Source organism: Coloeus monedula (genome assembly GCF_965178545.1).
Source record: "Coloeus monedula genome assembly, chromosome: Z".
In the NCBI taxonomy this organism is placed as follows: Eukaryota; Metazoa; Chordata; class Aves; order Passeriformes; family Corvidae; genus Coloeus; species Coloeus monedula.
The window spans coordinates 76117526-76224258 of record NC_138822.1 but is presented as its reverse complement, the minus strand read 5'-3'; the positions used below and the strand labels follow the sequence as shown (position 1 = coordinate 76224258).

Sequence of the window (106733 nt, the reverse complement as noted above, 5' to 3'; positions counted from 1 at the left end):
GATACAGGGAATCACCCCCATTAATGTCTTTGTCTCATTCTACAACAAAAGCAGAATAGCTCTGCTGTTGCCTTCAGAGCTGGAGCCCTGCAGACCTGTGCCCCGCTGTCCCCCGCTGTCCCCAGCTGTCCCCAGCTGTCCCCGTGCCTGCTCTGCTCTCCTCCCCATCCTGCCCGATGTCCTGTTTTGTAAAGACACCTCCTCTTGGCCCTGCCTGGACCCAAGCGCAGTATTTAATACCGTACGTCCTAGTATTCCCACTGTTGACATGCTGTATTTGAATTTTTTATAGATGTATATATATAAAAAAAAAAAAAAATAAAAAAAAAAAGTAATAGAGGGGATAAAACTAAGCTCACACAGAGACAACGCACACACGCACACACACACACACACACACACACGCACCAGGAGAGACTGTCTTCATTAAATGTTCATTTCATGATGACTGGCGGCTCTGGGTGTTATTTCCCTTCCATCTGGAGCGGGAGGTTTTGGCTGCCTGCTTCTGTGTGTGGTGCTGGCTGAGCTGGGGAGGACATGGGAACAGCACTGAGGGGGGCACACACATCCCCTGGAGCCTGCCCTGGGGTTTGAGACCACAGCCCCATCTTCCAGAGGGATGGGAGACCTGAAAGCTGGCCTTCAGGACATCCTGAGAAGGTACAAGGGGGATGCCCGCCCTGGAAACCCCTGGTGAAGGAAAGGGGATGGTTGTCACCACCCCATGTGACGCCTGTGCTGTGACAGCAAGGTGCCACATCTCCCCATTCATGGGCCCTGGAGGATCCCATGTGTCCCCAAGCTCTGGCTGCACCCTGACATCTCTTGGGCAGGCAGCAGGATAGAGACCTGCCTGTGCTCCACTGCAGCCTGGGGGCTGGAGGTGGCACGTAGTCGCAATTAATGCACTTCCCATGTCTGATTAATAATTTCATGTTAGGAAAATGTCACTGGCCAGGTGCTCTGAATTAAACTTCTATCAGAGCAGGGCTCAAAGGGACCCAGTATGGGGGCAGTGGATGCAGCGAAGCACATTGTTGGAGGCTGTACTTTCCCCATGTGCCTTGCTTGTGAGCACCACCTGGAGCAGAGATGCCATCAAGCAATGCCTGGGGGAAAAGCTCCATTTTTTCGAAAATCACCTGTCTGGTGCCCCAACTAAGTCTCTACACCAGGGAGAGGAGTGTGTGGCTGGCTGGCTGGCAGGCAGGCTGACTGGATGCACACATGCATGGGGTGGATGGATGGGTGAGTGGGTGGAAGGAAGGAAGAATGGAGGTGAAGGAGCCACAGCCTTGGCTCTGCAAAGCCTGAAGGCAGCACCAAGCCAGTCACTTGCTCCCACCAGGCACTTGCTGTGATTTTAACCATGTTGGGGCTTTATTTAGAGGAGAGCTCAGTCTGATGCAGACCTGTCTCTGGCTTGGCCATGCTGGCGGCAGCGCTGACTTGGTTCATTGGTTAATGTTCCATTACCAGACAACATGCCTCCGTCATTTATTAATGTTTCATTAGTGTTAAAAACATCTGGTAATTAATTATGCACTAATTATGGATTCACAGTGCTAAAAGCTGGGGTAATCTACCATAGCAGATGGCTCTTTGGGGCAGGGGGAAGGGACAGCTCTTAGCAGAGATGAAAATGTCAGGCCCAGCCCTTGCCAGGGGGAATCACCCCAGACAGACAGATTGCCTTCATCTCCACCCAGGATTTCCATACCTGGTCCAGAGGCATGTTGTCTCAGGTTATTAAGCAGAAGAAACCTGTCCCTCTCAAGCTGTTTCAGGGACCAGGGGAGTGGTGCTCCCCCTGCCAGGGGCAGCTGTGTGAAAGCCACCTGAGAGCAGTGGCTTTCACACAGAGCCCCAGGCACCATCCAGCACCTGGAGCTGGTACTCGGCTTTCTGCCGGCTCCGGGATGCTGTTTGTCGGCCCCTCTGTGGTGCCTGGCCACGTTAAGCAGCAGTCCATAAAGCAAGGGGTGTCATAAAAGCCCACTCGTTAAGTGCCCCAGGAATATTATGTACAGATGTGCAGAGATGTTTCAAACTGGGAAAGGTCCCAGGGGAGCATCCCTGCCAAGCAGAAAATCCATCCACTTAGCAGTATAAATCCATTCAGGAAGAAAGAGGGAATTACAATGCTCAGAGAGACCTGTGCATCACATAACCTGAAATCCAATATATCACCCGGGTGCAATGGGTCCCTGCATCTTCCCAGCACATATGTGGCAGTAAATCCCACCTTAGGTGTTGTTTTGGGCTGTTGCTGATGCGAGAGCAGCCTTGCACAGAACTCCCCAAGCTCTGCAAGAGGGATCAGACGTGTGACTGGAAAGCAGGAGCTACTTCCTGGACTTGAAGCCTCGGAGGAAGCAGAAACCCCCCTTGCTTGAGCAAGGGGCTGAGCAGTGGAACGGGGCTGAATCACTGCACCTCATGCATCATTCCCTGAGGCGGGTGCTAGCAGAGACCTTATTCTCCCTGACCCAATAGTCAGAGAATCCACCTGCTCCCACATCAGCCTCCCAGGAGCCTGGAGCTCCCAGGGGATAACAGCCAGCTTATTGATCACAAATTAGGCTGACAGGAATGCGTCGTGCAGCCTTTGATGGGGTGTCATGCTTTGGTGGATGAAGGAGGAGCAGTGGGTACCATGCTGTGCATGTTGGCTCTGACAGAGCATCAGTCTGGCACAGTCACAGGTAAGAATGGGGAATGAAGGTAGGCTCAGCTGTTGAGAAAGCACACCCATGGCTGCACTGCCAGACCTGAGCTAAGAGCTTGCTGAGCTTCATGGAAGTACCAGGTGGGATCTGTTGAGCCAGTTGGCAGAGGAGAGCTGCTACTTACTTGCACAGGGGTAGACCTGGTCCTTCAGGGGCAGATACCCTCGTCTATCACAACCAACAGAAGTGTCAGGTGGAGATGAAAGCAGCAGGAGCTGGTGTAAAGGCGGTTGCTGGGATGAAAGTGTGAAGGGCAGCATCTGTGAGGGGTGGGGGTTGTAAACAGAGTCAGCCTGACTTGGAGGAGCCCAGACTCCCCCAGTCCTCAACCTGCAATAGTGTCAAGCCCAGCAAATACAAGAGTCTACCCCAAACCATGGGGTATCGATTCAGAAAAACCTTATGTCTCCTGTACAGACCTTATGTCTCCTGTACACTGGATGCCTTTGGCAGATTGTAGCCTTCCTCCTGGGGCTTTCTTCCCCAGCGGCAGGAGGGACAGTTCTGGTGACAAGGTCCCACCACGAGGAAAGGCTCTTCTCTGACATCTTTGGTGCAGGAGTGAGCCCAGGAGCTTTGGGTTAATCAGCCACCACCACACAGAGAAGGAGATGGAGCTGCAGGTGGGGACCCTGGGGGTAAAAACAGCCTCAGGCACCATCACAATGCTGTAGGGCAGATGTTTGTAGCAACAAGAGGTGACAGATGGTCACAGCAGACCACAAATGACAGTCTTGGACCATCTTATTCCTTGGTGGCTCCAGACAAGGGCTTGATTCATCTCCAGAAGTGACTGCCTGTTGTTTGAAAAGCCTCCAAGCAGTGATGCTCTTCCTTCTTATGTCCATCCTGACTGGCTCAATGTCTGTCCTGGCACTGTGTCTCAGATCCCCAGACACCTCTGCCTGCAGCTTCATGCCCTCCCTCTCCACCAGACCAGTCCTGGAACCTTCTCACTGCCCAGATGGGCAGCTCCCACCACTGTTTTCCCATCTCCTACCACTGCCCAAGTGCTATGACCTCCCTGCTCACCTCCAGTCTGCCCCAGTCCCCTCCCTGCTCTGGCCAGGGTGCTACGACCTCCCTGCTCACCTCCAGTCTGCCCCAGTCCCCTCCCTGCTCTGGCCAGGATGACCCACATGGATTATCTACTCACAGCATCCCAAACCTCTCTACACACAGACACGGCAGCCAAGCACAGCCCACCCAGCGCAGCTGCAGCGTGGAGACCAGACCACACCAGGGTCCTCTAATAGGCCATAAACTCTTTTTTTCCTCCCTTTCAAGAAAAAGCCAAGCATTAATTTGGCTTCTGCCACTCTGTTTATCTAATAGCATCACTGATTGATTGTCTTATTTATAACCCAGATCCGGTGTCTGGGCTGCTCGCGGAGACGGGGTGATTGATGGAAAGAAGACAGCCAGAAAGGGACTTAATGGAGCCATGTGGCTGAGCAGTGGAGTAGTGGCTTAGGCATGAAATGAAAAGTGTCTCCCACAAGTCTGGGCTCCTCTCCTCCTTTCCTGCATGGTTCCCAGGGAAGCTGCTAAGTGCTGGGAGAGCGCAGCATGCTCCCTACACCCTGCCAAAAGTGATCAGGGACCATACTCAGGTCTCCTCCAGCAGCCTGGCCAAGGGGACACAGCCAACAGGGACTTGGACTCCTTCCTGAGAAGGCGTCATACAGTCTCTGGGAAGGTTTCCCCCTTCCAGGATGGAAGGGATGGTTGAAAGGTGTGAGACAGCCTGAACCCTGCCCAGCACCAGCGTGCTGTCAGGATGCCTGTCCTGCCAGCTGGAAATTGGATCCTTGCACAAATAGATGGCACAGAGAGAAGCCTTTCCCAAAGTCCCCTCCTGCAGGCTGGCAGCACCTTCCAGAGGTCTCAGTTTTGTCCAGAGCTGGACTGAGATATTTCTACATCCCTAGGGAAAGTTTCTCTGTTCCTCACACCCAGCGGTCACAAACCCCAGCAGAGTTACCAGCTCACACATGAATCACCCCATGGAGACAATTGTTGCCATAAAGCACCAACAAATGGGGAAGGAGATGCAGTCCCAGGAGGTGACATGCCATCATTCAGGGTCATGCTGGGGATGTGTGACAGCCTGGATATGTCCCAAACCTCCAGCCTGCAAATTCACCCCAGAGCAGCCTGTCGCAGCTGCAGGATCAAGTCGTGGTCAGGATATGGCTGACAACTCCAAGTCCCCAGGAAGGCATTTGGCTTTGATCTGAGCCAAAACTAAACCCTCATCTTGTCCATAAAGATCAGTTTGGGAAGAAAAAAACAACATACTGGTTCAGTCAAAATATTTCATCGCTGTTTAATGGTCTTTATTTCATGTTTGATTGTAACAGATAATCTAATACAAGCCTCAAGCAAAGCCAAACACAGTTGTTTCATTATGAAGGACCCCATCAGCCAGCTTTGACGTGGCCAAACCCCACTCCTTTCCTTTTTTTGTTTTTCTTCCTTTATTTTTTTCCCACATCTGAAATTTGAGGAAAACCAAAGCAACTTCATGAACATTGCTGTTTTAGTAGACTGAAAGAAACCATCCAGGAGACAGGTCTCCAGTACTGGAGATATTGTTGCTCCCGACACTAGTGCTTGGCAAACACTATCCAATGCCTTATGACAGAGTTTTATTGCTTCCAGGAGAAACCCCTCCTTGGAAAGTCCCCCTGGACCAGCAGATATGGGCAGGTGATGAACACTCCCTTTGTGTGGGGTGCCCCGAGTGATGGTGGTCCTTCTGTGGGTGATGCCCCTATCACCTTACCATGTGTCCAGGGCTGTGAGGAGAAGGGACCAGGACAGGGCAATCCCTGCAGGATGCTGGAAGATGGAGGGGCCCCCGAGCAGTGGGAGCGGAAATGGCCTTTGATGTGGAAGCTCTCCTTTCACAAACACAATGAGTTGCAGAGAAGTTTTATAAACATGGCTATTGTTGCTCCATCCCTTTGGTGGGAACAGATGGTCTGAGGGCTCTGTTCGGCCCCCCCTTCCCTCCCCTCACTCCCTATCCCCATTAATAAAGCCCCGGCAAGTCCAGCACCGCTAAGGTTTTCCCAAGGGGGATCAATAAATAAATGTAATAACAACAAAGGGGCCCATGCAGACAAGATTGGGTTACAAAGAGGCCTCAGCCCCCCTCCTCCTTTCCGGGTGAGAGTCACTGCATGCAGGCACTCTGGCCAGTTCGAGGAGAGGTTCCTCCATCCCCACTGTCTGTGGGAAGCGGGGACAGGATCTTCCCACTGAAAGAGCCAAGCAGAACCCTGCAGTCATGAATGGCACAGTGTGACCTTGGTGGTCACCTTTGCAACCTTGGCCATGGGACACTGACAGCATATGGCTGCCAGCTCCCCACCTTTGGAAGTCACCTGAGGTAGCTGTAGGAACAGGTTCAGCCACTGACGCTGGGTCTGCAGCACGCAAGTGCCTTCTTCTAAGATTTCCTGGCCAACAGGTTTCTCCAGGTCCTTTCCCAGAAGGATCCCATCCAACACAGTGCACTTGGGAGCAGGCATCATGGCTTCATCTGGGGTCACTTTTTGCCTTGCTCTCGCCTGATGAAAGACCAGGCAATATTCTGGCCAGCTGGAAAGCATTGGTGACTCTGACCTGCTCCTCAGTGGTGTGGTGAGGTTTAACGGAGGACTGGGATCTAAGGTCAGCTGGGATTAAACCATGGCAATCTGCAGACAGGGTATTCCTGTGGAAACCACCAGCACACACCAAATACTGCCTATGAGGCTGCAGGGCAGGAGAGCAGCTTCTCCAGGAGCATCCGGAGCATCTGAAAGTGGCCACAGCATCTCAAGCAACTTTGAATGTTGAAGAAGTCACATGGACACACTCCACTCAGTGGCCTCTCCTTTGGGAAAGGAGACCAGCTCCACAAAGCTTTCCAGGAGCTCATCTACTCAGGAAGGGCCCAATGCTGGAGTGACCCCATGAGCAAGGCCCAGAGGGGACTTTGGTGACGTGCAGGAGAGACTGAGCAGAGGGTTTGATCCAAGAGCCAACTCTGAGCCTTGCCGACATATCTCTGTTTGCTGCCATTGTCCAGCCTCCTCCCCAGCTGGTCCCTGCTGCTCCAAGGTGATGGGATGCTGGTTTTATCTGTGCAGGACTCCTGCAGCAAGGGGTCTGTGGGATGAAACGTGTTTCACACACGCACATGCACGCACTGCCGCCTCGCCTCTGAGCCGCCCTGGGAGTCCCTGCCTCCCCCCGACCACTAGCTCATAAAAAAATTAAAACTCTCGATATCATCTCTCACAAATGTGGATTTGAGGCCTCGTCAGTCACCAGACACGTCCCACAATCTGCACTGGCTCCAGACAGCTGGAGGGGCTTGCTGGAGGACCAGAATGACTTCATGCCGCCTCCCACGTACCGGGGGTTACCCAAAGTGCTTGGTGTGGGGAGGGGAGCGGGGGCCAGGAGCTCACAGACCCATCCCCACCCTGCTGCCACCATTCCATGCCCTGGACCCAACAGGGTGGGTGCTGGCCTGGGGAATGACCTCAGGCACTGATAGAAAAACTCTCCCGAGGGGCAGAGGCTCTCCCTGTGGGCGCGAGCAAGGCAGCTGGCCCGGGCTCCAGTGCCGGAGAGGTTTATATGAGGGCTGACCCCTTGCACTGAGCGCCTGGGGCAGGATAAATCCCATTCCGCCTAGGAGTGCAGGTGCACGGGGCTGCTGGGGAGGGGAAGGGACTACAGATGCATGGGGGATCCGGCAAGGGGGAGTGGGGCTGGCCTCAAGCTGTGTGCTGCTTTGGGTCCATCCCAGCGGTGGGAATGGTCCCCTGGCCTGCTCCAGAGACCTCTGCATTGCTCTGCGGGTACTCTTGGTAGGGCTGCCTGCACACAGCCTGCCATGGCGAAGCTCAGAGGTGCAGGAAGACCTGCACCATGCCAGAAGATGTGGTGCAGGATGCCCAGAGGAGACTCGTGGCATTGTGGGGGTACCCACAAGCATCCGATGGGTACCGCAAGTGTTTGGAACATGGATCCATAGCTTTGTGCCTCACATTCACCCCTGGTTTAAATCCTATCCAGGACTTCCAAGCCACTATAATGACAGCAGCAGGAGATCGCCTAGTCCCTATTAGGCCTGATGTCTCAGACATGGTGACATTTAAGACGCTGTGCCAAATGCCTCAAGAGAGGATACTGGTGATGTCCCCAGCCATGGGGGCTCCTGACCTTGCTGCAACACTGGGAGATGCTTGAGGCCTACACTGGAAAATATACCTAGGATCAATACAGCCCTCAGTTCTACAAGCACCACCCTGGGCAGTGGGTCCTGCCAGGCCTGGGACATGGGGAACATCATGTACGGGGCTGAAAGCAAACTCTGCAAGAGCTAAAGAAATTTCAGCCCATAGCTCACCTCCCCCGTTTCATGTAGCACTGACCTGAATTCTTGCCTTAGGAGCCAAGCAGGGGGTTGGGAACCTTTCTCTGAATGAATTATAATCATCTTTTGGAAAAAAAAAAAAAGCACAAAGGCTGAGCTCGAAGGTGGATAAATGCCCATCACAGAGCACCTGACTGAAGCCAAGTGCAAGCTTAACTTTGGACTGTTTGAAGTCAGCACATCCTCGTGCTCTCTGTCGGTTTGAGGCTTAAACCCTCTGTGCGTGCCTTCTACCAACACTTGGGTAATTTATAGACATGTGGGGCTATTCAGAAAACTTTTCTGTGAACCTCCTGGATCATCCCAGTCCAGCTGGTTGGGTCATGTTTGCCTCTCATCAACAGCTCAGTAGAAGCACTGTGCAATGTGAATCAACTCCAAGAGTAAATGCTAAGACTTGGTATCCCAATCACAAGCCACATCTCTCAGGCATGCCATCCCCTGCTGCATGGCTACCTTACCCTACCTGACAGGCAGCCCATTGAATAACAGATGTGCACATCCTTTAATTAAAGCACAGTGAATCCACTTAGTGCTGTTTCATTAGATATCTTGTCTACTCGAGGAGCTGGAACGGTACTCACTCAGCTCAGCAGCCCAAGTCTCAGGATTTTCAGGCCCTTAATATTCACTCTGATCCGTTCATAAGTTATTCATGGGGAGTGGGAAATGTCTTACAAGAGAACTCACTCTAAACTGCTAGTGCTTCTGAGGCACCTCACAATATGCTTGCACAGGGAAAGGAGGGGAAAGTAATGAATAAATGATTGTTTACAAATTATTTACTTGTCTCCACTAATTTCCACACTGTTTACCTGGCAGTATGCTGAAGTCAGGAACAGTTAGAGAAGATTTCATCCTGGTGTATCAGCGGATTGAAGTTGAGCAGCACAGGGGGAAGGAAGCCAGTGCAGCAGAAGAGCAAGGAGCTAGCTTTGTCTGCCAAAATTGGCTACTGAGTGCAGCCTTGCTTGGTCTTCACATTCCAGAAGAAATTGTTGTGCAGGGCTGTATTTTTGTCATAACTTCCTAGGATGCATGGAGTCAAGTCCAGGATCATCCATGCTGATGAGTGTTGTAAAGTCCTTAAGAGGACTACACTCTGCAGAAGATAACCAGGCCTTGCTAGGAGTTCACTGTCTCTCCCCAGGAAGCCAGGACTTTGTGGGGAAAACCAGGAAAAGATCCTTGCTGTGAACTATGCAGCAGAGTAAGACCAGGCAGAAAGGCTGAGCTGTTTTGGTATCAACAGTGTAAGGTCTGTGAACATGGGAATGATGGTGCTTACAGTCCATGGCTACCTAAGGCAGGCAGCAGAATGAGCCCCTCCTCCTACTTAAAGCCACTTTAGGCTTCTCTGTCCCATCTCAAGCTAATTTCCCACAGTAAAGCAGAGACAGAAAATCACAGTGAAGAGGGATGGGCACCAGCAAAATTAATGTGTGTGTAAGTGTCATTTGGGGAAGGAAAAGGCAATCTGGCTATATCAGGACAGCAGGACAAGCTGGGAACTGGTCAGTCTCAGCTGTGTTGATGTGCCTTCCAGACTTTCCCATGCTTCTTTCCCCTCCTGTTGCTCAAGGGTTTGTGAATTCCTTTTGGCTGAGCATCCTGGGAAACATGAACCTGGACTGCCACCAGCTGCTGGCAAAGCTCAGGTGGGGACTCAGGGCTGGGATAATGCAGTTGCACAGTGCGTGATGAACCCATCCTGCAGGACAGTGACCCACAAGAGGCAGAGTGATGCTGTCTAAAAGGGACTGACAAGGTGCACAGAAAGGACAGGTGGAAGTCAAATTACCCAGATTCAGCCTGCTTTCACTAGCCTGCATGGAAAAGATGTACAAGATGGGATAGACTCGTGCCAGCAAAACCCTGCCCCCAGTGCTCACAGCAGCCTGTGCCTTGGCCATACCCTGGGGACAGACAACAGTGTCCAAGCCCTCAGGCTGCAGGAGACTGAGCAGGGCTGCAGGGATAGAGGGGGGATTTGGGATGCTCTCACCTGTAGCACAGAGGGAGAAAGTTGTCTGCAGACTGCAGGACACCTTTGGGACCTTGTCTCCTCTGCTCCCTTCCTAGTCTCAGCTACCTCTCACTCCATCCCACTACCCGTCAAACTCCTGCATGCCCCAACCTGCTTGGCACTGACCCTGCTCCCTGCAGCCTTCCAGCTCATCACTCCCTGTGAGCAGCCTGTAAATCATCCTTGTACACATATCTCCCTTGGCCTTAGGGAGAGGGAATTTATCCCCCTAGCTCTGCTGTCAGGGACCTCCAGCTGCCAGGAGTGATCAGCATGCTCTTAATTCATTGCAAAGGGTGCAGGGTTTCGGTGAAGGTCCCATGCCTGCTTCCCTGCCAAAGCTTTGGTGCATGCCTGCACCCAGGCCGTGGAAACTTTCTAGGAAAATTGCCCAGCATGACTTTATTGCTGTGGTCCTTAATGAGGGCACATGAACCTGGTGAGGAAGCAGAGAGGCAGGAGGGGACTGCAGGCAGGACATGCAGCTTGGGAGACCTAGGCATGCTCCAAGTGTTGAGTATCTTCATGGTGGAGGCTCTCCCAGCTCCCTGGAGAGTCCTGAAGCATCCAGAACAACAGACAGCAGGCAGATGATTCAGGATTGCCCTAACTCTTGCCAGTCCCTTGTCAAGTCCATCACAGGAGCATAAGCAACACATCCAGATTCAAACATCTGGGTGTGCAGCCCCTCTTGTCATTGACCTGAGGAAATGGTGTGGCCGAGGAGGTGGGAGGGAGAAACATGTGGAAATGCCTGTAGGTCCCTTGCCCAGCGCATGGATCCAGCAGGAATGGGCTCACAACTGGATGAGCTGCCTGGGAGCTGGCAGCAGTTCACTCACTCACACCAGTCTGCTGATCTCCCTCCAAAGCCCCCCCCAGAGCCTGGATCTCTGGTGTGAGATGAACACTGAGCAAATACCCCTGCTTTCCTGCCACAATTACCCTCTTTAACTTTTCAACTTATCACCTGCACAGAGGTTTATAAAATTTTAAAGCTAATGGCGTCTCCAGTAATGATACTGCAGATGTACAAGCTGCATCCTGGGATGAATAAATTATAGGAGGCCAAGTAAATTGCAATGGGAAGGACAGCAGCTGCAGGATGGAAACAGATGGCTTCACCGTGCGCCACAGCTTGGTCTCAGTGCGGGGTATGTTCCCAGGGCTGGCTCTTTCGTGGTGGCCCTGAAGAACACCTGGGCACACCTGAGGCTGCAGATCCCCGGAGCATCAGCAAGTGCTGTAGCCAACATGGGGCTCTGTGCATCTGGTTGAGTGCTGCTGTGGGACTGGGGCTACAGTGGCAGTCTGTGGGCCAGTAGTAGGAGAGTAGGAGACCTGTCTTCCTTCTGCTGCTCACTGGGTTTTCATGCAGGAGGAGCTCACAGTCTCCAGGAGCTGACAGGATGCTTGGCAGCTTTCTTGATGGGAGGTGGCTTGTGGTTTGATTTACTGCTGAATTTCTCCCAGCAAAGCCTTTGCTGCTTTTCTCCTCCCCTTCACATGCACACAGTTTGCAGAGCAGGGTGGCTCATCCTACTCCTCTGCGCTATGGCACAAAGCACCCAGAGGTACAACGAGGGTGCACATGGGGTTGTGCATCAGGTGCATGTTTGTTTCCTGTTTATGTGACCAATGGGACCACCACAGATCAATACCTGGGCTCCTCTGCACTGAGGGGCAGCACAGCCCAGCTGAAGTCCAACAGTGCCACATTTCCTGAGCTCTGATTCCAGCAAAGCTGGCAGCACACTTTTCACATTCAGCCGGATGACAGGACAGGGCTGTCTCTGTCCCAGACAAGTTAACAGAGTTAACAGCTGTTAGCAGATCAGTTAAGCCGCATATCCCCTGGCTGCCTCAGTTCACCTTGCCCTGTGCTCTGGTTCACATCCCAAATTCATCCTGAGACAGGTAACTCCTGTTGGGGCACGTTCAGTGCTCCCCAGAAGCTGCTGCAAACATGGCCTCAGATATTAACCAGCCTGGGCTAACCCTCACTGCAGGTCTGGGGTCTCAGCCACACGTCTGCTGTCCCCTCTGATTTGTTGCTGGAGCAGCTCAGCCCCAGTGACATTGAAGGGATGCAAAGTTAGACACGGGTGGCAGAGGAACTGGGGACATACAGACAGGCAGTCCCTAAGTCACTCTGTTCCCTGCTTTTCCTTGTGAGAACAGGGTCTTCCAGCCCAAGGTGTACACTGTGGAGGCTGCTCTGTCATGAGGACGCCAGTGAGGCTGATTAAAGGTAGGGGCTTTGCTCCCAGAACTGTCAGTGCCACCAGAGGTTCTCTGACAAAAATACAGAACTTCAATATGCAACCAGCCAGCATGGCTCTGTCTCTGAGGAATCCACTGTTCACGCAAACCCACACCTTACATGCATGGGGTCCAACCAGCCTCACCCCTGCTGCATGCTGGGTGCAGCACAATACTCCATACCATTCCTCGCAGGTGCACCTGATCCAGGTTGGGAGTGTGCAGGAGGAATTCACCCTCTTCTAGTCCTGATGCAGGAGTGGCTGGAGGGCCAGAGGATCATGCTGCCATCCTGAGAGACCTCACAGGCTGGAGACAGGGGCCAACAGGATCTTTATGACATTCAGCAAGGAGAAGTGCAAAGTCCCGGATGTGGGGAGGAACAACCCTGTGCACGGATGGATGCTGGGGGGACACTCGGAACGAGCTGGAGATTCTGGTGGACACCAAGCTGAATACTGGCCAGCAGTGTACCCTTGTTGCAAAGGACTTATCCTGGGTTGCATTACAGAAAGTGCTGGCAGCAGGTCAAGGGAGCTGCAGTGGTGAGAACACAGCTGGAATCCTGTGTCCAGTTCTGGAATCCCAGTACAAGAGAGATCTAATGGAGAGAGTCCAACAAAGGGCCACAAGATGATGAAGAGATTGGATCATCTCTCCTATGATGAAAAGCTGGGAGAGACTTGTCCAGGGACAGGACAAGACGCAATGGGTACAAACTGGAACATAGAACACACTCTTTTATTGTCCAAGTGACCAGCCACAGGAGCAGACGGACCAAGGAGACTGTGGATTAACACCTTCGGACATATTCAAAGGCCTTCTGGATGTGGTTCTTGCCAACCAGCTCTAGGGGGCCCTGCTTAAACCAAGTTTAGCTCTGGAGGTCCCTGCAAACCTCTGCCACTCTGTGATTCTGTGAATAACTTTGCAGACATTACAATTTTTGCATTACATTACAAATCTTACATGCATTACAACTTTTGCACTCTATTTGTTTGTGTGCCTGCTGGTTGGAGGCTGACAGGGCTACACTCAGTCACCCAGCCAGGAGAAGTTGGGCACTCCTGGAGATACAGCCAAGCCTTAGCAGAAGGGGAATACTTTCTCAAACCCTGTTTACATCCGTGGGCTAAACCAGCCCAGCAAGAAGAACACCTGGCACCAGCACTGGTGGGGCTCACTCCTTTGTCAGCAACCCCAAATACCACCTGGCCCACAGAGCATCCCCAGAGAAGAGCTGGGAGGGGACAGGGCAGCCCTTCTCTTTGTCTGGAGAAAGTTTAACTGCACTGGGTAACACCATCTTACTCCACTTTCTTTCACGGATTCATTGCCTCATTCCAGAGCGATTGAGCAGGCGAATGTGTCCAAAAGCAGATGGATCCGCTAAGCGGTTCTTTCTTGCACATTATCTCATACAGTTTGGGTGCAATAAAACTTCCAGGCAGAACAAATCTTCAAGCTTGTGCCGTGCCTTATTTTTAGCTGCGAAGTACGTCTGTTTTAGTGCTCCTAATCCCTAGCTTGATAGTAATTTATGGAGCAAGCTCTTGGCTCACTTGGGCCAGAAGATTTGTAGTAAAACTTTTATAAGTTGCAGAGATAAATCCCATGGACTCTTGCAGTCTCAGGGGACTCTCCTCCAGAAGTGTATTTTGCTGAACACTCCCTCAGCATGGGAGTATGTTCAAGTGAGAAAGCATCAAATGGCTGAGAATAAACTATCCTGGGTGTCATCATGATCTGCAAATCACCTGGAAGGGAAGGACAGGGGAAGCCACGGATTCCCCAGTCTCAGACACTCAGCCAGAGTTTTAAGAGTACCTGCTCAGTAGGAGCTGTTTGCCCCATATTTAGGTCCTTTGAATAGTGCCTGGCAAACCCTAGGAACGAGCAAAGTTATCAGGCTATGACAGGCAGCGAGATGCCCGAGAGAAGAGTGGTGGCTCTGGTTTTCATGGGGTACTTGGGGTGATCAACCTCTTGCACATAAAAGGATACCTGCATGTGAATCACCTTGGAGCTTTTAGCATAGACAAGGCTGTGATTTAAGAACAGGGGCAGTGGCCAATGTCTATTTTTCCACTGGCTTGGGCTCCCTCAGGGGAGGGCTTTGCAGGATGGGGCACTACTTTATGCTTCAGTGGAGCTGGGGGTTGAAAAAAGTCAAGGAGCAGAGAAGGGGAAGAGGATCAAGACATGGGACCCCACAGCAGCCCCTTCCAGATGCCAGTGGAAACATGGGCCCATAGATGTGCTCCCAGCTCACCCATCCAAAGGCTGTGTGTACCATCAGACCTGGCTTTCTAGAAGCCCAGATATTTTCTGGAGCTGGCAGCTCTCAGAGATGCCCTGTGCCCTGTCCCCGAGCCCACCAGCCAGGGCAGGAGCCGCTGTGTAATGACCATGGCACATCACAGCGGGGAGGATGGTGATTCACCATCTGCACACCGCACTGCGAAGGGCTGGTATTTGTTTTGCAGATGTTTTTAGATTCACATAGACCCATATCCTCAAATACTTCATATTCCCAAGAGCCCTTTTTCAGAAGAGAGGGAATATTCCCAGAAACCATAAAGGAAGGAAGGTCAAATCCAGAGAGGAGTTGCTGCAGTTCTACAGAACTTTATAACCTGAGCAGGTACCAAGGTTATCTGTGGCTGATGGGTAAATGATCTCCTGGTGCGATGACTCCTCCAAAACTGGAACAACCTCCTCCGTACTTGGCAGAAGGATCATGGAATCATAGAATGGTTTGGGTTGGAAGGGACCTTAAAGACCACCTCATTTCAATCCCACTACCATGGGCAGAGACATCTTCCACTAGAGCAGGTTACTCAAAGTCCTGTCCAACCTGGCCTTGAACACTTTCAGGGATGGAGCACCCACAACTTATCTGGGCTCCTGAATAGGACAACCCTCTGGTGCTGTTGCCTGCTGTTATAGTGGGGAGAATGGGTCTTTCTTGAATGGTTCCTGGTAATTGAGTCAGGGATAAAGTCATCCAATGCCCAAATTTAGTGCCTTTGTTTGGTATTCTTTGGCAAATGTGGAGAGCAGAGTCAGTCCCATCACAGCCTATTGGGTCCTGATCAGTCTGGGCTGAGCAGGGGGATGGCCCCCGAGAGGTATCCTCATGCAGTCCTGATGCAGTCCTGGCTCTCCTTCCAGAAATGCAGATAGTCCAGTTTCAGTGACCTTTCAGGGATCTTTTCCTGGGAGAAAAGTCCTTCAAACACCATCTGGAGCTGGGAAATACTGGAAAACTTCCTGTGCTTTCCTGTCTCTAATGAACAGTGTCTCCAATGAGGAATACCTGCCAGATTAGCAGCGGGATCCTGCACAAACTTTTACCTTCTCACCCTCCTGACTGCCTGCTGGTCCCAAAAGCCTGCTGCTCCCTCTGCAGCTTACAGCCCACACGTCTTCTGTCACTTTCCCCAGCCCCAGCCTCTTTCCCCATCCCTTCTAGGAGCAAAGCTGGTCTCCTGTCACACTGGAGATGCTTCTGTCATCCTGGGCATTCTCTCCTCCCTTCACAGGGCTCTGAGGGGGCACTGGGCTGAGCAGATCCCCCCTCCCAGCACCCTCAAGGTTTTTGCCAGCATGGAAGTGGCAAAAACTTCCACTTGTGTCCCCAATGTCCTGCAGAGGTGTGGCCTTTTGGTGCACAGGGCAAATTCTGGGTGATCAGGGCTCCCCATGCAGCTCCCAAAAATCTGGCTTCCTTTTCTCATGTCTTTTCCCATTTTCAACCTGATTTACCCAGTGAATGAGCAGGATTCACATAGCCTAAGGCAGGTGACACACATCTCGAGTGAAGTGGACCCAGTCAGGATGGTCACTGTATCTCATGCACCGGAGGGAAAGGAGATAAAATGTTTCCTGAGCCAGCCGCAGGAATCGCAGCAGCCCCCTCAATCCGAGCAAGCGCTGCCCTGATGATGGGGGGGGGAGCATCGGGCAAGGTCCTGAAGGACCTGTGTGGAGAATTGCTGCCAAGCGGGTGTGCAGGCTCTGGTCGGCTCCTGGCGCTCCTGCGGCTGCTCCTGCTCTCGGCGGTCTGTGCTGCCCTCGCACGGCTGCTCTGGATGCACTGCAAGGATCCTCCCAATCGACCAACTGCGCCCACAGACCCGGGCTGGGCTCCACGGCTACCGCCAAGCCTGTAGGACTCCCCGAACGGCCATGGATTTGCTAACAATGCCACCCTACTGTGAGATGTCTGCAGGGACCCCCGCCTGGGGAACGCTCCCTGGCAGCTGCAGCAGGCACTCTGCACTGGGGAGGCTCTCGCAGCCCCTCAGTGAGGGACAGACAAATTCCCTAAGCCGGGGTGTTTCCCGCTCTCCCACGCCACCGTCTCATCCTGATTCCAAGAAGGAGGCCCAGACCAACTTCCAGCAATGAGCTGTATTCCAGGGACTTACTTGAGATAGTGGGTTTTGACATACTGCATAAATCCCTCTTTTCTGGTCACAGTCTTCATCTGCCCTTTCTGCCTCCCTCCTCTCCACCTACACCCCTGCCATGCTGCTCCTGCCACTGCGAGTGGCACCCACTGTTCCATAGGTGTCACTTCTCACGAGGAGCGAGCATGAATCCAGTGATACACAGAGAAACATCAGACTTTCCTGGTGTCTCATGTAAATCTCCAGCCCACAGCACCTCCCCCTGGCTCAGGGGGGGCTGTTGCTCCCTTTCTTGTATGGGTGTTCTCCATTTAGACCTTGCTCAAGGGATGCTTACTGTTAAATATGAAACTCCTCTTTTTTCCCTGTGCCTCTAGCCTCAAGGTCCATCTTTTCATGACGCTGTGCCATAGAGGCAGATGTCCTGGACTGTTATGCTCCTTCTGTCCCAGGTGTCCCACTGGATGCTTATCCCTTTTTAAAGATTGGAAAGTTGTTGCCTGAAGGAACATCCTTGGAGGATATATCAGCAAAATTCAAAATCCTGGTGAAGTTTTGAATGGGAATGGGGTATGGCTTGGCCCCCCTCAGGAAATCTTTGTCTCACAGACATCCTCTGTGCTGGCTGCCTGTCCCTGAACCCCAAGCATGTTTCTGTTTTGCCTGAGACAAGAATTACACCTGACACAGTCCACACAACACCACTGCCCTTTCCACCATAGTTTTCCTGCTTTTTTACTTCCAAAACTTTGGCTTTACAGGTGGTTGTTGTTGGGGTTTTTTGGGGTTTGTGTTTGGGGGGTTTGGAGGGTGGGGGTTGTTTGTTTGTTTGTTTGTTTGTTTGTTTTTTCTCAGAATAAAAAACTCCAAACAGATGGCCCCAAAGTTCTGGCTATTTCAGGGTTCCACTGCATCCCTGAGAACTGCTGGGCCCTTGAGCACCAGGGAACCAGGAGACCTGGAGCATGGAGGAGAGATGTACCTGTCACCTTCTGCAGAACAAGCCACCACAACATCACTGCTTAAAGGGAGCTTGGCTTATAAAAAATAAATTTCCACGAAGTCAGATAGTAACAGGACAAGGGGGGGATGATTTTAAACTAAAAGATAGATTTATATTTGGCGTTACAAAGAAATCTTTAGTTAGGAACTGCCCAGAGAAGTTGTGCATGTCCTGCCCCTGGAAGTGTTCAAGACCAGGTTGGATGAGCTTTGACCCCCTGGCCTAGTGAAAGGTGACCTTTCCCAGGGCACAGAGGGTTGCAGTAAGGTCATCTTAAAAGTCCCTTCCACCCCAAACTATTCTGTGATTCGGTGGCACCGCTGGCACTAGGCATCCCAGCGCTCTTTGTCATCAAGGGAAAGGAGCAGCGTTTGGCCATTTGAAGCCTGATGCTGTCCCCGCTCCTGCCGTGACTTTCTCAGCAGCAAAAGTGCGGTAACACAACGCCCGGGGAAGCTCCAGTTTGACGGGCTGGAGTTGCTGGGTACTAATGGTCCTGTGGAGCGGGGAAAGGGGACAGAGGGTTGCGAGGCGCAGGTCTGCAGCAGCCCGGGAGCACAAAGGAGGCGGATGCTGCCCGGGAAGTGAAGCTCAGTCCTGTTCGGCAGCCGGGAGAGGGCAGCCGCAGTCCGAGCAGCGCAGCCGGCAAGAATGCCTGCATCCCGGGCGTCGCCGGGGACGGCTCCGTCTCCCCCCGCAGCCGCCCAGCCCCAGCTGAGCACGCCGTGGCCCGGCCTGGGGGCTGCTGGTCCCGCCGGGATGTGCGCACACCAGCCCCATGCCCGCCCGCGAGGCAAACCTCCTCCTTCAGCAAAACCACTACGCGATGGAGCCGGGGATCCAACAGGGCAGAGGGGTTTTAGCGCCGGGCTCTCAGTCTCCCCATCTTATCCCTATTTCCCGACTGTGTTCCGTGCTGCAGCATCACCCACATTCCAGAGGCATGGATCTGGGCTTGCGAGGGCAGGAGAAATGTGACTTTCCGTGTCAGCATAAAGACCTTTCCAATCCCACGTGAGCCACAAGCCAGGAGCAGCCCCCAGGAGCAGGTGCTGAATAAGAGACCCCATCCTGCCCTGATTCACAGATGTCAGCAGATTCCAGAGATGGCTGCATCAGCAGGAACAGCAGCATCTCAGCTCTGCTGAGATTTGCTGGAGAGATGAAGAGTTACTCTGCCATGAGGAGCAGGAACGTGACTGGTGTATCCCTAGGTCTGAACAAAGAAAAGACAGCCTGCAGACCGTCACTGAAGGCTTTGGGAAGCTGCTGAGCCTTGCCCGTGGGCAGGGTCTCCTTGCACAGTGCCCAGGAGACAGGCTGCATGGGCAGCATCCAGATGCTGAGGGCTGGCACCAGGGTGATGCTGCCCAGAGACAGGAGAGAAATCCACCCTCCAGAACATTCCCGTTTTTCCTTTGTAAATAAATTCTTACGTTCCACGTCTCTGGGTTGGTTTTGATTGGTTAGCTGGTTTTTGCTTGCTGTCTCACCCAATGAATTTAATGTCTTCAGAAAGTCAGACTCAAATGTTGCCATGGTCCTCAGTGAAAGTCTGCCTGGACTTTATTTTGGTGGAAAACGTGGAAATTTAAGATGCCTAAATACAGCAAAACTAACATCAAGCTCTTACAATCCTCCTTAAAATGCAGATCTTTCTCTGCCCTTCATAGATTTAACTCTCTGTGACTCAAAACCCCGTGTCAATGATTTCAGACCAAGTGTTTAGTCCCACTTAGTAGGCTCCAGCACCCGGCTGTCTATTCTAGGAGCAGGGCTGCCAAGTTGCCCATGGTTTCAGGAGCTGGCTCACTTTCCCGTGTTTATCAGCTCACTAGCACTTTCTCCCTTTAATAGCAATGCAGTCCAGCAAGCCACGTGACCCTGTGGGGACCAGGAGCCCTCTGAGGGCTGGGAGGTTTTGTTTCATGTCCCCAGGTTGCTGGCTGGTGGTTTTGGACTGTGCTGCCTAAACGCCAGCCCAGCCCTTGCTGCTGCCAGTCAGGTCCTGGCAGGAGGGCAGTCCCTATAAATAGCCATGTGTATAAGTCGCCTCTCTCTGCTTCTCTCTTCAGCTGCAAGTTTGCCCGTGTCTCTCATCATGCAGTGCTTCATGTGGTGCCTCCCGGGTGCTTGCACTGCACAGTGGTGGGAGCAGCTGGGATGGCTCAAGTCCCCCCACAGGCACCTGTTCCCAGTCCCACATAGAGAGATTCCCAGTCCCCAGCAACCTCCAAACCTTCAACTCCACCCTTAAAGCAACCAGAGTCACCACCGTGGTGTCCTCTCTAGGATGAGGACCTGCCATGGTGGCAGGGATGGAACAGGCTGTGTGAAGCTGCTAGTCATGGGCAACAAAAAACTGGGGTTCAGAGAGTCAGCCCAGGCTCTGCACATGGCAGTGGCAGCTGGGCAGTGTTCCCCACATCTCCTTTCAGGGTGACAGAGATGGATGAAAATCCCTGGAGCAGCAGCTGTGGAGACGTAGGGCAATGCTCACTACTGTTTTGCAGAGCAGAAGTGAAGAGCCAGGGAAGATGTAACCAGGCTGAGACATCCAGGTGTTAATGCAGGTAATGACTATGATGTGACATTGGTCTGGGTATCCATCAGAATTTCTCCTGGCATAGTGTGGCTGGACACATCTGGGAAAATCCACCCTGGTCTAGGACAGGATCACCTTTGCACAGCACTGAGCATCCTGCCATCTCGCTTCGAGGACTGGTCCCAGCTCCAGGACAGCAGTGTGAATCAGAGCAGAGCAGAGCTGGAACTGTGCTGCAGCGCTTGGGGTTTTTGCTACCTTCATTTCACAGTGTGGGCAGCCCAAGCTGTGACCATAATAAATAAAGTGACAGCCAGGGAGCAGAGCTCTCTGGTTTCCTGTACACCTCAGGCTGGCCAGGGTAAACACACAACAAGCCTGCACTTCAGACGGGGCCATGCCCACAGCACGTCAGCCAGAGCCTGGACACATGCCAAGCCAGCCAGAGCAAAGCCGCTGAGCAGGAGGCTTCACAGGGCAAGTCCCACACAAGGCAAATACGCTGGTGCTGAAGGGCACAGCCCCACTGCCCCAAGATGCCCTGCAACCAGCAGGCACCTGCACCTCTGGAATGATCACCCGTGTCTCTGGGATGTCAGGGACCATGACTGGGATTGGCTTCCAGGGCATGTGCCCCATCGTTGCCCAGGCTACAGGGCTGTGGAGCATTCTCAGGCAGGCAGCACTGAAATGAGCACTGGGAGAGGCTTCACACCATCAGCCAGGCCTGCTCTTGAGGAGACATACCTTGTGGCAGTCTCCTCTGCACAGAAACCATGAGAGGACACCACAGACTTCAGATGCACTCATCTCCACTCTCCATAGTCCTCTTCCATCCATTCATCTGCTCCCCTCACATCATGCAGGCAGAAATCCAGCAAGTGCTAGCTCAGCCAGCACGGCTGAGGACCAGTGTCCCTGTCCCTCAGCACATCATCATGAGAGGGCACCTGCACATCAGCATGACACATCTCACTTCAAGTCTGGCCCAGCTCCAGCTCTCAAGCTCATGAGCCCAAATCTCTCAATTCCGTCACCAAGCCCGGCACATGGGGGCCCAGTTCATGAATGTGACTGCTTCCTCCTGGCAAAAGAGCTCAGGACATCTCTGAGCACACAGCAGGAGCGAGGCAGAAGAAGCTGTGGACTGATGGCCCAGTTCAGCTTGTCCTGCATGGGTTCATGGTAGTGTAATATCACCCCCAGACATCTGCTCACATGTCCTCTCTGCTCAGAGGAGAAGGAAAGGTGCTTAAATTCAGTCCTTTTGGGCTGCTGAGAGGGAGACCAGCTGTTGGACAGGATGCTGCAGACAGCCTGAATATGTCCTTTTGCCATGGCAGAAAGGAGGAGCTGGGAGCCGTGTGGAGCTCATGATCGTTGTCTGAGCCTGAGGATGGAGCAGGGGAAGAGCTGCAATGTCAGAGCTGCCCTGTGCCAGAGAGGTCCAGCCCCAAGGACCCCAGGGTGCATGCAGCCCCATGAAGTGCCCTGCTCATCTGTCAGACCCCACATCACTGTCAAACCTCCTCCTTCTTCACCCATCATTGCAGCTCTCTAGCTTTGCTCAGAGCTGGTGGCCCAACACACTCCAGATCCCCAGTGCATCCCTCCTCCCAGCACACCACAGACAGTGCCAGCTCCAACCCCCTGTGCAGAGACCCCTCCAAATCAAGTTCTGCTCTCAGATTCCCACCCCCAAGGGTGGCCCCAGCCCTGCAGAGCTGGGGCATTCCCCAGATCCTCAGCTCGGCTCAGTTCTCCAGCACTGCAGCGGCAGAGAAAGCAGCGCGTGGCTCCAAGCCAGCGCTGGCGCCAAGCAGCCCAGCTCCCAGTGCACTGCGAGCACCACGAGGCATTGAGGAAAGCTCAGGGTCTACTCCCGGGGGAGGACCCAGAGCCAAATGCGTGCTGCAGCCCGTCCAACTCTGCTCCTTCCAGAGGAGCTGGCCGATCCTGGAAGACGCTCAGCATCCCTCAGCTCACGCAGACTGAAGAGAGCAGAGTAGTATCAGGAGGTGAGAAGGAGAAAGTTTGGAGCTGGATGGAGGAAACCTCTCTCTGCCCAGGATGAGCCCCTCCTACATCCCCAGGCTCCCAAAATCCACATGAGCCACTAGCTGAGAGCAGATGTGTGCAGGCTGGTGGAACCAGAACCTTCCTGCAAAGCACCTGAGAGGCCACGTGAGCTGCCTCAAGGAGGGACATCCCCGGCCTTGGCACAGCCCCAGCTCTTGTAGTGCAGGCAGGATGGCACTGGCCACATGTGGCTGGTGAGGCAGTAGCCCCAGCCACGAGCAGATGTGCCACATTGGGCTATTCTTTGGGCGATGTGGGCACCAAGCCTCAACCATGACTGAGCACAACACTCACAGTGCAGCCAATACAGGCACTGCTCACACACAACCTCCACCTCTCCCAAAGTCTGATATGGTGGGGTTGCATGGAAGAGCTGGGATGAAGGAAAACACTGGTTTATGACCGTATGGATATACAGGAAGTGGGATAGCTCATGGGCATGTTTCTGTGCTGTTGTAGAGATAGGATGGGACAGCAGCAGGTAGTTCTTTGTTACTTTAGGGTTCAGAGATGTGCCTGGATATGGGCAAGGATCAATTTGTCACTATAGGGTTGCAGAGGGAGTCTGTGACCCTGTTCACTCCTGCCAGCCTACAGAGCCTTCTGTTTTTTCAGCAGAAGTAGAGCTGCGTGGGTGCTGCACACACCTGGAAGCTGTGTCCATTATCTCTGCACAGGCAGCTTGTCTGGAGAGGAGGGAAACACTGGATCCATCCCAGGGATCCAGCAGTGCCTTGATGGCATCACACGGTGAAACCCCAAACCAGACCTGGCCTCAGGTGCCACCGGAGAGGAAATTTCCCAGAGGGTCTTCACCAGCTGGTTTCCTGTTGCAGACTTTCAACAAATTTTTTCCTCTTGAAAATTTTCACTGCAATAAAATGGCATACGAAACCCATTTCCAAGGGGAAGCAGCTTGGGTGGTGGATGTGTCCTGCAAAAGAGGGATGCAAACACGCACCACAAGCTGCGAGGAGGAAGGAGCCTTTTCTTCAACTCAGGGACACAAACCCCGCGGCCAGATTTCAACCCTGCATGTTCCCCATCAAATAAACCACCACAATAATAAACCCCAAAGAAACGGCCCGCCTAGGGGCCAGGGAAACTGAGTCACAGGCAGGACGTATCTGCCTCCACTCCTCCGGGATGCAGGGATGGGGGCAGGCACGGTTGGTGAACGCAGGAGGTGCTGACCTCCAAGAGCACCGGGGAGGGTTGTGCACTCTCGGGGGGTTCCTGAGCCTCAGGGGGACACCCGCGCTCCGGAGGGCACCGCACATCTGTGTGCCACGGTGGGATCCCCATCCCAGCGCTCCGGCCGGACTGGGACGGGGAGCCCCGGGGAGGACCGCGAACCTCAGGCAGGCGGCGGGCAGAGGGTTCGAATCCCTCCCGGTCCCGGGGGGCGGCTCACAGGCAGGAAGCGTCCCGGGGTGGCGGCGGCAGATTGGCAGAGCCCTGCTCCAATGGAGCGGCGGCGGCAGCCCCGGCGGCTTCGCACCGCCTGCGCTACCGGCCCCAGCCAGCCCGGTGCGGGCGCCCCGCTCCCGGCCCCGCTCCCGCTCCCGGCCCGGCTCCCGCTCCGCTAGCGCCATGGACACATAGCCGCGGCGCCACGCAGGAAGGTAGGGAACAGTCCCCCGGTCCTCGGCCCGCGAGGGGAACGAGTCGCCGCCGCCCCGACTTCGCGGTGAGGGACGCGCGGCTGCGGTCAGGCGGCTCCCGGAGCTGTTTGCTGCCCGGGTGGAGAAAGTTGTGCGGGTGTGTGTGGATGTCTGTGTCTCTGTGTCCCCTCGCAAAGCAGCTGCCAGGGACTTGCCCTCCCCGTCCCTCCCGGCTGCCTGTGGGTACCCAGTGCTGCTCCCCCTTCTCCGCCCTCCGCGCCTCCGCCTTGCCCGGAGATGCTCGGGGGGTTGATGTTCCTGGGGTGGGATGTTTGAGCCCCTTCTCCAGCCTCCACAAACCACCCTCCCCCCGTTCCCTACTGCCACCCCTAATGTCTCTGAAGGGAGTTTTCTGGAGAAAGGCTGGAATGCCAGGCAAAGCGCCCCCCCTGACAGGGCCCCCTCTTCTCCTGGGGGGTCCAGGGAAAAGCTGCTCCCAATTAGGAGAGGCGCTGAGAGAGGCGCTTTCCCATGCGCGGGCGCTGGCAGGGCTCTGCTTGCCTTGTCCTTCCTTGCCCCGGGATGCTGTCTCAATCCCAGCTTCTCTGTCCTGTGCCAGCCGTGATGAGTGCCCAGCTCTGGGCTGTGCCCACCACCACTCTCAGAGGCTGGCTGTGTCACCCACCCACCAGGTCCCCTCCAGGCTCTGTGTCCGGGCTGGTGAAGGCCATCAGAGAGGGCCATGGGGCTGAGCTTGGCTTGGACATCACTGTCAGCAAACTGAGACCCCTCTGAGACGGGGCCCAAGGGTGCATTGTGCCTGGTCCCCATGGATGGGAAGAAACCCAGAGCTGCAGCAGCTCACAGATGTGTTTCCATGCACACAAAATGGTGTTGGACTGAGTGGCATTGGTGGCATAGCCAGAGCTGAGACTTCTGGGGCTGGCCAAGCACTTTGTGTGCTGGGAGGTGACTGCCCCATGTCTGGCTGTTGTGTTTGCAGCAGGAGGTGGTGCATTTGCACTCTGCTGTTTATAGGAGGGCAGGTCGCAGCGAGGTTGCGTGTGCTGTGACTTGAGGCACATGGCATCCCAGCCTGGCACAGGGAGAGGAGCTTCACAGGGAGCTGGGAGCTGGTGGAGGCCCTCCTGTGGCGGGGACAAGGATGAGATATGGCCACAATGCCCCCTCATCATCGACACACCCTCTGCCCCACCAACCTGGCACTTTTTGGGGGGAAATGAAAGGGGCAGTATGTGCTCTCCAGAGAGCTGTGAACTGACCTTGGCAACCAAAGTGGGACTGGTGGGGGACAGGATCTGACTGGTGACAGCAGGGTTGTGCTCAGGACTGGATGTCACCAGTGGTGGGTGAACAGGGAGTGTGGGGTTCAGCGGGGTGGTGGGGAGGGCTCCCTGGAGGGTGCAGCTACAGGCAGAGCCTGCAGGAAGGTGGAAGAAAAGCAGCTCTGGCCTTGTGCTTCCTATTCCAGGAAGAGGAACCTCACAGGGAGGGGAAAACTTGACTTGATTATATCTAATAAGCCACTTTTTCCCTGTCCCAGCAAGCTGTCCCAGCGGCGGGGGGAGGAGGATGCTTGGCCAAGTGCAGGCCCTGTTTGTGAAGGATGAATGAATGACTCACAGCACAGCAAGTCTCCCCGCCGTTTTCATCGTGGCAGCAGCAGCAGCAGTTCCCCTTTGCAGCTGCTGGGTTTATCAGAAGCTGTCATGCTGGGTGGGCACCCAGGCAGCCCACACCTGCAGCCTCCACATGAAGGTGTCCTGCCTCCCCTGCCCGTCTCACACGGCTCACCTGGACCATCCTGAGTGGGGAAACCCTCACGGGTGGTAACAGCGCGTGGCATCCTCACCTGCCATGAACTAGCTGAGCACTCAGTTCAAACCCTTTCTTTCTACTCTGCTCTTGTTCAAAGGCAACTCCAGGCTCTTCCTGCTCACACAGGCCTCAACCTCCCTCCGGTTTCCTGCCGAATGCGTTCCTGGAGAGCTTATTCCCCTGTGGGTTTGTGCCAACATTGTGCTTTTAGTTCAAGACCTCTTCTCCCTCTCCGGTGTTTACCCTGCTATATTTATAGCTTCCTCGTTAGGTTAAGCATGCCAAAGGATTCTTGCCTCCTCTTCTCCCGCGGGTTTGGCTCTAGAGGAAAACCCCTTGCTAGATGCTTCCCGCAGGAGGGGGCAGGTGCCGGCTTGTGTCTCTGCTTTTCTCCCTTTGGAAAATTTCGGCATCTCTCACAGCTTGTTTCCCCTCCTCTTGTTTAGGCATGAAAGAGGGTGGCTCTGCCCCTGCCCAAGATACGGTCAAGGACTGTGCTTGGATGGTATGGGAGCTCTTCCCTGTAGGCAACACACTGGGGCTTCAGCAGCATTTGGGATGCTGATACAATGCCAGCGTCAGGGATTAGCCCTGGGATGTCTGAGGTGGCTTGCTGGGATGTTTAGAGAGTTTTTGGTTTTTCTAAGTGTTCCTGTGGTTACAACAGCATCGCAATGTGTGAAAATCACCAAATCTCTCTGGCTGGGGATGTCGTGACCCTATGACCCAAGTTCCTACCAGCAAACCTCTCTGCACCTCCTAGTGATGGTTTTCTTCTCCCATCCAGGTTGTGAAGGTGGGGAAGGGCACAGATGCCTTGCAGTTATTGTTGCAGTTGTTGTTGCAGTTGTCTGTCCAACAGCCAGATTCCCATGCACCTTTTCCATGGAAAAATAAAAATTCCTTTGGAGATTAGTAGCAGGTTTGCAGTGTCAAGGATCAATGTGTAAATAGGAATTATCTCTCAAGTTTGGCTGCTTCCCAGGTCTCTGAGTCATCCTCGCATGGGAGTGGGTCGGGGTGAGCTTTGGGCTCTTTTGAAAGGTCACAGCACCCCCTGGAGCATCTGCCAAGCTCTCTGGTACAGGTGGATAGCTGGGCTGGAAGGTGCAATTCCTTCTCTCTAGTGGTACGAGCCTGGGATGTGGCAAAAAAAGCTGACAAATACTTCCTCCCACTCTGGTGTTTAGGTTGGGGGCATCCAGGAGAAGAGGGACAAGAAATTTGTCAAGACCTGATTTGCCTCCATCTTACCAGCACTGTTCACTGTGGTCACATTGGTCACATCTGATCAGCACAGCTTGGGCTTGCTCCAGCAGGCGTTGGTCATTGCTGAAAGGCTTTTGAGGAATTTTGGAAGAGTCTGTGCAGGGGAAGATCACATCCACCTGCTCATACATGTTTCCTAAAGATGCTTTTGGGGAGGACAAGGAGGCTGGAGGGACCTCAGGAGATCTGACATGGTCGGGCATGGGGCTGGCCCATGCAGGTAGCAATGGCCTGCATGCAGCCAAGAGTGCATTGCCCAGGAGAAGGGAGGATGCTGAAAGCACTTTGGTAATCAGCCTGAGGCTCCTCAGAGGCTGCTCAGCTCTAGTCCATTCCTTTCAGTATGGAGACGGCCAAAATAGAATCTGCCTAATGAAGATTGTTACGGACCCGCAGAGATTGCCGTATAGGGAGAGGTGGAAGAGCTCAGTTCATCATCTAATGAAATCCTGATGGTGGGAAAAAAATCATTTGGGCATATTCTGGTTTATTTCACCTCCCAAAGTGTAAACAAGGAATGCCAACTGTTGTTGAGAAGCCAGTGCTGATAACACACTTAGGGGAAGAAGGGAAGGAGGAAGCTTCCAGCTTTGGTGGACCATCATCTCTGCAGCAGTTTGGGGAGGATCTTCTGACCCACTAACTTTGATGAGTGTTGTGTTCAGCTGTAGCTAAGTGTTGTCCCACCTTGGGGAGCTCCAGACCAGCCTTAGGGCTGCTGCCTACCGTCCTGCTGGCAGCCTAAGGGGTGTGGATGTCCTCACAGAAGAGCACGTGGGAGGCAGTGGGGCTGGCACAGCATCCCTGGAGCCCCCAGGCTGGCGTGGCTGGGCCTGTCCAGCTGTTTCCTTTGCCTTCCTGTGCTTTCACCATACGCTTCCTTTGGGACAGAAGGCTTTCATCCTGGCCATACCAACAGTCCCACTGGCACATCACCAGCCCCTTTTTAGGGTATCAGGGCCTTTTGAATTCAGTAACATCAAGAAAGGCGCAAATCCGCTCTTACCTTCCTGCAAAAATAGACAGGGAAAAGCAGAAAGCGCTGTCATGAAGGGTCTTCATTGTGGTTCAGCCCAGTGCCGTGCCAGTGTTGCGACAGAGCTCACAACAGCTGTGCTGCAACAGCCCTGCAAAGGTCTCCAGGGATGGCCCGGCTGCAGTGGCCCCACTTGGTTTTGCAAAAGCTTCTGTCACGCAGGGTGCCCAGGCCAGCTGGCACCTCCCCAGACTTCCTTTCAGGGCCAGGGCCAGCCCCTGGCTGCTGGGGAGGTCTGCAGGAGTCTTTGCTTTCCATGAGTTTTGCCTGAGGCCTCAAGGCTTAGGAGGAGCTGGTGGACCCAACCAGCTATTGCTCCATCCTTGTCTTGCAAGGGCCAACACGCAACCCCAGGGGTTCTTCGGTGCTTCGGCTGCTTTTGATTTTTTTAGCTCCTGCAAGGCTCCCGCCGGGCTGTTTCATGGCTCCCTTGAGGCTACTCCACCCCATCCTGGCTTTGAGTTTTGCAGCTTCACGGCTGGAGCATGGCTGTGCCAGGGGAGGCGTCCGTTTTCTCTGGCCTCCCTGATCCTTTGCCCAGCTCCATTTCCCCTCTCCAAGTGGGACTGTGCCCACAGTTGTTGCACCCCAGCATCCAAAAAACAGTGCACATAACAAGGAAGATGAGGCCCCCCAGTGCCTGTGCTGGCACAGGGAGCAGTCAGTGTGAGAGACTGGTCTCTCAGAGTATCTGCTGCACATCCACATTCCTCCTTCCCAGCGGGAGGCTGCAGATATGCATTGGGTTCCCTGGCAGCTCCTGAAGCTGGGTGGTTTGGCCTGGAGATGCCTTGGAGAGCTCTGCTCAGCAAGGCACTGAGGCTTGGACTCAGTGGTCTGGGAGGATGATGAGAAGCTCATAATCCAAGCTCAGTCTTAGCTGGAACAGCAGTGGTGCTGTGCCTGGGATGGATGGATGGATGCATGCATGCATGGATGGATGGATGGATGGATGGATGGATGGATGAAGGACTTGAGCAAGGCAAGGCCTGTGGGGAAGGTCATCTTGGTTTTCACCCCTGGGGTGCTGCTGTAAGAGTGGGATGGTGCTGGGGCAGCGTGTCCTGCTGCATCCCCAAACTATGTCCCCATGAGACGTGTCCCCAATAGGGTGCTTGGTGGTGAGCCATGCATGGAGAACTTTCTTCCTCCAGTGCCTGGAAAGGTCTCTGAGAGCTTTTTTCACTTATTTTCCCCACCTATCAAGGGCAGAGGGGCCGTGCAGCAGCATTTAACCCTCCTAGGGTATGTGAGGGACCTCACATTGCTGCTGGTGACATGGCTGCTGCATCTCCATCAGTGGCAGCATTTCAGGGATGGCAGCAAATGCCTCTCTACCATCCCTCACCACAACCAGAGGAGGGTTGAGTGGAGCCAGAGGCAGCATTTGCGGCCAGTTCTATGAATGTCCAATTACCAGCTCGCCTTGCCACTGTGTGAGAGGTTCCTGCACCTAATTTTTGTTGAAACGATCCATTTTTCTCAGTAATTTAATAGCGTGGGCAGGCTGCTTGCTGTCGGAGAGCCAGCAGCGAGCACCGAGGAGCCTGTGTGCCGGGCTGCCGGCCGTAACCACCTTCCCTGGGCGACGCAGGAATGCTGACCTAATAGAAAAGACATTTAAAGAGGAGTTTTGGAGAGCAACTCAGCTCTTACTCGGCTCATGCGCACGGCTGCTGATTGTAACAGGGTCTCTCCATGCTCCAGAAGGTGCTGGGGACCAGCATGGGCAGTGGGGACATCCCTGATGGGAGCTGGGCACCAGGGCACAAGCAATGCCAGACATCAGTTGCTTTATTTTCCGGGAAAAAAAGTTGCTTCGGGGGGGCCGTCACAAGTTGTGAACTGAGGCTGGGTTCAGTGCCCGGCTGCGGTTCTCCCAGGCTGGAAAAGCCGTGGAGTTTTGCTCTTGACATTTTCCAAATGAGATGTTTTGATTTATCCTTTTTTTTTTTTTTCCAATTTATTTTATTCCCTGCCCCAAGGTAATGTTTGGAAGACAAATTTAGCTCGATTTAACTCAAACCTTTTTAAAAAAGTAAAACCACTGAAAACTAAACAAGGCCTATCATTTAGAACAAAATGTTTTGGTTTTCATTTTCCTTTTGGCATGAAAAACACAAACTTTATTTTTTTCCATTTTCCTCTTGACCTACAAACAATTTTACCATTTTCTTTTCTCCTCCTTGTTCATTCCCAAGACCACATTGTGCATTGTGGCCAGGGAACAGGCAAGCCCTGGTACTGTTCCCAGTGGGATGGGGGTCCCAGAGTGGGTACTTCCCCGTGGAGACCAGAGGAATCTTGCAAAATCAAGCAGGAGCTGCTCTCCCTGCTGCCAGCACTGACTCAGCTGGGAGCTCCTTGTGGAAAAGGGAGGCCCCCGGGTGTGGGTCTGTTCCAGCTCTCTTAGGGGGATGTGAACCCCTGGGCAGGGCAGAGCTGTACTGCGGGTGCTGTGTTCTGCTGCTGGGCATCCCTACTGGGAAGGGCGAGCTCTGGCATTGCCTTCTCTCCTTGTTTATTCAAGTTTAAAATTAATCTGACCTTCCCCTGCTCAGACATGTGCAAACACGGCACGTCCCTGAGCAGGGAGCTCCTGCCGGCCCAAGGGGAGCCCTCTCTGTCCCCAGCTTGCGGCGTTACTGTACCCTCTGGATGAGGTCCCCACCAGGATCCGGGTGCTGGGTTATGGTGGGGCTTCCTCCTGGCAAAGGCAGCTCTGGCCGTCAATCAGCGCACGGTTAATCCTCCAGTACGAGCTGCCAGAAGCCTGAATGCCCGGGTCTGGCGTCTCTGAGCTGGGCAAGGGGTGGCTGCAATGCTTCCATCCCGGGCAGGAGCCCGTGTACCCGAGCCAGCGATTGTTTCCCCAGCCTTGACCCCCTCCACTCCCTGCCAACTCAGCCCTGCGTCCTCCACCCTTTGCCAAATCCCAGCTCTCCGCTCTGCCCCAGCCTCACCAGGCTGTCAGCCGGGCAGGGAGCAGGGAAGGGATGATGGGGAGCAGCACGGTCGCCAGACCTGGTGCAGAAGCAAGCACCCGACTCATCCACCACCTGATTTTATTTTATTCCCCTCTCAGTGCCTCGCTGCATACCACAGCCGTGCTTTTTATAGCCCCCAGCTGCAGCCTCGGCGTGCTCCCAGCCAGCTCCCCGCCGCAGCCCTGCTCGCTCCATGCCAGCAGCCCCGGCCAGGAGGGGATGGACGACATTCCCGGGGTCCCTGTGGCGGTTCAGGCGGAGGAGAGCATGGGCTGCGGAGGAAGGCGGATAATTAAACCCTAACGCGGAGCCACGCTCCCGTGCGGGCGGAGGCGCTCACCGAGCCGCCTCAGTCACCCCCCGTCGCAGCCGGCACGTGCCGCCGGCCGGGCCGAGGCCGAGTGCTGGTGGCCCGTCCCTCCCTGTCCCCTCTGCTGCTGCCCAGGGCTGGTCCCAGGCAGCCCGAGCCACCAGCTCCTTCCATGAGCCAGCTTGCTCTGCCGTGGCGGGGCAGTGTGTCAGCAAGAGGGGTACCCCCTCCATCCCCGATGGCCCCCCAGCCTCTGGCGCGTCTACAGAAGTTAGAGGGAGATTAGAGGCTCCTGCCCACTCCCCGGGAGCACTTTTATGAGCATCTGGGGCTTGCTGCTGCATTTCCGCATCTCACAGCCACTTCCACAGCTGGGATGCTGCTGTGGGATCTGGAGCAAGGAGGAGGAGGAGATGAGGTATGAGGCTGTGCTGCAGGCTGCATGCCTGGAGCACCCCTTTGTTGGGATGTGGGGTTTGCAGAGTGGGGGCGGCCGGCCAGCAGGCGGGGAGCAGCATCCTCGCTGGGAAGCAGCGGGGGGGCCCCCGGCGCCTCAGTCCCCGGGCTTTCTCCAGACGTGATTTCACCGCTGCGGGGAGGGAGAGCGGCCAAGGGACGGGCCCTGCTCGCCCCGACGGCACCCGGTTCGCTTGCTGGGGCGTTAGTCATTTGGGCCGCGGCTGGGGATGATGGGATGTGCCTCGGGTCCCCGTGGGGCAGGGGCACGGGGGCTTGGAGAGCCAGTACAGGGGAAAGGGATGGGGTCAGGGATGGATGGGGGGTGCGTCTGGGCTCGCAGCCCACAGTCCCCTCCTTTACAAGCTGGGAAGGGGAGCAGAAGGCTGTGGTGAAGCCAGATGTGTGCTGGGCATCTCCAGCTGAGCAGGTGGGCCAGGATGGGGCCACCTTTGCTGGGCTGGTGCCTGCAACTGCTTCCCAGCCTGTTGCTGTGACTTTCCAGGGCTGGACATGGCAGCATGGAGGCAGAGGCGATGCTGTGGAGAGGCAGCATCCTGCTTCAGGGATGGATTTGGGGACATATCCCAAGGAGAGGGCTTCTCCAGAGATTTATGGGGTCCCTGGGAATGTGAAGAGCCCCATGGGACAATGGCATGCCTCATTCTGAGTGGGCACTGGGTGTTGGGTGCCTGTGAATAATTTTAAGCCTTGACCACAAGACCATGCAGCTTATTTTACTTCCAGCAGGGAGGCAGGGAGAGGCCAAGCAGTGGAGTACCAGTGGAGTAGCAGTGGTGCTGCCATGTGGCTGCTGCCAAGCAGCTGGGGCCAGGCAGCCTTGGCTCCATGCAGGCAGGGCAGTGGACAAGGGAAGGCAGGGAGCTGCGCAGGCGTTGAGGAAGGGATGTGCAAGGGTGGGTTTTACAGAAGCACAGCTGTAACGTGACCCAGTATGGGTAGCTGTAGAGGGGGGCCCTCCCAAATCTGCTCCCTCCTGGAGATGATGAGCTTCACGCCATGAGGGCTGGGGTCTCACTGACAGCACCTCAGCCCTTGGGCGAGCTGGGGATGGCTGAGGGGGCTGTGGGAAGGGGGAGCTGCTCGTGCTGCCGGCCAGGTGCCAAGCATGACGGGAGAGGGGAAAGCCTTGGAGACTCGTTCTGAAACAAGGCTGCCCTTTTATTCTACTTTACGAGTGCATTTTAATATCCACAAACATCCCGCCCTCCCCAGGCTGCTGCCAGCGGAGCCTGTATCGCCTGTGCTTGGCCTGCCGAGAAACCCCGGCCAAACCCTGGGCCCCAGCACAGGGGAGAGGATTATTTTTCCCCCCTCGTTTTTTTGTAAGATATGTTTTCTATAGCTCTAATTGGACGGGCTTGAGCCCTGGCCAAGGCAAACACACCTGGGGGAGCCTCACTTTACAGACCCCATCTGCTGTGTCGGGGGCTCTGCTCCCCACACAGCCGCTGCCTGGCCCCTTTATAGGGGAGGGGGCTGTTGGGGATGGGGGGGTAGGACCGCTCCCACGCCAAACCACTGAGCAACCTCCGTGGAGGAGGAGAACCCAGCAAGGCGGCTCAGGGAGATGGTGCAGAGGCAGCAGGGGCACCCAGCAGAGCCCCATCCCACAGCAAGATTCCAGCCCAGCGTGGAGCTGAGGTATCTCCTCCCTGCCAGTGCTGCTGTGGTGGCATGGGGCTCGGTGCCCATCCCGGGTGGGATGCTGTGGGTGGGAGGTGCAGCAGATACCAGCAATGTTTTACCTTCCTGAGGTGACAGCGTGTTCATCAAGGGGTTGGGGTCCCCAAAATCTGCATGTGCCCCGAGAGGGAGGATGTGGGGGTTCTCCAGCATGTCGGGGTGTGTTTTGGGCTGCAGGACGACCTACCCGGTGACACCCATTCAGAGACTGTTCTGGAAAGCAAACAAGGGACTTCAGCATGCCAGGCCACTCCAGTGGCTTGCATTGACATCCAAATCCATGCTGGACTGAGCTTTAGGTGCTGCTTCCTGCAACTGTTGGCTTTTTTGTGGGGCTTTTTAGCTGGGCTCTTCCCCTTCCAGTTGTTTCAGGGTCCGCTTCCAATGCCCCCTTTACCAGCGGGCTGCGCAGTGCTGGCACCCTGATGCCAGGGTCTCATGGGTTTCATCTCATATCTGTACTTAGCCAGAGCCAAGAGAGCTGTTGGGGGTCTCTCCTTGGCCACGCTGGGGTCCTACCTCCCAGAAGGGACCAGGGTGCATACCCTGACAGCATGCTGTGCGCCAGGGAGCAGCAGCACACTTAGGTGGCACCCATCACTTGGCTCATTCTGAAGTACCTTTTGTCCTCCCTTCTACACCCCATCTCCCAGGGATGTGCGGGGCACAGTGCTGTGCCCCCCCTCCATCCTCAGGGATGTGTGCAGTGCACCCTCCCTTCCTTGTCCACCTGCCCATGTGGTTACCTGGCAGCACTGAGGAGGCATCACCACTGCAAACTGTGCACCTGGTGCTCGAGGTGCCACTGATCGCTCCCAGAAGGAGCTCTGCACCCTCTGCCTGGTGCTATGGAGGTGCTGCCTGCAAAGGGAAATACTGTGTTTTCTTGAGGTGCATTGCCACACATACCCCCCAGTGCACCCAAGTACTTTGCACCAGCACTGCTGACTTGGAGCATAAGAACTGAAGTATCAGCTTAAAATATGAAAAGGTAGGATCCAGGCTCACCAAGGCCTGCAGTTTCACTTCAGGTGAATGGGATGAGCTGTGGGGAATTATGGAGGCTGGGATGTGCCTCTGTGTGCCTCTGTGCCCCTCTGGTGGAGCCAGAGGATATCCCTGTGCACTGGGGGGCTTTGGGGCACAGCCGGAGCTGTGGCAATGCACAGGGCAACTCAAGCATTTCGTGAAGAATTTTGGAGCTGTCTTGGCCTCCAGTCAGAGCAGGCTGCAATGGGAACATTTCGAAATTCTTTTGGATGAGGAAAATTCCATGGGCAGCCCCCCTCCAGAGAAAGTTTGGGATGGCTGAAATGTTTGGAGTGAGAGGCTGCTTGCTTTTGTTTACTCTGAACTATAACAGTGGAGGGGGGGAATCCAAATCAAAAAAGAGAGACAATAGGAGCCTGTAAACAGAGCTGGCCCTGAGTTGGGCTGGGGCTTCTCTCCAACACTGAGGAAGGAGATGTGTCAGCACACTCATTGCATGGCCCTGCTTTCCCCCTCTTGGATACGATCACACTTAATCTTTCAGAACTTGGCCCGGTTTTTTTTCCCCTAGCAAAAAATGAGCCGGACGGTGTTTTTCCAACCTTCTCAACTTAAGCAGGGCTCAGCCCCCATCCTCTGGCCTTGTACTACAGCCCCCAAGTTTTCCCTGTCTTTCCACTTTTTGCCATGTTTCCAGATCCTTTCGGCTTGGGGACTGCCGTCTGATTGATAGGAAGTGTGGTGTGGGGGCACAGATGCTGCCCCCAATGGGGTGTCTTCCCAGCCTCTCTTCCTGCCATGTGCCTTGCACCCTCCTGCCTCCCCTGAGCTGCCTCCACATAGCAAATTCAATGATCTTAGAGGTCTGTTCCAACCTTAATTATTCAATGATTCTGTGAAAGCAGGTAGGGTTGGCTCCAAGCTTGCAGAAGGCAGGTCATGGTTATCCCACCAGGTGAAGGAGACTGGTGCCATTATCCCCACATCACACATTGTCAGGGGTCTGCAATTTCCATCCCCCTGCCCTGCTCCCGCAGGGACTCTGCTGGTGGTGTACAAAAGGTTAATGGGGCCACCCTTTGGTGGTGGCTTTATTTGGGCCACCCCTTGGTGATGGCTTTATTTGGGCCACCCCTTGGTGATGGCTTTATTTGGCTGCCCAGGTGGTCCTTAATGACTCCTGAAATCCCTCTCTTGCCCAAAAGGGATTTTGTTTTGCACAAGGACTGACAGCAAATTGCTAGCTGGGGGAGCATTTGTGTAAGGTGAGCTGTTTATTTTGGCCCTGCTGTGTTTTGGCTGACCCATGCGCCTTCGTGCCTCAGGGATGGAGCTGAGCCTGATGGCTTCTGGGCTCTGGCCAGCTTTGGAGCAGGGGGAGGGAAGGGGGAGCATCGTGTATGGGGGATGCTGTGGGGCCCCGCTCCTGATCAGAGTTCCCAGCCCCAGGCTGGAGTTCATCAGGAGCATCAGAAGGAGCTGGGTGTGCCTGGGTCATTCACAGGTATGTACACTTACGTCTGTCCCTGCATATATGGATGCATGCACCCTTGTATCAGCTCCAGGGCCAGCTTATGGGGGAACTTTGTGCAGGTGGTCCTTTATGCAGGTGGTCCTGGGGGGCAGGCTGCAGGCTGGTACCCTCCTTCTCTGCCGTACTGGGTGCTGCGTGTTCACTGAATTCTCTGCCAGGCTGGGCTGAGCCCAGGAGCAGAAAAATGTCCCAAATCCCAAAATGTTCCTGGGACAGAAAAAGCCTTTCCCACCCTGCTGTAATCACAGGGTGGCCCAGCTCTCTGCTGGCAGGTCCCACCCGTGTCCCCAGATCCAGCACTGTACCCATCCCTGTCCTGCAACCATATGCCAAGGACAGTGGGATGCAGCACCCCCTCCCACCAACTTCCATGCCTCCACCCTAAAAATAATCTCCAAGCTGTAAAGAAACCCACCAGCACTACAGCTACAGCACTGCTAGGTTTCTTTACAGCCAGAAGATTATTTTTAGGAATGTCTCTGGCACGTGGCTTCGGAGAGAGGAGTGTGGGGTTGGGGATGGAGAGGGGGCGCCCCTTCTCTCCCCCCCTCGGAATGCAGCGCTGCCAGCTGGCACAGTGTCAGGGCTGCTGGCTGCTAACAGAGCCCTCGCTGTTTTGGCCCTTGCCGATGCCTCCAGTTACAACCGGGAGCCAGAGACTTCTTCCCGCAGGATGGAGCAGAGGAGAGCGGAAATCAGGGCGTTGGGGTGGGAGTTTCCCGGCTGGGATAAGAGCAGAGCCTGACCTCCATGGTGCTGCTGGCATGCTGAGGTGTGTAGGAGCCCCCCAGCACCAGGAACTGCTGGCAGCTGCTGGCTCCACAGAGGAGAGAGGTGACCCTCAGGTTATGGAGGGGTTTGGGCTTGGCTTTGGACACCGGTGGGGCTGTGGTCAGCTGGGTGTCACCAGTGGATGTTGGAGGGGATTGGTGTAGTTTGGATGGAGATGTGCATTGTATCTCGCTGTGGAGATAACTGGTTCCCTGGACGATGCTGGGGTTATCCCTGTGTTTGGGCTGAGCTGGGGTTAACCCCACTCCCAGGTTGCATTTGGCTTCACCCCACATTTGAACTGTGTAACCCCATGACTGGGCTATGCTGAGGTTAACCCTGTGTTTGAATTGAGCTGTGCCAAGTTTAACCCCATGTTAGGATGGCATGACCACATGTCTGACCTGTGCTAGGTTCAGCCTCACATTCTGGCTGAGCTGGGTTTAGCCCCACTCCTGGGCTGGGCTGAGTTTAACCACACATTTAGACTGCTCTGGATTTAATTCTCCTCCTGGGCTGAGTGGGATTTAATTCTCCTGGGCTGAGTGGGGTATAATCCCATATTTGCATTGCCCTGAATTAAGCCCCGCTTCGGAACTGTGCTGGGTTTAGTCCTGTGTTCAGACTGTGCACCAGGCTTATTGGACTGCACTGGCCTCACAGGGAAAGACTCCAACTGGTTTTACTGGTTTAACTGGGGTAATTCCAGTGTGCTGGGGTTGCACTGGCTGCAGCTGTGCATGTGTGTGTTCTGGCACAGCCCAGCATGGCATGGTACCCCCACCACAGCAGGCATGGGGACCCATGCACCCCACCAAAGTGGTGAAGAGGAAAACAGCCCTTTCTGAGGTCCCAAAGGCACCAGGGGGGAGTGCACAAAGCATCATGCCTGCAGTGCCCAAGGTGGGCAAGGTATTGCCTCCAGTGCTGCTGGTAGCCCTGGAGATGGTGCACGGCCCTGGTGGCCCTGGAGGTGGTGGGGGACATGCTTCCCTCCAGCACCCACTGCTGGGCTTTCTCTGGGCACCCAGAGAGGGTGCCAGCAGCATTCAGGGGATGGGTGGCTGTTGCAGGGGACCATCCAGCAGTGGAGTTGATGCTCCCCTGCCTCACAGGCATGCGTTCATGCAGCGATGATGGAAGTCACCGGTGCTGCAGGGATGGGGCAATTCCAGGTCCCTGGCCAGGTCGGTGGCCACGGGGATATACTCAGACCATGCCATGGCTCCTCAGAGCATGGTGCTCCTGCCAGGAGCAGAGGGATTAGCAAGGCACTGCTCCCAACCCCACAGGGAAATAAGGAGAGAGGAATTCCTGCTGCTTTGAAATGATGCATTTCAACATACGACATGTTTCCTATGGCAGTCACTGGCAGAGAGGAGGGTTGGTAGCACAGGGCCAGGGATGCTCCCCCAGCCAAGGAGCAGGAGGAGTACTGAGTGATGCCATCTCTGGGGCATTAGAACCAGCTTTGGGCCTTTGCTCATTGCTTTTTGCAGGTGGGTGACTTCATCAGGGCCTGGTACAGGACAGGCAGAGCTGCCAAGTGCTCCTGGGTTATTTGCCATATCTCTGTTGCAGCAATGCTGCCCCCCACCACCCTGGGAAGAGGTTAGGAGGCACCCCAGCTTTCTGTGCTCCGTGGGGCGCATCCCACGTCTCGACGCTGCCATCTGCAGCCCTGAGGCACAGTGTCATCTGCTTCTGTCCCTGTCCCCACCATCCCAGCTCTGTGTGTGGCCCATCTGCTTTGAAGAGTGACTTCAAATGAAGCAAAACAAAAAAACACTAAGAAAACAAAACCCAACGTCTTTCAAAGCACCGAGCACAATGGAAAGTTGGCTTCCCCCAGGAATCTGTGCTGGGCTTTGCCAGGCCACGGCAGAGCATGGCACAGAGCAGCTGTGCCGAGGGGACTGTCACACCTGATGTGGACATCAGTGCCAGTGCACATGGCTGTGATTTTGAGGGAAGTTTTGGCTTATAGCACTTCAGTTTGCATGCAGGAAAGGGCTTGTGTCAGGATTTCTCCCCACCACTGCCTGAAAGCTTTTGTATGAGCTCAAGTGGTGCCCAGCAGAACAGCAGGATCAGGGAGGGATGGAGAGTGACTCTTTGCATTTCTGGCTCACATCCCCGGGTGCCGCAGGCTGCCTGGTGACCCTGGCCATGCCAGTGACAGGAGCATCCCGTGCTGAGGGAGCAGGGTCTGGCACTGCTGCCCTTCCTGCTTGGACCAAACCACGCCCCCAGGCTGAGCTGGGTCCCTCTACCCTGGCCGTGGCATCAGGATGTTACCCAGCCCCAGGCTGGCGGCGGGCGTCTCTCTGGCCAGGACTAGCATGAAGGGAAGAAGAAAAGCTCTGATTGTTCCCTCTGTCCCAGCTTGGCTCCAGGACCACTGTGCCGGGACTCTGTGTCCCCAGAATGTGTCACTGCTGGTGCAAGCATCAAGGGATGTTTTCTCTGCCTGTGTGCCCATCTGTGGGGGCGTGGAGCCACCAAGGAAGATGGGCCTGGCCACTCACACTAGTGTTCATTTGCACACCTGTTTTTCCCTTGGCCAGGGAGGTTGGTGGCAGAAAATAAGGGGATCCTTTCTGGGCAGCCTGTCTTGCGGCCTCTGGCCCCCTGCCCTGCTTCTGCACCTGGTGCCGACGAGGGCTCTGGATCTTCTCCGGCTCTGTGGCTCTTTCCCCTGTTGTTTGTGGCTTTTGGGCAGGCAAGGAAGGGCTTGCCCTGCTGCTTCTCTCTGCAGCGATGCTCTCTCAGGGATAGGTTTTGGCAGTGCTGGTGTGGGTCATTTACTGAGACAGTGTATGTCTGTAGGGGCTCAGTGCTGCCTTCCCACCCTGTGCTGGCAGGGGTGGCCCTCTGGGGCAGGGGAGCTCATGGGATGCTGGGGTGAGGGTGGGGAGCTCTGGGAGGACCCTGGGACAAAGGGTGATGAAGGGTGGAGGATGTGGACTGGCCATCAGGATGAGTGGTGTTTAGGGTTAGGTTTAAGGGTTAGAGTTACGGACCACAAGGATTAGGGTCTAGGTGAGAGGTCCCTAACTAGACTTAACCACTAGGGTCATTATGGAGACATGTTGGATACTCTCTGCAGTGTTTGAATGAAAAGACAGGTCAGGAGAAGAAATTATTTTATTTTAAAGCTAATTTTTCTTTCTGTATATTAACACACTCTCCCTTCTTCCTGACACACACACATACACCCACTCCCCTTCCCCGCCTCCTCCCAGAACTATTCCTTCACTCTGGCCCACGTGGTTTTTGGAGTTATTTTTGGTTGCTGCTTTTGAGACTTAATACACTCATTTTTGTCTTCTTTTTTTTTTTTCCCCATCACCAAAATATTTTACTTTCAGGCCAAATGTTCCCAGTTACTTACCAGCATAGTTTTGGCAGAGACCTTTTAACTGATATTTCGTGGGAATATTTCTAGGGTGGTTTGGTAGGAAAAGCTTATGACAGTCTCATGAAATTATTTACGTTTGGGGCTTGTGTTTGAGGCTGCCTGGCATGTTCAGAGCGGGGTTGATGTGGGGTGCCGCACGCCTTCCCCCCTGCAGCAGATTGCCTTGTAGCTCTTGTTTCCTTTGCCAGGTGGTTTGGTCTGTGGCCATGGGCAGTCGACCACAGGAGGGGAGCCGGCTGCTGCTCTGGGGTGTTTTGCTGGGCTGGAGCATCCCTCCCTCCAGTCTCTCAGCTGTTGAAGCCAGGGGGACACAGATTTATGCCTACAGATTTATGCCTGCACTTGGGGCTGGCAGGGAGCTCACTGCCCTTTGTGCCCTCAGCCCCTGCCTGCAGCTGGGAGCAGAAGCTAATGGTGTGGGTGTAAATAAACAGGCCTGTCCATTTGTGAAGGGTGGGCAGGGGGGTCTTCTAGGGAGAAATGATTCGTTTCTGACTGAATGAGACAGCGTGGCACTGCTGGTAGGGATAGGATGATGCTGGCTGGGATGGATGCCCTGGGGTGATGTTGGCTGGCACAGACAGGGTGGTGTGGCTGGGTGACAGGGTGACACTGGGTGATATGTCCTGCTGATGCAGGACTCTGCAGGAGGGTCCAGATGCTTTGGGGTAGTGCTGGCTGGCACAGAAAGGGTGCTGGCTGGGGTGGATATTGTAGAACACTGCTGGCTCTGATGGGCAGGGTGATGGTGGTAGGGCAGGACAGGGCAAAGCTGGCTGTGTTGGCCAGGGTGACGCTGGCTGATGTGGGCACAGTGGTGTAGGTTGGGATGGAAAGGGTCATGGTGGCAGGGAGACTCCAGCCTGTGGCAGGGGTTGACCCATGAAGAGCTGGGTGCACACCCCTGACTCTATATCCCCTGCCTCTCTCACCCCTGACCTGCTGGTGATCACTGAGTGGGAGGAAGGGATTTCAGGGCCATTTTCCCACAAATGGAGACCTGCATGGACCAGCCTCACAGTGGGTGAAGGCCTGGGCAGTGATGTGAGACTTGGAATAACCTGAGATACCACAGCCCTGCTCTCCCTGGCTGTGTTAACCTGTTTAGATCAGATTGCTGTCACCTGCCACATAAATACAGGCCAGAATTTCTCCTTGGTCCCTTCCCACCCCAGCTGCACATGCACAGGTCTCTGGACCACCCGGGGGCTGGGAGCCAGCCAAGACTCCCAGCACAGGATTGCAATGGCAAAGAACCCTTAATCCCGCCAACCCACACAGCCCCAAGCTCCTGGTCAGTGTTTGCTCTCTGCGTCCCTGCTCCAGGCATGGGGACTGCTCAGGAGCCAGGAACCAGGTGTGACTGTGGAACAGACATTGCCAGATGTCCCAGTTGGGGTCCCGGGATTCAGTCCCTGTTCTGTCCCCAGCAGGATGGGATGAGATGAGAGTGAGATGCAGAATCCATGGCCCTGCAGGAATGCTGTGGGCTGTGGACCATGCCAGCTGCCCCACTGAAGGGAATCACACCCTCTCCTCCCCTTCTCTGCCTCCTCCAGATGCGCAGTTCCATCCCAGGCCTGGGCAGGGTGATGGTGTTCCTCGCTGCAGCCCTGGCATCAGCCTCCTTTGCCATCCCTGAAGACTGGGGAGAGGAAGGTGAGACCCCCACCAAGCTCCCCATACAGCACCCCCTCCATATCCCGGGCATGAGGACCCTGAGGGCATTCCACTCCCCCCAGACAGGAACAGACCTACCAGGGCTACATGAAACACAGCCCTACATGCTATAGTGATGGCCAACCTGTGGCCAGTGCTCCCCTGTGTCTGCTCATTGCCCAGCCCCAACTGGGACCAGTCCTTACTAAACCTCCATGGTGGTATCTGTGTGAAGCAAGACCCCACAGCCAGTGCCCACAGTGGGATACAGCCCCAGGGGCTCCCCACCTGTGCCCCCAGCCCTGGTGTGGAGTGCTAACACGTGGGGATGTGTGTCCCTCCAGGAGTGCAGTATGGACAGCTGGGGACAGACGTGAACCTGTCATGCCCTGGTGTCCGTGCTGGGTAAGTCTTTTCCGTGCACACCTAGGGATTTATCCAATGGGATGGTTTACAGGGTGGGCCTGGGGTGACCTGCCATCCCTGTCCCCTAACACAGCCTGCCTTGTGTCCTCCCCAGCTCACCAGTGCAGTGGAGACGAGCAGGTGCCACAGCACTGCCAGAGGGCTCAGCCGTCCAGCAGGGATCCCTGGTGCTGCCAAGTGCCAGCTTGGCCTCCATGGGAACATACAGCTGCCATGGCAAGGACGGCGGCCTCCTGCACACTGTGTCCCTGCGTCTGGGGCGTGAGTAGCACGGGCTGTTCCATGGGGAGGGTGGTGCATGCACCCCTGCCAGGGGCTTGCCAAAAGGGGGCTTTGTGTTGACACAGACATCCCTGTGTGCTGGATGGGCTGCAGGATGGGGGACTCCTTGCTGACTGCTGCTTCCCCCGGACCCCAGACCTGCCTGGAGTCCCCTTTGTGTCCTGCAGAGCGTCTGACTATGAGAATTTCTCTTGCTCCTGGACCTCCACTGTGGAGACCTTCCTCCCCACCAGATACATCACTACATACAGGTGAATATGCCCACAGGGCATGGACTGGGGGAGTTATGGTGTGAGCTCTGGGTCACAGCCAAGGATAACCACCAAATCCATCTGGCCATTGCTCTTCCCCAAGGACCATGCTGCACCCCAGAGCAGGTTCTGTTTTGGGGTGAACAGAGCACCAGGCATTTGCTTGCTCTCAGTGGGGGTCTCAGCAGCATAGGGGGGCTGGCACAGGCAGGCTCCCTGCTTTCTGAGAGCTCTGTCAGCACCAGAGGGGCAATAAAAGAGAAGCAGGTCATCTGCAAGCCTCCACACTCCAGCATGGGTTGGGATGAAAGGAGCCCTGACAGCATCACTGCTTCTAATTATCCCTGCAAGCCAAATTAGCGGGCGGCTTTGAAGTCCAAAGGAGCTCATAAAGCACAGCCCTGCTGAAAGCTGCAGGAGCTGAGGGCTTGGTGGGGAGGGGGCTGAGTGGAGTATCAGGGGGTCCACAGGGAGGGGGAGTGGAAGCGAGGGATCTGGGAGCCTGTAGGGGGAAGGTGGGTGAAGCCAGGCACAGGGGAGCTGCTTTTATCAGTACCTCCGTGTCTTTGCTGATGAAACCCCAGGCAGGGAAGGGGGTCCCATTTCTTTTCCCTGGGACCCCTAGCTCCTGCTGCCAGGCTGTTCTCTAGAAGAGCTGGACATGGTTTTAGCTCTGTCGCCCATGCTGTCACATGTGTATGTCAACGTGGGAGTGGGGAGCTGCTTTGCAGTGTGGAGCCCTGTCCCTCTTCTGGGTCGTGGTGGGGTTCACTTTGTGCTGCCCCCTCATCCTAATCATCTGCTTTCCCATCTGTCTCCATGGCAGGAAGAAATCGCTGACAGGCGAAGAAAAGCGGAGGTAGGACTGACTCCCACCCTGCTCCTGCTCCCCAGGGACTGGCCCCCATCCCAGAGGCTCTGCTGCTGTCTTCAGCAGGGACCCCAAAGCAAGAGCTTCAGAGAGCCAGCTACCTAAGCCTGAGAGTCTGGGAGAAGGGTTTTCCTCAGGGAGGGACCCTCCCAGGGGAGTGTGGAGCTGGGATGGGGGTCCCTTCTGTCATGCCCAGAGGGACATGCCAGACTCTGGAAGGATGAGTGCAGCTGAGCCAGAGGGGCTGCCTCCCCCACCAGGGTCTTGGCATGGGGGTTTCCCATGGCTCCTTCTTGGCAGCGTTTGGAAACTGTGCATGGTGGGTGGGTAGGACGTGTCGCCACCCTGCCTCCCTGTCTGCAGGAACAGAAACGGGCACATGGGGCTGTGCCTGCAGGATCCGTCCCGCCCCGGCACCTGCACCGTCCACAGGTCAGAGTTCTGGAGCTCCTACCGCCTGAACATCACTGAGGTGAACCCCCTGGGCTTCAACTACCGCCTCCTTGATGTCACCATGCAGGCCATCAGTGAGTCCCCGTCCGCCCATCTGTCTGTCCCACTGTTTGTCCATCGCTGGGCAGTTACCTGTGGGTGGCAGCGGGGAACCCTACACCCCTGTGCACAGCAGTGCGGGGTGACAAGGGCTTCCTGTCCTCTCCCACATAGTTAAGCCGGACCCTCCGGAGGGTTTGGTGGTGGAGCCCATCCCCCTGGCCCCACGGCGGCTCCATGTGAGCTGGAAGTACCCTTCCTCCTGGCCCAAGGAACCCCATTTCCAGCTAAGGTTTCGGCTCCAGTACCGACCCATCATCCACCGTTCCTGGTCCGTGGTAAGTGTGCAAGGAAAGGCAGGGCCAGCAAAGGAGTGAGGTGTGCATGGGGCCAGGGAGGGTAGTGAGGGATGCCCCTGCCTGCCCCACAGCTCCCCTCTGCCTGGCACAGGTAGAGACGGTGAATCTGTCTGAGGTTATCACGGATGCCTTCGCTGGGCTGGAGCACGTGGTTCAAGTCAGTGCCAAGGATTTCCTGGATGCAGGGAATTGGAGCGAGTGGAGTGCCGAGGCCCGGGCAACACCAGTCAGAGGTGAGAGAGGGACAGGCTGTTGTGCCATCCCTCCCCAAAGCCCCTCCTAAGTCCCTTCACTATGGCACTCATTCCCCCAAATATCAACCAGAGCGAGTCTCAACTCCCAGGCCACTTAAGGCTGGGAGGCAGAGCTCCAGGAGGACAAAACCTCTGTAGACAGCCCATGTCAGTCTACAGCTGTGCTGATGCCATTTGGGGATTGTCCCCTATAGGCTTGGGACAGAGCGGGGCTTCCAGAGCACCGTTAGCACCTTGGTGACACCCTTGGGCTCGTGGGATCTCTGGGACACAAGGACACCCTTCCTTGCTCCTCTCTGTGGGTCCCTGGGGTGCTGCCTATGCTTTTGGTTAGTGTTTCCATCTCTTCTGTTCTTCCAGACCTGGCCTCCACAGCAAGTGAAGAAACCACTACAGATGCCAGACTGGAGAGCCTGGCTGAGGAGCCCTCCCAGGCTCCCAACCCTGAGCCCATCAGTGAGTAGAGCTGGGGGTGGTGGGCAGGAGTACCATGTGTGTGGCTGAGAGCAATGGGAAGGGTCTCTTGCCCCATGCCCATGTGTGGCTGGGCTGCTGGAGTGTCCAGGAGTGTGCCATAGGATCCTCTGGGTGCTGGGGACTGTGGCATCCCTTGGCTGTGACAGTCTCTCTGTCCCAGATCACAGTGACCCCTTGGAGAAGGTGGCTGTCCTGGTGTCCCTTGGGATCTTTGCCTTCTTCGTCCTGGCTGCTGTTCTTGTCATCACCATCCTCATCTGGTAGGCTGGGTTTTGAGAAGGAGGGGCTGTAAGATTGTTGTCCCCATCCCATCCTGAACCCTCAGCATGGAGTGCCCTGTGATCCCCCAGCCCTGCTCTGGGGTCCCTGCCAAAACACACTTGATGCCCTATAGGGTGTTTTATGCTCCCCTTGTCCCTGTGCCACACCAGGGCCTCTTCCCAGCACACCCAGTACTGCCCAGCCTGGCCTGGGCTCTTTCCAATGAGCCCAGATCCAAGGGACCTTTCTCTGAATCCCCTCAAGATGCTGCTGCTTTTATTATCTGCCCAAAGGCTCCTGCTGGGGATTCTCGTGCTCCAGAGTCAGCACAGACACCCCTCCATGTGCCTTTGCTCCCTGGAAATCTTGTCCCTGGGTCCCCTCTCATCCCGGCATGGGATCTCCATGCCATGCTCCTGCTCAGCTGTCAGTCCCTGTTCCCATCCCCATCCTATTCTAACTTGTGACCAATTCCTGCTGTAGCCCTGGATCTGACCCACTGGAGAGGTTAAACTGAGCTGGGCACAGCTGGATGGAGACACAGAGCAGAATCACTGGGAATGTGGGCAATCCCAATGCTATGGGGGCTGCTTGGGGTCTTCAGCCACTACTGCTCTCATCCTCAGGCTCCGGGTGAGGAAACATGGCAAGGACAAGACCAAACCCAACTTTCTGGTTGCTGCCACCCACTTGAAGGCACTACCAAGTGAGTCGTGGTGCAGGGTGGGGAATGGGGGGAATGTGGGGCAGGGAGTGCAGAGTATGGGGCAGGTCAGTGTCCCCAGTGCCCCCCTGACCCCCTGTCCTCTCTCTCTGCAGAAGCTCAGATCCTGTAGTGAGCCCTGGCCGATCCCTGCTCCCTGCACCCGCTTGCCCACGCGTGGGACTTGATGCCACTGCTGGCCCCCATGGACCCCACGCCTCTTGGGTCACCCCACAGCTGTGGACATTGCCGGAGCCCCCGACACCCTGGGGTTGCAGGATGGATCCTAAGGAGAGAGGCTCTGCTCCCAGGAGCGTTGGACTGCCTGAGCCCACCAGGAGCCAGCTGGAGTCACTTCAGGCTCAGGGTGACAGGCCAGCTCCACCTCCGAGCGCTGCTAAACAAATGGGGATAAGACACTGAGCCAGCCCCACTTCACTGCCTAGTGTTGAGGGGGACCATGGGTGTAGGCTCCCGGGGGTGCCGGGCACCAGTGCCAGCCGAGGGGTACTGATCCCTGCCTGTCACCCCCCACCAGCTGCCAGCAGGTGGAAGAGAACACCCCCTGCCCATTCCCTCTGCCCCAATCCCCCGTGCTGTGGCTGGACGGAGCAGCGATGCCAATAAAGGGGATATGCCAATGCTATTATTGGCACTGTCCAGGCAAAACCCCTTTGCAGATCATGCTGTGCCAAGGGAGGGGTGAGTGCCAGCTCGGGAATGGTCCTTACAGGAGGTGCACAGGCACTTCCCAAACTGTTCAGCCCTCTCCTCAGGTGCCTGGAGGGGCTGAGAGAGACCCATGCCGAGGCTAAGTGCCAGAAGAGGCTGCAGACAGGCAGCTGTGTGGGACATGTCCCTTGCCCTCACCAGCGTGACAGCCGAGACAGGACCCTCTGCACAGCCCCCCTCGCTCTGCATGTGGCCCCCTTGCCGCACCTCGACCCGGCCCCTCTAATGGCTTCCATGTGTTGGCACCTCCCAACCCCGGTGCTCAGTGCCAGCAGCCCAACGAGATCCAGATGGAGCTCGGTGGAAATTCAGACAGCAGCAACGCATGGAGCACGGGGAGCAGAGCCAGTGCAGGGTGGGGACCCACGCAAGTCCTGGGGCTGCCTGTGAACCCACGATGCAGAGGGAGCCTGCACTGGGGCACCCACAAAGGGTTCTTGTGTGGACTGGGTTGGAGAGATCTGGGGCAGGCTGTGCCTTTTGCGATGCGTTATGTGCCCATAGGCTCCTTGCTGCCCTCACTGGGTGCCCTTGGGTGTGGGGTCGTGAGGGGTCTCCATGCTTGGCTTTGTGGGGTTCCAGCCCCTCAGTGTCCCTCATGAGCACAGACACTGTGAATGAGAGAGATGGGGGTCAGCCCTCTACAGGGTGCTACTGGTGTGGCACTGTCCTTGGACCAGAGCAGGGCTCTCCATAGGCGAGGTAGGGCAGGGCATCAAGATGGGGAGGTGCAAGGAGCCAGATCCTGCCTCAGGCTCAGCACTGGGACACTCAGCACATTCCAGGCTCAGCAGCTACATCCCCTCTCCCAGGGGTATCCCACAGCTTGACAGCTCCAGGTATATCACACTGCTGTGCCCTGCTGGGCTCTGGTCCCGTGCATCCAAACCACATTCTGATGTGTCACACAGTCAGCCTTGTCTTGTCATGGTCACCCTTGTCTCTTCTCAGTTCCCAGCATTACATTGGCAGCATTTACCGCTTGGAAGCTTCTTCTCATCACCACCAGATCCCACCCCTCTGCCACTGTGGAGAGGATCAAGGCAGTGGTTGCCCAGAGATGCTGTGGAACACAGGTGATGAACCTCCCATAGGTGTGGCTCCGGTGTTTGCAAACAACTCAGTAATTTCCTGGCATCTGGTGCTGGTTTAGAGGCTGATGCCTGCTCGAGATGTAACAGCACAGCAGCCAGAAAATGGGAGAGTGTGTGAGACAGCAGCTCTGGCCCCTGTATTCTGCCTGCTTATAAACTCCAGAAAGCCCAGGCATGCTTGAAATAGAAGTGTGTTGCTGCTGCCTAGGGAACCCATAGATCTGTTGTCCCCATGTGGCAAGCCTTGTGTCCCCTTCCTCAGCTGGGCCTTGCCTGGCCAGGCAGTGGGGACATCCAGTTCTGGTGACCAGGGCAGCTTCAGGGCAGGAGAGGCACATCTGGTTCTCATCACTGCATCCTGCTGCCCACAACCCTGCAGGGAGACCCCTTTCCTCTCTGGTGTAAGGAGTCATGACCTGCCACCCGTTTGGCAGCTGGAGATACCAAGAGCAGGCAAGGGGGCCACATGCCACCACAAAGTCCTGCCTGCCTGCACTGCAGCTGCCTGCTGGGATGCCCCATGGCTCAGCTCCCTGCCCCAGCAGCTTGTAAATGTGACACGCAGGCCTTGGGGACCCAAAGAAAGCCACAAACCCTGTGCTTTGGGTAACAAAGATGCCTGGTGCTGGGTGCTGCACTCCCAGGTGCCCAAGGTGAGGATGCACTGGTGCTGGACATGGGCAGACAGGGCTTTCCAGTGGACCAGAGAACATGCAAGGGAAGGGCCGGGGTGAGCAGCAATCTGGAATAAAGGAGAGGGATCCAGATGCCAAAATCAACTTTGTCCTCAAGCCATGGAGAAGAAAAACAGGAAGGGACCATGAGACCAGTCCCAGTGCCGGCACCTCCCTGTCCCACTGTGGGGCCAGGGCACTTCCTCCAAGGCTTGGGCTCTCTGGTGGCTCGCACAGCTGCTGAGCGAGCAGAGGCTTCCTGCTGCAGGCTGGAGCCCTGCCTGGACGCACCCTGCCCCAAGTAGGCAGAGGCACATCCAAACTTGCCTTTGCTGCCGTATCCCACCCTCCCCAAAGTGGATGCTGTGCCAAGATCGCCAGGGGAGCTGGTACAAGCCAGGCCTGCATATGCTCAGAATGTGCCAGGCCAAAGCAGCCCATGGACTGCATCCACATGGAACAGGGATGGGTCCAGCTTCCTGGCATGGAACAGGGACCAGCCCAAGCCCAGCAGGAAAAAAGTGCAGGAGAACATGGCCTCGGATATACTGGTTTAAAAAATTTCCATCAGGCAATGCCACACACCGTGGAAGGTCCCCAGCATGGAGATGCAGTGAGGTCCATGTCCATTGTCTCCATCCAGCACAGGGTGGCTAGATCACGTCTCAGGCAGGGACTTGTTTGGGAAATCTATAGCTTTGGCAGAAGCCTTTGCAGCAGGGCACTGGTTGTGGGCGGTTGTGCAGCTCTGCCCCGGCTGTTTGACTGCCACCAACCCTGCCAAATTTCTGAGCTAGCCCTCAGGACTAGCCTCCTCCTCTCCCTGCCTCGCTGGCAGGATCAGCCCGCATTTTGCAGGGGAGGAGGTCAGTTGCACAGGACTGTGAAGCAAACAGTCTCAACTTACCTCTCATGGCTGTTTCTGCTTCCTTCTCTGCCAAATCCTGAGCCAAGGAAAGAAGAAAGCAGCTTCAGCAGAATGTGGGAGACATAGGCCATGAAACATACATCTCTATGTCATGAGGTGATGTAGAGAGCAAAGGGTACATATACAGTCAGGGGTTCAGCAGGTAGGGAAGGATGCATGGATTGAGGGAAGAAGATGTGCTGATGCATAGATGGATGCATGGATTGGTTTTCAGAGGGAGGAAGGGATAGATGGATTTATAGATGAATGTATGGATAGGTAGTTTGGACACTCAGTTACCATCCTAAGCATCAAAGATGCTCACTGTGCAGGGGCTGACTTGTGCAGAAGGGTGAGAGGCCCATGGGCAGAGAGCAAGGACTGTGTTTGGGAACAAGTCTTGGGTGTGACCCATGCACCCAGTCCTCATGTAAGTGGTATCACAGCTGACATGAGGAGACAGAGCCTGAATTGTCACCAGTGCAGGTTCTGAGAGTACTGGGGAGAATGTGGGGCATCTCCAGAAGGATTGCATCCCCCTCAGGAGCTGCTTCCATCTCATGCTGCCCAGACACTGAGAGAGTGGGAATAGCAGGAACCATGCCCAGAGATGCAGTGAATCCAAACACAAATGCTTTAAAAATGCAGAGCTGAGCACTCACCCTGACCATGGCTTTCATCTCACCTGCATGTGGATACCTCTGCCTGGGAACTTGCTAGAGATCCAAGCACTCAACCCATTAGAGACCCCTGCGATCCCCCATGTTCCCTCTTCTTCATCTGCCTCCCTTTCTAGCTGCCACAGGCCTGAAAATTCCTTGCCCATCTTTCCTGAAACAGAAAAGACATCACCTGCTGGGCCAGATGTGCTGACACCCAAACAGATGTGGAGAAGGGAGAGACCTGAGACATCTCTTGCTACTGCACTGTCAGCTTCTCCTGCCAAATATGGGTTGTTTCTTTCTTTGCTTGCTGGGACTGGCCCCTTCCCTGCCTCTAGGATGCTTTTGGTCTTTCACAGATGGGAAATGCCAAGCATGTGGCCACAGAGATGCTGGGAGACAACAGCCAGCAGCACAGCTCTGCCCAAGCACTGCTGCTCATGATGCTCTTGGGAAATGGCTGCTCACTGCTCCAAGCAGCAGCAGCAGCCCGCGATTTTCCTGCTAGCTTTTTGGCTTTTTTTTTTTTTCCCCCCCACTGGAAACAGTCCTATTGTCCAAGCAAGAGGTCCCAGTGTTTTGTGTTCCTGCCCTGGAGTGTGGTGGCACTAGGGGACATGTGCTGTGTGCTTCCCATGTACACATTTCTGCTGTGCAACACGAGGACTACAGCTCCTTGGTACTGCCATGTCGCTTGCTCAGAGGAGATATCTCCTCCCTTCCCCGAGGCAGGATCTCCATCTTCTCCTCCGGCTGCAAGGACCAAAACAGAGCAGGACACACTTTGGGAGCTTCCCTGGGCAGCCTCTCTACCTACTCTCCTCCCACCAGCTGCACCTTGTGGTCCCCTTCATCCACTGCCACATCAGCTGTGTTGTCTGCATGGGCAGAATAAACAAGTAGAGGTTATGAACAGCATGGCCCAGCCCTATGCAGGAACTTCTGAACCACCTGGGGCACTCCAGTGCTCCCCATGTTTCTGGGATTGCATGGAGCAGGCACGGGGCAGACAGAGCTCTGTACAGCTGGGCTTTTCTCCGCATCCTGAGTATGATGGACCAGAGTTAAATGTGCCTTTGGGAGTCTCATGTGGCTTTGCAGGTTCACAACACAGCCAAACAACTCCCAGCCTTTGCTCTGCACTGGAAGATCCACCAGATGTGGAAGCAGCTCAGCTCCACATGAATTCTAGGCACCAGCACCAGCATAGTCACCTCTGTGCTGATGGATCGGGAGGTGGTAAGGTGCCAAAAGTGTCAGATATCTCCAGGATCCCTTCCTGGGATGATGACTGACCCCCAGGATGATCGGTAGGTCTTAAAGGCACTGATTCCCAGGGGAAAGCCAGCCTGGAAAGTACTGATCACCAGACATATGCTGACCTGGAAGGCACTGATGCCAGAGAGTATGCTGACTTGGAAGGTGTTGATTGCCAGTGGAGTGCTGGAGACGCCAACCTGGAGGGCACCAATCCCCAGGAGGATGCAAACCTGGAAGAGGGAGGCCTGGGAGGATGCCAACCTGGAAGGTACCAATCCCCACGGGATTTGCTGACCTGAAAGGCAACATTTATCCAGAACATGGTGCTTCTCCCCCTACTACAGAGCACTTCTTTCAGCTCCCCACTTACACTGGGCAGCAGCTCAGCCAGGGACTTCTCCAAGGGCTTGGGCTAGGGATCCACACTCAGGCAGGCATCTATGGCTGGCGAGCTGCCCCAGGAAGCTAAACCAGCAACACCTCTTCCAATTTCCCTCCTCCCCGGAACTCCCAGCTGGGAGCCGCTGCCCAGCTATGGGCAAGAGGGCGTGTGGCCCCTAACTACTGCCAAAACAACCACAGCCCCCGTCCTTCTGCAGGCAAGTGAGATACACAGACTCTGTTTTCCCACTAGATGGCAAACATTGCCTTCAAAATCAGCCTTTGGAGAAATTGCGTCCATCCCTGTGAGAGGAGGCTGAGAAAGCCCTCAGGGAAAAACCCTGGGGGGGACGGGCCTGAGGCTGCTTCAGCGTGGCGCTGGGGGTAGCAGGGACCCAGGCATGCTCCTCATCTTGCTTTTTCTGTCGTTTCTGAAATTGTTTTCCTTCCCCACCCTCCTGGTTTCTCCCTGGTCCTGGAAGACGCATCCCTTGCCCTATGCCGGTGGGACTGAGCACCCTGGGCAGGGAGGAGAGGCATCTGGTTAACCCTGGGGAGCACCTTGAACATCCACAGCCACAGAGTGAAGCCCAGAAGCTTTGCTGGGAATTAATTTGGCTGTGGTTTGTGAACCAAATGCATGTTAATTCCTCTTTGCAAGTGCTCAGGTCCACAGACAAGCCATTATGCTGTGTGTAAATAAAGGAGGCAGGGATGAAGGCTGTGCATGGGGATGTGCACACTTGTCTAAGGTCTTCTACCAGCTCAGAAGTATTCCCAGGCTTGTTTAAGTTTGATTTCAGGCCCAGATTTTTTCGTGGTCTCTGCATTATCCTTGTGCGGAAGTTCCCTGAGTGTTTGCTGCTGGCCCTGGCATTGCTGCAATATTGCTGTGTGGTTAAACATGATGTGTCATAGCTAATGAGGGAGCTAACTGTGGATGGTAAATGTTTAATATGGACAAATCAAGCCAATTAGGCAATGTCAAGAGAAAAGTGTGTCATCTCAGCTGTGTCTGTCCTGGGTGGAGAAGAGGTTCTGTGGAAGGGTAAAACCCCTGCCCCTGCAGGATCAGCAGCTCCTAACACCAGCCAAGGGTAAAGATGCTGGATGCAGATCCTCCTGCAGACCTCCAGTCCACCCAGTGGGTACTTTCACCTGGGGGACAAGGACAGCTTTTTCAAAACAATGTTTTCTGGAATAAAGACCTCTGGGTAGCTGGAGGGGATGGCAGCCATCTCCAGTGCCAAGCTGCCAAATGGGAAGTAGTAAATCATCCCACTTAAAGCACTCCTTATAGACCCCCAACAGGACTCTTGGCCATTCACAGCATGCTGCCTGCTTTTGTGGCAAGCCTGTGGCCCCAGAGCTCAGCAGTGCTCAGACAGGAGCACCATGGATCCCCAACAGTGGGGTTCCCAGTGGCAGGCCCCCGCCAAGCATTAATTAACTGATGGCAGCAGCTGTATTCCCTCCACAAAGGGCTCTGGAGCCCTGCTCCTCACAGCTTCCTCTGCCCTCTCTGCCTCAGTTTCCTCCCAGGCACATTGTTTGGTATCATTTACACCTGGGTGAGAAGGATCCTTTGGGTCTCCTAGCCACTTCCTTCAGGAAGAGATTATTGCCTCTTCTTCCACAAGGGCTGACAGGTCCGTCACAAGGCTATTAATAGTCACAGAGAAAACTCTAGAAAATGAAAGGAAAAGTGTGACTGGGGAATAGAATCTGAGGGAGCTGTCGAGAGCCAGTGTGCAACCTGTGGCTCAGGGCAGCAAGCCAGTGACGGATCGTGATAGCCACTGATTCACGAGCCAAGCAGGTAAAAAGCCCTTCTGGCCCTTTCCAGCTGGGCTCCCTGCCAACCCTTGTGTTGGCATGTGCTGGTGCATGGGGACAACAGGGAAGAAGCAGTGACAACATGGATGGTGTGGGGTCTGGTACACCCCTGTGGCTTGAGGCTTCCTCATCCCTTGGTGAAACTCACAGCCTCTGCAGGCAGCAGAACACAAGTTGAGAACAGATGTGGCCACTTCACTCCTGAAGCTGAGATTTACCAGTGCAGGAGGGTTTGACCCCTGCTCTTAACCCAAGGAATGAACAAGTCCCCATGTCTGAGGCTGTCATATCTTTGCCTTGATGTGTGCCTGATTCCAGCTTTCCAGTCCAGGTCCTGGGAGTGTTTCTGGCCCTTCCCTGTAGGCTCAGAGTTCTGGGAATGGTTTCCACCAAACAAATGCTTCCTGCCTCTGCATGGCATCTCTAACTGGTGACAGGCTGCCATGGGCAGCAGCCACCCTCCCACCCCTTGGTCTTACTTCAGACCGTGTCTCAGATCCCTGGAGGCTGGGCCCTGTCAGGAGAGGTCTCAAGATACCTAGCAAACCAGGGGCTGAAGCAAACTGGGAACCATGTCCTCTCCCACCTGCAGCAGGGTGACACCATCCACATCCCTCAGCTTGTGCTGCCAGGTGAGAAAATCCCCTAAGCATGAAAGTGCCAATGCTTCAGTAATTCTGGTGGAGTTGCACTGAGGGTAAGGACCTGCACCTCTCTCCCAGTGGCCTTTCCCAGGGTTTTGGCATGATATGGGGCACTGGTGGTAGACTCAAAGAGGCTGCAGGGACTGTGGGGCTGGGCATCCTCTTTGTGCTTGTTCAGATCCCCCAGCAGGAGATGGATGAGACGCATGAGCAGGCAAGGTAGCCAAAGGAGCTGGGGAAATGCTTTTGCTGTGTGCAGAGTTGAGGGATGAGCCTCTGCAGACCCATCTGGCCTTGCTCTTCAGCAGGGTAAAGGCAATAACCCACCATGGCACTCAGAGAGCCCCAGGAGAAGCATCGTGCAGAAACCAACCCCCAGGCCTGCAAAGAGAGGAGCAAGGACGCTACAGATACATTTGTACTAAGAAACCAGCTCTGCCAAGGACTGCTTTCTGGTTGGGAATGATGCCTGCTTTTGGAGTCAGGCTAGCTGACCTGGGCCAAAACCTGCCGGAAATGATGCTCAGAGTATTCCAGTACAAGGGGACATTTGCTTCAGTTGCTGTCACCTGTGCAGCCCTGATGCCCTGCAGTGGGCACCGCTCTGTCTTCAGGGGAACTGGGACAATCGAGAAGATCAGACTGCTGCCTGCAGCCTGGCTAAAGAGAACTGCTGGGTTTGGGGGCCCACTGGATGGGTGAATGGAAGGAAGCACAATACAACTCATGTGCCACCATTGCTAGGAAGGCAGCCTGCTGCTGCCCAGCAGGAGGGGAACCCAGCAAAAACCAAAGGCTCAGATGGAGGAAAAAGGAAGAAGTCGGTGCTGTTGGTGGCTCAGATCCTGCTGTGGGTTAGTGGCCTCCCCTTCCTGCGGGATTTTTGCTGTTTGCTTATTCTTATTACATAAGCATAGGAGCTTGGCTCTGCTCCAGAGCCAAGTTCTGCAGAAAATAACCTCTTTCTCTTCCTTTTTGCATCACAATCCTTTAAAAGCAGTAGTCCCTAAGCTGTGGCATGAGGATTCCCGGTGAAGACCTGACAGGTGATCTACAGACCTGCTTCACCTGTGCAGTGCTCCTTGCTCTGCAGGGCTGGAAACCTACAAAAGTGTTAGAACTGGGATCTGGAGCCCAGAGGAAGTGTACTGATGCCTGAAAGGTCATGCTTTCATTTCTCCAGGAAGACAGTCATTTCAAAGATGAAAACCTGAAAGGATCTGCCACTTTCACTGGAACATCAGCTGCAAAGGGAAGTGCAGGTTCCCTTTGCACAGGCTCCAGCACAGCCCATGGTGACCAGTACTGTGATTCCCCTGGTATAATAATTCTGATACCCTTCCTCAAAGCACAGCTCAGATCCAGAAAGTAAGAAAAGCCCCACAAAGACAAGGAGACTGGATGTTGCGGTGATGGGCAGCAGCTGAAACCCCACAAGGGGCAAGAGGGTGGTGCTGCCCACTCAGCTCTTGGGTCTTGCTCCTGTCACACCAAGGGAAACCCAGCTTCCTTGTGTCTTTGGAATCTGGGCTGTTGGTGCCTCATATCTCTCCTGTGCTCCTCATCTTTGCTAAGAACGGCAAGGAGACAACACAACTCCCCACTGCCCCTCTGCTCGTGGCCATGCCAAGCCTCTCCAAGGCACACAGTCCATCAGCAGCAAAGGACAAATTACCATTGGCAGTGCAAGAAGAGAGAGGACAAGACCAAGGTGTGGGGCTTGCAAGTATCTCTGCAAGGAAACGAACCTTCGTTGTACCACTGTGAGTATTTACTGAAATGTACACGGGGCGGTGTAATCTGCAAACCTGAGCAGACTGTGAAAAGGAGGATAAGATGCCAAGTTCTCCCTTTATCATTTAGATTTACCTTCACTTCTTGTTTTCTTTGAAGACAGTTTCCAGGCTAAGTTTTTGTATCTTGTACCCAGAAATATCAATAAAGATATTGAAAGCCCTTTAATCTACTGCTGTGTAATCAGCAGCTTATTTCAGTGCAGAGGTAAATGGCACTGGTGTGAGACATTAGCTGTGTATGTCTTGGAGCTCACTGGAAAACATCCTTGATTAGCTGGGAAGTATTCACTGGCATGCACCTGGGGCAGGATAAGCAGTCTAGCCTCACCTCATGCCTGGCTGCAAACCAAGTGGCTTTCAGTGTCCTCTCACAGGTACAGGAAGCCATGCACAGCCTTGTGACACCATCCAAGTACTCCAGGAGGGTGCCAGGAGGGATAAAGCCAGGCGATGGCAGTACGGAATGTGTCTAGGGCTCTGATGTGATGTCAGCTCTGAACTGACATTAGTTTACATGTACCAGCATGGGAACCTTGAAAAAGAGTAGCAGAGACCCACCAGGATGGAGATTTTGGGTTCCTCCCGTGCTTGCTGTGTCCTGTGCAAGCTCTTTCACCATAAGCCATGGGCATATGTGGCTGTCACCTGTGCTCAGCTCCCACTGCCTGCCTGCAGCCACTGCTGGTGCTGGTGGGAGTTTGGCAGATGCCTTCTCCTTGCTCTGTGTTTGTGTGAGAAGGGAGCTATGGGAGGAGGCAAAGCTTGTGGACCCATCCCAGCACTTCACAGCCTCCTTGAGACGGCATCTTCAGCAAAGACAAGTGTTGCATGACCAAAACAGGGCTACCCTGGCCTGGAGGCTTGTAACAGTGTTCTCCTGTGGTTTTAGGACAGTAGGGGGGGAAAGAGGACACTGTGGCATTTCCCGTGGCTTGTGCCAGCACTCAGCACCGTGGCTGTGGTTCCTGCACACCAAAAGGAGCATCAGCACTCAGGTGCAGGATGTGCCAACCATGTGTGCCCCTCCAAGCCACACAGGAGCTTTTACTCTCACAGGTGCTGTCCAGAGACTCAGACCTGCAGTAGACCCTAAAGCCCTCACAGTCTCATCTAAACAGACCAGGCATATAAAGAATGGAAGAGTTTTCTGCCACTCCTGTACACAGGGAAGGAGGAGGACAGTGAGTGGCACACAGAGACCATAGCAGGGCCACAGTAAAAGGATGAGCCTGTTGTCACTGTGGAGCAGAGCTTGGCAGTGTCATTCTCCCACAACACAGGTGGTCCTGGGCTCAGAGCTGCAGCTACATCTGTCTGATAAACTCTCTGACACAGGCAGGGAGCAATCTCTTCTGCTGGGGCTGCTCCTCCCCTCTGGGGCATGCTGGTGACAAGGGGCATCTTCCCACAGCATGTCCACAAACCCTCATGTCCCTTCAGAAATGGTGTTTGGGATGCAGCAGCAGCAGCTGCAAGAAATTTAGAGGAAGGGCAGACGTCTGTCACAGCAGCCTCTTACTTTGTGCTCATCTCTGAGTCCTGTTGTGTTCACCCCGAGCACCCCTGTCCACAGAAATCACTCTCTTTTTAAATAAAAGAAACCAAAACAACCAACAAACAAACCAACTGAAACCCACTAACAGCAACCAAACCACAAAATACTTGAAATGTGTTGGGAGTGACCCATGAGCATTTTTCAGTCAATAGTAAGCACAGATGTGGTCCAGGGCTCTCTACTGCAGGGAACTGGAAGTACCCATCATGGTAAGCTCACAAAAAACCAGCCCAGCCTCATGCATCATTTCCTGAGCCCTGCATCCCCACTGGATGCCCTCAGACACAGTTCTCTCCAGTGTTTTTATCTCTGCTGCCAGTTTCCGTGGATCTCCAGGATGTGCTGCCACACACCCACAGCCTGGAATGGCTCCGTGTGACAGCTAGCCTTGGACTTTGCCTGCTCGAACAAAGACAAGAAGAGACCTGATGGTGGCTTCCTTCTTCCCAGCGGGTGGCTGCCTTTTTCTGCTGGCTGGGATTTTTCAGGGAGTCAGGGACATTGGGTTAAGCATTGCTAGAGCAGGGCAGAGAGCCAGAAGAGCTCTTGTTCCCGTAGCACAGGAGGTCAAAGGACCAGCACGCTCCCTCCCAGACAGCACTCACAGCTTCTTCGTCTGCAGCCACTTCCTCAGGATGTGAGAAATGCTGGGTAGGTAAAGACCTCCTGGGGATGAAGGACAGGGAAAAACTTCTACTGGTACCCCTCATCCCAGCCCCCTGTAGGGTGAGGTGTGGATCAGCAAGCAGGATGCTTAGAAAGGGCAGCAACTACAGGGCAGCTGCCCCAGAGCCCTGTGGGGCTCGTCAGCAGACACCAACAAGAAAGGTGAGAACAGGTTAATGAGCCTCTTTGGTCATTCAGAGGAGCGGCAGTATATACCTCTTACAAGAATAAAAGGATGTGAAAGGCATCACGTGAAATTTCACAGTGCAAAGGATGAAGGAAAGAGCCCAAGAGCAGCAGTGCTGGGTCAGGACAGAGGCTCTCCCGCTCTGTCTCTCTCTCCAGCTGAGACCACTACTAGGTACGTAAGAGAAATCAGCGGGCACAGAGGCTTCCAGAGTCATCCTTCCCTGCCACCCGCTCCCAGCTCCCAGGAGTCACCAGTGCAGGAGCTTCCCCACGTGGGGCTTGTGTGGGAACCATGTGCACCTACCTGTGGTGGGTTTGTCCAGCTCCTGGCTGTGCCCCGCCAGCACCCCGTGCTGAGAGCTCAATGGATTATCCACAGAGAGTGTGAAAAGAGCACTGCTGTTGCTCTTAAACTTCTACCTGAGCATTTCAGGGATGCACATGGAACAGGAGCCCTTGGGTTGACCCTGGCAATGCCGTAGTGGGCTGTGAGGGGGATGTTTCTAACCAAATTTGTCTAGGGATGCTGGGTCAGCCTCCCTGGAGAAGAAGGAGGCTTTAAAAGACCTTCAGGGACTCCAGGGGATCAGTGCACTTCTAATGCTACAGGGGTAGCTTTACAAGAAGGGAGAGGAGCTCAGGGGCTTAATAGCTTTCAATGCTGCCCAGTTTGATAGTTCCTTTCCAACAATTTAGGAGTTTGGCTAACACAATGGCTATGCTTGGAGTGGGATGCCTTTTCTTTTCCCATCCTTCTGGCTGTTATCTTGATGACTCTCCCCTCTGCTTCCAGTAAGAAAGGATGCACGAGCAAGTCCTTCCTTAGCAGGGCATGGAGCCAGTCTGCCTTATCAGGCACAGAAGAGCCAGCCAGGGACTTTCCATTCCTTGCTGCTGTGCTCTTTTAGGAATACCAGCCTGGTACATCTTACATACTTCAGAGACTTCCCTAGCTTCCCCTGTGCACTCTCGGCAGTTCTATCCCAGAAGAGTTTAGCTTGACTTTCTTTCATGGCATTTTCCTGTTCCTCTTAAGCCTCTGCCTGGAAATCCTTGGACAGGGGTATCCCACAGGAAAATTGGGAAGGACAATGCTGTTCTGGAGCAATACAGCCCCTTTGTTCCACAGGAAAGCCCTCAAAAACCCAGCCACTGTGGCCTCCTCCAGCTTTCCTTTGCAAGCAGCTGAGAAAAAGTCTCACTTTGGAGTTCTGTTGTTTGGCTCTTTGCCTGTGCTGTCCCTGATGGCTCATGCAAGCATGGCATGGAGCTGCAGACCCTCTTCATGCCAGAGCTGTACCAAGACTTGATCTCCTGGCTATCAAAGAAAGCCCATTGTAGCAGCTCCATATCAAATCCCTGCAGAACTACCTGCCATCCACCTTCACACATACTGTCCAGAACAGGAGAGCAGGAAGAGAGGGAGAAATGCAGCAGGAAGAGAGGGAGAGATGCAGCAGGAAAAGAGGGAGAAATGCTGAGCAGACTGGGGCTGTTCAGTCTGGAAAATACTGACCCAGAGGCTTTTGTGTAAGTACAAGCAGACATAGTCAATGAAGGACAAGATCTGGACCAGGAGGAATTCTTTCCCAGAGTGCACTGAAGGGGTTCTGGAAACAGAGAGGGCAATGACCCTCCTGAAGCCCAGCCAGAGTCCTTGGAACAAAGCACCTCAGGGTCACATTCACAGGGGTGAATGCCCTGTTCTCTCCCTACCTTTGCCTGCAGGCAGCACAAGAAAGGCTGCAGCCTCAAAATTAGTGGTGCAAGTGAGGCAGAGCCCTCTGGAAACCTGGAAGGTTCTGCTCATCATGGATTTGTCCCAACTGCTGGCACAGCTCATGATGAATGGCCCCAGCCTGTTCCAGCACACCACAGCCCCCCAGCATTTACTTTAGACAGCTGCAGCACAAGGAAGACAAATGAGCTCCAGAGAAACCCAACCTTCTGTTGGCCCCCTCTGTCTCTATTTACATGTCTGTTTTCTTCTCCAAGGCCATGCATCTCCTTTGTTTAGGAGAGTGTCTGGCTTCTGATCTCGTTCCAGATATTTTTTTGCTTGAGTCCTTCCTTATTCTGTTAGAGCACTGAGCAAAGAGACTTGAGGGCCTGCTTTGATTAGAACTCCCTTGACTCCAGTGCTTCAGACCTTGCACCAACCCAAAACCATGGCCTCTGCTTGGCACTACCCTGGGGCCAGGCAGTGCCCATCTCCTGCCAGCCAAACTCTCACAGCTGCCTGCCACTCCAAATCTTGGAAACATCACAAGGGTGAGGATATACCACGAAGTGGAATGGTCTCCATCTCTCTGAGATCTCCAGAGAGAGAAAAGAGCCTTGCAAGGGCTTCCCCCTCAAGATGAGCCTGAGCTGTGCCCTTGCACCAAGCCTGGGCTGAGCATCAGGATGCTGGCGATACACCCATGCACTCCACCAGAGCATGCAGCAGCATGAGAGCTCTGCGGGGAACCCAGCCCTGCGAGGACAGGTGGTCTGGGAAGTGTTTGGCAAGATGGGAACAGTGTGTTCTGCCAGCTAGCTCTCCAGCTTCAAACCAGCCTTTATTTATCCCTGAGCAAGGCTGCACAGCTGCTTTCAAAAGGCGTTTGATGCTAAACTCCTTGGCTCCACGTTCACCCTGAAGAGCTCTTTTCTGTTATCTCTTTGGGTTGCTTTCTTTTTTTTTCTCAAGCCCAAACTCAAATTATGCTGGTGAAACCGAGCCAAGCCTGCCAAGGCCTAGCATGTGGCCCAGATGGTGACAACAAGAACGCTGGTTTTCACTGCTGATGGTTCACACTCTGCTATTAGCATCGCACAGCTTGCTCCACTTCAAAGGTACTGCTAATGGAAGACACACAAGATCTGTTTCTTTCAGTCTGCCTTGGCAAGCTCTCCCCATGCTCCCAAGGCACCTTCATCACATGGGCAGTAGGTCAGATCCTGGGTTTGCATCCAGGACCAAGGTTTTCTTGAGACCACAGGAAGCCTCACATCAAGCATCCAACAAGTAAGTGGGGGCTTCAGAGTGTAACTCCATCTCCCTTCTCCAGCTTTCAGAGAGGTTCCCAAGGTCATGGGAAGTGAAGGATTTCATGTAGCCCTCAGAAGTACAGCATAAGGCAGAGAAATTCCACCTCTCCCCCTAGGAACCTGTTAGGACAGTATAACAGGGGGAAAAAAAGGATTAGGAAGGACTGCCTGGGGTCATCTAACCCATGCTATGCTGAGCCAGAGCCAGCACTACTTCCAGTTTCTTACAAGCTCTGGTATAATTGTAGAAGTTTCGGGCAGCGGACATGCAGCATTTCTTCATCCGCCTCTTCCTGCTAAATGGAATTTCCCCCAAAGCCGGACCCCTGTGGTTTCTCATCTTATCAGAATTAAACTCAGTACTTCTTTACACTTTCTCTTCACTATATCTGTGCATTTGGAGAGCATGTCATCCATTCCTGGAAGCAAGATTAACTCAAGATCCTTCAGCCTGTTGTTTGAGGCCACATCATCCAGACCTCTGATCAAACTCACTGCTGTCCTCCACAACCCTCCCAAGTGTGTGCACACCTTTCCAGAGTCCAGCTGTCCCATCTGGATTTTTACAATTCATGCACTACAGGACCACTCATGAGTGATGTCCAAAATCCTCACTAGAGAAATCTCAGAGAAAAATCAAGCAGCTGGCCCTGCTGAAAGGGAAGGGGATGGTGCCGGGATGCAGTGACAGCAAGCTGCAGGACATGTATCCCCTTTTCCTTTTCCCAGCAGCTGCAGCACAACCCCCACTTCTCCCATTAGCACTGCACCAGCTGCCAAGTTGGGCTGGGGGCCTGAGCACCTCTTGGTATGAGGCTGACTCACAAATGGCTCTTTGTGGTGATTTTTTGCTTCAGTCTGCAGTAACTCAGTTTTGAACACCAGCTCACAGCACACAGGCATGCCAGGAGATGCTATTTTTTGCAACAAACCACCTGTGTTGGATTTGCTGGCAGCAGGGCTAGTGAGCAGTTTAGAGAGGTAGAGAGCATCCCTCCTACCATCCTCTGTCAAGCTGCAAAGTATCTGCTGCTGCAAGTGTCTGTACTGCAGTGGGGGACAAAGCAGTGCAAACAGGACAGAGCCTCCCTATCCAAAGTGAGAAGTGCTGAGCTGAGTGACAGCATCTCCAGGACCTGCTGCCCTCCTGAAGCCAGCTGAATCCCACAGGCTCAGCAAAGAGCCATTGCACAGTACAGACACAGCCTTCAGAAGCAGCTGGGTTCAACACAGCAGATTTCAGCCCTGCTTTCACCCCAGGCAGGCGATGAAACCCACAGCCCTGTTGGCTCTGTCACTGGGAATTCCCTGGGGTAGCTGTCCTTGGCAGGGTCAGAGGACAATGCAGTGGCTGGGAAATGAAACCAAGCACTGTGAGAAGAGGCTGAATCTGTAGTTGTAGCGTATCCGGGACACTTCTGCTTTTGTTCTTTGCAGTGCAGTGCCTGTCATCCGTCACCGTAAACGCTGCCTGGTGCCTTTCCAAAAGCTGTGTCAGCTAAATGAAAAGGTGGGAAACTATAAGTTGCAGGTACTTTCAAGGAAAGCACTTGATTTATTTGCCAAAGACCACCTCAGCAGCTCATATTTGTGGAGCATTGTCCCTCCCACAGAGAGCAGAAAGTCACAGCTTGATAATTTAAACAGGATTAAGGAGCGTCCATGTAAACACAGTTGTGGGCTTGCAGTGTGGGGACAGTCCATGCACATCCCAGCAGAGGAGGGGCTTTCCCAGCCATAACATCTGCAAGAAAGAAAATGTTGTTTTCTGTGGGAAAGTGGGAAAGAATACAATGTCTTTGGAGAAAGGAATGATCAAAAGCCGCAGCAGGTGAACTTCCCAAGCCAGGAAGCTTGTGGAACACCACACCTTGAAAATCTGCATTGACACAGCACAGCTGCCAGATCCTCTGGACAGGCACAGAATAGTCACTGTGCCAGTAAAATCTATCTAGGGCAGAAGGATCCAAGGAAACTGGGCAGAAACTGGGCAGCAGGGGGCCAAGCAGACAGAGGGAGACAGCAGGATTAGAGGTTTGTGCTTGTTAGATCTAAAGAAAGATTGCAGGAAGAGCTCCTGGGTCTGCCTTAATATCACCAACCTTCTGGATTTCCCTTTTCACCATGGACAAGGAAAGATTTCTCATGCTTAGGGGTATGATGCATCCCAACCAGCCTCAGGCTGCACACCAATTTCACAGATTCATGAGAAGGTCCAAAATCTTCTCATCTTTTCTTGCCCCATGACTGTCCCTCTCATCCCAAGCAGAGCTAACCAGATCTTTACTAGCCCCTCCAAGTCCCATCCCTGCAGTCTGAGCTGGTGGGGATCCCTCACCTCAGTCTCTGACAGAAACAGCTCTGTTTTGCCCTGAATCAGGCCATTTTGCTGTGGTTGCGGAGCAATTGAGAAAAGAAGGGAGGATAGGTTCCCCCCAGCCTTCTGTGGCTGGGCAGGCACTGTGGAGAGCAGAAGAAAGCCTTACCTAGAGGCACAGCTAAGCAGGAAAACAGGAGGGAGAGGTGGGGAGGGCCATAGAAATGGCACTGAGCCTCCTGTCACTGCCTACTGCTTGTTCCAGAGGGATGGGTAACGGGTACTTTCCAGAGCGTTCTGTCAGCAGGTTAAATGTCCTCTTTGCTTGTCCTCCTGGTTTTGTCTTTATCTCCAGCTTTTACTGCTACTGTGCATAGAGAGAAGATGGGTGCATCTGAAGGCAGAGCGGATGGGTCCCCCCTCCCTTTCCAAAGGGTGTTCTGAGCTCTGGGACCTGGGCAAAGCTGCGCCTGGCTCGTGGTTGAGCCCACACTGCAATGAGCTGTAGTTCCTGCTACTTCTAAAAACACAAAGCAGAGTCAAGTTCTGTCTAGGCACAAAGGTCTCTGTATAAGACAACTTTTGGGCTCAATTTGACTCCAGGAGCTCAGGCCAGGGAAATCCCATGCTCCAGTCCTAGGGATGAGACCATGGAGGTGCAGGCTGGGCAATGCCACCAGGAAGAGTTCAGCTGCAGGAGGAGCACGGCAGGAATGGCACCAGCTCCTTCTCGGAACCACACAGCCTGGCTAAGAGTGCTGGCATCTTCCCACAGGACAACTCTCAGCACAAAGTGTCCAGACAAGCAGCAGTGGTGATGATATGCTGGAAATGAGGGGGGAGCAAGCAGGGGCCTGAGGATGAGAGATGCCAGGTCTGGATCCTCTCCATCATCCACACGTGTTGTTTAGGCAAGAGCTAACAGTAAAACGGAACAGACTAAAGGGGCTTTTCCTCACCTGACTTCCCACCCTTCCCAACCATCCATGTCTCATCTCCTCAGATAAATCCAGACAGGTCCCTGAGCCTCTGCCAGCTGGATCTGGCACTTGTGCCAAGGTAGAGCAGCCCCTTGCCTTGGCACCACGGAGAAGAGACCACCAGAATGGGGCACAACTGACCCCTGCACTGGCAAATGTGCCCAGGGCATGTCCACAACTCCTGTTGACTCTTGCACACCCGGGAGTCCTGTGAAGAAGCTGAGTGAAGGCTGTGAGAGGCAGAACAGCTTTTAGCCTCTGTGGTGCTGCTCACCTTGCCTGCAGGTCTGTGTGGGGAGGATGCAGCCGCTTCCTTCCCAGTCACTCCAGAAGCAGCATATGCAACACATGGGGGATGCTGGCGACAGAAGAAGCCCCCGTACACCATCTCTTTGGAGGAAAGGGACAAAACCAGTTCCAGTAAAATGCCTGGAAAGGGTATTAGGGCACTAAGGGAGGCCAACGTAGCATTTACCTTGATGCCTTGCTCTTGCTGCAGAGAAGCAGATGGGTGCTTTTGCCATGGAACCTTCAATCCTACCTCCCAGCTGGGTATGTCTGTGCCGGGTCAGACACCTTGAGACCGCAGCAGGTTGTGCCTGCTGTGTCTGGTGCCCCTTGAACTCAGCCTGTGAAGAGTCCAAGACTGCTTTCACCATGCCAGGCATGTGAGTGCTCTCATGATCCCAGCTGTGAGTGCTGGCTGCCAGGGAGCAACCCAAAGCCTGCTCAGTTTGCTTGCATAGATGCACCCTTGTCCTTTCTGTCCTGCCTTGTGTACAGTCACCAAGAGAGCAGCAGTTTTGCCAGCTCCCTGTGAAAACATCACAGTTATAGCATCTTGTTACTCCACAACATGTGAAATACAGGTCCCAGCTTTGAACAGAGTGCTACAGGTGATTCAGTCAATGCTCCAGAGCCAAGGTAATCCCTGCACGTAACTCCAGAGCTACTGAGGGCATGTCTGCATTGTACTGCAGTGGATACTGGTCCGCACCACCCATCCCTGAGGATGCAGTGAGGGTAGGAAAAGAGCAGAAAAAACATGTCTGAGGAGTGAGAAACAGGAGGACTCTTTTACTGAAACTAGCTTTGGGTTGGGAACCGATGTTTTTGACATGGCAGTGACTAGCTGCTTTCCCTAAGGAAAGTGGCTGCTTCCTTCTGAAGAGATCGTTGACATTTTGAATCAGAGAAACTCACTCCCTAGTTTACTAAGCACTGAACCAGCCTGGTTTTGACAGATTTCCAAGAGGAGTTGGGCTCTGGACAGGGGGGAAAGGCTGCTGCAGGGCTGGAGGAGGGACAGGAGCCAGGATCACGTACCTGGTCCAGGGCAGCATTTCCTCTTGTCCTCCCCTGGGGGGTAAGAGCAGCATGCTGCCAGAGCTGAGATCTGGATCAACACCCACTTGAGAACCATGGTAGACAAGGACCTAGCAAGGATCTGTGGTGTGCAGCTGCATTGCTCTGAGGAGAACACATCTACTGCTCCCAGGAGAGATGGGAACCCTGGGCTTTGCAACCATGCTCCTACGGGCTGATTGGCCAAGACATCCCTCAAACTCTTATGGAAATAGATTAACCTGCTTCCAGCATCCCAGAGATCAGTGCAAGCCCCTTCTCCCTCATTTTTCCTGGTCCAGAACACTGTTCTCCTTGTCATGGTAGCCTGCAGCCAAGGACAAATCTGATCCATCCCAGGCTAAGCCCCTCTGGCAGTCCCTGTCCTTCACAGGGACCAGCTCCAGCTGCAGCAGCTCAGCCTCAGAGCAGATCCATGCCAAACATCCTCCCCCTCCCCAGTCACGGCCCCCTCACAGGTCACTGAGCGAGCAGCAGGAAGGCTTCTGTCCAAGCCAGCGCCAGTTATTCTCGTTTCCCACTCACACTGTTTGTCTTGGCCTCTCTTCCCATACCAGCCTTCCTTCTCTTCCTTCTTCTGCCCAGGATTGAATTGCTGGGACTGTCACTATAGCTAATGATCTGAGACAGAGCTGGTGCTCTGGGAGAGTCACGCTCAGAGACATCCGAGCCCTGGGCAGTGTGTGGGCAGATACCAGGGAGGAGGACCCCAGAGGGGAGAACGCCTGAAAGAGAAACAAGCCACCAACTGAGTGAGCCAGGCAACCAGGGGAGGAGAAGGGACAGGACTAAGCTTGCATCCAAGAGGTGTCAGCAAAAAGCCATCAGGTACCTGGGCACTCCACGGCTTGAACAGCCCAGCCACGGCACCACTATGGATGCCATTCCCTGAGGGCTGGTGGCCATGCTCCCCCTTGCCTTCAGGAATAGTCCTGGTCCATTTCACTCCCAACCTGTGCCCAGGCATGCTGGCTAGCACCAAACCCGACTAATTTAATGATGTAGAGAGACACACAGTGGTGCTTGGGAGGAGAGGGTGGTGCCTGCCTCTTGGACACACAAATCCCACTTGTGCGTGTTCCACCCGTGCTTCAGCTGGACAGAACAGCCTTGTTCAAACATCACATGGCCTGGGCAAAAGCGGACATGAGGACAGTCTGAGACAGTAAGACCTTAGTCTGAGTGCACAGCAGACCCAAGGCTCAGGAGGAAAAAGGGCAGTCTCTCAGCCTACTGTTGATGAGTGGCAGGAGCTGGGAGGCTGCCATCTGTGCCTTACCCATGGATGTGCCCAGGAGTAGGTGTCTTCAGCAGCCTCCATTGCCCCAAAAGCTCATCTTTCTGCTCACCTGCACCCCAGCTGCCAGCAAGAACTGACCTGCTGGAGTAATCAACCACACTGTTCCTCAGTTTCCCTTTACTGCAAAGACAAAACTCCTGTTACTGCAGCTCTTCTTCCATGTCCCATGCTCCTGTGGAAGCTGAGAGATGGAGAGCTCCCACCCAGCATCTGCACAGGCAGGACTGAAGTGGCTCAGGCTGCATGATGCAACACTGGCATGCTCCCTCCTTCCCCATCCCAGCACACCTTTCCCCAGGGACCTGCTCCTGTAGCCCGGCTGAGCAGTGCAGAACAGGGCACTTGTTTTGCCACTGTGCTGAGAGACTCTCAGGAGAGACCTGCAGCCCAGCTGCTGTGTCTCTCACCCCTATGAACCCTCTTTCCTTCTCCCCACATCTCAGCACAGCCCCCTTGCCACTGCAGCACAGTAGGCAATGCTGTCTGCTCACCACACACTCCACATTGGCTTTCAGGCTCAAACACAAGGCATGAAAACTACCTGCTGGTTTTTCTTTTTATTTAACAAAATCACAGCACAATAAAAAAATTTTTAAAAGAGAGTAAAGAAGCAGTATATACATGGAATTGTTGCAATGAACAGACCTAGCAGCAAATAACAGACCTAGCAGCAAATAACGTGAGAGCAGCATGACCTCCAGGCATGGTCAGGGTGCACGGGATAAGAGCCACATCGTTGCCTGCTGCACATTAGTGGCTCTATTTCTACCCTTGAAAGGAAAGGCAGAAGGGAAACAGTGCAGGGAATCCAGGAGTGAGAGAAGAACCACATCAGCCATGCATTTTCCAAGGGCATCTGGGTTGTGCTTGGCGAGGATCAGCACAATGCGTGGCCACTGTGGAACCTCTCCATCATTCCCCTCCATCCCCACACTGCCCTGTGCTGGCAACCCTTCCCAGGGATGCAGAAGGACTGCAGGCTGGGGCTCACAATGGAAAAAAAAGGGATCAGGCTAGAGCTGGAGGTCACAGCCGCTGTGCTGAAGGGAAGTCTGAGACTCCCCAGCTCACCTCGCAGATCAGTCCATCAAGCAGCTTCCAGACTGCAAAGGTGATGGAGTCCAGCAGCTTCTGGCTCAGGCTGACACAGGTTGCCGGATCACGCCAGGGACAGAGGGAAAAAGAGAGAGCAGACAGGGCTCTGCCCAGCCCCACACACTGGCATGAGTCTCAAGGAGGGTCAGCCCTGAGACTGGAGGTGGAAGCAGGTTGGCTCCATTAGTATCAGATTCACGGCTGGGAGCTGGTCCCACTCCAGCTGTTGGGACCAGCCAAGGGCTTCTTTGGGACCTACTTGCCCTGATGTTTGGCCTGGGGAAGTGAAAAACCCAACTGGTATTAGTGTGCTCCTTGGGCAGGAGCCTCCCCAGAGTCCCTTCCTCAGCTGGACAAGCCATGGCGGGGATGGACCTGTCAGGGCTTGCAAAGCACCCACCAAACTCATCACAAGCCCTCCCCACGAATTTGCACAAGCAGCAGACTTCAAGCTTGCAGGGCAGAAGTGAGGAGGGATTTTGCTCCCGGTGCCATTTCCATGGCACACGCCAGGCTCAGAGAAGAGTGACACTGGGTAGACAAAAGTCCCAGGGATGCATTTATTTAGAGTGGAAGAGGGACTGCTGAGGAGACAGACTGGTCCCAGTTGGAAGGGGGAGGGATGGAGACCAAGACAAATTATTCATGGCTCAGTAGGTCATGTCCCTGCTCTTCCCACCAGCCCAGTCGCACTTGGAAAAGCCTCTTTGGCAGTGGATAACCCCCGCCGCAGGTGACCTCACGCCTGGCTGAGAACAGGGATGGTTCTTACCCTCTGGGCAGAGCTGGCATCCAGCCTCTCTCGGAGACGAATCACCCACAGGGAATGGAGGGGTGCACACAGGCGCTTGCCCTTTGTGGTGATGAATCTTCCAGGCCCATGAGGAGAAAAAGTAAGATGTAGTGAGCAGGACACCCCATGGATGCTCAAGAACAGCTCAAGCTCTCACCCGATGCCTATCTCACTGCCCTCCTCCATCTCTACCTTCAGACGACTTTCTCCCCTGGCTTTTGTCTCATGCTTTCCCCTCTCAGCTGCTCCCCCTCTGACTGAGCCTCTGGACCTCCAGGATCTCTTCCGCTACTCTCCCTATTCCTTCACCCTCAAATCCAGCTCAATGTCCCTCCTCCATCCTCCTCTGCCTCCAATCCTGCCTCCCTGCAAGGTCTGTCCCTTGGCCATCATGAGGCCTTGTCCCTCAGCCATCACCACGTGGGCTCTTACATGGCAGCAGGGATGTCGCAGCCGTCCTGCACCAGCTGGAGCCGATAATCCTGCACGATCCGCCGTGGGATGGGCGTCTCGCTTGTCCGCAGGCAGCAGTCCAGGACGTTGTTCCCGCCATGCACTGGAGGAAGAACACACCGTGCAGGCTGAGGTCAGCTGCACCACTCCCAGCTTCCCTGGAGGGTGAGGGGGCTGCGGCGGGATGGTGCCTGCAGGAATGCTGCTGCACGCTGCCCCGGCTGGGCACACAGGCACCATCTTTATTGTGCTCACACACCAGTGCCGGGAGCCCTTTGCCCCCTTCCAACAGAGAGCAAAGGAGATGGGGAACACTAAACAGGCAGAAGGCAACCCTTCGGCATGACTGTGTCCCTCCTGCACCCCGGCTAGCAAGGCAGGACACAGCGGTCTTTATTTACCCCACATCAGGGTGCTGCAGTACAGACACACATTTCCGAGGGGCTGGGGATAGCTTCAGCTTTATTTATTGAAGCAATCATAGGTTTGGCAGCCACCCCACCACCAGCCCCCCCCACACGGATCACTCCTGTGACAGCTGAAGGACATACCTGTCTGCGCTTCCCTGCAGAGAAGGAGATCCAGAGTCACCCTCCCAGAAAATGCTGTGTTCACTGCTAATGCCTGACAAGGCTGGCAGCGCCCACGGATGTCTGTAGCCCCCAGCAGCAAGGTCTGGTGCAACACTACAAGGTGTCTGGACCCACCCCCAGCTTCCCACCACAGAGCAGAGGTTCTAATGTCACCCAACCAGACAGCTGTGACCTGTGTAAACCCTATGTCCAACACCAACAGCCCCTCAAACATGGGCCCTGCCCTACCAGACACCTTCCCTCTGGCTCCCAGCCCTGCTGTTTGCCTCCAGGCTGCCCCACACCACAGGGAGAAAGGAATGTTCCCTTGGTGTACTGGGGAGAATGGGATCAAGGCAATCCCAGGCCAATGTGTGCAAGCTGGGCTAGGGCACTGGGAGGCAGGATTGCTCCATGGCCTTTCCCAAACTCACCTTCCCAGCCCCAGAGCCCCGCAGGCTCCTGTATGGACTTTGGGCAGGACAAAGTCCCTGTGGGACAGGTTACAAGAAGAGGATGCAGGAGGGCTGTGATAGAGCCCCAGCAACTTGTCCCTCTAAAAGTCTGCTGGAAATGCAAAAGAGAGAAGAAACTGAATTCTCTCCCTTCATTCCTTCACAAGAAAGGCAGCTTGAGAGGTCCCCTCTTACCATCCAGGATATGTCCCAGCACCAGGAGACTGAGGCAGAGAAGGTGGAGCCGCTGCATTTTGCTGCTGAGTCTGGCAGAGGATGGGCTGGAGGCGATGGAACTCCAGGCAGGAGAGGTGAGCTCTGCACAGCTTCCTTGTGCTCTGCTGCTGCTCCCCGCTGCTTATATATCCTTCCAGCCCATGACTTTCACTTTCTTTTGGAGAAGGTTGGGAGTTTGCAACAAGTCTTGCCACAGGCTGGATTTTAATCTTTGAGCAGTTCCCGGACATCCCAGCAGCTGCTTTCCCTGCAGCCAGCTGTTACGTAGTCCTGTAGCCAAACACTCTTGCCCTCTCTGCCAGCACTCAGGCCACAGGTGATGCTGGTCAGGACCAGGCACATCCAGGGTCATTTTACCTTGTGAAAGCACCCCAGGGCCCTGGGATGGCGCATGGGGCATCTCACCCCACACATTTCCCAGTCTCTTCTCCAAGACAACTCTGGGACATTCACATTAAATATTGCATAGACTCAACCCTCTGATGCTATGGGAGGTAGAACTTGAGTCAACCCCATTTTGGGGTTGCTACAGGGGTGATGTCTGTCTCCTCCCCAGAGTCTCCCCATCTGAGTGCTGGGGCCTGGCTGTCTCTCCCTGCCCTCCCTGATGCCTGCGTGGGGGCATATCCGAAGCCAGCAGAGAGAGGAGGGCCCAGTACTGCAGCATGCCCCTCCCCAGGGCCAAGATCTCACAGGCCAAAAGACAACCTGATTTGCAGGTGTCCCAGAAAATGGGTTCTTGGCCAAAAGCAGCTACAGAGCTTCCTGTAAACAGGTTTTCTCCATGCAAGAGCAGAAATCCCCCGTGGAGGCTGTGTGCATGGTGCGGGCTGCCAGCAGCTCACCCGCTGCGTGGGCACTGCCGAGAGCGAGGACCAGCACTCCTGCTTTGAATCTTCACAGGAGCACAGGGACGGGGGTTGTTTCTCCTTGGTATGGTGACTCACCACCGTGCCAGTGCCAGTGCCACCTGCAGTGATGTCCCTTAAACCAGGCTGCTTCAGTCCCTTGTGGGAAGCAGAGAGCACTGGGGTTGTCAGCCCAGGGATGGAAGGCTCACTGCTGTCAGCAGCTGCTCTGTAGGGGATTAGAGGCTTGCCAGAGTCAGGGTCTTCTGTGAGGGGCCCAGGGGCAGGACAAATGTAAAGGTACCAGATGTACCCAGATAAATTCCCACTGACAACAGCAAAAATATTTAGCAACACAGGTGAACAAAGTCTGGAGCAGAGTCTCTATGCCTGCACCTTTTCCCTTGCTCAAACTTTGAACTGTCCTTGCACCTCAGTGGAGAGCACTGTGGACAAATATCTACCCGGCTACAAGGCACAGAGCTGGGACCCAGGGACCTCAGTGAGTCCCTCTGCTCCTCTCAACAGTAGGAGAGCCTCTGCCCCTTCCCCACTCCATGGTAAGAAGCAAGAGGAGACTGCAGCCATGCCACCAGACATGGTGCTGTATGCGTGCATTGGCACCAGCACCGTCACCAGCTTGATATGTGGGGTGATCCCCTCCATCAGGAAAGCATTGCCTCTGTCTGTTCCTGTGCCCTGGCAAGCCAGCGCTGTGGGGAAGGGATCAGGCGGGGGCTGGTGAGCAGGAGCAGTAGCACAAACAGGATGTGCCAGCTTAACTTCAGTCAGCACCTGCTGACACTCACAAGCCAGCAGAAGGCGAGTTTAGGTGGTGGAGGATTAGCATCTGCCATCAGCCCTGGGCTCCCTGCAGGTTTGGGGATGTAGGCTGGTTCTGCAACCTGGTCTCTACTTGATCTCCTCAGAGCGCTGCCAAAGAGATGTCACAGCAGGGAGGCTGACAGCTCCTGGTTGCTGGTGGCCAGAACTGCTCCTAACCCAGAGCCAGCTCCTCGCTGGGGGTTGGTCTGATGGTGTGGAGCCCTCTGCAAAGAGTGGATCCCAAGAGCAGAGCCTTGACCCACTGGCATGAGGTGCTGGGGGTGCTGCCTGGCAGCAAACCCACATCTCCTTGCATGTTCAGTGTGTTTGACAGATCTTGGAGCACAACCAAGGGGTACTGGGAGTCCCATGCTGTGGGACTCCCCTCCAGGCACTGCTTGGTCCTGCACCCCATAGCAAGCAGGAGTGTCTCCAGCTACCACTTCCCTGGCACAAGGTTCTCCCGCCTGCTGCTGGCTCCCAACTGGCTCTACACCAAAAGGAGCATGCTGAGTTGGGAATATATCTATCTGGGACTAAACCTCTTAGCCACCTCTGGCTGCAGGGGCCCCCTATCCCTTGAGCTGCCCACAGCCCTTCCAACTACATGGGCAGGAAAGGGAGGTTGTTCTTCCTCATGACAGTTGTCTGGGAGCCAAGTGGGTGAAAGCACAGCATCTTCACACGCCTCTGCTCCCCAGGAAGAACATCAGAGAGTGAGGAAAGGGGTTTTCCGCCTGCATTGTGAAAGGGGAATGTGGTGGGTTTCCCCCCTCTACTGGGGTCAGTAGGATTTCTAAGAAAAGTGTAGTCATCTCTGAAGTGCATCCCTGTGGCATTCAGGAAGGTCAGCCATCCCCCCCACAGAACTGAGCCTCAGGAACCAGAAGGGGTGGTGTAGATGGGAAAGACAGCAATGCTTCAGGGTCCAGGGTTCCCAGAGGCACAAGCTGGAAGGGGATTTGGTGGGGATGAGGGAAGAGCATTGTGTGCACTGACTCATTTAAATCTCTTCCTGAGCAATTAGGGAGCACTGGAGCTCCAGCCCCAAGGACACCACAGGATAGAGCATGAAGTATCCATGAGCACTCACTCCTGCAGAAACCTCGATAATGCAGTTGTTAATTAAAGTGGAAATCAGAAGGAACAAATGATCCCTGTGGGAAATCCAACACATGAAAATGTAAACGGACCATGTGGGTATCACCTTCACCCCTGGGCTCTCCTCAGGGAGCACTGGCCATGCTGCTGCCTTCCTTGACACTTGATGGCCTGCAGGAGCCCCTGGGACAGCTGGTTCCCAGGCTGTCTGGTAGTGGTCTGCCTTCCACCTCTGAGCTACGGAGCTGGAAAGGGCGAAGGGGGAATTTCAGCAAATTCCAGCTACAGCCAGTCCCTGGGGTGGGATCTGGCCTGGATGCATTCATTTTGTTGGGAAATTCTGGGCAAGCACTAAAGCTGCTTCAATTCCCCTTGCAACACCCAGCTCGTGGCAGCCTCACACAGCTCCTACCACATTCCCAGTCCTGGTGTAGCACAGGGACTGAGGCCACAGCAGACTGTGGGGCTCAGGGCCCCACTGGATCTCCTCTAGCAGAGTTAACACAGTCATTCTGATTTAAATGGAGATAAGGGGGGAAAATTTAATAAGCATGGCTTTGCCCAGAGGTCACCATGAGTGATGAGCAGCAGATCCAAGAGCCTTCATTTGTGTCTTGCTCTGCACTCCTAGGCAAGTGACCATCTCCCAGGATCCATGCAACACATGTATCCCTCAGCATCACCCTTGGGCTGCAGTTTCCCAGACAGATGCTTCCTACAAATAGCACGGAGATGTCAGTGGCCAGGTGGGGTGCCCCCAGCCCTTCCTCTCTGCCACCTGTCCAGGGATTCCAGAGTGGATGGCTGGAGACATCTCGAAGACCTGTACAAAAAGCAGCCCACAGCAATTTCCTTGACATCTCCTGAGTCAGACTTGACAGGGAAGGATGCCCGGTGAGGCTGCACACCAAATTCACCTGTGGACAGATCTACAAGCATATGGGACAGAACAAACTCTTGGGGGCTGCTCTCATTGCTCTGTTGGCTCTTTGACAGTGGGCAGGGAGACAATGGAATTCTTGGTTTGTTGCAGCTCTGGGTCAGGGCTCAGGTTGGCCCAACACATGACATCCTCAGAGTAGAGCAGGTGCTTTCTGCAGCCCAAGAGCAGATCTGCAATGGGGAGACAAGGACTGGAGACAAGCAGAGGGACCTCAGTTTAAGGGGAAATGGAAGGAGGAATAGCAGCATGAGACACCCCAAAGCCAAGGATCTTTAGACAGCAAAACAAAAGGTGGGGGAAGGAGGACACCTGGGAGTTACACGTAGGCAAAAAAAGGTTTGAGAGGAAGCTCTGGGCTGTGCCCTCTAGGACGGAATGAGTGCCAGGAGATGGTCAGGACTGGGAAATACTTTGGGGCAAGAAGGGTGAGAGCCCCTATTGCCCACCAACCACTTTTCCACCTCCTCTCTGCTCTGAAGACCATGGCAGACCTCAGGAGAGCAGTGTTGGTGGAGAAAACACCAAAGAACACCTTGAAGCTTTGCTTGGAAACCAAAGCCCCTCTAACACCCGTGCAGCCCCAAAAGCAGCCCTTGGTCCCCATGAGGCTGCTGCAGTACAGCCAGCTCCTGCTGCTGGGCAAGGACATGGCATGGAGGGACGGAGCTGGTGTGCCTTTGTCCAGGTGGGCCTTGCTGGAGCTCCGCCTGGCATCACAGCCCAGAGCATTCCGCTGCTGGCACACCCCCAGAGCATTGTCTCCACCAGCTAATGACTTGAGTTAATCATTTGGCCTGGGCTCAAAACTTTCTTGGCCGTGTTCTGTTTTCTGTCTCGCCTGGCTGCTCTCTGCTGTCACTGAAGCCTTTCTGCTCCAGGGTGGTTGAGCTTTCCTAACTTTTTGCTCAGCTTGACATTGTTGCAACTTTCTTTCCTTCCCTGCAGACTGATTCGATGTCTAGGTGGGATTTTATACAGCCCTTGCCTACCTACTACCCCAGCACACACTTCATCAATACTGCCTTATCTTGGCATATGGGGCAAAGCAGCAGGTTTTCCCTGCCCAGGCATACAGCCATGCAAATCTTTCCTGCTGCTTCACTGCTGCACCGTCTTAGACCTTCTTCACATCTCTTGTCCCAGCTGGGGTCTGTAGATTCAGGTCCTTTGTGAAGAAGGAATTTTGGTGCCCACTGAGTGCTGCAGGTCCCAGCTCATCACCTCTGTCAGGGAATCTCCTCAGAGGTGTTTGCCTGGTGCCATCTCACCGTAGCAGCACTGTGGCCATCTGTTTCACACCTGCCTCGAGAGTAACCCTGCCACCTTGTTTTCCTGGGAAGCAGCATTTGGCAGTAAAGCTGGAAGCAGAGTGCAAACACCTGTGTGTGTGCAGGCACAGGCACACACGGGGTTACATGCGTGCATCTGTGTCCATGCTCATGTGAGCCTTCCTGAGCATGGGACAAACTCTGGTGCACTTCCAGACCCTGGGTTTTGGGTAAATTTTAGGGCAAATGAGAACACCACCACAACCATGTCATTTTAACCTCTTTCAGCCTAATGGCCTCCTAGCATTTAAAGGGAAAAAGCTCTTCTGTGCAGTGTTCACTTCCACAGCCACAGTGACACCAGGGCATGCTTCACACATGCTGGCTCACTCCTGCCGTTTTCTCATGCTTAGTCGTCTGTGGTTGCAGATGTATTGGGCTGGACCTCATTTCTAGAGAATTTTTGTGACCACTTCACAATCCCCTGACACCACAACTAGCACAAGGAGTTCATCAGAGGCAGGGCCAACCTTAAGCCCTGGATGTAGTGTGTCCCCATCAAATACAGGGCTTCATCCAGCCCTCCCAAGCACCCCCAGCTGGCTCCTTGTATGCAGGTGTCAGTTCCCAGGATCCCAGTAAAGCACAGCCTCATTAATAACCTGTTTTACTGCTGTTCTCCCAAAGCAGCAAGGAGCACAGAGCCCCTGCTTTGAACAAGCAGTGCACATCCAGGATGGGTCAGAGTTGGAGGGACAGGTTCAGCCATGAGCAAAGATGTTGTGTCCAAACCAGTGTTGTGCCCATGTTTTCTGGCACCTCAGAACCCCTCACTGTGATCACACGAGCAACCAGGATGTCTCCACCTTGCTGGGTAACACAGCTACAAGAGAGGGGACTTGCATTGCTCCCCTGTGCCAAGGGCTCCCAGCCCGAGCACCCCAGGGATTCATCGCACAGAAACACTGCAAAAGCCTGGACCTGGGGGGTGATGGTGTGTGGGGCAGGAGAGGACCCCACCATGCAGCCCTTCCGACCCCACCAAAGCCCATCACAACAGCCGGAACGAGTGAGTTTGGTTATAAAGCATATTTTATTGCCACACATCCTGTCCAAAAGCCGGTCTGGCAGACGGCCGCGTGCTCCGTGTGGAGGAGGCGGCAGCAAGGAGACAGCTCAGTGCCTGTCCCGTGCTCAGAGCCAGTATCTTGGACTTCACAGTTACTTTACACAGCCTCAAAATAATACACCTAAATGCCCTCTTAATAAAGCAGTCAAGCCAGATATATGTACTTGGTAGAAACACTCAGCTACAAGCTTTACTTCAACGAACACACAGCCCGTGTTGATACTGTTAAGCTCTGCAAATCCTATTATTGCATTTATATGACTTAATAGACCTTTACTGACCAAAGTCCACATTCAAAATCTCTGCAAGCAGATAGCAGTGTGGCTCTAGTACAGCTGTTCAATTTGCTCCTTCTCAGCATGCCAAGGAGGGCGAGTTGCACGTACAGGGAGATGCCATTTCCCCTCCAGCCCTGTCCCAGGGGTCTGTCCCACCTCTACCTGCAGTCTCACCTAAAGGTGTCCTCCACTTAGTGACTTCCCTCACTAAAGGTTTGGGATAGAGATGGTCTCAAATGGCTGCAGGATGTCTACAATGAATTTTACGAAATCTTCTATTCCTCCACTTTCACACCCTCACATGCATTTTTCCCCATGTGGGCTTTTCAGATTTGGTAAATAAGTATAAGAGGGTTCCTGGTGCTTTTTTTTCCCAGAAAACTAAGCATTTGTCTTAACAGTGTCTGAATCCCTGACACAAGCAAAGCCAGGGGAAAGAAAAGGATAAAATCCCACTAAACCGAACAATTTGTTCTGATTTCATTGCAATTTTGTAGCCAGGGGAGCTAAAAGGGTGTAATTCCACTAAATTGAAAAATTAGTTCTTATTTCATGGAAGCATTTTACCTAAAAAAGAAAATAAAAAAAACCAAAGGGACAAATTGAAGCCATCTTTATCCAAATTACAATGCAACGGTGCACCATAAAAACTGAAATACTAGAACAGCCCAGACACAGAGCCACACTGTTACCCCAAAACTCTCCATCTCAACCACTATTAATTGCTTTACAAAGAAGCACCCAGCAAGCAGCTCAAGTAGGACCACAGGACTTGGGACCTGCCTAGTACCCCACGGCCTTGTAAGCCAAAAAGGAGCAAAGAGATGAGAGGAAAATAAAATGCAGCCATGGTTTATTTGGTAGAAAAATAAGAGAAACCTTCCAGAAAATCTAGCCTGCAGCATAAGGGCTACTTTGTGAAGCACGAGGAGACAGAAGTAAAGTCTTTCAGGAAGACTGAATGAAAGCACAGTTCTCAAATATAAATACAAATGTATAATATCCCCCGAAAAAAGTCATAGGAAAAGCGGCCATCCTGCTAGGCTAAATAACTCCCCTTCAGTGGGAAGCCTGTCCACTTCCCCCTAGGGGCCATGGCTCAGCTCCCACTCCCAGGTCCCCACCTATTTGGCCGTGGGACAAGTGAGGACCTGGGTGCCTGCTTTGCTGAGAACACCCAGGCACTGCAGGTGCTGGGGGATCTCTGTGTCAGGCATAGCAGCAACAAAGAGGTTCTGGGGCAGCGGGAATACTCCCCAGCCTGCCCCATCCCCGCCCTGGGGTCGGCGGGTGGGTGGGTGTGTGGTTTGTGTATCTCCATTGCCATTGCCGGGCCGTGGGTCAGTCACCAGTGGGAAGGCATCCATCCTAACAAAGGCAAGGAGGAGGGGGTGAGATGGAGAGGGTCTCAGCAAGAACACCCACCCCAAATGGGGGCCATTCCCTAGTGTGACCTGCCTTGCCCATCCCCAAGCATTGCCTTATCCCAGCAGCTCCAGAAACAAATTTAATTTCAAGGCAAGCACAAACCAGGAGAGAGTTGTTCCCTAAGTGCCTCCGTGCTCCAGCCATGGCTCTGGCAGTTCTCCCAGGCTTTGTACCAGGAGCTGAATGCCCACCCACCCACACAGAAGGATCTAGAATGGGGTGCAGCACCTTCACCCTACTGATCCCCCTCACCCACCTCTTCAGGCCTGACTTAGACCCGCTCCCGCCTCTGCTTCTTGGGTCTGCTCCTGGGACGCTGGGTCTGTGCCCTGCTCTTGGCATTCTTGGCCCTCTTGTCCACGTGGCGCATCAACTTCTGGACAGCATCAGAAGAGGGAGAGGCACAGATTTTCTTGTTCTTCTTGGTGGTGAACCTGGGGGAGCAGCAGAAAGATTTGCTGGAGGTGGGGAACAGCGGGAGGACAGGGGAGGGTTTGTCTGAAGCCAGACTGCTCCAAGTGGTCCTGACTGCCACAGGGTACTCACACAACAGCACGCAGAAAACATCCCGACTCGGGTCCCTGGAGGCGGTAGGATGCCACCACACCAGTGGGGATGTCTTTCTTGCTGTGCTTCAGGCAGCAGTCTGAGGCTGAGCTTCCAATGCCTGTGAGCAAGGAGGGGATGTGGGATTTGGAATGGTCAGTGAAACGGGACATCTTCAGCACAGAGTGCCAGCTGACAGCACAGGGCTTGTTTGGTGTCACTGCTGGGGGTGATCCTGGGCAGAACGTGGCGTTGGAAGCTCTCAACCCCAGTGCCCAGTTACAGGTCAGTCCTGGCCCCAGGAATATGACACACCACATCCGAGAGTGGTGGAGGGGAAACTGAGGCAGAGATGAGCTCCTTGAAAAGGGACTGAACCTCATTCTCCTGCCTGTTCTTCTGAGCGCCGGGTGCTGCTGCCCCACCAGCCACATGCACACAGACGCACTCCCAAGCCGAGCAAGCACTGCAAGCCAATGCCACAGGCGCACAGACACACAGAGCCCCACATACAACCGCAAACCCCAGACGCCAAAGCACTAAAACACTCCCCTCACCGGCCAGCACCCTGCACAGACCCCACTGAGTACCTGCACGCCCTGCCCCATACCAGCACAAGCAGGCAGGACGGCTCCTCATACCTCACCTTGAGCCTGGGTGATGAGGAGGGTGGCAGCCAGCAGCAGCAGCAGCGGCAGGAAGAGGCGGAGAGCCATGGTGCTGCCTCGGGTGCTGAGCAGGACAAGGCTTGGGAGCAGAACACGCACTGCTGCCTCGTGCTGAGGCTGCTCCTATTTATCTCTGGATTCCTTGCTTTCGTTTTCGGACAGCCTGGCAGGCAGCCCACCAGCCGGCCAAGGGCTGCAGAAGTAGAGGGTGGGGGATTCCTGTAAGCTGCAAGCCCCCCTTTACAGACACGTCCTGTCTTGTTCCCGGCTGCCCATCATGGCGTGGGGTGCCAGGTGGGGGACATGCTGGAGATACAGCTCCCATCACAGCTAGATGAGTTTGTGGGCTCCAGTTTCCTACACAGTCTCACAACCTGCCACTACCTGCTCTCAGAGGGTCGGGTGTTTACTCCCCTGAAAGGGACTTTGGAAAGTAGCCAAGCTGTTAAAGAAACCAAAGAGTCAACCTGTTTTGCTCCCCCACTTCATGATTTGCTTCCAAGCCAAACCACTGACACAAGTAATAGGTGAGAAGCGTCTCAGGGTGAGCCCACAGCCCTTCCCCCTGAGCCCCCATCCACGTCTGGCTGCCTCGGGGAGCTCCCCAGCTGAATAGAGCTGAATACAGCTGTAGGGCTGGGATGTGTGAGGGCCAGACTGCAACGGGGCCGGGGGAAACAGCACAGCCCACCATATTTTGGTGCTGATAGCAAATTGTGAGGAGCTGAGGATGAGTGGGGACCTTGACTAGCTGAAGGAATGTGCTGACAAGGATGTGAAAACCCACAGGGCAGGGTGGCAGGACCCTGTACAGCTGGACGTAGCTGGACAGATGGGGACAATGCAGAAGTGAACCCAGAGAGCTGAACAGGACCCCACAGGAAATTCCTGTGGTGACAAAAGCCATCCAAAGAGATGGCCTTTTTGACCAGACCAAGCCCTGAGCAGCTAGGGTGACACTACTCCTGCTCAGGAAAGGACGGTCAGAAACCTTTACGTTTTCAGATAATCACCAGAGCACAATCTGGAAGAGACCAAGGATGGTTTCATAACTGCTTGGGCAACCTCTCCCAGCGTTTGAAATGTCCCCAAGTTGAAAATTTTTCCCCCATTATTTAAGTGGAATTTCCTGTGATGCATCTGGTGTCACTGCCCCTCACCCTGCTCCAGACCCCCTCTGAGAAGAGATGATGTCCCAGCATCACTCCAGCCCCCCTGGACAACTCCCACCAGCAAGAAGTCCCCCTTGCCATACTTCACCACCCGCTGCTAACAGCCCCTCTTCACTCACCCTGGCCTCCAGCTCCTTGGCTAGCTCGAGTCCCAATGCTCATACCAGCTGAGTCCTGGGAGCCCCAGTGGGATGGGCAGCCTTCATGGGGTCTAACCAATGATAGTGGGGGTCAAACCCCTTCAAGAGCTCCGCTGCCTGACAGCTGGGTTGTAAGCCCAGGACTTTCCAACAGTTCCTGATAACGACCCTGATAAATAGTCATCAAGGACAATGAATAACCCAGGAGAAGACCAAAGTCCCAGCTGCCGTAGAAAGCAGAGCTGTGTGAGATGCCCACATTCTTGTTCCCCTCAGCAGGGAGAAGGCAATGCTGGAGTCATGGATCATCAACAACTGCCATGTAGCCCTCTCTTGGGCCAGGAGACCAGAATTCCTCCAGGACTGCCTGAGGCAGTGTGCCAGGGCTGCACTCCTGGGGCTTTCTCCATCATTCATGCACAGAGATCCCATTCAGGGGGATACCCACGTGCCCAGCACCCAGACAGGGGGAGGCAGCTCCCCACACACTTGTGCAACACAGAAGCTGGTGTGGAGTTGGGCAGCAGAGCCTGGGGCAAGCAGCAGGCATGGGACATGGGCAGTAGCAGATTATCTGCAGGTGCATCTCCCCAGAGTACTTGGCAGCACGGGGAATGGGTCCCCAGAGGCATCCTGTGTGCTGTCACCCATCCCTCCAATCCCAAAGCATTGGTGGCATAAGGACAGGGCAGAAAAAGGAGAGCCATGCTGGTACTTAGTGCCTTTCCAGCCCTTACTTGTGCAACCTGCCCAGACAGCGGTGCCCAGGTGCTGAGCACCTGGATGAATCCCCAGACTTGGCACAGGTGGAACACTGCCCCTGTGCTGAAGAAGGTGGGAGAGCTCTGATCCTGTAGCTATCTACCCTGGTCAAGTGTCTCCCAGAGCCTATGTGGTATCAAGACAAATGACGTAGAAGGAAGGAGGGAAGATGTCACAAGTTGCCACCAGCACAGACCAGCCCACCACAGGACTCCCTCTGCTCGCAAAGGAGCCCAGGAGAGCTCTGCAGTCACAGAGCCCAGATTCCTTCCTTGCCCAGTCTGTGTCCCACTATGGCAGCAGGCTCCTGGAAAGTCCCTGGCTCTCTGAGTGTTTTCAAGACACCGCAGCAGCAACTTCTGGCCAGAGGCCAGCCCCAAACACAGTCTGAGCTGCTGAGTAGGGTCAGGGCACGCGTTTCCCTTCCCAAAGGCATCAGTCTTTGGCAATTCCCTGTTACTGTGATTTGCACCTCTAACAAAGGATCTGGATGAGCAGACTCTCACTCTTTCCAAGGAAGGTGGCTGGAGAGTTCCCAGGAGGGAAAGGGGTACCTGGCTGTTGCAGACACATCTGCATGTCTGAGCAGCAGGGGCCCTTGGAAATCAGTCTGGGGGTCCATGCCCCATCTCCCCTTCTGCCTCCCTTCCCTCAGAGCATCCCACTTCACTCCTTCCTCTTGATGTGTCTTGCTCTGTCACCTGTTCCCCCAGCCCAGGGAGAAAGCAGGGGGCTTCTGGCAATGAGAGATGAGTGAGCATCCCAGTTTGCAGAGATGACCGAACTTTTGGGATACAGAGGAACTGACAGCAGGGGGGTGGAGACGAGGCTTTTTAGGGTTCTCAAACACCAGAGGCTTCCAGCAGCCACTCTGGCCAGACACAATTTCTTGCATGCACCCACGTAAACCTGTCTCTCATCATCCTGGGTTCCTATAACCACCACCCTTTTCCTGTAGCTCATAGGTGCAGGATGGAGGCAGACACAGGGAGGGATACATAACAAGGCTGGGTGCCCTCTGGGGTGTCTCAGCTACAGACAATCCCTCTCTCAGCAGAGGATCTGTGTCTGACACTGTACAGAGCCCTTGCAACAGGACTTTGTACAGTGGTGCCTCCAGCTACCCCCATGCTCAGACAGCCCAGCTCCCGCCTTTTGCATCCCTGGTGGTGGAGGGACTTCTACAGTGTATGAAGAGGGGAGGGTGTCCTAGGCAGAGACTGTGGTGTCCCCCCACACAGAGAGCACAGAAACAGCAGGACCATAGCAAAATTCGCCTCGCTGCCTTGCTTGTGATCCTTTCCCAGGCAGTAAAACCACTGTGGCACCTTGTAGGGGCTCTCTCAAGCCTCCATCCCAAATGCTTCCCAAGTCTGCACCCTGCACCAGAACACCAGAGCTCCAGTGCCTGGAGTTCACCTGTGGATTTCTTCCCTGGTTTCTTGCATCACAGTTTCCTGGCATCTCAACCCATATTGCAAGGAGATCCATTCTCCTGAGCACTCAGCCCTCTGCTCATCCCCACCTGGGCTGACCATCAGCCCTGCAGAAGCCCCCAGCTCTGTCCCACTTAAACAGACTGCAGGATCTGCTCCCCAGGCAGCTCAGGGCTGGGAGCAGAAGTTACTCAAACTGAAGGCATCAAGAGGGGCCAACCAGTGGGACTGGGAATTTCCAAATCCTTGTGGATGCTGCCTCCCAGTTAAAGTCACTGCTGACAGGAACAGGGTCGCACAGCTCAGTTCAACCCGCTGACCAGCAAATTCCTTCCTGCAGAGGCCCAGATTCCCAGGACCCTGTGCAGAGGTAGTTTGCAAAGCCCAGCGTGGAAAACCCCCATGTCTGGGAAGGGGAGCGGGCTGCCAGGCACAACGTATAGAAATGTCGAATAGCGACACATATCTTGGGACACAGGAAAGAATTGCTGGAAGCCGGCGGCACACGAGCCGGGCAGGCTGCCTGCTGGCTGCTGCACTGTCCCCGGCCTTCAGCGAGGCCGATGGGAAGAGCAGGGTAAGCACAACATGCTGGGAAGGGCAAGGAAACAGCTCCCCGGGAGTGCACGGTGCTGAAGCCAGCTGGGTTGGGAGAGGGTCTTCAGCCTTGAAAAGTCTGCCCCACACACACTCTGCGTTTCTACAGATGGAAATTTTATTTCCCAGCCCAGTGTGGGTTAACCCTTTGGTTGCTAGCATGGCTGCAGAGTGGCTCAGGTTTGGGACAGGACACTGGAAATGTTCAGGGGATAAGCAAGCAGGCTGAGAGGAACCTGAGCAGATCCTGCACCCTGGAACAGTGCTCTCTTCCCACAGCATCCTCTGAGGGATGTGCAGTGCTGCCCATAGTGATTGCTCAGACCCAAAATCAAGGGACTGGGCAAGATAGGTGTTTCATGTCATGGAAAATACATGGTCAGCACTGCTCAATTCTCAGCCCTCCCTGATCCAGGCACGTGGGATCCTTTGGACTGTTGCTGTTGTGACTGTGCACTATGTCACCAGAAAATATAGGGGGGATGGCTCAGAGCCTGTCACTCTGTGGCATGGTAGAAACATTCATGGGATGGCCAAGAATTGTGTCGGAAAGGGGACAAGGCGGAGAGCAGGAGACACTTCAAGGAAGAGAGGTTCAACCGTTGTTTGCACAACCCTCCAAAAACAGTTCCTCTCAGATAGTCCTCATCCCTTCCACCAACCACAGCCACAACCCTGCCTCTTCCTTCAATAAGGGAAGTACATCAATACTCCAGCCAGAAATCCCACGGGTCCTCGTATGGAAGCGTAAAACTCAGTGGAAACTACTGGCGCCAACCCAGCCTTCACTGAAAGTGGAGATGTAACAAGTCATAAATCCTCTTACGGCAAAGTGAGCAGTGGCTCCCAAAGCAGGGCAGGCGTGTGCCAGCCGAGCTGGAGCTCTGGGCGGTGGGAGATGGGTGGGTTGCACAGGCACTGTCCAGGATGGGATGCGCAGCTCCGTGCGCTTTGTGCGACGTCATCGCTCTGGCGTGTGAATTCACAGAGACTTGAGAAGCTGCTGGGAAAAAAAGCTGTCTGAGTGTTGTTGGAGAGGAAACTGCTCATTCTCTGTCTTGGGATGTTGGACTTTGACACCAGGCAGAGCATCGCTGCAGACACCCAGCAGCCCGCTCTGCCCCACTCTTCTGGCACGAGCTCAGCTCCATGGGATGGAGATCCTGAACCAGCCTCCAGAGGAAACAGCAGCTGACACATTCAGTGAGTTCATCAGTGGGGTGGGAGAGGGGCTGTGTGTGTGGAGACAGAGGAATTAAAGACAGCCAAAGGGAAAGAGGGCAAAACATTGAGAAGACTCTGGAGATTTTGCAAAAGACATTACAGCAAGCCGTAAACTAGGAACTGGATATGCTTCAGCCAGGACTGGAAAACACCAGAGAAGGGCTCTGCTCCTTGTGGTGGCTCAGCCAGACACCCCAGCCAAGGAAGCAGCTGCCAAATGCCCAGGCAGCAGCAGAAAAGGCAAAGAGCAGAGAGAAAGCAAAGAGAGATGAAGCCCCACAGTGGGAGGAGGTGTCAGGCACCAACACCAGGCAGAGACACACTGTGTTGCCTGCCAGTTTCACGGGCCACGAGCATCAGGGCTTGGCATCAAGGAGCACCACTGCCAGGAGAGCACCTGAATAGTGGTTGGCCAAGCTGTTCCCAGCAGCCTGAATGGAAAGGAAACAGCTGCTGGAAGAGAGGGAAGTGGATAGGGGGCTCTGGGAGCTCAGCTATGCAGGGGACAATTCTCTTCCTGCCCGGATATAGTTAAAAGATAAGAAAATGTTACACACTCCAAACCTAATTATAACTGGCCATGAACAGTGATTCAGAGCAGTAGGGCAGAACAACAGAGCCTTCAGAACTTGGCAACAGCTGGCTTCACCATGAGGCCAGTGCTAGAAGACATGAGGTGTGACCCGAGGGTCATTTTGGCACCAGGCAAACACGATTTACGCAGAGGGGACATCCTGCACCACCAAGGAGACCTGCACGATGCAGAGCAACCTCCTCCCAGGCACACACAGAGCAGGAACTGGCCCAGGCCCACCAAGGACCTAGGGAGTCAAGACTGGCCATGTGACCTGGCCATCATCAAATGGGTGTGTCCAAGAGGATGCAGAAGACACATGCCTAAACATTGGGAAAAACATCGTTTGGAGCTGGGACACAGCTCAAGATAGTGCAGCCAGACAGCATCTGTGGTTCAGCGGGTGGCTGCAGGCAGTGTGTGATGGGCTGGGAACAGTGCAAGGGGCTGGAAATTCCCTTTGGGCATGGGGATCAGGCAAGCATCTGTTTACAGCAAGGGAAGAGCCGCAGGGCCAGAAGCCAGGACACCTCCTGGCAGCAGCCGCCTGCCAAAGCCCCACAGGTCCTGCAATGGCAGCTCCAGAAAAGTCACCCAGACAACTTGAGAGATTCTCTTTGACAGTATCTGGCTCAGGCATCAGGTCAAAGGGCAGACACACCATCATACCCACCGATGGGCTGCATCCCAGTTCCTTGGCAGCAGAGCAGGCCATGCACGCTGCAGAGATCTGAAGGGGCTCATGGCTGCCAAACTAAGTGCAAGCCCTGTTCCATGTCCTCCAGAACTGGCTGACTGTGCTCACAGTCACAAAGAATACCATGAGGGCTGCAGCCCCCATTTCCAGCCACGCGGGACTCTGCTTGAGGACTGAAGGTCCCTGTGGTAGTTGCCAGCATTGTAAACCCCACATGGTGACCCAAGGCAAGGTTAGAGAGGCAAGAAAGAGGTTTGTGAGACCAGCTGGTACAGTTGGCATTTATCAGCAGACAGAGGGAGCATCCTCAGGACAGGTCACCCAGAGAAGCTGTGGATGCCCCATCCCTGGCAGTGTTCTAGGCCAGGCTGGCTGGGTCTCTGAGCAACCTGATCTAGTGGAAAGTGTTCCTGCCCATGGCAAAGAGGTTGCAATGAGATGATCCTAAGGGTCTTTTCCAACCCAAATTATTCTGTGATTGTATAATTCTATGCTGCTCTCCCCATTGCCTGCATCTACCTCCCACAGAAGAGCAGATACCTTACACAAATACCAAAGCCCATGAAGCCCCTCAGGACACAGCTCTGGCAGATGTGGCCTATCCCATTCCCTTTGGGTTTCTCTCTCCACTCAGCAGGGAGATGAGGCCAGATCCAAATCTCCCCATGAGTTTCCAGACACAAAAACTGTTCTGCCTGTTCCCATCTCTTCCTGATCTTAGGTTCAAGGCTGAACAAGTCCCACCAACAACTTGTCCCCACGAGGGGGAATGAGTTCAGATGGAAAGAGAGTAGGTTTAGATAAGATGCAAGGAAAAAAATCTTTACTGTGAGGATGGTGAGGCACTGACATGTTGCCAGAGAAGTTGTGGATGCCTCATCCGTGGAGATGTTCAAGGCCAGGTTGCATGGGGGTCTGAGCAGCCTGGTCTAATGGAAGTGGAAGACCCATGGCAGGGGGGTTGGAACGAGATGATCTTTAAGATCCCTTCCAACCCAAACCATTCTGTGATTCTATGAACTCACAGCAGTGGCCTCACCCTCCCATCACAGCCCTGGGGTAACACAGCCTTAACTTAAAACAGGCTGATGAGCTGTTGTGGGTAAGCAAGCAGCTAAACATACGGCTCACTCACTCCCTGCCAAGTGGAGTGGAGGAGAGAATCAGAAGGGTAAAAGTCAGAAAACTCATGGCTTGAGATAAAAGAAGATTTAATAGGTAAAGCAAAAGTTGCATGCACAAGAAAAACAATATAAGAAATTAATTCACTACATCCCATCAGGAGGCAGGTGTTTACCACTTCCAGGAAAGCGTTCATCATGTTGATGAAGTAAATACTTCATCACATATGGTGGCTGTTTGGAAAGACAAATGCTGTAACTCTGAATATCCGCCCGTCCTCTTTCTTTCCCCCACATTTTATTGACCACAACACCATTGGTACGGGGTACACCTTTGATCTGTTGGGGTCAGCTGTCCCAGCTGTGTCCACTCCCTACTCCTCATGCACTCCCAAATTATAAGAAAGGCATTGAGACTGTGCAAACACTGTTCAGCAATAACAAAAACATCCCTGTGTTATCAACACTGTTTTTGATCACAAATGTAAAACAAGCACCACATGAGCTATTTTGAAGAAAATTTACTCTTTCCCGGACAAAACCAGTACTATCCTCCCCCCTTATTTTATACCATTTAGGTTATGTTCAGGTCTCACACCACCCAATATTTCCTTGTTAACTATCACCTCTCCCCTTTCTCATCCTTTGATTTATAAACTTTAGTTTATAATCTTTAGTCTATTGGCCATCCCTGTAAAACGTCTACAAAATGACCATCGAATTCACTTGGTCCATGCCTTTGGGCTCCATCTGTTATGGTGGTCTCTGGGGCAGGGGAGGAGGTGTTGGGTGGAGTCACTGGGCACCAAAGCCAGCTCAGATGGGGTCACTGCTGCACTTGCACTGCTTCTTGTGAGACTCATCCTTCACTGGCTCACGGGTTTCTGATACAGTAATTCCCACAACATGCCACTCAAATCCCAGGTTGCCACAATGCAAGGTGACAATTTCCACCCCTGGTCTCTCGGGCAGAACACTGTGATGATCCTCACCCCTTGCCCCTGCTCTGCTGTAGACTTATCCATAGGCCACATCCCTTTAGGGGAGAGCCTGATGTGATGTGCAGACATTTATGGCCCCAGAGACTTCAAGGTGTTCCACCACAGCCTTATCCATGGTCACAGATGCTTCACTGAGTGTCTGCTGCAACATGGACATACCTGTGGCCAAAATCACTTTGAGGTGCAGCACACCCACACTCCAGAGACTCATCTACAGGTCACAGTCCCTTTTCTAGCAGTTCACACTGGAGTTGCAGCCTGCCCAGTACAGCAGCACAGGAACAGCAGCGATGCTCTGGCCATCTGCCAGCCCAGGTCCATTGGCATGGATGTTATCAGAATGTTCCCAGGCACAGCAGAGGAAGGTGACAAGCTGCACAGCGCTGCAGCAAACTGCTAAAGCAAAAAGCAGCCACTGAGAAGCACTAGGCTCCAGTATACAGCCAGGCAAGTGAGCCCCATGGCAAGCACAAGAGCTCTGGCCACTGACGGCTAAATAATAGTAACAGATATAAATTCAGTCTAACACACTCCAATCAAATCTGTCATTATCTCAAACCACCACACTGGGTGCCAAAAAGGCCTTTATCCCAGACAAAACCAGTACATCTGCCATATGGCACATGAATACCTTTCTATTCCATGGTTAGTGCTTCATAGCTCACTCCAACTCTGCCCATGATAATGTGGAAGCCTCAGGTCAGCACGAACTGCAAGACACAACCTCCTTCTGTCATTGAGGTCAAGATACAAAAGTCAGGGAGGTTTAATTTGATAGATGTGAAAGATGGGAGCAATAGTTGTGTTCAGCCTGTCTGACTGGAGGCCAGGAGCTATCATCAACATGATCAATCCAGTCCATTCCTCTTCTGTAAGCACAGCCCAGAGAGCCCTGCTGTCCATCAGTATGTTCAGTATCAATAATTTCAGTGGCCAAAACAACCTATACTTACAAGATGTGTGTCTGCCACAAACATTGGGGAATCACAAGCAGGGCATTGGAGCTGATGTGCCCTTGTGCACACGAGCATCAGGGCAGGACTGCTGACATCACCCAGCTTTGGAGTCAACCTTTCAGGAAAAAAAGGGATAAAGCCTTGAAAAAGGGATGAGGAGGGACACGCCTGAAGGATGGGATGACATCCAGAAGGATAAGCTCTAGAAGTGGACGTATGGGAACATCATGAGGTTTAACAAGACCAAGTGCTGGTGCTGCACCTGGGTCAGGGCAATCCCCAGTATCAGCACAGGCTGGGCATGAACAGACCCAGAGCAGCCCTGCCCAGAAGGACTTGGAGGTGCTGTGGGTGAGAGGCTGGGCATGCCCCGGCCATGGCACTCACAGCCCAGAGAGCCAAACGTGTCCCGGGCTGCATCCAGAGCCCCGTGGGCAGCAGGGGAGGGAGGGGATTCTGCCCCTCTGCTCCGCTCTGCTGAGACCCACCTGGAGCACAGCATCCAGCTCTGGGGTCCCAGCACAGGAGGGACAGGGACCTGCTGGAGCCAGTCCAGAGGGGAAGCTACCAAGATGGTCGGGGGGCTGGAACATCTCTGCTGTGAGGAAAGGCTGAGAGAGCATTGGGATTGTTCAGCCTGGGAAAGAGAAGGCTCCAAAGAATTGTGGCTTTCCAGTACCTCAAGGGACCCTACAAGGAAGATGGAGAGAGACAATTTACAAGGGCATGTAGTGACAGAACAAGGGGGAATGGCTTCAAAGTTCATGAAAGAGAGCAGGTTTAGGTTAGATATTAGGTAGAGGGTGGTGAGGCACTGGCACAGGTTGTCCAGAGAAGTTGTGGATGCCACATCCCTGGCAGTGTTGAAGGCCAGGCTGGATGGGGTTCTGAGAAACCTGGTCTAGTGGAAGGTGTCCCTGCCCATGGGGGAGGGGGTTTGGAGTGAGGCGATCCTTAATGTCCCTTCTAACCCGAACCATTCTATGTTTCTGTGCTGTGGGCTCATATCCAAGCAAGAACCTCTGTTTATGGCACTGGGGCAGCTTTAATAGTTGTCTCTAGTGGGGTAGGAGAGTGGTGTGCAGCCTTCACAGGCACCCAAGCACAAAGTGTCCCACCAGATTTGTCCCGTGACAATATTCATCAAGCACATTTGCCATCTCAAAGCTGCAGGGCCAAGCCAGAGGGCTGTGAGCAGTTCTCCATCACTCTGTTTGGCCATGGCAAACAGTCTGTTCCCCACCGTAACAGTAACAATGAACTCTCTCACGGGTACAACATCCAGTTGCCATGACAAACACTCCACAGAAGAAGAAACATCAGATACAACTTCCATCTAGTATATCACAAAGAAATCCTACAATGGGCAGCTAGGACTCACAGCTTTCCCATGGAAGGAGAACAGGTGTAATTTGTGGAGACAGGAGAATATTTCCAAATCCCCAGGCAGCCCGAGGCTCTTCAGGTGGGTGCCATCAGATCAGAGCTCAGGATGAACCGGACTCAAATGTCCATTGTACCCCTGTGCTCCCAAATCATGAGCCACCTCTCACTCCACAGGACAAAGCTGCCCTGGAAAAAGGATCTTACCTGTAAAATAGTGAGGAAGCTGGCATCTCTTCTGAAGAAGAGCCAAAATCTTTCCTCCCAAAATTGGAAGGATGAAAGAGAAATCTGCTTTGGCCTATCTGGTACTTCCCACAGCCCAGAGCTGCTCTGTCCTGATGGACTGGTGTGTTCTGTCTCCGTCCTTGTCATGTGTCTCCAGAGCCTTGGCAGGCAGACACTCTCAGGAGGTCACCCAGCTTCTGGCCATACAGCTCTTCCCTTGCTGTAAACAGCCACTCGAGTGATCCCCAGCCCCAAAGGGAATTTCCATCCCCTCACACTGCTCCTGGACCATCACACATTGCCTGCAGCCACCCACCAAACTCCAGAGCTCAGATTCTGCCTGGCTCAGTGTTTTCCCTGTGGGCTGGTGGGTGTCTCTCCTCTTCTGGCTCCCCTTAGCAACGCATTCAGTGTGACACACGGGGCCCTCTCCCCTTTGCTGAGGGCAGCAATGTGGTCTCAGCACAGCCAGGGCTGTTGTGGCATGTTCCCACTGGACAGAGGGACATACCTGGACACTCCAGGCTGGTCTGTCCCTGGTGGCCCAGCTGACGGGTATCTCTGAACACACCCAAGTGCGCACTGTGCACTCCGAAGGTCCAAATCCACACGTTAGGAACAGGGGCCCCATTCCTGCCTCTCTCTACAGGTCTTGTCCCGACACCTTGGTTGCAGACAGACCCTATATGTTGCAGGAGTCTGGAGGAGCTCAAGGTTGCCAAGATGAGATTCAGACCAGATTATGCCCCATATCTCCCACAAGTAACTGACTGTGGTTGTAATCAGAAAGGGAATTTTGCTCTCCTAGAAAGATCACAAGGGCCATGGCCCTAATTCCCATCTGCGCAGGGCTCTGCTCCAGTGCTGAAGGTCTCTGTGAGAGTTGCCAGCATTGCAAAACAGCCTCCCTGGAGGGAGAGCAAGAGGATGTACAAACTAGCAGCAGAGGACTGTGTGCCAGTGCAGTGTCGAAAGCTTTGGGGATGTTCCGGCTCTCTCTGAATTCACCCTATGCTCCCACCTCTGGAAGCAGGACTGCCATGGGTCTGCAAGCCCAGGGCCCACTCCCCTGCTGAGCTGCATGCCAGCTACCCAGAGTAGGGACCTTTGCACTAAAATCCTGGGAAACCAAACTGTCTTCCCTCCTCACTGCACAATGTAGCATCCCTTCATGATAAAACAGCCAAAGCTTTGTGGCCAGAGATGGAAACTCAGTGTTGGAGCTAAAATCCAGAGCAGGAGAGGCAAGGAGCAGAGTTCAGAACATCTCCTGCTGCTTCTGGATGGGCATGGACAGAGGGCATGGCTATCCACAATGCTGGCAGTGCTGTGGGGTTTAGAGGTGCAGATATGGAGCTTCAAACCCCACACAGACACCCCCCTATTCATCTCATACCTCCAGAATCATAAAAGGGGCACCTCAGGCTTTTTTGACAGCAGGATTTTCTTTGGAGCACCACCTGTATTTCCCCTTCCAAACAGTAGGACCCCAACAGCCCCACATCTGCCCTTGCCAGAGGGGTGACAGCACTCAGGAGCAGGGAATGAAGATGCAATCCTCAGCACGGCCACACCACAGCCTGACAGGATACCCTGAACACACCTGGTGTGAGAGACTCCCTCCTTGCTGCTGCAGAAGTTATGTGACCACCTCACCCTGTGCCAGGACAGCACCAGCACATGTAAAGATTGGTCAGATTTGGGGAGCAGGGTTTGGAGCACAAATGCAAAGGTGCTTGAAAATACACAAGATACTTCACTCTCAAAAGAGGAAGGCTGGTACAAAATGATGTCCAACCTCACGCCTCTGCCTGTCTCCAGCTTCTCAGGAAAATAAACTCTGTTCAGGGGACCCCAACAGGACCCCAGTGTGCCACCATCAGCCCAAACACACCAATCTCCTCCCAGTATCTCATTAAGTGCCTTTTCACCTTCCATCCCCATGATGTTTGCTTCTAGCTGCCTGGGATAATAGATCTTCCTGGAAACTAATGAAATCTCCAATTGCCCACATATTACAGGGAACTAAAAAATTAAGCTTTTCTTAGGGATAATGAGCCCGAGTGGAGTGTCCAGCTGAGATCGCACACAGCCACTTTGGCAAGAGCTCTTCAAAGATAAGGGTAATGCTCCAAACATCCAAGCAGCTCTTGAAGGTCAAGTTGTTCTCCCTTCCCACTTGATGTTATCTGCCTTGGGATCTGCTGGGTCACACAGAGACTTCCAGAAAAAATTATGTCTTATTTAAAAAGTTTTGATTTCCAGAAACATCCTGCAGCTTGGGTGAGTGCTGAGACTAAGTGCCTCACCAGACATGCGCACCATCTTTCTAGTCACCCCTGTACCCCTGTCAAATACTGGCATAACATTTTCTTCTAAATCTTCTGGAAATTCCCACTGTCCTGAGACTTGGCTGATGCCTGTCCTCATCATGTTTTGCTGGAGTAGACATTTTATATATGCTAAAGAAAGTGATGTGAGACATTAGAAGAGCTTTTCTGGGGTGAGTGGAGCCCGTCTGACATTGTACCCCAAAACTCCCTTTAAGGACCTCCCTGAAACACTGTGCTGGGTTCATCCACCTCCACCACAGTCCCTGGACTGTGAGACACTCCAGAGTGCACGCCTTAGGCTTGCCAAGAAGAGATGGCTGCAGAAGGCTACAGCTGGTGGACCTGCAGCCCAGGCCCACCCCAAACCCACTGGGGAATCAGCAGCATCCCTTGTCAGTCTCCATGAAGGCAGCATCCTGCCTGCCCCAAAGCAATCACAGTGATCTGGGGTTTGCACTGTGCAGGGCTAAGACTGAGCAACCCAGTGGTCTCCTCCAGCTTTAAACACCAACCCATTTAAGCAGAAGCCCAGACAAACAAGAAACAAGAGCAGATGTGGCACCCACACCTTCTTCTGCCCTCACTTCCCAGCCAGGGCCCTCCTGCTCATCCATGGATGCCAGAGCATCTGCTGGGCAAACACACTACCTGATCCCTTTTCCCACTCTGAGAATGCCCACATAAAGAGCTGTCCTTCCAGTCCCTCGGCGCTAAACTCAACACTGCAATTTCTGGGAAGCTTTGGATCTCGCATATGTTTGTCCCACTTCTCCGGCTCGCCAGCTGCCCAGCTGTTCCTTTCCATTTGAGCTAATCACGGAGATTAAGGCAAAGACCCAGCCTGGAAGGTTTGCAAACAGTTCCAGCCTGTTTCTGCAAGCAGCTTTTGCCGTCACACTCGGGCACAAAAGCACATGGGCTAATATAAACCCTGTGGCATCTGTGAAGGGAATTCCCAGGAAGGGCTCGGTGCTAACCCAGGCAGGTTAGCCAGGCACCAGCTTGGGGACACTGCAAACCACAGGGTGGCCAGGCACACACCCTTCAAAGGGGAAGGAAAGGGAGACAGCAAGGCTGGGGAAAAGGTGCCAGAGGTGTCAGAAAGGATTCATGTCCATAACACATCTCACCAGAAGGCTGGGCCCCAGTGTCCCACATCCCCTCCATCCTCCCGGACACATTAACACGCTCACCCCTCAGGGAGGTGGCAGCCCACCATCCTCCAGGGCTCAGTGGAGCTGAGCAGCCAGCTCAGGGCAGAGTGGAGCCTCCATCACAGTCCTCCCACCCAGATTCCCCTGTCCTTGTGTTGCCCTCTGCCTGGAGGCAGTAGATGCTGCCTGGAGCTGTTCATTATTCGATTGGCTCTGGATTTTGCAGCCCTCAAACCCTTGTGGCCCAGAGACCCCAAGACACCACAGAAAAACCATCCTGCATCTGTGCAGCTGTGTGCTGAGGCTTCTGCAGCCTCTCCCTGAGTCAAAGCCTCTGTCCATCAAAGGAAACAGGCTGTCCTCTCTCCACTTACAGGCTTGAGGGTTCACTCTGGACCCCCAGACCATCTGTATGTTTGGCACTCCATGGAGCAAGCAGTTTACAGCTGGCTCGCTGTGATTGCATGGAGAAAGAAAGGAGTGCAGCCATCTGGGGCTCCTGATGGACTGCAGTATAGGATGAGCAGTGGAAAAACATGACCCCTGAGTCCTGAGGGATGGACACGAGGGTGATCTGGGCAGGAAAGAGCAGATAGATGCTCCCATAAGAGGGGCTGGTGGTTGAAATGTGATGTTTTCCCCCAGCATGGTGCTTTTGGGGTGAGGAGTCATTTCCTTGAGCAGTTCGCCTGTAAGAGCGTGACAGTGGGACAAAGCGCACTGCTCTGATGCCCATGTGCTTTGGGGACACAGAGTGGCTGATATGCTGACACCAGGGCAGGAGCAGAGCTCACAACCCATTTCCTGCCAGTGCAGGGACCCGAACAAGCCTGACAAGCTCCAGGCACGTCAAATGGGGAGGTCTGTCCTTCTCTCCTTCCTCCCCCTGCCACCAGCCCCCTCACTCTCCCCAAGGCCAGCACAACACAAGGCTGGGGGAATTTACATTTGGCCTTGATTGCAGCCATGCCAGGACCTCCCCTGCCTGCCCGTGGGTAGCTCTGAAGGCCGGCAACAGGCGGTGCTTGCGCTGTTGCCACACACGAAGCTCAGGCTAAGAACAGCCAGATTTTGGCAGGGCACAGGGTGACCAGAGATCTCGATGACCCAGATGCAAGGACCCCGACTGCCCCATCTGTGGTGTTTCAGATACAGAAGATCCCATCCCCTCCTCAGCTTGTCCAGCTGTTCCCAGTGTGATGTCTTCCAGGCATGAGAACCCAAAGTTTTGCCGGTAATACAAACAGAACAACTTGGACTCAAAACCTGGTCAGTTCAACCAGAAACATAGCTCAGATTTAGAGGGGAGATTTTGAGACAAGCAGCTAAATTAATTAAACTGAGGAACACAATCAGAGGAGGAAACATTAAAAGTATTTGCAATTGTTTTTATCTATTTTTCTTCTGGTTTTTGTTTTGCTTTGTTTTGCTTTAAATAAGAATGTTCCTGAAAGCCATATGAGTGAAAGTTGAAAAACATGGGTTTTCCAGTCAGGAAAGCTGCCAGAGGAGCACAGAGGACCCCAAGATGGCCACGGGACACTGGGAACCCACAGCACTGATGAATGCCCTCTCCCTGAGCCATGGCAAGATAGGCAACAGTTTCTTGCTAGTTGGGAGGACAAAGTCATCCCAGAGAATCACAGGGACACGATCAGATAGAGTAGCTTTTTGGGTTACTAACTGTCCATGGGTGAGGGGCAAACGAGAATGAAAAGACAGAGAGGAGAGCACACAGACTTCCCAACTTTGTAACCTTTGGGACTCTTGGGAAGAGACAAACTGCAGTGGCCTTTCTGTTCGTCCCTTTTCCCCACTGGTTTCTCCATAGCTGCAGCCCCTGGTCTCTCAGACAAGAAACCAGGGGTCACCTGCAGCTTCAGAAAACTCTCTTGCATTTGTTCCTCCTGTTTTATCACTGCAGAGTGACGGTGTTGTCCTGAAGTGATGCTCGGGATGCAGCAGCACCACTGTAACATTCCTGCATGTGCTGGTAGATTGTCTGCACTCTCTGCTACAGGCTTCTGAGCCAGGCCAGCTAGTGCCAGGCTAAGTGTATGGGAGTGAGCAGGGCCGGGGACCATCCTCAAGGGACGGGGGAATGTGGCCACTCCATCCAGGGATGAGAGAGCTCGGCCCCAGGCTCTCCCTGCCAGCTGGCCGCGGTGCCTGGTGGCTTTGTTGTGCACATTTAATCACCTCATCCAGACACGGCAGTTCCTTCATTAATCACCGATGAACACGGGTCCCACCAGATGCTGAGACAGCCCAGACATCTTCCCTGCCCTGTGCACCCTACCATTCCCTGATTTACAGCCTCCTTCCTCCGAGGCGTAGGCGTAACCTCATGCCCTGCTCCATTCCTGATGCAGACGTCAGCATCCCATTGTTTTTCCCCTAGAAGGCAGTTCTGGCCGCCGGCATCCGAGCAACTCAGCCCCCAGCCCCGCTCAGGACCCCCCGGCCCCACACCACTCTCAGCCCCTTGTCCCACAGCCCTCTGCACGAGGCCAAAGCATTTGCAAACTTTTTCCAAGCAGCTCCATTAATTTCCCCTCTCCCATCTCCTTTGGAGCTGGCAGAAGAGCATGTTGGATGAGTCCGAATCCAGAAGGATATGATAGAAATTGGCTTTATTTCTTATCCAAGCTTGTTTGACTCCTCATGCTGTTTGGTCCCGCTTTTCTCCACCAGCTCCAAGAGTCTTGTGCTCCAAGCAGGTCCTTGCCAAGACCAATTCTCTCCCAGTCTCAGACCAGGCACCAGGGACTGGTGGCAGAGCAGGCCTGAGGTAGAGCAGGCTGTCCTCCCACCAAGCATCCAGCTTTCCCTTACCCCTCCTTCAGGCTCCCTCTGCACAAGACAACTTTCAGTTACTGATCTCCTCAGTCTCCTTCCTACACCTTCAGAGAGTGACAAATCCACCTCAGGAACTCACAGACCAAACAAGGTCTCAGTCCAACCTTCTGTACAAAGCAGGGACAGTGGTGGGAACACGGAATCACAGAACCTCTTTGGTTGGACGGGGTTGCACAGGATGCCCATCTGCATCTTGAGATCATCTAAGGCTGGAGATCCTTCCAGCTCTCCAGGCCCCTCTTCAAGCACACGACTGTGCCCATGGGGGTAATTTTCCTATGCTACAAGCTAGATCGCTCTCTCTCATGCCCCCCATTTTTTGCACCTCCATTAAAAGGTTGGCTCCGTCTTCTAAATAATCCACCCACAGATGCTGGGGAGCTGCTCTTGGGTCTCCCTAAAACCATCCCTTCTCACAGGTGGGCAAGCCCAGGTCCCCAGCTTCTCCATGCAGGGCAGGAACTCCAGCCCAAGTCATTTTAGTGGCTTCTGCTGAGCTCACTTCAGTTTATCAATGTCTCTCCTGTACTGAGGGGGCTGAAACCTGAACACATCACCCAGATGTGGCGTCATGAGAGGCCAGCAAAGGACAGCAATCACTTCCAGAGATCAGCAGGATAGAGTTGAGCCCTTCTGCCTCTCAGCAGCTCAGTGGTCTTGCCAAAACGATTGCTCTGGCAGCCTCGAAGTGATGATCAGCTTTTGTGCTTTCAGAGGACCTGTGAGTGATGCCCAGCACAGCAGCAGCCCCCTGTTTCTGTGTTGCCCGAAACCTCACAGGACGTAGCAGTGGAGGAGGTCTTTTGCAGACAACAGATTCAGAAAAGGACCAGGTTTTCTGCCTCTTTGGATGTCTACGGGAATGAAGGAGCGGCAGGATGTATTCTCCTCAGTCTCAAAAAGCCTACAGCCCAAGGGAGCCATCAGATGATCTTCTCACAGCCCCAGGTCTCACTGGTGGCTGTGTAGATGCCCAGTCCTTGCAATGTTTTAGCTCCCTGCTTGTCTCCTTGTGCCTGCAGATTACATCTACAATCATTTAATATTCATTTCCTATCATGCTGAACGTCATCAGGTCCAGAACTGGTCCTGGAGGAATACCCTGGCAGGTGTCACTTCCTCGCAGATGGCTCCTGGTGCCTACTGTCCTGAGCCACCTCCTGCTTCTCCACAGCTCAGGGCAACCTGACGTCTCCAAACTCTCACAGGGACTCCCACCTCCACTGCGTTTCTAGTGTGCCTGGAATACCTTTCAGAGCACAGGAAATGACTAGAAATGGCTGTAAAAAGCTGCGGAATGGACAAAACAAGTTGGAAGTTATTCTGGAGACCTGTTTCGTGTGGCAGGTTGGCAAGAAGCAGCAACTAAGCACTGTTAGGACATTTTCTTTGTGGGGAACAGTTCTGCAGACGCATGATCAAACCTCCAAAGGGATATAGAAAAGAGAAACCCCATTAAAATCCATGCACATCAAAAAGAGGTGCTGTCTCCCAGCAGCAAGATACAGGGTGTCCCCATGTCGAGGGAAAAGTGATCTCTCTCCACAAGCTTCTTATCACAAGGATGGAGGAGGCAGAAGTGGAGAGCTAGACAAAGGGGGCCCCTTCCCATGGGATGTGTTCCCATTACCCTTTAAAACCTCACATGGGAATTGCATCAGCTTTGCTTTACCCTGCTCGTGCTTTTCCCAGAAAGAGCAAGCAGTCTTTTTTCAAGATGCTTGTAGTAAGAGCCATGTCATCTCTGTGGGCCTGACTCACATGAAGGATGCTCTGTGCTTCAGGGAACGTGGATGCCTGAGCAGAGAGATACCCAGCAGAGGTCTGTCAGCCCCAGCACCTCCTGGGAGCACCAGGGAAATTCCAGTTGTAAGAGAAATAAAGACTATTGCAGCTAAGATTCCTCAGCCCATTTTTACAGGGCTCTTGGGTATAATTTATGCAGGCAGCTACTTTTGAAATATTTGCCCTTGGTGTATGTCTTCTAGCATCCCCTATAGTGCCTAATAAACTGGAAAATATTTCAGTCTTCCTTTCTTCTTCCCAAGCACCGAATGCAGACATTGCTTTCCTTTCTGCATCTTGCATAACAGCATTTTCTTTCTTTTGGGAAATAAATTTAAAAGATGAGGATGTGTTTTTGCAGTACCTCCTCATCATCATCATGGCTGTGGTCAGCCATGCATATTTCCCAGAAGTATTCACAGTTTTATACTTCTCAACTTCCTATTTGCATCTGTTCATGCCAACCAGCTCCTTTTGTGCAGCTGCTCCCCCTTTTTTGCTGAGCACACCGATGGACCCGTGCACCAGCACAGGCATAACCCACAGACACAGTTCCAATGCCTCCAGCCCAGCGCCACCTGCACTATGCAGGCTCGAGGGGCTTTGTAGCCATGCAGAGATCCCAGGGAGCAGGCAGACCCCATCTCTGCAGGGGTTTCTCTCCCTGAGTCAGGTCCATGTTTCTCAGGCTTTCAGGGGAGTGAGGCTCAGCTGCTCTCCACAGGAGTGGCCAGGCTGGGAGAAGGAGCAAGACAAATTGTGGAGCAGTAGCAGCAGAGGTGCCTGGTGCTCCAGGCTGAGGCAGCAGCCCCACTGCAGCCGGAGGAAGCACTGCCATGACAGTCACTGGGCACTGTGTGGGCAAGGGATGCAGTGCAGAGCATGAGCCAGCCTCGCAGGGATGCTGACGTGTGACCTGCTCTGGCTTAGCCAGGCACTTTGGACACAGGGGTCAGTCACCACCAGCAGGCATTTGGGCAGCAGCCAGTGCAACCTCCCCATGAACCACTGCACTGAAAGGTTCACAGCTTCATCTCCAGCTATCTTCCTGCTGTGTGCTTGCTGCTTGTCTCCTGGCTCAGCTCCGGATTTGAGAGGACAACAGGCATGGTAGCATGAGGCTGGCTCCTGTCCTCAACTGTGCATGAGCATGGTGTGGTGGGATCAGTCTGATGGTCATGTGCCTTGGGCAGGATCAAAGCTGGTCCTGCTGCAGGTTCTGCAGCCTTGCAGAAGGCATTGGGAGGGGCTGGGAGGACCAGAGACAACCCAGGAGACCCTAAGCATCTTCTCCATTCAGGAGAAATATCTCACACATGATGTTCCCCAGTGATAGTCGCAGCTCATCAAGCTCTGCTGCCTGGCTTGCAGCCCCAAATCTCTTGCCCCTGAAGGGCTTGGGGGCAATCAGGACCTGCAGGCAGCTGGCTGTGCCTGGAGAGCCCAGCCAGCATCCTTGTGTCACTGCCAGCAGGCTGGGAGGGAAGAGTCCAGGTAGTGGGCACTCACAGAGTGGCCATCATCCTTCTTTGGCAGGATCAAAGCTCATCCTCTTGCCAGTTCAGCTACCAGTCCTGCTGCCTTATTGGCCAGGCTGGAAAGGGCTGGTGGGGGGGGGGGGGGGGGCCATGGACAAAATGAGAGTGCACAGGGACTCTTCCTAGTGCCAAGGCAGGTCCCATCTGGGCAAAGGAAGCTCTCACACACAATACTTCCCAGCACTGGCTCCTGGCTATCACACACAAAGCAGCACGGACCCCCACAGGCATGGGTCTTGCCTCCCCACATCCCCACAGAAGCAGTAGCCCCCCCTCCACAAACTGTGGCAGGGAACCTGCCAGCCATAGCAGATGGCACCTCTTCCCTTGCTAATGAGCCGGCAGGATTTAATTCCTACCTCCCATTAACACTCATTAGAGTGTCACTTGGCCATTCTTCTGTGTCTATCACATCTCTGAGGCTTCGGCTTCAAGATGTTAATTTGGGGCCATTGTTGGGGTGGCCACCATCCTCCCAGCCACCCTCAGAAGGCTGCTGCCTCAGTGTCCGCCAAACCCTGCCTTCAGTGGGTCTGAAGAGGAGGCAGGAACAGATCAGCACACTGGCACCCATGGAAGAGATGGATAGGTACGGTCGTAACCTGCAGACCAGGTCTAGACTCAGGCTTTTCCCGTGGTGTCCCCACCCTCCCTGAAATCCCACAGCCCCACTGCGGGCACAGAGTCTCAGGAATATGCAGCCAGACCTACCACAGCTTGTTAGGGGACAGAAGTAGGTTACTTTCTGCCACGCATAGAAATGATGTGATGCATATTCATCAGTTACGGTTGTGCGGCGATTACAACAGTCGCATAAATTGCAGGTTTAGGGATCATCAGCTGCACTCCATGACTTTTTCAGGGCTTCCTCCCTTGAAAAGAGGTGGAAATTGGAGTCATCTTGTGAAAAATAAAGGCCAGATCTTTAAGTGACGTTTTAGAAAAATGCAGTTTACTGTACATTTTTTGCATTCCTCGGGTGAACAATTCAATGATCATAAGCTTCATCTTATTATTTAAAATTGTATTTATGAGCTATAATCACTGTCAATACATTTTTATTCTCAGAAATAAATTTACCAAACTATTCACAGATATGATGGAAACAAATTGAATATGAAGCCCTGCCTCACAGGATCGATGCTAAGCAGGTCGCTGCATCTGTTTACAAAGGGAAAATATTCTTTCCTGCAGCTGCCTTTGAGCATAGTAAAGCCCAGGGAGCTTAAAAGCTTTGAGAAGTGGAGCAGATTTGAGGATTGATGCTCTGCAATCACCCATGAAGGCAGGAGCTTGGAGCAGAGCTGTCCCAGGGCATGCAGCCCTGCCCTCAATCCCCTGTGGAATGAGGCTTGTCACCTCCAGAGCCGTTTGTCACCAGCCCACCCATGTCACCCTCTCTCCGGTGTGTGCCTCCTTCCCAGCCTTGCCACGCGATGAGGGATCCCTCTGAAGTGTTGACAGCGTGGTAACGGCTTCACCCAGCAGTGAGACCCCGCCCCGGTGTCACCTGCCTCAGGGACCTCACAAAACGCAACACCCAGTGCAGAGATACCAGTGATAACCCCCAAAATTATTTGGGTTCCTCTTCACCACAGGGTATTGAGTTAACCCTGGGGTCAAATGTGCCTATCCATGACAGACAGATCTTATCTGGAATACTGAATTTTGGACACAGTTGGAAAGAAAAAAGGACTGAGAAAACACTGATGTGTGCACTCTCCGTGCGACACGGACTCTGGGCAGTCAGCCCCTGGCAAATACTGATTTCTGCTGCCTGCTTCCTCAAAGAGCTCCAGCACTGCACGTAGCAATGGTTGGCCAAGCTGCTGACCACTCGCTTTTTCACACTTCCAACTACTGCTGAGGCAGTTTTCTATCCTGAAAGCAGAACAGCAGATGAAGTATTACTGCCTTTCAGTTGCAGAGTGATGGCACAGCAGCTCAGAGCTACTGGAAGCATTTCAGTACTCCTATGTTTTGGGGTACCTGTTATCACAGAAAAAAAACCCAGGCTCTTCACAGCCAAGTTTTTCATTAATTTTTCATCCAAGAGACAAGTTAATATGCGAGTGTAAAGATCCTTGTTTCCCTAAATGTGTCACTTGAACTACATGGGACTTAGGAAAGACTATGTATTTCCCAAGCAGGTGCTCTAGGGGCCTTGGGATAACACTGCTGCTCCTTCATTGCTCCTTCAGTAACCCCTGTATCATCGTCTGTATTTTCACGTCCTGGTATCAACAGAGGAAGCTGGGGGAGAGCCGCTGTTAGGAGCAATTCAAGAACAGCTTCCGCGATCTGTGCATCCCCCCCTGTGCCAAGGAGCGGGGATAATAACTTCCCTCAATCTGCTGGACACTCTCCTCCTAATGTAGTCCAGGATGTGGTTTCCCTTTTCCACGACAAGAGTGCTCTCTTGGCTCACGTTCAGCCCAGTGTCCACAATAACACACAGGTCCTTCCCACAACCACTGCCGCTCCGTGCTCTGCTCCCTGCCTGGGCTCATTGCACCTCAGGGCTGCACTTTGCATCCCCCCTGATGAATTCCAGGGTCTTGGTATTCACTTTCATCTAATCTGTTTGCACTGAGGCCGTGTCAGGTGTCAGCCACCCTCAACTAGTGGCACCTGAGGTTTGGCTGAAGGTTCATCCCCTGTGGGTATCCCCGTTGCTGATGGAAAGCCCTGTGTCAGCCTCCAGGTGCTTCAGTCATTACTGACCATCCACCAGCTGTCGAGCTGTTGGTGGCGATCCTTGGAGTCCAGCACAGCTTTCCCTTGGGAAATCCTTGCTTGCCCTTTGCATGCTGAGAAATGAGATGCTGCCCCATAATGGGTCTTACAGTAATTCTCACTTCCTGTACTGATCCTCACCAAGTCACATCTCTCCTTCCCCCAGAGAGCACAGAGCCCCTTGACTCCTGCATGGGTAATCCCCACCACCCAGCCCTCCTCCTGCACCCATATTGCAACAGAAATCACAGAAAGTGGGGGGGCAGAGACCACAGGATGTCTCTGTGCACCCTCTGCTCTGGCTGAGCCCAGGCAGTATGTCCCAGGCAGACAGCAACGTCCTAAAATCTCCTTCAGGATAATCCATCTCCAGAATAAAGATTTGGGTGATCCAGCTGCGACGTTTCCGCACAGGCTGGAGCTTTGCATCCCAAAAGCAGCCTCAGCTAGTTTTATACAAAGACGTTAACGAAATTCAGGATATCTTGGTTTTGAAAGCACTGCATAATTGCAAGCTGTTATTGTCTGAAACCGCATTTGCAAGATGCAGTCTCAACAGCCAGGCAGCTTGGGGAAAAGAAGCACTTCTTCAGTGTGGGAGAAGCTCCTGCAGAGGATACAATACCCTTGCCAAGCATTCACAGGGCTTCAGCTGCCCAAGAACCACAGTTTTCAAGCAGAAACTTGTGGGCAATGTCCTACTCAAATTGCCCCCGGCTCTTGCCCTAAGCTCAGGGTTTGTTCTCTTCCATTCCTCTGTATGCCATACAGAAACCTTCATCACACCCTCAGCATCAGGTAGCAAAGCCAATGGTTTCTTGCAAAGGGGCAGGTCCACAAGCCCCCCGCCCTGAATTGCAATACCCAGAAAGCTCTGGCAAAGCCTCCCTGTACACGTTTCAACCCCACTCACAGCACTGCTGCAGAGTGAGCCCTTCCATGCAAGCACTTGTGACTCCCTCTTGACTGCTTTTCCTCAGCTGCCTTGAAAAGCAGAGATGAGACTGGGAAATGCTGGGTTTGATCAGGTATTGGCAATGCCACAGGGATGAGCATTGTTTCAGGAATAGGATCCAGTGAAGGACTAGAGCACCCCAGCAAGAGTACAGCTGGATTTTGTCTTTAGCTTTGTTGTTACATTTCATCCAAAAAGCTCATCTACTTTGGGCAGGATCCTGCATCTGCTCAAGCTCTGATCAATGGCTCAGCAACAGTTCAAGTGACAAGTTCAGTTGTTCCCTGTAGGACATCCCTCAGTCAGGAGAGGTAGCCACATGCACTCCCCATTACTGTCCTGTCACAAATAGAAAATCCATGCACATCCCTTCCCTCAGTCTTGTCTTCACTCATCCCAACTTCAGAGGAGCTGTTAGGTCGTACAAAACTTAGACGATGCCTTCTTGATATCACTTGGCCTTGGGAGCCATATTTTGCAGTGCATCCATTTTTCTGAAGCATGGGACAGTCCTGTTTGAAATCTGGTCGCAGACAAATGATCCAGTATGTGGGGACAAAGAGCCAGGGGCATCCATAGACTGACTTCAGTTTGGGGCATTCCTCCTATGGTCTGTGCCTGAGAGCAGGCAGGACTTTCTGGAGTGGGTGTCCCAGGTCCTCCAGGATGCCTGAGGGATGAGGATGGCTCAGAGTCGGACAACATCCCTGCCAAACGATGCAGTGGATGCTGCAAATCTGCTTGTGTTCAACGGGAGATAAGGTCATGGGAGAGAGACCCTCTGCTAAGTACAGCCAGCTGAAAACTCACACAGTGGCCAGCATCCTCTGCCCCTCCACTTGATGCCTTAGGTTTTAACTTTTATATTTTTCAAATTCTGTACTGCTTGGTGTGTGACTCTGAAGTTTTTTGTAGCCTGTTAATTTCTGCTCTCTCATGCTAGGTAGACATAACAAAGCCTCTCCGGCCCTGCTTTCCAAGGACACCAAGACTGTCCCAGGCCAAAAGCAAAAGTATAAACCAAAGAGCCTCTAAAGGGGGTGGGGGGGGGGGGGGGGGGGGGTGAGCTGAAGGGGAGGGGAAAACTGAAGCTTTAATTGGAGAATTAACCCTGCTATGCAAATGAACCAAACCTGTAAAAGAGTGAAGAACTCATGACCTGGGGTCCATCTTGGGGTCCATTTTTGAGAGTGGCTTCAGGCTCCCCAGGGGGTACCTTTGAAGGCCTTTCAAATAAATACCTATTTTATTCCTTTACTCCTGTCTAGCCTCTGTTTCTAGGAAGCCTCTTAAGGCATCAACTAACCCCAGGGGAGGGTGGCAGGGGTGGTGGCCAGGCATAGCTCTGCATGGCCCGGCAGCACCAGTGTTAACTGGGCTCTGCCCCAGCCTGCCGAGAGTGCACATTTGCCTGCAGAGCTGTGTTTCCAGAACACTCCTTGCAATTACATGCCCTGCCACAGTTATTAATATTTATTAGGCTCAATTATTCATGGCCTCTTTAGGATCCTGTTGTTTAAGTCCAGCTTGAGATCTCCAGGCTAGCAATCACAAAAGTTGCTTTCCAGAGGAATTACAGTAAATCAAGCCA

At 53.9% G+C, this 106733-nt stretch overlaps 3 protein-coding genes across 4 annotated transcripts; 1 reads left to right on the top strand and 2 right to left on the bottom strand.

Annotated features, from left to right (window-relative positions):
• The first annotated feature begins 23989 nt into the window (after window positions 1-23989).
• Window positions 23990-47130, top strand: IL11RA (interleukin 11 receptor subunit alpha). Of its 2 annotated transcripts, none has more exons than XM_082301379.1 (13): window positions 23990-24127; window positions 41986-42085; window positions 42430-42490; window positions 42606-42772; window positions 42930-43044; window positions 43871-43903; window positions 44279-44442; window positions 44582-44745; window positions 44858-44999; window positions 45381-45476; window positions 45658-45757; window positions 46385-46464; window positions 46578-47130. In XM_082301379.1, the coding sequence occupies exons 2-13, from the start codon at window positions 41986-41988 to the stop codon at window positions 46592-46594; spliced, it is 1239 nt and encodes a 412-aa protein (XP_082157505.1). In that variant the 5' UTR covers window positions 23990-24127; the 3' UTR covers window positions 46595-47130. The 2 variants fall into 2 exon arrangements, with proteins under 2 accessions (XP_082157505.1, XP_082157504.1); XM_082301378.1 differs by lacking the exon at window positions 23990-24127 and adding an exon at window positions 31843-31965.
• A 4066-nt stretch (window positions 47131-51196) lies between these two features.
• On the bottom strand, window positions 51197-71473 carry LOC309585183 (C-C motif chemokine 19-like; the record flags this gene model as incomplete). Its single annotated transcript, XM_082301715.1, has 5 exons — window positions 51197-51283; window positions 51913-52020; window positions 69720-69816; window positions 70173-70321; window positions 71438-71473. 5 exons carry the CDS (start codon window positions 71471-71473, stop codon window positions 51197-51199), a joined length of 477 nt encoding a protein of 158 aa, XP_082157841.1.
• An 8075-nt stretch (window positions 71474-79548) lies between these two features.
• Window positions 79549-80539, bottom strand: LOC309584707 (C-C motif chemokine 21-like; the record flags this gene model as incomplete). Its single annotated transcript, XM_082300891.1, has 3 exons — window positions 79549-79711; window positions 79824-79944; window positions 80470-80539. 3 exons carry the CDS (start codon window positions 80537-80539, stop codon window positions 79549-79551), a joined length of 354 nt encoding a protein of 117 aa, XP_082157017.1.
• Window positions 80540-106733: the final 26194 nt, after the last annotated feature.

Bases quoted from the DNA above. Each gene is read 5' to 3' on its own strand.
- IL11RA (XM_082301378.1), top strand. From the start codon at position 31,924: ATGCTGCTGTGGGATCTGGAGCAAGGAGGAGGAGGAGATGAG. The intron at 42,491-42,605 runs GTAAGTCTTTTC...TGTCCTCCCCAG, and splicing joins TGCCCTGGTGTCCGTGCTGG to CTCACCAGTGCAGTGGAGAC. The intron at 44,443-44,581 runs GTGAGTCCCCGT...TCTCCCACATAG, and splicing joins TGTCACCATGCAGGCCATCA to TTAAGCCGGACCCTCCGGAG.